The 144,179-nt window shown below is 39.7% G+C and overlaps 1 protein-coding gene across 1 annotated transcript; it reads left to right on the forward strand.

Annotated features, from left to right (window-relative positions):
- The first annotated feature begins 2,767 nt into the window (after positions 1–2,767).
- On the forward strand, positions 2,768–121,009 carry LOC126183811 (kinesin-like protein KIF3A). The gene is made up of 13 exons (XM_049926059.1): positions 2,768–2,890; positions 6,520–6,726; positions 6,941–7,146; positions 22,448–22,638; positions 25,308–25,447; positions 32,106–32,303; positions 32,617–32,806; positions 52,310–52,437; positions 62,558–62,664; positions 88,728–88,908; positions 96,813–97,049; positions 108,967–109,092; positions 117,077–121,009. Exons 1-13 carry the CDS (start codon positions 2,885–2,887, stop codon positions 117,254–117,256), a joined length of 2,097 nt encoding a protein of 698 aa, XP_049782016.1. The 5' UTR covers positions 2,768–2,884; the 3' UTR covers positions 117,257–121,009.
- The last annotated feature ends 23,170 nt before the right edge of the window (positions 121,010–144,179 follow it).

Below are 144,179 nucleotides of genomic sequence, written 5' to 3' on the forward strand. Positions count from 1 at the left end.
ACTGATTGCTCTATAAAAACACGGGAGAACTGTCGGGTATCAGTAACGTCCTGCCACGATATTTCGGCGCAGAGTCTTCTGGCCATCTTCAGAAATATTCCCAATAAATGGTAGATAAGCAGAATATTGAGAAAAGTATTTGTTAGTAGGTACTGTCCTTGCTATGTGAGGAATTTACTGGCCTCTCAACACTCCTCATTAGTTCTTCATACGAAAATGGGACCGTAAGAGGATGACTGTGATCCTTGTGTTCTTGGAGATGAAACAGCTGCTTGACTGCAGAAGCTGGCACTATTAAGTTCACAAATTCTTCTAGCTAGACATCCCTTAATGGCTGACAGTTAGTCGAATTCTTATGTCTAAAAAACTTAATTTTTTTCTATACATCATCAAAACTGACATTCTTAGTAAGAGAGCCACAACAAGTTTTCTGTTTAATGTCTTTCAACTGTTGTCGAACTCTTCGAAGCTATTTTCTGATATGCTAGGAAGTTTTCTAATGTCTGTTTTTCCCGGAAGGTACTGTGCACAAGTTATAGCTGTGCTACAGCCCTAGAGAACTGTGGTTTCCACCAAAGAGGGCGTCATTGCTTCAAAACGATGATTTCTTTTCTTCCTTGGAATGGAAATTGTTGCAGCTTCTTCAGTACCTGAAAGGAACTGCTGGTGCACATTTTTTGGACCTAATGGTGTAAAACTTCCCCTGGACTTTAGCAATGTACAATGACCAGTCTGTTTTCTTAATATGACAGCTGCTGGTTGGATATACAAGATTAACTGTATTTATGGGGGAAGGTATCGCAATATCCATAGTGAAATGATGCAAGCCAAGAGACTCTTTTTTTTTTTTTTTTTTTTTTTTTTTTTTTTTTTTTTTTTTTTTCCACTCTGTTACACAGTGAAAGTTAGCACAGCACAATGTCAACTCACTCGCTGACTGTTTTCTGTGTGGGTCATGTAGCATGACAGGTGAGTCATTGTTGAGAAGTACGAAACTGAGATTGCTAAGAAGTGTAAGCAAATCTCTGCCATCTATGTGATCTATTTCACAGCCACATACAGAATGGTGTGTGTTGAAGACTGCACAAAGCAGAAATGGCGTTTAAATCCGGCCAAGAATCTGATCCAGAGCAAGAGTTCGTAAAAAAAAAAAAATGAAATGATCGTATGGCATCTTTGGCCAGGAGGCCCCATTAGGTTAAGTTCGACCGCCAAGTGCAAGTCTTATTTCAGTCGACGCCACATTGAGCGACTTGCGCGCCGGTGATGAGGATGAAATGATGATGACGCCAACACAACACCCAGTCCCCAAGCGGAGAAGATCTCCAACCCGGCCAGGAATTGAACCCAGGCCCACTTCCATGGGAGGTGAGCACGTTACCACCCAGCTAAGTAGGCGGACAAGGTTTCTTAATTAACACTGCTGAGGTTTGTATGTGGTGACAATGGTAAATGCTACATTAGGAGAGTAAATTACAACAGCCACTACATGGCAGTCCATTGTCCTAAGAATGATATCAAGTTTTTTAAAGTGAATCCTATCCCTAATTAAAATGGTGACACCTTCGTTGCCATCCTTTCTGTCGTGTTGAAGAACTGCATAGCTTTTGAAGTACATTTGCTGCGATGGCTTAAACCAAGGTCCACAAATACGAGTTACCGATATATGATTGCTGCCAAGTCTTTCACTGTTCGAAATAGCCGATTGTGCAGTACACTGGAGACCTTTTTAAAAACCATTGTCAGGTTTGCAGAAGTTTCCACCATCATTCAGTGTAAGAACCTGTATCGTTACCATGTCCATTCCATTGGGAAATAAAGATCTGCAATATTAAAAGGTGACCAGAGGAGCAGGCAGGTATGGAGTGCTTCGTATTCAGCCCTGATGACCTTGAGAGTTGTAAAACACATCAAAAGAAGCATACTTGTGCAGAGTGCGAATGAAAGTCTCGGTTTTGTAAGATCTGAGAGCTGGAACCTATAACTGTGTGCTTAGGTCCCATGTGGAGTCGGTTTTTTGTCATTTTTAAACCCTCTGGTTGCTCACATACTTTACGCCAGTCACTAGGGAAGAGCGCTCGAGATGGAAGAATCTCAGCAGTAACTTGTACAAATGATGGACACTGTGAAAGAGTATCAAATCGTGTGAGAAGTACCATAGGCTTCGCTGTGCCTTGGCTTCCATGTACTGCTGGTAAATTGGGCAACAACAGTCAGTGGCAGCGTGATTTCCATTGCAACACAAACATCTGAGCACTCCGCTATGGGAGCACTGTAAAGTATCTTGGGCTCCCACACATTTAGCACAACATATGCTACTACAATATTGTGTAGTTAAATGGAAATATTGAAGGCGATTGTGGCCTTGCAAAACTGACTGGGAATACGTTGCAAATAACGCCCTACCCCTTTGTGAGAAAATTAGGGATATATATCACCATACCTTTCTGCCGAAAGACATCAAGCAACCATAACTTATTTGATGACTGCCCAGATTTGGTTTTAATTTAATACCTGTTTCTGGCAATAGCGGAGATATTAAGAATTTTACGTCTCAAATTGTTACTTCCTTTAAACAACATTCTGCCCAGGGCCAAGATGCGAGTTTCCCAGCGACAAATGAGTAGTAGCGTAGTACTGAGCCATCGCCCTCTAGTAGGGACTAGGGAGGATACTCTGCGGGCGATGATTGGGCTCGCTGACACACGGCCTAATACAGGCGGCCGTGGCTGACAACGTCTCTGTACAACAACATCTCTGGAGTTCTCAAAAGTAATCTGTGTTGTGTTTATTGTCAGATGTTGGCAACACGTTTGTTTAGAAGTAGTAAGTGATCACTTGTCAACTGTTGGAACATTGTGTTTTGGTATTAGGGACGATCGTCATGATGGTAAGCTATCGTTATTGTTTATTGCTGCATTATTACAGACATTATTGTATTTTTCACAAATAACCGAACATTTTTACTATGTAAAGTGTCTGTATAGCTGTTGTGAAACATGGAATTGTGACGACAGTTTATTGAGCCGTTATGTTTTCTTTGAGGAACATTACAAAGACTGCAATCCTTATAAAACTGACAAATGCTCTACTCTGTTTTACTTATTATAATACAGGCTCTAACTAAATGAGCAATGGATGTAGCTACCCATTTCAAAATTTAAAGTGATTTAATGCATTTAGCATTTCCATGTTTAACTTTAATTGTATTTCGTAAGCCCTTTCCACTATAAGATGCTTCTACATTTATTATACTGTTACAGCAGTTTAACTCAGAATTAGCAGTAAGTTTTAATGTTACTTTGGGTCTCTAGTAGATGCCGGAGAGAATGTATTTATTTCATCCACTGCTAAAGGCTATATTTGTGATAGTATTTAAATGCCGCCTTGATCATTATTTTGTCTAGTATTTGCATATTTCTTATTCACCATTTTGACCGGGCTTATACCACGAGTTCAGTGTAAAAATTTAAATTTGTTTTTAGTGTCAAGTCGTAGTTGTTAACAGTGGTTAGCGGTTTTATGTAAGTAGTTCCTGTCATTGTGTGTATACAATCGAGCATATGTGTTCTGTATATTGATATTTCTCTACTATGATGGTGCTGTGTTGGTGTATCTAAGAGATCTATTTTATTGGCCGTTGTGTAGGTACTTGCAGACTTCAACGTTCTGTAAACTGATCGTCTAGCTCTGTTTGTGGCCAGTTGCAGATGTCTTCCCACGCAATGTCACCTAGATGATTCTGTCTATGGTCAGCTTCCTCGTTGTCCAGTGGTTTTTGTCAGCGCCACAATTTCAAATTGTTTGGATTCGTCGCTCGACACTGTAGACCAAAACAAAAACAAAAATCTGTGTTTGCTTTGTGAGTGTATTCACAGTATACAGTGTAAAGTTACACAAGATCCTGAAGTTGCCTGAACAGATAGGGCATGGTCCAGATGATACAGCACTACCTGTTACCATAAAGCCAGAGAAGGTTGTGTGTATGTACTGCATATTTGGGAATATAGTAACCCAGTGAAATGGATATCCTCTTATAGTGACTGTAGCAACTTATAGTGTGCTGACATCCATGACATAATATTTTGCAGTTGATGAACAGAGCTTTCGATCCAAAGATTTCCTCATTTCAATCATTGAAACAGAAGAAACTGGCCTCGACCTATCACCCTTAGAGCAGTAACTTCTAAAACATGGTTTTTTACTTCAGTGAGAAGATTCACATGTTGCTTATGGCATGCATATTTTGGTACACAGTGTATATACCATATGGCATACAGGTTCTATCTTATTTACATTCTTGTTTTCATTTGTCATGCCATTAAATGTTATGTTTTTGACCATACTTCAAAGTTGATATATGTAGCTGCTATACCATTAAATAATTACCTAGCATACTAACAGTGACATTATTTTAATTTTAAATGTTGGGTTAAGATTGCATAAATATATCTTTATTTAAAACAATCAGTTTCAGTAGACTTTGCTATCATCTTCAAATCTTAAAAAATCTTTTTGCGATGAAACATGTTCATTTCACATTGGCTCTTGTGTGAAGTAGTCATGTGGATAAAACTCAGCGGAAACCTTTTATAATGTGCTGATTTTTGTACAGTGAACATATTTCATAACAAGAAGTTTTTTTAATATGTGAAGATGACAGCAAAGTCTGTAAAAACCAGTTGTCTTAAATAAAGAAATATTCATGTGATCTTAGCTGTTGAATGTTTAAGCATGTTGCATTTGGTAGGAAGGCATTCAGCTGACAGTTTTCACTGCCCATATATTTCAAAATGATGGTCTGAGTGTGATATCATCCTTCTGTTGAAACCTTGGTAACATTGGCAGACAGATCTGTAGCGTAGCCCGAGATCAGGTGTAATGTAACCTGACAAGTTGATTGCAAGTTGGAAGCCAGTGAATATGAATAAGGAATAAAGATTTTGATAAATTGATGTATTCCAGATCCTGAGAGCTATATTCACTCCATATGTAGCACATTTTTTGTTACAAGAAAATACGCAGAAAATCTGTATACTAGACAGATCTCTGGCAAGTATTACAGTTTTGACCAGAAACAACATAAAAACGAACTTACCCCTCACAGTCACTCATGAAGATGAGATTGTAGAATAGAAGAGATCCTCTTCCCACTCCATTAAAAGAATTCACCACCGCCCAATGACCCTCTATAGTTTTACAAACCGCCATTGTTTGTCATTAATCTCTACACTATGATTTACCATTAAATGATGAAAAGCCCTGGAGCCCAAATACCCTATATGAAGAAAACTAACCGGAAACTATAGGGGACACCCTGCTACACACTACTCTGTTGACGTGAACAAAACCCCTTTAGTGCCCCTTCGACCATAGAAACCAAATCATAACACCCTTCCCCACACACACATTCCCACAGGTCAATCATGCCTTCCATGCCTTGCCTTCCCAATTGCTACTCATCAATTCGTACAAGTACCACCCCCACCTCCCCTTTCCAGAAGACACCATGTACTGACTCCATGCACATCTCATGGCAAAAAGAACGTGTGTGAAAAATACACCCATCATTTACAAATGCATCATATGCACAAAACCATTTGACACAGGATGACACCAATGATACAATAGCAAAGCAACATCTTGAATGGCCAACCTAGATTACTCATACCAGGTACCCCTCCTAATGGACCTCCAAATATTATGACAATGGCACCACCATGTGTACTGATTCCTGGTTCAAAAAGCAGAAAATTTCGTCAGCTTCATCAGTTCACCACACTGAAGACACCTCGCACACTTTGTGATTAGGCCATATAGCTGTAGAAATTTTGTAGTTGCTGCCATATCCTCGATCATCACAGACACTAATGAACAACTGTTAAATTTAATCATTAGATCCATACCTAGCAATAAATGACAAACGCACGAAATTAAATTCAGAGAACGAACCAATTTGAGATGACAAACCAACAGTTCCACATCCAATAATAAATCGGTAGCCAGTAACTACCAAGATTAACATACCTCACTAACAGGCCAGTAATGGCAACAACAACCACCACCACCACCACCACCACCTATACCTCCACCACCACCACCACCACCACCACCACCACCACCACCTATACCTCCACCACCACCACCTCTGAAAACACCAAGTACTACACAGCGAAAAGTCCAGTGACACACTGACATCACTTACAAATAAATTAGGAACACAGATATTGTATACTAGAGTGCGCAATCACTTCCTCCGAGATGCTTTCTCCAAACACAATCCATTTCATTGATGCCATGCTTCGGTGATGACACACAAAACAGCTATGTCACAGGGCAAATCCGACGGGTAGTATTGCAGTTATCGGCTGATCCAGCTCTTACTTTAAAGGTTAGCAAGAGAGGTGCAATAAATGCTAGCGCCATTTTGAACATGGTCAGTCACTGATGGTTACATTTTGCAATTATATATTAAAAAAAAACACTGTAATTAACAATATTGAAATGTTTTCATTTCAGAAAGCTGAAGATGGAGTTGTTGAGAACGTTAGAGTTGTTGTGCGAGTCCGACCAATGAATGAGAAAGAGAAAAGTTCTGGTTATCGACAAATTACTACTGTAGATTCTGTTAATGCAACAATTTCTGTTGTAAATCCTCAAGCGGATGAGCTAGAACCACCAAAAATTTTTACTTTTGACGTTGTATTTGATACAGATGCAACACAGGTATTTATTAATATTTTTGTTATTAATTATTGCAGAGAGTTAACGAAAGCTTTGTGTTTTTGTGTAGCAATACCTTTCTTGGATGTTGCTTTGATACATTTGTCAATTTATTTTTTGCAAACTGTCATAATATTATCAGTGTAGTAATAGTTATTTAAAGGATTTAACATTATTTTTGTAAAAATTATATTAATCTATTGTGGTTGTCTTTCAGCTTGATGTTTACAATGAAACTGCTAGGCCAATAGTAGACAAAGTAGTGTTGGGTTATAATGGAACAATTTTTGCATATGGGCAGACTGGAACCGGAAAAACATATACAATGGAAGGAAACTCCTCTGCTCCTGAACTAAAAGGCATAATTCCAAATTCTTTTGCACATATATTTGGTTACATTGCGAAAGCAAATGGAGACAGGAAGTAAGTTCCAATGAGAGAAACTTTAAGCTTTTTTGCTTTTTTGTATATACTCAAGCAATGGATCCTAATTTGTGTTTCTTATTTAAACTGTATGTTTAGAAATTATGCAAAACAAGGGAGTTATTTACATTTGGTGTTTAACACATTACTGACAAGAACACTATATTGAAAGAGTGGACTGTTTCGATCAGGGGTAATGCAATGTTCACATGACTACCATCTCTGCAGCTCAGGCCAGAATGCCATTGCATTCCAGCCCAAGTTTGTGTGTGTGTGTGTGTGTGTGTGTGTGTGTGTGTGTGTTTTTTTTTTCCATTTTCCATTTCTGCATCCAGTGCTCAAAGGCTGGTGTGTAGGTGTCTTTTCATTGTGCCTGTCTGCAACTTCATGTGTTACTTTTACAGTAAGTAACAATATGTCTTTTCCTTATATTGTGGATATTCCAAACTGGATTTTCTGTTGTTTAAAAAACCCTCAAATATCTGTGATTACCAATGAGTGATGTAAATTAGAAAGGTCCACCACACTCCAGTCTCCAGTCCAACCAAAAGAAAAGTTAAAACAGTTGTAGCTGGGAGGCATGTAATGTTAGTCTATCTGGTACTTGGTAACATAATTCCAAAATATGAAATGATAAAATTTTCACCATTATGTTATCTGTAGATGTATTTTTGTGTGAACAAATAATGATGGTATTTGTATCATATGCTGTAAGATCAGTAAATTCAATAATGCCGTATCTATCAGAATCGTGTGTTAGGACAAGTACAAGCATCCAATGTCATAAGACATTTGCAATGCTGTTTCCTTTGTGTGAGATGTGCTTTCATTTCCTGGTGTTACAGACCATGTGTATAAATTTTGTTTTTAATTGTTCTGGACATTGATGATCTGAGTTTTAAACTATTGGTCAGATCTCACTACTACAAAATATTGTGTGTCTGTTGCCAGTTCTGATATTCCTTTTTGACAAGAGCTTGAAGTACACATCAGTGTGGTACTGAACTCTGACAACTATTATCAGTTCACAAATGAGTGAAGCTATTATTATGGACCCACTTAGATTCTTAATGTACTTGTGTGGTGTGTTAATGAAAATGGTATTACAGTTGGTAGGAAATATTTGAAATACATTCTTAGTTTTGAAACAAAACAAAAAAATTTAAAAGGCTAGTTGAAGAACAGTATGATGCTGAGATTTGATTATTAGTCAGCTTGTCAAATGTTGGTTTCAATATAACCTACTGTGATTTGATTCTCAGTGGCCACAGAAATATGGCAAATAGCATAATGGAAACAATAGTATTAAAGACTTTGTAAACATTGTGGAAAGATTTGCAAATTTTAATTTCTAAATCAAATAACTTTTTTGCATGTGCAGCTTATAGACAACTGTTGTTTCTGTTTCACTTACTGTTTATGACCTTATTAAGAACATGGTTTCTTTATATTTTCTTTTATGTCCTTTAGCATTGATCAGCTTAACTGCAGAATTATGAGCCTAACCATTTGAACAATTTTCCTGCAGGCTTCATTGAATGATAATGGCTGATATTATAATGACAAGTGCACAGATGTGTGGCAGTGAGATCTGCTTGTCCTATGTATACAGTTTGAGACATAAATGAGGACATTATTTTAAAGACCTCATTGTTTGTCGGATGAGTTACGGACTGTGTTTAATGTTTAGTGATATTAAATCTTTATGAAGTGAAAATGTAACAATGAAAGGTCTAGGTTGAAATGAAAATGTATTGGAGAAACAAGTGAAACAGTGGATAATCCACAATTTAGCTATACAATGTTCCTAGAACTCCAGTATCAAAGGTGCCATTGTCATAATTTGCGTTGGTTAATAGGCAGAGTACATCTAAGAAAATGGCTGCAGTGCTGTACCATATTGCTCTGCATTTGCGCACAAAAATACACTGATTTTGCAATGGAGCTGCTTTCGTTTCATGGTGGCCTGTATGGAATTGGAGCTAAGCTCCAAAGTACATTACTTATTTGTAGGTTTTTCAATGTACAGTTTTCACTGTTTATTGATCTTGATATACGGAAATATGAATTTGAGTTTATGACTTAGCGAGAGACCACATGCATGAATAGAGACCATATGCATGAATATTTGCCTATCTCTGATACTGTACTGATACTTCCATGTCGTGGTGTACTACTGCTGTTGTCATCACAAAATATTGAGATATCGACATGATATCTTTCTATATGCGAATACTCACAGGGGATAGGCAAAATAACATGAACACTTGTACTTACTTTGGAGTGATTTATTAATAAGGGGTTGGACCCCATTTGCCCATAATACAGCTGTGATTCTTCTTGGAATACCGGCATACAATAATGTGTAGCCTCCAGCGGAATGTTGTGCCACTCTTCGATCAGAACTTCTTCTAACTCCTGTAGGACGAGGGAGGTGGAAATCTGCTCCGGAGTCTGCACTCCAATACCGCCCACAAGGGTTTGATAATGTTCAAGTCTGGGCACTGTGCTGGCCACAGAAGACGCTGCAGTTCAGTTACATGCTCCTCATTTCATGATTGTACTGTCCTGGCTGTGTGAATGGGTGCATGATCGTCCTGAAATGTGACATCATTGTTGGGGGCAGCATTTGAACCGTGGGGTGCACCTGATCACCTAAAATGTTCACATAATAGTTGGCTGTAACACGCTCTTTGAGAGTAATGATGAGACCAGCAGAATACTATGATGTCGCTGCCCACACCATCACACTTCCACCTCCATGCTTAACCATTGGAATCAACCAATCAGGATTGTAAGCTTCTTTTTGCGTTCTCAGATGCAAACCTGGCCTGATGTTGACTCATTGCCCATATGACATGTTTCCACTGATCAGCTGTCCAGGATTTATGCCCCTGACACCATGTTTTATGCTGCTTTGCGTTGGTTGTTGTCACTAATGGTTTCGGTATAGCAGCTCGTCCATGAATATTAGCTTTATGGAGCTCTCAGTGGACAGTGTCGATAGACACAGGGTTTAGAAGATGGCTATTGAGCTTGGCAGTCACTTAAACTGCAGTAGTTTTGTGTTCTTTTGACACAATTCGTGTTCGTGTAGGACGATCTCTGCCATTTAGTTTTGATTTGCGCCCACTGTTATGTTTACACCATGATGTCTTTCATATTTTGTGTAGGCTGTCATGACTGTTGAAACAGTTGCTCTTGAAACCTTGGCCTCTGTGTGCAAATAAGAAGTGTGCACTACTTGTAAACAACCTGCACTGATGCCTAGTCCGTACTGAACATGCATGACACGTGTCTTACTTGTGTTGTTGACCGTCAAACACAAACATCCCATTACTACCACTGTTCACATTATTTTGCCTATCCCTTGTGTAGATACAAGATCAATTTGGATTAAAAATATAAAGGTGTATAAACTAACAAAGGGACCACACATCAGTTGTATTTTTGTATTTTTTATGCTTACAGTACGTGAAGTTTAGAACTCAAATATCAGTTAGCCAAAGCAGTTCCATGCAACTCCCAAAAATTCTTGAGAAAAATGACTGTGAAGTTTTCCGAGCATCTCGAGTACTCCGAAGTCAGGTCAACTTTTTGACGGGTTGCATGGTTCTGTGGTAAAATGCATGCCTGTTATTTGGGCAGCACAGGTTCAATTCCTGGCCGATGCAAATTTTTAAACAAAGGTGCATCTTCTACAAGTATTTCCTCAATGTGTAAAATGCTTAAAAATGGGGAAGAAATCGGTACTGCTCGAGATTGGTAATAGCTGGTTTGAATCTAATTTCGTTCATTGTTGTTTTTCTTTTTTTTCTATTCATTTCGAATATCTACATCATTTAAATATAAATTCTTCAACTGTGTGCATACTTAACACATATGTCATTATAATTTTTCTGAAAAATGTATATCTTATTTCTAGTTACATATTGCATGCAAAAATACAGTTTCATCGCAAATATAAATTCTGAATTACTTACTTTTTATAAAACTTTAGTAATAAGGATTGTTAACATTAAACATGCACAATTTTTTCATCTTTATCTACTTTATGTATCACAAAAATTCTTGTGGAATATGCACCTTTGTTTAAAAATTTGCACCAGTTGGGAATCAAACTGCGCTCACCTGTGTGGGAGACGTTCATTCTGCACAGAGCCACATGGGGTGTCGAATAAACTGATCCCGTACGTAAGGTATTAAACTCAATTTTCTTGAGAGCTTTTCAGAGTTGCAGGATATGCTTTGGGGAGTTAATATTTGAGTTCTGAGCTTCATGTACCATAAATATAAGTATTACAAAAAACTGATTTCCTTGTAGTCTCCTTGTCAGTACATACGAAAACTACTGATACAAACACGTTATGTAGATTGCAATGTTAATACACAAACATATACCTCAAACTGGCCAATCTATATTACTAAAATGCTATCCTGGAACCCATTACTGATTGCGGTGTAGCGGTAACAAAAGTTTGATTTTTAATACTCCACATATTTAATGACAAAATTTAAAATGCTGTTATACTCTGCTCAGTTAGAAGTATGCTCTTACATTAAAAGATAACACAATAAGACATGTATTACAGCTAGAAACTATGTATTTGTCTCGAGGCAACGTAACTGAGAGCGCAAATATACAGACTAAATTCATCCAGTATTTGAGAATGAAAGCGCTTGTTGACTTCCGACAAAGATTACATGTAATTTCAAACGCTTACGAAACTTTTTCTCGCTGGTACCAACCACAAAAATGATGGAAGAAAAGAAGTTTATCGTTAACAGTATTTTTGCTGTTTTTGCAATAAAACTTCAGCATCAGACATGATGTTTTATTATTTCTTTACTACTAACTCTGTTCACAACATAGTTTACAGAGGGTATCCATATATACCATTTAACATACATGCAAAGTTATGTCATTGTACAACATGCAGTTCAGGAGATATGAAGTCTAAACATTTAGATTCATAAAAAACCAGTTTCTACTTAAATCTTCAGCATCAGGCATGACATTTTAATTTAGTACTTCTTTACTGCGAACACTATTTGCAGACAATATCTACCTATTGTTTCTTGAAGTTTTCCTGGGAAATCAAATACTTCCTCTTTTTCAGGAGCGCATATAGGATATTATTAAGTAGAGTATCATTATATTGAGTGACAGCCTTTCAACCATTCTCAGTGTGAGTCATTTGTGTTAAAAGTCCTGCAAGAGACTCATCTCAGGAATGGCTGAAAGGTTATAAGCCGAAAAAATGGATACACCTGTTAAGGATATCCCAGATGCACTCCCAAAAGGTGATGGACTGTAACATTATATCACTGAATGTACAAGAAAAATTATGTCATTGTACAATACATAGTACAGGAGATACGACAGCATAAACATTGAGTTGTGTGAAAACTAGTTTTGCAGAAATGGGGTGCTAATTACTCAGTTTATATTCATCTGATGTTTCATAATGAGAACACTAAACAATGCCCGACAAACTTTAAGCACAATTTCAAACATTCTGTAAACTTTTTTTTTCACTTACATGCTTAAATGCAAATATTTAACACTTTTGTAAAGTAATCAGATGTTTGAAGCAGTTTTATGCATAGCAGCTAGATTCTTCAAAGACAGGAGGGTGAATACTATTGTATTATGTGAACACTAATATATTACGATATTATTAAAATAACCACTTTTAGAATCTAACGTGAACATAAGACTTCCTTTTTGTTTGTTTTATCACCTGATAGCTATAGACCGTAGGCATTGTTCGAGGTGCTTGCCTCCAAAGTTTCATAAAAATGAAAACCTCTGTATTAAAAATATGTAATAAAGTCAGAATATGAGTTCCAGCTTCATCAAATTTTTGACATGATTTAAGTTTTGGAGACCACTGTAATAAATAAATTAAAGAAAGGACATTCCTCGATTAGATAAGCTATAACAGGCATAATAAATAATATAATGTGCAGAAAGTTGGTGTGTGGAGTTTTCTTTGGGATGAACATGCAAATGTGCTACTGGGGAAAAAACTAAGGTAAAATACTAAGTACACGTATTTGATGTCACGTGTTTTGCTTGCAGTAAGCATTAAACTTTATAGTTGTTTCATTGTTATGTACATTAATGATTACTTTTTTTTTTTACAGAAAAAGAAAACGTGGTAAAGTTTATTTAAAAAAGATTACTACTTAGCTGTGGCATTTTATTTTCTGTTTACATTTAAAATTTATGATCTGAATAAGAACATGAATTGTAAACATATCTGGAACAGTGTTTCAAAGAAGATGCACATTCCTGTGACAAACAATAACATAATCTCATTCAGATTCATTATTACAGTACAAAATTTCATAGCAATTGATGACTTCATCTTTTAACATAACCCTCCCTCCTTCCCTATCAATGTCCCTATCGTCTGTGTGGACATGTAGGCTTAGTGATAAAGAAGTATTTTTGGCATAGGAACTTGGTTAAGGGAAACTGTTCTCTGACCAGTCAAGCCTGTTTTAATTTTTATTGTTCGAGGCCTAAATGTGACAAGTTTTACAACAACTGTTACTTCTGCAGGATTTAGGTTCTGCTTTGGGTTTTATTCTGCAAGTTGTAGTGATGGTCTTTCTGAGAGTGTGACATACGAAACAGATAGTTCGTGTCCAGTGTGAGGGCAATGATGGTTTGACTTGGGAGGATTTTCTCTGAAGATTTCTATCATCTTGTTGGGGAGTGGTTTTTTTGTGGCACAAATACAAAGCTGGTAGCCAGTAGGCAAAAATTTATAAATTGGACTATAGACTGAAACATATTCTTTCCCTGAAAATGAAAAGTTCAATAGTATTTTAATGTGGCGATGTGCGAGTTGTTCAAGAATAATGGCTTCAGTGTGCTACGTCTTGGAAAAATGTGGTATCACAGTGTAGGAGTGTTGTGCAGAGCAAGCAGAGATAGTTTGGGATTGCCTCTGCTATGTTAATGTATCTCTGTAGAACTATCTTGATAGGTGTAATTACTGACTTTATGGTAGAAATTATCCTTCAATAACAAATCATAAATTCCTCACCCCTAGCTGTGCTTCATCTTATTCACCTAGATCCCTTTTTTTATGACGCCAACCTCATTGTGGTTGATAAAACTATCATCTTCAGCATTGAAATAGGTCTCAACTAGCCATCCTCCTTGTAGACATAGGATTTACAATTGCCATAATGTCCACATTGAGTGAGTTTCCACCAACTTTGTCACCTCCACCTGCAAGCTTTGCTGAATCCAATTTCACAAGTCCACCTTGACCTCCAGTGAATGCTTATGTACCTTTCTAGCCACCCCTTAAATTAACCATGTCAAATCAGTTAATAACTGTGCCAATGTGGGACAATAGCACAAGAAAAATAAGAATAATTCTACCTTGTAAAAGTTACAGACTAAGAAACAAAACCAAAGTGTAGGTCAAATGAGGTTTTTGTTATCTACATCCTTTACGGAATCCATCAAAAATGCTGGCATCGAACTGACAACAATGCCCTGTACTGCACATTGCAAACACTGTCTGTAGGTGTTAGAGCAAAGGATAAACTGTCACAAGAGTCCACCAGTGGTACTACATAGATTATAACTAACATATAATCACAATTTGACTCCTGTGGCAGCTTATCACAGTCAGAGGGTTCAAACAAGTTCCAAGACAGTTACTGTAAAAAAATCAGGAGAGAATTCATTCCTCATTATTGCCAAATCCAGTTTGTGCCTCGTCTCTGACGACCTTGCCGTCAATGAGATTTTAAACTCTATCTTTCCAAGTGTTGTCTTATTTTTCCCCTGAGATATGATATAAGAGTGTTCTTGCTTAATGATCTGAAAACTGTATGATCTTACTAGTCTCATATTTGTATACATGGAACCTGTACTTACAATGAAATGGAGTTGCAGTATTTGAAGAGGAAACTGTGATACATCCTTTTTCTGTCAACATTAACAGAGTTTAAGAATTGACTGTCTGAGGAGGACTTTTTTAGAATGACCCACAATCATAGCTCTGAAATTAATGTTTCGAAGAGCAAAATACTGAAAATTTTTGAGCTCATTTATTTTGTAACTATATGATTTATCCGAGGTAATATTTGAAGTTACGACACAATTTGTCACCATTTCATGTACAAAAAAGTATATTATACACTAATTTACATGATGAATAACTACAGAAATTGCTTCAGAATTTGCAAGCATGATATCAGGATACAACTGACAGGAATTCAACCTGACACTAACAAACTCGTTAATGAGCCATAGCATCAAGGTCCAGAAATTTTTTAAATGGTTTTGAAATTAAACTGGTCCTTTTGTAACTCTATTCACTGTTAGTACATAAACAAACAAGTAAGTAAATGGTAATTGAGATCTTCATTTTCAATTTTTATAAACTTAAGACTGATTGGTAAGTTGGCCTTGCTGTGCCATCTTAGCCCTTTATAGTTACTCTTCTGTAGATGTACATGATCATGAATAGGTTAACAGTTTGTTGTATTGATCACTGGCAGCAAATAGACATGAGCTCCTTGAGGATGTCGACATCAGTACTGGTATTAATGGTCATGACACAGTTGTGGTAACAATCGGTATCGGTACCAAACTATAAAAGGCAGCTAAAACAAAATCTCTCTCTCTCTCTCTCTCTCTCTCTCTCTCTCTTTCTCTTTCTCTCTCTCTCTCTAAACTAGATTTTAAAAAATCGATAGTGTCATATCTCATAGGGGAACTTGAAACTTTCAGCACAGGGTAGGAGCATGTAGAGGAACTATGGCTCAAAGAATAATTGACCATGCCCTGGATAATATGTACTCAGTAGAACAGTTCATAATGGGAGGGACCCTCAGTGGTATACAGTCAGGTTTCAGTGACTAATCTAGCAGAATATCGTCAAAAGATCTTTCACAAAACCCAAAGAAATTGTGGTTGTATGTAAAGGCTGCTAGTGGCCCCTAAGTTAGTGTCCAGTCTCTAGTGAATGAGACAGGAACTAAAATAGGATAGCAAAGCCAAAGCTGAAATCCTTAACTCTGTTTTCAAATGTTGCTTTAGAAAGGAAGACCCAGGGGAATTGCCCCAATTTAATCTTTGTACCACTGGAAAGATAACTGAAATGAGTAGAAGTGTCATTGGTGTTGAGAAGCAACTGAAATAATTAAAATTGTACAAAACTCCAGGACCCGATGGAATACCTGTCATATTCTAAATTGAATTTGCAGTTGAGTTAACCCCTCTTCTAACTATAATGTATCATTGATCGCTTGAACAAAAACTATGCCCAGTAGGCAGAAGAAAGCACAGGTCACACCTGTCTACAAAAAATTAGTTAAAGTGGGCCACAAAACTACTACATTTGACATCGATTTGTTGTAGGATCTTAGAACATATTCTGGGCTCAAACACATGAAGTATCGTGAACAGAATGGCCTCTAAATCCCGAGCAGCATGGATTCCAAAAACATCGATCATGTGAAACCCAACTTGTACCTTCCTCACATGACATATTGAAAGCTTTGGATCAATTTAGTCAGGTAGATGCAGTATTTCTTGATTTCCGAAAAGCATTTCACTCATACTACACCTATGCTTATTGTCAAAAGTTCAGTCAATGGGGTATCAAGTGAAATTTGTGACTGGATTAAGGACTTTTCAGTAGAAAGGGTGCAGCATGTTATTTTGGATGAAGAGTCATTGTTAGATGTAGAAATAACTTTGTGTCTGCCCCAGGGAGGTGTGTTGGGACGCTTGCTGTTCATGTTGTATATTAATGACCTGGCAGACAATATTAATAATAACCTGAGACTTTCTGCCGATGATGCAGCTATCTATAATGAAATACTTTCTGAAAGAAGCTGCATAAATATTCAGTAGATCTTGATAAGATTTCAAAGTTGTACAAAGATTTGCAACTTACTTGAAATGTTTAGAAATGTAAAATTGTGCACTTCACAAAACAAAAAAACATAGTATCCTGTGACTATAATGTCAATGAGTCACAGCTGGAATCGGCCTACTCATACCTGGGTGCTGGGTGTACACTTTGTAGGGATATGAAATAGAATCATTACATAGGCTCTGCTGTGGGTAAACAGGTGGTATACTTCATTTTATTGCTAGAATACTAGGGAAGAGCAATCAGACTACAAAGAAGATTGCTTACGAATCATTCATGCGACCCATTCTAGAATATTTCTCAGTTGTGTGGGACCTGTACCAAACAGGACCAACAGGATATTGAACATGTACAGATAAGGGCAGCAGGAATAGTCACATGTTTGTTTGACCTGTGGGAGAGGGTTAAGGTGATGCTGAAAGAACTGATCTGGCATACTCTTGAGGATAGATATAAATTGTCCCAAGATAGCCTACTAACAAAGTTTCAAGCAGCTGCTTTAAATGATGACTCTAGCAATACACTACAACCCCCAATGTATCACTCACATAGGGATCATGAGGACAAGATTAGAATAATTACAGCATGCACAGAGGCATCCAAACATTCTCCCCATGCTCCATTCTTGAATGGAACAGGAAGAATCCCTGATAACTGGTACAATAGGACAGACCCTGTGCCATGTATTTCACAGTGATTTGCAGAGTACTAATATAGATGTAAATTCAGACCTGAGGACTTCTAAAGATTTACATTTCAGTGGGTCTGCCATTAACAAAACGGTAAGAAATGCTTTTGTAGAACATCCTTGGATTGTTTTTTCAATGGAATATTATATTTCATTCACTGTTTGCATTTTCTGCTTCTTTATAAGTCTATCTGTAGTTGTTTCATGCCAAGTCAACTGCAACAATCACTATCTGGACTGTGCGATGTATTCTTGTGTTAAATCCTCTTGTGGTTACATCATATGTCACATGTCAGTGTATCACTCCTAATCAGAATGGTAGAAGTATCTTATATCATTTTGTATTCATGCATTATATTTTCTTTGAAAAGATGTACTCAATATGAAATCTGCTCTGTTAGTCATTCTTTGGGAAGACAAGAAACAAGATCATATTTTTGTGAATAATCTCCCATGCATAGTCTGGAAATGTGTCTTCTGTTCTTACTGCCAGATTTTTGTTGTTTTTCTGATGTCTTGTTTTAGCAAAATAATGACAGATATGCAATGGATCTATTTGCGCAACAGCTTTATTTAGTGCTCAACAATTTTGGATGTTGTGTTGCCAAACAATTGTGCTCTAAGTTGCCTTCAGTTGTCACCATGCTTTCATTACCATTTCTCATTGCATGTAACAAATGTTCTACAATTCATTATTGAGTACTTACGACATTCACTGTGATATAGTTTTTGGATTGTGTATGTGAGACAGTGTATGATTTACAGATTTGTGAGAAATGTGGTTAAATAAATTTCCAGAATATATTGTGGAACAATGAGGGTTGAATCATCAGAAGAAATGTTATGAAAAGTTACAGAAATTTCTATTAGTCAAATTCTTCCACTTAGTCCTAAGACAAAAAAACTTGTGTATGTGGAAATGCAGTATCCAAAAGTAGTAGTCAGATTGAAAAATCGGGAAATGTAACTGGAAGATATTCCCAATATTAGTGAACAAGCCTTTGATGTGTTATGTGCAAATTGAGCTTCATATACAAAATGTTATGAAAAGTGGAGTATACTGAAAAAAGGATTAATTCTTATGGAAAAATAAGCTACTTGTGAAATACTGGACTGTTTACCAAACCGCTTTGCTTTAGTGGTTGCCAAAAAGTTTGGTTTATAAAAATTTTATAAAAAAAAAGAATGTCCTGAGGCATCAAGGCATACACAGTTCTCACAGATTAGAGTGCAAGAATGAAATGGAGAGAAGAATAGACTTCAAATAATTTTTGATTCTGGAAAGAGGGTTATGATACACCACATCAGATATGGATACTGGTTTGTGCAAAATGTTACTTTTATTAAGCAAAAAGGTGGTTGATATTGTGATTCATTAAAGAATATGAAACACTACAAAGTGTTTCAAGAACATTATTGATTAATTACTCAACACATCTGGTTTTGTAATAGATCAAGCTCCACATTCCACAACTATAACTCCATTATCATGAAATCCATCTATGGAATTCAGGGAGGGCTCTATAATTAGATAGTTGCAAACCAATAACTTTGAGATTCCATCAAATGCCATGTCTTGTGACAAATTTTTGAAGCTAGATCTATTGAAACAAGCGTAACCACAAACTTGTAATGTAGGTTCAGCCCCATTCAGTTTCTCAGGGCAGTTAACAATGCCAAAATGGTAAAGGAAGACATCATTTTTAAGTTACCTGACACACTGCAGCTGTTGGGCTGCCCTCTCCGAAATGTTTCCCAAGTATCTGGAAGAATTCTGTGACGCATGTGCATAAACTCAAAAAAGAAAGTGAAAACTAGCTTGTTGTTCTGACATGAGTCACTGCTGACAGGCGGACAACTAACATAGTATCACTGTTTCAGATAGTTGTGAAAGGTGTAGGTGTTTAATTTGTAATTCTCCTCTGCAAAATTAATTAAAATTAATCACTAAATTTAGCAGCATCAAGTTTAAATTACTGTTACACATATCCACATTTCAATTTTCATACTGGCCACTTGATTCCTCACCTTAATATTATTGTAGTACATAGTACCTCCCCAAATGTGATGCATGTGTTTCAGCCTCCATGTATTACTGCTTTCCTTGTATGAAAAGAAAATAAGAACTGTGTTGCAGAGTGGCTTTATGAAGTGTGCTTGTTTTAAGTAACGATAAATTTCTTCAGTGTGTGGCAACTTCATATCTCAAGGTAATTTGCATACCACTCGATAAAGAAGTGTCAGTTGAAAGTTTGTAGGTACCTGTCTTTTGCAATCCAACTTGAAGTGTTATTGGTTCACATGAAATAAATCTTTTCTTTTTTTTAAAATTATGTATACCATTGGTGCTGACTGTGTCCTCTGTTAGTTCGTGGTAGCACAACCTCACAAATATAATTAAATGCACAAAATTGTGGATTTTTTAAAAGTATTTAAAGTGTTTCAAAAGCAATACTGGACATTGCCATGAATTCCATGGTGTAATTGGGAAATGTATATGGAATAGGTTGTGTCAATAGAAAATTTGTATAAGACTGTGGCTTTAATCCACATTTCCTGCAGTCACTTTAGATACCAGGCTCTCCGAGCCTTGACTAAAACTGCCATTGTTCCAGATGTTTCCAAACAGTACTACCAGATATTTTCATTACCAGAAGTTCACTCGTGGGTTTATGAGGGATTAGCATCAGCAGAGGAATGGAGTCTGAGGAAGTCCATTGCTTACCATGCTACAAGGGATGTACAGGGTGTCCCATTTATCTTGACAGCCTCATATAATTTTTGTTCAGAAGCAAAATAAAAAAGAAAACTGATTTTAACAGTGTCTGCTTGAACATTTACACACAACTTTCCTTGTGATTCAATCCTTCCATTGTGGCCTGTGTCTTTCTGAACAGGAGTTAACCAAGACCTCCTGACACAACACTTCTCTCAGATCTGTAAAAAAGTTTACAAGAAAGGATACACAAACTTGATGATTAGAAGTACCCTTGATATCAGCAGTGGAAATCTCCATTAACTTGTTGCATTATTTTCTTGTTGAGAGGCCATAAAATATTATGCATGAGTGTACTAAATGTGAACATTTTAAATAATGATGTGTATTCATTACATGTCCCTGTAACTGACATAATTAGGATATTTTAACAGTTCTCAGCTTCTTTTGTCCATTTAGTGATTACTTTAAGGGGAGTATACATAAATAGGAAGGGCACATGCAACTAGAAATGACAGTCATTAAAGAGTGTGGACATAAGCACAAGTTATTCAAAGACTGCATGTAGAACGTTTCATTTTTATCGTTTTTAATGTTATTTAGACCTTTGTTTCATTGAAATATGATCACAGAATTGGTCACTAAAATAACTCAGAAATGCCAAAGTAGTAATAATAGTAATACCACCACCAAATGCATGAGAATTTATTTCATTTTATGAAGTTTAATAATGGCCGAGAAAATGGGAAGGTGTAGGCCATGACTATCAACAAGAAGCTATGTGGAATAATGTCAACAGTAAATGTTACACAGCCTTGTGTTCATTGAATTGGTGCTGCTCTTTCTTTGAACTATTTCTTGTTGACAGGCAGAAATCTCACAAACGAGTAGCTGCACATTCGTGTCAGGATTTTAAATCCCAGCTTGTTAACAACTGGCCTAAACGAGCTTTGTAAATTAACACTGTGTGTGGGACTGATGGATTGCTCTAGACTGACAGTATATTTTGTGCCTCATCAGAGCTTCAACAAAACATTATTTGAAATTAATTAAACTCAATAAAATGAAGTGAATGAATCAATGGGGATGAAATGAATGGAACTACTGTTGCATGAAATGATACCTGAAAGCAGGAACCTGGATTTGAGTCCCAGCTCTGCACAAATATACAGCTGTCACCACAAATTCATTATGCTACATATTGAGCATGTTTCAATGGTTTTCACAGATGTTATTCATATCATTGCGTTTTCATTATTTCTCCCCAAACCATCATTTCATACTCTTTGCATTTAATTCAATTCATGTAAAGGGTGTACCATTTATCTTCACCACCTAAATATTTTTTTTGTCCAGAAATGAAATACATGTGTAAAGCAACTGTTGTTTACCTACCCAGGGGATATTAACCAGCATGATTGTCTTTCTTGTAACTTTGTTCATTATGAATACATGAACAGTAGTACATTTTTTTTAAACAGTGCCTTATATTTTCTATTTGGTAATCCACTTCCTCTTCAAGGCCAGTTTCATGGTCTTTCCTTTCCATATATACTGCATTAAAGTGAGCAATAAATAGACAAAAGAAGCTGACAAGTGTCAAAATATTGTAACAATGTTAGTAATGAACAGAGCGCACATCATTATTCAAAATGACGACATTTAGTACACTCGTGCATATACCTTAATATTTTATGGCCTTTCAACAAGTGAATAATCCAACAAGTCATTGGATATTTCTACTGCTGCTATCAAAGGGTTCTTCAAATCACAAATTGTCAGTATTTGTGTATACCATTTTGCAAACCTGAGAGTAATGTTCTGCTGTCAGAAACACTTGGTTAAGCCCTGTTCAGAAAACCAAAGACCAAAATGAAAGAACTAAGTCACAGGAAAAGCTATGCGAAAATGGTCTGGCACTATTAAAGAAATTCAGACATGGACATGTATGAGAACTTGAACAATTATTTCTTTTTTCAGGTTTTTAGTAAGAGTTTCATATATAGAAATATACAACGAAGAAATACGTGACCTTTTGGGAAAGGACCAGGCAGCACGTTTAGAAGTGAAAGAACGCCCTGATATAGGTGTATATGTCAAAGATTTATCTGGATATGTGGTGAATAATGCTGATGATATGGAGCGTGTAATGAAACTTGGAAACAAGAATCGTAAGTTGATTGATACTTTTCGCTTTTTAAAGGGCTTATTGGTGTGCAACTAATGAGTAATGCTCATCGTTTTTAATGTAACTAGAGAAAGAACAATGCAATTGTTTTTTCAAAGGTTGCATCTTCATAAAGTGAGTCGTAATGGAAAATTTGATTGTGTGACTTCCATTTTCCCAGCATATAGATAAAGAAAAGACTGAGATAGTTGGTTGCATGTGAAAGAAATGCTTTGCCCTTTTTAACAGAGTGTGAATTTTGCATTCTTCAAGTAAGATAAATTATTTTACTGTAACACATTTACAGTTTGAGACAGATAATCGGCTACATTTTCCAGAGGATGTTGATATGAAAGCATTATGTTCAGTTTGTTTTGTCACCTGCATGTTTAGACATAACCTGATTTTCAAGACTAGTTGCGACGCATTATCAGAGTCTAGTATTCCTGCCTATTTTGCAGATATGAATGAACAAAAGGGCAACAGGCCTGTTCCCTTCATTATATCATCCTGAGTTAATGATTTATATGTATTCAGAGAAGACAGAAGGCATTAATTATTGATCATCTAGCATAACAGAATCTAAGGCTATTTAACAGTATTCACTTCTAATGTATCACCATAATATCACTTTTTCATAGTTTTTTTTCTTCCTAATAGCCATGTATGTTAACTGCAGCTTTTCTGGATGAAATGGCTGACCTGTGGCTGCTCCCTGTGTATGCCTACTAATTCCAATTCTTAATTTTTGTATGTTTATGGATTTTTTATCCTTTTATATATGGTTAAGAATGAAGAACTTAGAAAGTATATGGTCCAGGATGCTTTGTGCTGCATAATGAAATTCCACATCTGCTTTAGTTGCTGCCGAAGTTGTCGCTGTCTGTAGCCACTGTTCATCCATATGTCATTTTTGCAGGTGTCACAGTCATTTTATTTTGTGTTCTTGGATGTCCATTTCTCATTGTCTCAGCTTTAGGAATACCAGATATGTGTAGTAGCCAAGAGGTGTCAGCATAATGAGCTCCAGTAAACTAACCAAATTCCATGAGGAAAAACAAAATACCATTGCAAGATTCTTCATCATTGAACCTGTCTGGTAGCTAGCAAAGGCAAACAGAATAGATGTAGTCAACAGTGCTGGTGCTGGAGTGGTGCCTCCCCCCCCCCCCCCCCCCAAATCACTGCCACCAACGTAACTATCTTTGGCAGGCCTGTAGTAATAGCACTACCAGATACTAAAGATAGCTATGGGTTTTTGATGTTCAGGACTGATAAATCCTAAGTTCAAAATATTGTACGTACTTCAAAACTTCTTATCGGTTTTCAGAGTGTGAAATGTGGTTGTATTTGTCTCATTGAGATCTATAATACTTGTGGTAGGTATTCTTCATCTCAATCTGTACCTCACAAGCCACTGTGTGGTGCATGGCAGGGGGCACCACAGACTAGTTGTTCCCTGTTCCACTCGCAGATAGATTGAGGGCAAAAACGACTGCCTATATGCCTCCGTATTAGCCCTAATTTCTCAAATGTTATCTTTGTCGTTTTTACGTGAAATGTATGTTGGTGGCAGTAGGATCATTCTGGATTCAGCTTCAAATACCAGTTCTCTAACTTTTCTCAATAGTATTCCACAAAAAAATGTCGCCTTCCCTCCAGAGATTCTTAGAGTTCTGAAACCATCTTCTGAATTGCTTTGCTGTCTTCCTTTAATCCGAGCTGGTGTGAATCCCAAACACTCAAGCAGTACTCAAGAATAAGTCACACTAGTGTTTTATGTGCGGTCTCCTTTACAGATGAACCACACTTTCCCAAAATTCTCCCAATCGACCAAAGTCACCATTCATCTTCCATACAGCAATCCTCAGATGCTCGTTCCATTTCGTATTGCTTTGCATTATTATGCCCAGATATTTAAACAACATGACTGTCTCGAGCATTAACTTAAATTTTTCTATGTTTAGAGCCAGCTGCCTTGTGTACCACAGCATGATCAGCAAACAGCCGCAGGTTGCCACCTACCTTGTTCGCCAGATCTCATATCTATATATCATTTGAAAACATGAAGTTGATACTGATATCCATGTAATTAATATAGCTGTAATGAGGACTTCTTGAAAGAAACAGATAGTTAGTTACATGTTCCATAGATAATTTGAAAGATTCTTGTATTGAAATGATGTAGAAAAAGTCCGTTTAGAAGGTATGTAAATATTATTAGTGTTAACATTAATGAACACATTATTTTTTTAGTCGTACTCCAACTATATTTAAAAACAAGTTTGTTTTTAAAAGCTGTTAGTTGTTAAATAGAAATTCGTCCATGGAATGGAAGGAGTTGTCCAGAAGAAATGATTTAGATTTAAAACTTGCTTTGCTACCCTTCAGACATTTTATGTTATTGGATAAATGATCAAAAAAAAAAAAATTTACTGCATATTGAGCTCCTTTCTGAACCACTGACATCTTTAATAATGGGTAATGAAGTTCACTTTTTCCTCTAGTGTTGTAGGTATGGACATCACTGTTCTTCTTAAATTGCGATGGATTATTTATGATGATAAACATGTCTGTAATTTTAAAATTTTATTTATTATATTTATGTGGTAGTGTCAGGCAATGTTGCAAGTTTGAAAGTTGTTAAATTGTTGTCATGGTTTCAACCTTCAGGCGTCATCGGTTCGACAGCGATGAACTCTGCGAGCTCCCGTTCTCATGCTATTTTCACAATTACTATAGAGAATGGTGATCTGGGGGAAGATGGAAGGCAACATATAAAAATGGGAAAGCTCCATCTTGTAGATCTTGCTGTAAGTTCTATTAATAATTAGTTGTAGATTAAGTTAATTATAGTGTGTTATAAATGAAAGAATATTTACGTTATCTTTCGCGTAAATGGTAAAGGTAACAATTCATTGTTTACTCGAGGCGTTACATGGTAGATATGCACATAACAAGACAATGTAGCTCTCTCTCTCTCTCTCTCTCTCTCTCTCTCTCTCTCTCTGGGGTGTGTGTGTGAGGGGGGGGGGGGGGGGGCATGCGCGCGAGCTTGGTGGCTGAGACATTGTAGCCATGTACTAGTGAGCTCTGAAAGGTTTAGCAGAACATTGTATGTCTTCTTTATGTGCTTATCAACTCATTAATGGTGAGTTGTTATTTCTTCCATTACTCATTAATTTTATAATTTATTTGAAAGCTAAAATTAGAATATTAATGTGGTACTTGTATGAAAAAGTGATGTAGTAACTTTGCAGTGTAGTCACATAACTTTGCTAGCTATTAAAAGTAGTGTTAATGAAGTTAATTCGTGTTGTAACATCTTACAGTTTTGGAGCAATGAATGGATAGTATGTTACAGTCCTGAATGAGAGAATAATGCAGTTCATATGGTTTTCTTGTAAACTTACTTTGTAGGAAATTACATGAAATTGATGTAAGTAGGTGACTGTTGAGTGAAAGTTGTGTCCGTGAATGTAGTTTCATGTGGGTTCAGGGCAAAAAGAATGCAAATAAAAGGAGATTATATTGTGAATAAAATAGTGGTCTCACAACCCATTACCCTCAAAAATGTAAATGGGTATAAGTCATTGCAAGTCAAGAGTTATAAAGAAGTCTTTAGTGGATTTGAGTCACCCTGGAGTCTGCTGCTAATGGGCATGCAGAGGTATTTGAAACAATCATATTTTCATCATTATTGTTTCAGGGTTGCGTGAAGTCACACTCAATAATCACACAACGTGTTTGTGGCCCCTTACATCTCTGTCTACTGTTATAAGTGAATTGTATAATCACTTGTGTATCTTTGGGTAGGAAAAATCTTTTCTTATTTAGTCTAGGTTTCTGATCAGCCTTTTATCCTCACAGTTTGTTTAATGCACTTGATGAGGGTTTCAAAATGTCAGACCATAAGACAATTCCGTTTATACAAAAACGTACTGCACTTCAATTTTTAATGTTTCTGTTCGGCCTCATTACAGAAGCAATACACAATTAAGGAAAATATTTCATCTGTACTGCGCTGCTAAGAAATCTAAAAACAGTTTTCTCCCCCAGAAATGTTGTTTGAACTCTATTATTTTCATGTTAATCCATAGCATTACTTCATGTACATGTGCTGCCGACAGGTTGCTATACGCGAGATATGTATATGAATTCCATGTAGGATTGTGAGTATCATCAGCTTATAGTATTCCACATCAATTCCGTAGTGTTTGTCAGTGATGTGTCGTTCAGTTTCAAGATGTCTCAAGATGATTTTTCAAAGAAGTTTGCATAATATTCTGCTATCCTGCTCCTTTAACCCGCGTGTAAAACAATACATCATAGCTGAAACAGCTGTTGAAAATAACCCAAATTCTAACAGATCTTTCCTCGCCATACCCCTTTATAACACTTGATGGAAAATTAGTTAAGCCTGTAGAGAGATGTCGTCAGTTGTGATACTGGTGGATAATAGGTGAAGAAAGTGTTCAGCAATCTCACGCCATGTTGTGGCAGAATTTTTATAGAAATACTGAAAAGATTGTTACTTGCAATTAATACAATACATGTGTGTTAAGAGCCTTAATGATCAAATGGTGGAGGCCTCAAATTATGAGAAGAGGTTGTCAGTAACAGGATGTTGTTACAAATTCCTTTTGGGTGAAGGTCAGCATATTACACCATATTACTGCCCAGCTATTTACACTAGTAGCTTGTTTAATTGTATTCAGACCAGCGCTGATCTTGTGCGGAATCTGTAAACTAATAGCCCTATTTATCCAAATTACTGTTTTACTTAAAAATATATGTTGCTGTCTTGTGCAGGGTATTCCATCTCCCTCTTTCCCAGTATGTACAGAATTTGTCATACTACCTACCCAGTCAGTCACCACGGTCATTTATGTAAAATGTTATTTGTCATTCATACACAAAACACAAAGAACCATGTTCAAACTAGAATACTATTAAATAAGAAGATCAAACTATCAGTATCATATGAGAGTGCATGTAACTTTATAGATCCATGTAAATGGCCTGACATACATGCAGTTCGAAGTTTTGCATAGCTACGCTTATTGCCCATGCACAGTCCAATATAATATGATTTAAAACGGTGTGTGATGTTTTATCCCTTATGTTGTGTACATAGTTCCACGTAGTCAGCGCGTACACAACTTTCCCACTAGAGCGCGCCCTGCTAAGCACAACAGCGCAGGCGCAGCGCTCGTCCGTCTCCGCACTACGAGATGGCGCTGCCATAGAGACGGACCAAATTCTGCTTCCGCCGATCCGCGTATTAATATGTAACTGAGCCAATGAGATTGCTGCTAATGTAGAACCTTTTCTCCTCATGGATCACACTCGCGCAGTGATACATGAACACGCGAGGTATTGTAACAAGTGTACGAACCTCCGATTAGTCAGTCTGCATTTGTCTGCATTAGTCTGCATTTGTCTGTACCAGTCTGTACGAGTTCTACATTTGTCTGTACCAGTCTATAGTCAAGTTTCCGTCTGCGCCTAGTAATATTACCATATTCCTGTATATAGACATGAAGATAAATGTATAGACACTTTTGTCAAGTATCAGAGATATGTGAGAATAAGATTAACGTACCAATACCAAGGGAACTTCAGATTGTCAATTGTCAATAGCATCCAGAACCAAGTTAAGTAATTTTTATGCTTGTTATTATTTTAATAAATGTGTGTGAAAATTAATCAAGTTCTGTTTAAAGTTGGTCACCGTCAACCTGCTACTCTAAGCATGCAAGTGGCATTTCTATCGTCTGACCTAACGGCAGAAGATAAACACGCCACGATAAGACCACGAGACATAGTGCCAACACTCATCTACTTCGTTAGAACGACAAGTCAAATAATCTGATGGTGTGTGTACTGAAGGTCTTACAGTATGCACACCACACCTTATAAGCTGCAAACAATGAAAATCATCTTATCTACCAGTGTTCACTTGCAGATAAAGCTGGATGCAAAGGATGTATGTAGCTTGCCCACTGCAGTGTGATGTTTCAGCAAAACCATCAACTGAGCAAGGTTGTGCAGTGGTTAGCACACTGAACTCGCATTCGGGAAGACGACGGTTCGGACCCGTGTCCGCCCATCCTGATTTAGGTTTTCTGTGATTTCTCTAAATTGCTTCAGGCAAATGCCAAGATGGTTCCATCAAAAGGGCATGGCTGACTTTCTTCCACATCCTTCCCCAAATGATGGGACTGATGACCTCAGTGTATGGTCCCCTCACTCAAATAAATCAACCAACCAACACTGATCAGTTACAGTTTCAGCGAGTATGGGCTGTAGGCTAGTACCTCATACAACTACACAATTTGGAAAAAGAAGTTGGCTTTTGGACATAAAGACAGTATTACATTTAAGTCTCTGATTCCAGCTTTCTCCCTGAAAAATGTCAAGGTTCAACTGATTCTGGCTCACTGATGAACATACTGTCCCTCCAAACAGACTTACAGTTGTGTCTGCCATCATTCTTGTATTTATTGAAGTTATTTTTATTGTGCAGAGTCTGTTAGCAAGCAGAAGAGCAAGGAGGTGAGTCCTCACTCTCTTTACCCAGCTATGTCACAAACAACACCTACAGGCTGTTTCAAGAAGTTATACTGGCCCTTCTGTGGTACGCATTTTAAATCAGTGGGAATGCAGAGTGCCTGGATAGTGTGTATTTTTCATAAATGCATTAACAGTATTTGAATATAAAAATTCGTAACTGATTTAACTAACACAAGAAACACACACAAACAGAATTTATGTGACTACAGTGTCATTATTATTATTCCTGTATGACACATAGCATTATCCTAGGAAAGGTTTAGTCCCCCCCTCTTCCCACAAGTGCTACTCACTCTTCAGTTTACAGATGGACTATATCAGTGTATTCACAAATCTCCACAACCCTGTATGTTGAAACTTTGTTTTATCTTGATACTGCTTACACCTGTAAAGCTAACTGCATCCATGAGATGTTAACGTGCCTTTGTCTGGGAGTTTACCCAGCCTTTTACCCATTACATGTGTGTGGAATGCTCTGTCCCAGTGTCAACCATGTATACCCACCCTGAAATATTCTTGTACGAGGTCTGTTCAAAAAATTCCGGAACTTTGTCCACAAAATTTTTCTACATTTACCATGTACTTATTGTGTGTGGTCTTGTCTGAAATGCTCTCCTTCACAATTGATAAGCTGCTCCCAATACTGTTTCCACTTGCAGAAGCTGTCTCGGTGTGCCTCTTGCTTGATCACATGAAATTCTGTTTGCAGATTTTCTTTTCTCTCATCTATCCTTGAGAATCTTCATCATTTCAACGGGGTTTTCAACTTTGAAAATAAAAAAAAGTCCGCAGAGGCCAGGTCTGGAGAGTATGGAGGATGAGGCACCACAGTGATTTAGTTTTTTGCACAATAGTCACACACCAACAGGGATGAATGTGCAGGTGTGTTATCATGATCCGAGAGCCACGGATTATCTCGCCACATTTCAGGCCGTTTCCTTGCAGGAATCGCAACATGTCCCAATAGTACCATCGATTTGTCCCTGTTGCACCAGTTCATAATGAACTAATCCTTCAAAGTTTAAGAAAACTATCAGCACGACTTTGACATTTGATCTGATCTGACGAGCTTTTTTCGGTCTTGAAGAAGATTTTCTGACCCGTTGAGAAGACTGAACCTTGGCCTCAACACCATAACTATAAACCGATGTCTCATCTCCAGTTATGATTCTCTTAAGGAACATCATATTCTCATTTGTGCGATCCAAAAGCTCTTCGCAGATTGTGAGGCAAAGGTCTTTCTGGTCTTGACTCGTGAACCGTGGGATGGACTTGATGGCAACATGATGCATTCCAAGATGCTGTGTCAGGACTTCGTGACATGATCCAACTGAAATGTTACATTCTTCTGCAATCTCTTGGACAGTCAGTCTTCAATTGGCACACACAATTTCTTTGACGTTCCTTACATGAGCGTCGTCAGTAGACTTCAAAGGGCGTCCTAAATGAGGGACATCTTTAACTTCCATCCAACCATTTTTAAACCGTGTGAACCTCTCGTAACACTGAGTTTGGGTAAGCACTCATTACCATAGGCTTCCTTCATCATCGGGTTTTCTTGAGTTTCATGCAAAATTTAATGTAGATGCTTGCTCCTCTAACTCTGCCATCTCGAAATTCGTGAACTGTGCAACACAATGTGCTACTGATTACAGCACTGAACAATAACTAACAAACATACAACAATGAAACTTCCAACAGTTGCACATTAAACAGAGACATGCACAGGGATGCTCCAACACACCATTGGCACAAAATTATGAATGTTCCGGAATTTTTTGAACAGACCTCATATGCAGTTGTGCAAAGAGTGGTGGATGTACATGAGAGACTACTTGGACCCCTTGTGATGAAGCCTTTCATTGAATTGCTTTCTTTACAGCTGCATAACTACAGTCTCATTAACGTTATTTGTCAGTTGACATCTGTCATTATAATGTTATTACTATGGCTGACATTCACATGCTTCTCAGATAAGGTCCATAAAATAGGTAGTAGATGGCCTGCACAGGTACAGTATTCTATTGCCTGTTGCAACTTCAGATACTTATACAAACCCTGGACAGTGCTTAACTTTCCAGTTGTTAAATGAGATTTGTTCCAAGTGTGTCAGATGCTGCACACTGTTCGAATGCAGCAAGTGAACTGATGCTTTGTCATGACAAAGTGGCAAGGTCAGCCTGTTGATGTTGAAAGTAGTAATTAATTTTGATCAGACCATATGTTTGTTTCATACCTGAAGACAAAACACTATTAATTTTCTGGCAACATTGAAAGGAAGGCTACATTTTAATGTTATTGTTAGTGGGGCGCAGATAGAGAAGAGAATCAACCATACCTTTGTTGAAGAAATTGTATTGTCATTTACACAAAGGGCATTAGAGGATACCATAAGGCACCTGTGTTTATAACTGAGTAGGCAGCATGTCTGACTGCAACACAGTAGACCTAGGTTAAATCTCCAATACTGCCCTTGGTGCAAGGACTGTAGTAGAGCCCACTCAGTCTCATATCAAGAGCTGATGTTAGTGGCTGGGAGTAGGGTGCTGACCATATTCTCCTCTGGAACTACCATCCAATAAAATGAGGCTGTAGGCCTCGTGTCTTTCAAGGACAATTGTGTCATAGTATTTAATTTGGTTTGGATACTAGTATCCTGAAATGCCTGTTTTTCTTATTCTTTTTAATTTGAATTTGAAATGGACAGGTCTGCTTATTTTTCCAAACTTGTTTGTGGTGGGGATGAGGTACAAAAATTGACTCATGATTAGAACTGTGGAAACCATTGTTAAAATAATTGTAAACAAATAATTCGTAATTTTTGTTCTAGTAAATATGTGATAATTTTGTATCGTTCTATGCAGACAGATGTACAATATTTGTTGTTCTTTCTAGGGCTCTGAGAGACAGAGTAAAACTGGAGCAACTGGCATACGTTTCAAGGAGGCAACTAAAATAAATCTTTCATTATCAACACTTGGAAATGTAATATCTGCCCTTGTAGATGGTAAATGCACACACATTCCCTACCGCAACTCGAAACTTACAAGACTGCTTCAAGATTCACTTGGTGGAAATTCAAAGACTGTTATGGTATGATTTCAACTTAAGGGTGTTTATTGTCAATGAAAAAGGCTAATTGAAATAAATTGATTTTGGAAGTACTGCCTTTTATTGTTCACACTAATTTCTTTGCAACTCTTAATAAAATTTAGGCCTAGAGATTTGTAGAGAAACCACTGAATTGCAGTAGCTCATAAGTCAGTACAACTTCAAAAATGTGACCACAGTACCTAAGAAAATAAACTATACAATATACGATAGATTTATTTTGTGGGCACAAAATTACAACTCGCACTCTTTCTGTACATCACAGTTTTTTAATTTTTATTTGTGTTTGCTTCAGTGTGCCAATATTGGACCTGCAGACTACAACTATGATGAAACGATAAGTACTCTGCGGTATGCTAACAGAGCCAAAAACATAGAGAACAGAGCTAGAGTCAATGAGGATCCAAAAGATGCTCTTCTAAGACAGTTCCAGCTAGAAATAGAAGAGCTGCGTAGGCAGCTTGAAGAAACTAGTGGGATTCCAGGTCTGTGCACTTAACACATTTATTGTACTTTTTTACCTGTGTTGCAATGTACTGCATACATTACATGTTTTAGGGTATTGGACAGTGTTATGTATTTGGTTACTCTCTCTCTCTCTCTCTCTCTCTCTCTCTCTGTCTCTCTCTGTCTCTCTCTCTCTCTCTCTCTCTCTCTCTCTCTCTCTCTCTCTCTCTCTCTGGGTGTGGAGGAGGGGGGGGGCAGAGGTGGGGGGGAGGCGGCAGGGTGGGTTAGAAAATGCGTCATCTGTGTTTGTTCACTGTCTCTTGTCGTACTGTTCACTAAAAGAGTTCCACCTACATCAGATCACCAGCCTGTTTCTATTCAGACCATGTTAAAAGCAGTGTTGAAGAAAAACACCATCAATACTTAAGTTTGCAAAGTCCGCTTCAACTCTGGTGGCAAGCTATCCTGTAATATCTTATAACAAAATTTTCGGGTGGAGGGCGATTGCTTCAACTCTATAAAAATGACAAAATTCTGTGAACTTCAGTAAAGATTCCAATTTATACTAACAGACAAACTGTTATGAATCCTAACTGACTTTAATCTTACAAGTGTCAGTTTGGGGTGTTTTAGGTAATTTTCTCTAACTCTGAAAGTATGCTAGCTAGAAAGCTGAGATTTTTACACAATCTTCTTATCAATAACCAAGGGCAGTATATTGACTTTTAACTAAATTGAATAATATTTAATATAGTTTATTCAGATTCTTAGGGGTTTTAATATACAGTTGCTCAAAGTGACTCATATACCGCTTCTCACGGCTAGCGTAGTGACAGTTGCGAATGAGTCGCACTAAGATACAAGCAGCTGTTTCTATCACCCCCAACAGCACCAAAGCTACGAGTCATACTGCAAAGTAGTGCAATGAATGCTATTGCGTATTGACTTGCAACGTTACAGGGGAGGGGAAGGGGAGGGGGAGAGTGCATGAGAGCATGGAGTTGAGCACAACTTCACATGCAGCAAAGGAGTGAGGCTGCAGACTTTAGTCACAAAAATTCTCTGCTCGGCTTGATTTTCCACGCATACATGACACTGTGACGTCATCTGTTCTATTTGGGCGTCCATACCCTGCCAAGTACAGTTTCAATGCACTAACTGTTTCGTACAAACAATCCCCCAGTGTCCTTGGTGAAGTAACTGCAACACTTCTTTGTGCAAAGCTTTAGGGATCAATACACTGTACTGTCCACTGTCTGTTTGAACACGAATTACACCTTTCTGTACGACAAGACTATGCCGATGTGCAAAGTATCGGCGCACTACAGAGTTCTTTATGCTATTCGTTGAGTGAGGCCAAGATGTGTGAATATACTGAACCAAATGTTCAAATCAGAATCAGCTTCTGTGGCCTGTGCAATTTTCTTGTAGTTCAGTAGAAAAGACTGAAGCACTTCAGAATCCTGAGCATCAATGTGACAACAAGATGCAGCAGAAGCATCAAAGTCTGTATCAGGGCCAATCAGAAGACCCCCCCTGCGGGTCGGGGGATTAGAATAGGCCCGAGGTATTCCTGCCTGTCGTAAGAGGCGACTAAAAGGAGTCCATCCCCCTCACGGGGGTAGTTAGCGCCTGCGTCCGGAGACGGACGGTTTCACGACCTATAATCGTGGTCTTTTTGGTTTTTCACTTCTCGTTTCTTCCTTCCTTTTGTTGGTCCCTTTCTTTGCTCTTCTCCACCTCACTGTCTTCCTTACTCTTTCCCTTGACTTCTCCTTGCCTTCTCATTGCCTTTTTCTCCTTGCCTTCTCATTGCCTTTTTCTCCTTGCCTTCTCATTGCCTTTTTCTCCTTGCCTTCTCATTGCCTTTTTCTCCTTGCCTTCTCATTGCCTTCTTCTCCTTGCCTTCTCATTGCCTTCTTCTCCTTGCCTTCTCATTGCCTTTTTCTCCTTGCCTTCTCATTGCCTTTTTCTCCTTGCCTTCTCATTGCCTTCTTCTCCTTGCCTTCTCTGGTCTCCGCCTCGGCGTTTGAGACAGTCTGTCCTCTTTCTCCCTCTCTCTCTTCTTTTTCCTCTTCTTCCTTCCTCCCTGTGCGTGTCTGAAGGCCGACCCACGCGTTCGCACGCGTAGCCGGTGACGGGGTAACGCGTAAGTCCCCGCCCTGGGTAGACATGTAAGGCACGCGCGTACCCCCTGGTAAAGGCCAGGCCCGGGGAGGGGTGATTGCCTGAGCTGATACCTTCTGACCATGCCGATTGGTCCCTCCGTCTGTTTCTCGGGAGGTGTGACCTAAGGTGTAAACATTCACCTAAGGCGGGAGTGCCCTCTGAGAGGGTCCCCACAAGGAAGGAGCGCGCCATCGGAGACGCTGGCAATCATGGGGGATTCCTCCGCAATGGATTCTACTCCATCGCTTTCGACTTCGACCCACAAACGGAAACGTGACCAGCCAACAGTGACAAAAGTACTACCGCCTGCCCCACAGTTCCTCGTAGTTTCTCGCACTGAGGACGGAAAGGATTTTTCCTCTGTCAACCCTTTTGTTATTCAGAAGGGCGTTGATGCCATAGCCGGATCTGTCAAATCTTGTACCAGGTTGCGTAACGGCACCTTATTACTCGAAACTGAGAGTGCCTTTCAGGCACAAAAACTGCTTTGGGCCACCCTCCTGTACACGTTCCCTGTCCGGGTGGAGGCCCACCGAACTTTGAATTCGTCTCGTGGTGTAGTGTATACTAGCTCCCTCGACGGATTGACTGACGAGGAGCTTCAATCTTTCCTCGCTGAGCAGGGCGTGACGGCTGTCCATCGGGTCATGAAAAAGGTCAACAACGACCTTGTACCGACCCGGACACTCTTCTTGACCTTCGATAGTGTTAAGCTGCCATCGCGCATCAAGGCGGGCTACGAGGTTATTTCTGTTCGCCCCTATGTCCCGACACCTACGCGCTGCTACCAGTGTCAGCGTTTCAATCACACTCGACAGTCTTGTTCCAATGCGGCTAAATGTGTCACTTGTGGCAGGGATGCCCATGAGGGTGACTGTCCACCTCCGTCTCCTCATTGTGTGAACTGTCAGGGTGACCATGCCGCATCCTCCCGCGACTGTCCTGTCTATAAGGACGAACGTTGCATCCAAGAAATTCGTGTCAAAGAGAAAGTGTCCACCTCGGCTGCTCGCAAGCTATTGGCTAGTAGGAAGCCCACGCTGCTCCCAGCGGGGAAATATAGTACTGTCCTCGCCTCTCCTCGGACTACCCGGGAGGTCGCAACCCAGACATGCGATCTGACCTTCAGCACCACGGTCGTCCGTTCGGCCAGTGCTAAGATCGCGCGGTCGACGTCTCCTCTTCCTCCCATCACACCACAGACACCAGCCACTTCCTCAGCTTCTGCTAAGTCGAAGACCCCGAAGTCAGATGCACGGTCCTTCAAGAAGGAACCATCCCGTGCAGACTTCCTCCGTCCCTCGACCTCCCAGCCTTCGACCGGTACTTCCACCAAACGTCCTTCTAAAAAGGCGCATAGGAAGCACAGTTCTCCTTCTCCGCCACGGCGCCTTTCTTCTCCTGCGCCACCCAGCGGTTGCCGCCCCAGGCCGTCATCCGTTTCGCCTGGCCGCACCGCTGGTAGCCGAACATCTGGCCGTTCACCGGCGGAGGAAGCTCCCCCTCCCGGCCATCCTCCCGGGATGGCCGATGACCCTATAGACCCCATGGACGATGACTGTCCGCCTACTGATAGCGGCGGCAGTGCTCGCTCGAAGCCAGGCCCTAAGCGGCCTTCGAGGTGACCCCTTCTCTCATCTTCCTTTTCTTACGATGGCACTTATTCACTGGAATATTCGCAGCATTCGCTCCAACCGAGAGGACTTGAAGTTGCTGCTACGCTTGCATCGTCCGCTCGTCGTAGCCCTCCAGGAAACGAAGCTTCGCCCAAGCGATCACATTGCCTTGGCACACTACACCTCTGTGCGTTTTGACCTACCCCCTATGGTAGGAATCCCAGCTCATGGAGGGGTTATGTTGCTGGTCCGGGATGATATTTACTACGATCCCATCACGTTGCACACCGGCCTGCAGGCAGTCGCCATCCGCATTACTCTCCCCACTTTTACGTTTTCCTTTTGTACCGTTTACACTCCCTCGTCATCTGCCGTTACCAGGGCAGACATGATGCAACTTATTGCTCAGCTACCTGCACCGTTTTTGTTAACTGGAGACTTCAATGCCCACCATCCCCTTTGGGGTTCTCCAGCCTCCTGCCCGAGGGGCTCCTTGTTAGCAGACCTTTTCAACCAGCTCAATCTTGTCTGCCTCAATACTGGCGCCCCTACTTTCCTTTCGGACACATCTCACACCTATTCCCATTTAGACCTCTCTATATGTACTCCCCAACTTGCACGCTGGTTTGAGTGGTATGCACTTGCTGATACTTATTCGAGCGACCACTTCCCGTGTGTTATCCATCTCCTGCAGCATACTCCCTCTCCGTGCTCCTCTAGTTGGACCATCTCCAAGGCAGACTGGGGGCTCTTTTCTTCCAGGGCGACCTTTCAGGATCAAACCTTCACAAGCTGCGATCGTCAGGTCGCACACCTCACGGAAGTCATTCTCGCTGCTGCTGAATATTCCATCCCTCACCCTACTTCTTCTCCACGTCGCGTACCGGTCCCCTGGTGGACCGCAGCATGTAGAGACGCTTTACGTGCTCGTCGACGTGCTTTACGCACCTTTAAACGCCACCCTACAGTGGCGAATTGTATTAATTATAAACGATTACGTGCTCAGTGTCGTCGTATTATTAACGAAAGCAAGAAAGCCAGCTAGGCTGCTTTCACAAGCACCTTCAACAGTTTTACTCCTTCTTCTGTTGTCTGGGGTAGCCTGCGCCGGCTATCTGGCACTAAGGTCCACTCCCCAGTTTCTGGCTTGAAGGTCGCGAATGAAGTCCTTGTGGCCCCTGAGGCTGTCTCCAATGCCTTCGGCCGCTTTTTCGCCGAGGTTTCGAGCTCCGCTCATTACCACCCTGCCTTCCTCCCCCGCAAACAGGCAGAGGAGGCTAGGCCACCTGACTTTTGCTCCTCGAATTGTGAAAGGTATAATGCCCCATTCACCATGCGGGAACTCGAAACCGCACTTGGCCGATCACGGTCCTCCGCTCCAGGGCCTGATTCTATTCATATTCAGATGCTGAAGAACCTTTCTCCTGCGGGTAAAGGTTTTCTTCTTCGTACATACAATCGCATCTGGATTGAGGGACATGTTCCCGCATGCTGGCGCGAGTCTATTGTTGTCCCGATTCCTAAGCTGGGGAAGGACAAGCACTTGCCTTCCAGTTATCGACCTATCTCACTTACCAGCTGTGTCTGTAAAGTGATGGAGCGAATGGTTAACTCTCGATTGGTTTGGCTGCTTGAGTCTCGACGCCTACTTACCAATGTCCAATGTGGATTTCGTAGGCGCCGCTCTGCTGTTGACCATCTGGTTACCTTGTCGACCTTCATTATGAATAACTTCTTGCGGAAGCGCCCGACCGCGGCTGTGTTCTTTGATTTAGAGAAGGCTTACGACACCTGTTGGAGGGCGGGCATTCTCCGCACCATGCATACATGGGGCCTTCGCGGTCGCCTCCCTCTTTTTATTCGTTCCTTTTTAATGGATCGACAGTTCAGGGTACGTGTGGGTTCTGTCCTGTCCGACACCTTTCGCCAGGAGAATGGGGTGCCACAGGGCTCAGTTTTGAGCGTCGCTCTGTTCGCCATCGCGATCAATCCAATAATGGATTGCCTCCCAGCTGATGTATCAGGCTCTCTTTTTGTGGACGATTTTACCATCTATTGCAGCGCGCAGCGTACACGTGTCCTGGAGCGCTGTCTTCAGCGTTCTCTTGACCGTCTTTACTCCTGGAGTGTCGCCAATGGCTTCCGTTTTTCTGCCGAGAAGACGGTCTGTATTAACTTCTGGCGCTACAAAGAGTTTCTCCCACCGTCCTTACGACTTGGTCCCGTTGCTCTCCCAATCGTGGAGACAACCAAATTTTTAGGCCTTACCTTTGACAGGAAACTTAGCTGGTCTCCACATGTGTCATATTTGGCCGCCCGTTGTACCCGTTCTTTAAATGTCCTCCGTGTTCTCAGTGGTATGTCGTGGGGAGCGGATCGAACCGTCCTACTTCGTCTATATCGGTCGATCGTCCGCTCCAAGCTGGATTATGGGAGCTTCGTATACTCCTCTGCACGGCCATCCATCTTACGCCGCCTCAACTCCATACAACATCGGGGTTTACGACTTGCGATCGGAGCATCTTATACCAGTCCCGTAGAGAGTCTTCATGCTGACGCTGGCGAATTGCCACTCACTTACCGGCGCGATATACTGCTTTGTCGGTATGCCTGTCGGCTACTGTCAATGCCCGACCATCCGTCTTATCGTTCCTTTTTTGACGACTCTCTTGACCGTCAATATATTTTGTATGTCTCTGCCCTGCTACCCCCTGGAGTTCGCTTTCGTCGCCTCCTTCAACACCTTAATTTTTCACTCCCTGCAACCTTTCGAGTGGGCGAGAGCCACACGCCACCTTGGCTCCAGGCTCAGGTCCGCGTTCACCTTGACCTCAGCTCGCTCCCAAAAGAGGTCACCCCCAGTTCGGTCTACCACTCCCGTTTTTTGGAACTTCGTTCGAAGTTCATCACCATGACTTTCATTTATACAGATGGCTCTAAGACCAATGATGGGGTCGGGTGTTCCTTTATTGTCGGGGCACAAAGTTTCCAATACCGGCTCCATGACCATTGTTCGGTCTTCACAGCTGAGCTCTTTGCCCTCTACCAGGCTGTTCTTTACATCTGCCGCCACCGACATTCTGCTTATGTCATCTGCTCAGATTCCCTGAGCGCCATCCAGAGCCTCAGTGATCCGTACCCGGTTCACCCTTTCGTACACCGGATCCAACGCTCTCTTCAGCGGCTGGTGGACGTCGGTCCGCCGGTTAGCTTTATGTGGGTTCCTGGCCATGTCGGTATCCCTGGGAACGAAGCTGCAGATGCCGCGGCCAAGGCTGCGGTCCTCCAGCCTCGGACAGCTTCTTGTTGTGTCCCTTCGTCCGATTTTAGCAGGGTCATTTGTCGGCGCGTTGTGTCGCTGTGGCATGCCGATTGGGCTGCACTTACCGACAACAAGCTTCGGGCCTTAAAACCTCTTCCCGTGGCTTGGACGTCCTCCTCACGCCCTTCTCGGCGGGAGGAGGTCGTTTTAGCAAGGTTAAGGATTGGACACTGCCGGTTCAGCCATCGCCATCTGCTGACGGCTGCGCCGGCGCCGTTCTGCCCATGTGGGCACTTGCTGACGGTTAGACACATTTTAATGTCCTGTCCCGATCTTAACCAACTGCGCCTCGATCTTAACCTGCCTAATACTTTCGATGACATTTTAGCGGATGACCCACGAGCAGCTGCTCGTGTTCTTTGTTTTATCAATTTGACACACCTCGCTAAGGACATTTGATGAAGTTTTTTAATCCTATGCCTGTCAGTCTGTCTTTTATTGTGTTTTTCCTTTTAGTTGTTGTTGTCAACTTGTGGCTCGCGGTGCATTTTTAGAGTAGTCAGGGCGCTAATGACCATTGAAGTTGTGCGCCCTAAAACCACAAAAAAAAAAAAAAAAAAAAAAAAAAAACACAATCAGAAGACATGAAAGTGCGTCCGCATTACCGTGTTGAACTGTCGGATGATACACAATCTCGTACTGGTATTGAGACAACAACAAATCCCATCTTTGCAATTTTTGGACAGTTCATATAGGAACTGATTTTGTCGGATGAAACAAGGATTGCAAAGGCTTGTGATCCGTTACTAAGTAGAATTTTCTGCTGTACAAATAGTGATGGAATTTGGTGTCACCATACACATAGCCAATGCCTCTTTTTCAATTTGTGAGTAGTTATGCTGAGCTTTGGACAACACTTTTGATGCAAAAGCAATAGGTCTGTCTTTACCACCAATTCTGTGTGAAAGCACTGCACCGATTCCGTAAGAGGAAGCGTCAACTTGCAATACCACTGGTTTGTCAGGATCAAAGTAAACTAGGCATCGATCACTGAGCAATGCATCTTTAAGTTTTAAAAGCTACTTGGCATTCATGTGTCCAGACGGAGGGAACATTCTTGCAATGCAAGCGATGCAAAGGAGCTGCGTTTTGTGCAGCATTCAGTGTGAACCAAATATAATAGTTCATTTTGCCTAAAACTAACTGCAATTCTGTGACGTTTTGAGGAACAGGCAAATCTCATATGGCTAACAAATGTGACTGAAGAGGATGTACACCTTGACTTTTTATGACATGACCAAGATACTGCAACTCAGGTTTAAAAAAATCACACTTGTCCCGTGTACAGTTTAGTCCTGCATCAGATAACGCACGAAACAAAGCACGTAAATTGGCAGTATGTTCTTCAGGTGTGTGACCTGCTACTACAATATTGTCCAAATAGTTTGAACAGTTTGGCACTTGTGCAGTCAGCTGTTCCAAATACCGTGGAAAAATGGTGGGTGCGGAAGCACTGCCAAAAGGCAAATGCAAATATTTAAACAAGCCCAAATGAGTATTGACTACACACACTTTTTGAGATTTTTCATCATGCAAATCAATTTTTGAAAAGTAGTGTCCAGTGCCTAATTTGGATGAGATCTTCTGGGCATGGCAATGGATAAGTATCAGTGACAGTTTGTGGGTTGACTGTGGGTCAACACAGAGGCGAATGTGACCTGAAGGTTTGGGGAGCAAACCCAGTGGACTTGCACATTGACTAACTGATATGGGTACAATAACTATGTTATCTTGCATTTCTTTAAGTTCCGCAGGGACTTGGACATGTAATGCGATGGGAGCAGTTCTGGCCCAGCAAAATTTCATTAGAGCATTGTCTTTCAGCGTAATATGTGCAAAAAAACTTGTTATCCTTTTCCTAAACCTTCAGAAAAGAGTTCCGGGAATTCTTTTAGCAAGCTAGCTACACCGTTTTTTGCATTGAATGCAGACACTGACAACACATTGTCTTGAATGTTCAAGCCAAACACTTCAAAAGAATCAAGACCAATTATGTTCTTACACTCGCATGATTGTAGCACTGTAAAAGTCACTGTCCACGGATGTGAGCGATATGTAGCAGGCAAAGTAAATGTTCCAAGAGTGGGAATGTCTTGTCCATTATAAGCTGCCAGTTGTGCGCTAGTTTTAGACATGCACAGGGAGCCCAACAGTTCATATGTGGGACGATTCAGCAGTGTGTCAGAGGCTCCTGTGTCCAACTGAAATTTCACACATTCCCCTCAAATAAGTAAATGTACAAAAAGTTTGTTTGACTGACCTATCATTGATGAGACTGCTTGCTTGCTAGTTGCAGACCGTGAATATACTGCATTAATGACATGGGACTTGTGATGAGATTTTTGGAGTGGGCCGAATTCTGATGTTTGTTCCGTTGCAAACATATGGATTTTACATGTCCTTTCCTACTACAAGCATAACACTGAGCTTGTCGGGAGGATCAGTCTTGGCATTTGTGCCATGAATAACACCTAGGGCAAGACTTAATTCTGTTCACCTGTGTAGCCACCTGTTTACCAAACTGATTACGTTTCATGGAAGGTTGTTTACTCGGTGTGGCTAGTGCACACGGCTGGTTCAGAATGGGGTGATCGTTACTAAGGGACTCAACCCGACAAATAGCTGGCTGCTCAAATGTATGAGCCGACAAGGCACCAGAATGCTACTGATCTAATACTTGCACTATCTTCTGAAATGATGGATCGGATTGTTCCAAAACCTGTTCTCTGATTTTGACAACAGGTACATTGTACACGATCACATCATGCAACATAACATCTGAAAATAAAGCACTGCAAGCACATTTGAATTTACATTTCCTTGTCATACCCTGCTAATCTATTATCCACTCACAATAAGTTTGTTCTGGTGGTTTTTCAATTAAAGAATTGATACCTAGCTGCTACCACATTCAAATGTTGGTCATAATAGTTAGTTAGGGACTGTACTACTTGGTCGTATGACAGTTCACTCGGAATGGCGTTAAGAAAAAGTTTTTGAATTAATGTGAACACTGTACTTCCTGCCTTTGATAATAGATAGCGAAGTTTTGTAGTACCTGGCAAATTGTGGGTGATGACGTGGGTGTCAAACTGAGACAACCACTAGAGCCATTCCTCGTCTCATTCATTAAACTGTCGAAAAGGTGGTGTAGCAGCTGTTGTAGGCGGTGCTTCTTCTGTCAGGCGTGGTGCGTTGGCCAGTAGCTGCTGCACCGTGTTGAGTAATGCAGAAATCTGCTGTGTCTGAAACTAAAGCATCTACATTAACTGTGTGACATCTAACGCTTGCGCCTGTGGTGCCAGAGCAGGGAGTGGGACAGGATTGGTGGGCATGTCAGAAGACACAAATGCAACAAAAAGACAAAAATATGTACAAATAAATTTTCTGCAGTGCCCACCTGAAAACACAAATTGGCAAAAACTACAAGAAACTGTTAAAGCAATGTGCGCCCCTACAAGGTAAAGACGAGCGAGAATTAAGGTGCCAGCACGAAAAACACACAAATTTTTGTGGCTGTCAGCATGTAGTTTGTTTGTAACATCTTGTCACCAGTTGTTGGATCTTGCCCACTCGTTGTTTATAGGGTGTCTAAAGGATGCTGTGTTCTCAGAATGCTATAAAACAATTCAAGCAAATAACATTAGTAGTTTTATTTCTATAAATCAAATTTACAATACTTAACTTTGGATTTAGAACAAGTGTCGCAAACGATGGATGACATGCAAACAGTAAATGATATTCTCTATAGACAAAGTCCAAGTAAGCACTTGATACGGGTCACTACAATCTGTTCTACGAGTGCTGTTCTCCAACCGTCCATTGATGTCTGTATATGGAGCCAATCTGAGCGGCCGAGGCTGCCAGGAGCAGCGCTTATATTCACTTCGTCATGAAGGCACTCCTTTCGTAGTGCAGTCCTATTCCGTGCACCATTGGCCAATGTCGTTTCACTGCCTTCTCTGGTCTTCAATTCTTCTTCTTCATTCCGGTGCTTGTGATTACGCCAGAACACTTTTGGTCTGGAATGGTAAGACTCCCATCACTGAACTCATATAGAAGAACAGAGTATCTCAGGGATTGTTTTATGAGTGACAACCTTTTTGGAATCACAATTAATGATATTGTGACCACTGTGGAATTCACAATCCCTTCATCAGTATTTTTTTGACACCTTTTGCCTATGTTACAGTTCCATACCATTTTGTGTAGTATCAAACACCAACTCCAAGGAGTTATGTGGAAGGTACAAAACTAGGCCTGAACTGTGGGTATCAATTTTCTCGTATGAAAACTTGTGCATTTTAGCAGACTCAGGTCTGTGTATCCAAATAGTTAAATTTAAGTAATTAATTACCTGTAGTAGTTGAACAATTCTGATTTTTAGGCTTTTTTATTTGACAATTTGTAGTCTGGCAGTTGTGTTTTAGTTGAGGTGGTTGCCAGTAGATGTCATCTTTACTGTGTGCAGCTTTGGATACGTGTCAAAAAATGTGCACTTTCAGACACTCTTCTCTATTGTAATGTAGGCATTGCTTTAAAAAAAATGGCTACAGTGATCCTGAGTTTGTCATTGAATTTAGCAGCTCAGAAAGTTAAGAAGAATGTGAAGTTACTTCATCAGAGACTGAAAGTGACGACATTTCTTCAGTTGAGTGACAAGTGCTCGGCAGTGGTATGAGAAAAATACATCCACTGTGCTCCAGCCGGCTCCTCCGAGAATTATGGTAACAGGAAACTTGTGAAATACATGCTTTGACTTCACAGTGAAAAATATACTAACAAATGATGTCAGGTTTCAGGATATTTTAGTCAAAGTCCAGTGTGCAAGTATACTCAAGATTTTATTACTGGTGATCTTCAAAGTTTTGTAACTAATTGTTTTGAGCTTTAAAAGCTTTCTTTATATGAGCATATGTAATGTCATTCACTATAGGATGCTTCTTATTAATAAAAAAAAATGGAAAAAAATCATTACGGTATTAATATTCTCCAATTCCTTTGCAACACTCCGTAAAGAGCATCTGAGATCTTCGTCAGGAAAGAGGGAAGGAGAGGGAAAGACGAAAGGATGTGGGTTTTAAGGGAGAGGGTAAGGAGTCATTCCAATCCCGGGAGCATGCACCATAGTATCCCAATAGGTAAGCCAGATCATACTTACCCATGACATCATGTTATGGCAAAAAGTGGAGTGGCAGTGACAGTAACTCTTATTCTCAATGAGTGTGACTCTTCCACTTAACTGAAACGAGAATGAAACCTGTGCATTTCCCAACCTCCTGATACTCAGAAGACAGAGAACAGCCGAGGAAGTTGTAAGTTTCATGAATGAAAGTAAAATTTATTGTCGTATGCAATTTGGCAGATTTAGGAGTGGATATGGAGGGGGCTCTTCTTGCCAGAAAACATATCCTGAGGGGCCTGCAGCTGTGGTCTGCCCCAGTACTGACCTTCCCAATATAATTTTTAACTTTTTAAGGTAATAACCCATGTAATTTCTCCTACATGCATTAAGTTTCTCACCTCAGTTGAGACAGAATAAATGTTTATTCCATTTAGATGGCTCTTAGTGTTTATCCTGTATTGATGTTTATTTGGGATGGATACAGAGGATGCACATGTTACCACAGGTATCAGACCTTGATGGGAGACCTTGATGGGAGGGGGAAGGTGGCAGCCTGAAGCTGTTTCCAAATTGAAGTTTTCCTTCCTTCCCCCTCCTTTAACTCCCTTAAACTGCTATTGGTTCCTATTAACTTGGTGCATTAGAGTAATTAAAAGTGAATGTTGTCAGTAAATCCGTAATGGTATTTACTGTCATGTAAACTTGGCAAATACTAAGCTGGTTTCTTCATTTTTCAACTTGGTAATTAGCTTCACATTTTAATTCCTTGAGTGCAAAATCTATTTAAAGTAGAAAGTTGCATTGCCAGTACTTTAAACTGCAACTTATGTGCTCTTTTCACGAGCTCAGAAAAATAGAAGCTGTAAAAGAATTCTGTCTCTCCTTAAGATGTTTCTGTTGAGTGAAAGTCCAACTTACTGGCATGGTGACAACTCCCCTTTTAATCATGTGTACTCATTGATTCACACTACCCAGACATTTACTGCTACAGGTCTGTTTCACAGCTCATCATGTATCAGCAGCTTCATTTTTTGATGTGGCTTTGTACTTTTTAATTACAATTGTAAAATTGAGTCCCACATTAGCTCCAGATGTTCAGTCTCTCATTGTACTCATTGCCATTGTCCTTTATGGAACACTGCTAAATAGAAAATGGTGTGTCAGTTACCACACAAGTTTTTCAGCTTTTAGAAATACATTGACACAAAGCTGTCTCCATCTTGAGCAGATCTGACACCTTCTCTTCCATCTTCAAATTCACTAAATCATCGTCAAAGCATAGAGCTGATGTGATGAGCAACCTTTCTACACTGTTGACAGTTTGCTCAAACATTTCAGTGTAGAATGAATCTTCCAGTCTGCAGCAGGATGTGTACTGTTGTGAAACTTTGTGACAGATCAAAAATAGTTTTATTCTTCCCAGAAGTTTCACAGTAGTGTACATTCCACTGCAGAGCAGTAGAGTAATTCTGAAAACAGTTCCCTAAGTTCTATCCTAAATGATTTCCTTTATTCTAAGACTGCTAGCCCGCAAGGTATCCAGGAGAACGTCTGTGAAATTTGAAAAATAGAGGATAGGTACTGACAGAAGTAAGTAAAGCTGTGATGGTGGGTAATGAGTCTTGCCCGGATAACTCAGTTGGTAAGAATATTGCCCACAAAAGAAAAGCTTCCAGATTTGAATCCCTGCCTGACAATCAGTTTTGATCTGTCAGGCAGTTTCATCTCAGTGTGGTTTAGCTTTGTGTTCACCTGACCTTCCTGTCCACTGCAGTTGCACAGAAGTTAAGGCAATGACTTGTCTTCAGGAGGAGTGGAGCTCAAATCATCATTCAGTCATGCTTATTAGGTTTTCTGTGGTTTGCCTAGGACAGATTAGCTGAATTCTTGCACAATCCCTGCATTAAGGCAATGATGAGTTTCTTCGTCCTTTTTGCAGATGACTGAAGTTTCATCTCTGACTAAATAGTCCGTCTGGAGATTTTAATAGATTGTCAGTGTAATTGGCTCATCCATTTATTTCATTGTCATTTTTTTAGCAGCCAGTTGACCTTAAACTGTTATGTTAATTGTTTAGGATATTTCCATTACCTTTCCTGTTATTTCAGTAATATACAGTTTATTAACATTGTATTAATGACCTTAGAATTTTTGTAAGAGATTTTCAGTGTGTAGGTGTTTGTGAGTGTTAGGCAGCAAGTGAAATTTTGAACAAGGATATTACATAGCTATCAAAAAAAATTTAGATTTTATAATAACACACATCTCTAGGTATTTTATTAGGATGCTGGTAACTTTGTCGCTGAGTATTCCTTTACAAAATTATTGTAATTTGATACTGCAGAGTGTGAAAATTCTAATATTACTCTGTTTGGCCATCATGTTCTCTCTGTTTTACAAACACTAATGCTTGTACAGACACCAAAAGTGTTTTAAGCCAGCAAAATCATCATTCTGAGTGTAGAATTACTGATTAGTGTGTCATAATTAAAAAATCTTCAAGTGAAAAGTCCTTTGTCAGTAGAAATCTAAAACTGTGTTAGTCATATCTTGCTGAACTTAGAGAAAACCTTATACATGAAATGAAGAGCAGAACAGAAAATTTGTAACACCAGTGCCTTGCTAACAACTTGCGCTTGAAATATTTTTGTTTGCAATATGTAAAAAGCATGGAGTGTGACTTTATCCCTTATGTAAAAATTGAAATGTCTGTTAGGAAGCTGGAAGTATAACTAATGACTACAGCTGCAATACTATCTACATTCTGTGTATATGCTTGTATTTGAACGTTGCTATTTGCAAGAAGATCGGTTATCATACAGCCATGTCACATACTTTGAGTAAAAAAAAAAAAAAAAAAAAAAAAAAAGAGCTCTTGTTTGCTGCCAGATAAATATCTACATCATCGTCATCATCATCTTGGACAGTTTCCAGCCTCTGGGTGGGTCTGTATGGAACACAGGCTTCTCCATTGTCTTCTGTTTTGCCACCAACTCCCCGTCTTCACCTTGATCCACTCTTCTCCTTTGTTTTGGAAGCATTCCTCTACTCCTTTCAGCCATTTGTCTCTCGGTCTTCCTCTTGGTCTCATTCCTTTCAGTTTCATCTCGTGTATCCTCCTGGGTATCCTCTTCTCCTCCATTCTCTTAACGTGTCCATACCATCTCAGCCTTGATTTCTCTATCTCCTCTTGTAATGGTTTCACCTTCATTAACTCTGTGAGATGGATTAAAAGAGGAAGTGAAGAGAATAAGTGATAGGATGATGATGACCAAAACATCACTCAAGGGGATGACCACAGAGATAATACAAGTGTAAGCGCCGCAGGTGGGTTGCAGTTCTGAGGAGAAGCAAGAGTTTGAAGAGGAAATGCAGAAACGATGGGAAGGAAGAATATGATAGTAATGGGGGATTTGAATGCACACATTCAAAGAGAAAGACAAGGCTGCAAAAGTGTGCTTGAACCAGAGCTGCCTAAATAAGGAAGGTGAAAGACTGTTGGAGTTCTGTCAAAGAAATAGCTTGCTTCCTTCTTGGTTAAGGAAAAGAGAGAGCCACAAGATTACCTGGTACAGTCAAGACTTAAAGAGAAAGTCGATAGTTGACTACTTCCTGTATGATAGTGAGATGAATAGGAACATCATTGACATCAGAGACCTTGGATAGTGACCACCGTTTGCTGGTAATGAACCTGAGAGGGACTAAGGATAATAAAGGGACAGAAAACCAGGAAAGACGTATAAGGGCATGGAAGTTGAAGGAGGAAGAAAGCAGGCTACAGTACCTACAAGTAGTAAAGAAAAGTATCCCAAAGGATGAACCAAAAATGGTAGAAGAGGAATGGGGGTAGGTTCAAGGGAATGTTTGTAAGTGCGGTGGAAGCAATATGTGGGAGGACAAGCAATAAAAAGATATGGAAAGAAACACCCTGGTGGAATGATAAAGCAAAGGATATAGTACGGAGGAAGAATAGAGCCTTTAGGGTATCGTTCCAGAAGAGAACAGTAGAGACAAGAGAAGAGTATCAGTTGAGAAAGAAGAATAGAGCCTTTAGGGTATCGTTCCAGAAGAGAACAGTAGAGACAAGAGAAGAGTATCAGTTGAGAAAGAAAGAAAGAAGCAAAAAGAGTGGTGATGGAGGAAAGAAGAAAGTGGATGGGACAGTGGACCAGAATGATGAAGGAGGATAGTGAAGGTTAAAAAAGGTGAAAAGGTGTTATATGGGATGATTAAAAGTAAGGGGAAGAACGGTATGACAGATTATGCTCGAATGGTGAGCAAAAGTGGACAATATGTAAAGAATAAGGAGGAACTCAAGAATATGTGGAAGGAGTATTTCGAAGGACTCCTGACCCCAAATGGAGAACTGGATGAGGAGGAACAAGCTGAGGTGAGAAAAAAGAGGAGGAGCAGCAAATAGAAAAGACCTTACATGGGGAGAAGTGGAAGAGGCATTGGGCAAGATGAAGGGAGGGAAGTCACCAGGTCTGGATTAGCTAAGTGCGGAGATGGTGAGAGCAGCAGGAGAAGTGGGGATACAATGGCTATATCGAGTAATAAAAATTGTGTGGAGACAGAAGATGATCCCAGAAGACTGGAAGAAGGGAATAATTGTCCTGATCTTTAAGAAGGGAAACAGAAAAGAGTGCAAGAACTATCGGGGGATAACATTGATGAGTCATTGTGCAAAGATTTTTGAGAAAATTTTGGAAGCACGAATTCGGGCAAAATTAGAAGGAAGAATTAGAGAAGAGCAACATGGCTTCAGAACAGGAAGGTTCACAGTGGATCTAAGTTTTGCTATGAGATAACTGCAGGAACAGCACTATGAATATGGAATAGATCTACTAATGACCTTCGTGGACATTGAAAAAGCGTATGATAGTGTACATAGAAGCAAAGTGTTGAAAGCCGTGGAGAACAGAGTAGTAGCAAAACAGACTATTTGGAGGATAAGGGAAGTGTACCATGGAAGTGTGAGCACCATAAGTAAAATTCCTGTTTCACTACCCTTCCTGGTGTTGCAAATTTAATGGCCAGAAGTGTATTATTGCTATTCTACCAGGTGTACCGGTATGAAATGAGCGTTTTTTTGTGAAAATGAAACACTAATTTTGAATTGAAAATTAAAAACTTTTATTCAAAGTACTGACCATTGCTTTCTATACATTTTGACCACTTTTCTTGCAATTTGTGGACACCAAACCAATAGAAATGTTCGTCTTTTGAAGCAAACCAATCAGACACCCAATTTTCAACTTCTTCGTAGGAATCGAAGTGTTCCTCAGCCAATGCGTGTCCCATTGATGAAAACAAATAGTAGTCGGAAGGGGCCAAGTCTGGTGAATATGGCGGGTGGGGTACCAGCTCCCAGCCAAGTGTTTTGATTGTATCCTGAACCAGTTTTTCTTTGTATGCAGGTGCATTGCCGTGTAAAAAAATTACTTTGCCATGTCTTCTGGCCCATTCTGGTCTTTTTTCGATCAATGCATAGTCCAAATTGATCATTTGTTGTCTGTAGCGATTAGTATTCACAGTTTCACCAGGTTTTAGAAGCTCATGATGCACCACACCTTTCTGATCCCACCAGACACCGAGCATTGTCTTCTTGCCGAATCGATCAGGTTTTGCAGTCGATGTTGATGGTTGTCCGGATTAACCCATGATTTTTCCCATTTAGGTTTCTTAAAATAAATCCATTTTTCATCTCCAGTAACAATTCTATGCAAAATTGATTTTCTTTTGTGTCTTTGAAGCAAAATTTGACAAATGGTTTTTCGGTTTTCCATCTGTCTTTCATTCAATCCATGTGACACCCATTTTCCACACTTTTGGATCTTTCCCATAGCTTTCAAATGGTCAGAAATTGTTTGTTGTGCAACATTTAGCATTGCTGCAATTTGCTTCTGACTCAAAGTATCATCTTCATTCAATATTGCCTGCAATGCGGCATCTTCGAACTTTTTTGGTGGTCTTCCATGTTCCTTATTTCTTACATCAAAATCATTATTTCTGAACCATTGCAACCATGTTTTGCATATTGCTTCTGATAGAGCATGAGCGCCATATTCTTCGACAAGCATTCGATGCAAGTCTGCAGCGCTTTTTTTCAAATGAAAACAAAAAATTAATGCTTTCCGCAAATCATCACTTCCTGGTACGAAATTTGACATTGTTAACATGATGAAAACATATGATGTTGTTTGTTCCTTGACTTGATGTATACTAAATATCTTTGACAGATGTCATACCAACCAAACAAAACAAATTAAGGCTCGTTCGCAACAAGTGTTCCCTATCGACACATTTGTATCTTAACGCTCATTTTATACTGGTACACCTGGTACATGCTAGCAAATGCTTGGTTTCCCAGCTTGTTGGTCCTGAGGTAACTTCTCCAATGTAATTATTATTTGTAAGGGTGTCCTAAAGAAACTTACAACAGTTTACAAAAGGTGAGGAGATTCATTTTTTATCTCATCAGTTTTGCTGAGACACATTTGTAAGTTAGTAATTATCGGAAGGCAGTGTGGTACAACTATCTGTGTAGTGATTGAATGGTTTTAGGGATTCTCAAGTCTTGTGGGCGCATGTAATAAGGAATTCAAAAACCATTAAGCACACTGATCATTTGATGTACACATTTTCCTTCCAGTGTTTATGAAAATATTATATGCAGGTCCTCTCCCCCTCCTCCCCTTTCTACATTTGTGTCTCCTGATATAGACCCTTCTGATAAACTTTGTGGAGAAATACCTCCAACTTTTCATGAGTTTACTCTTTGCCTTTACCAATGTCTGCTTGTGTCTGTGTATATGCGGATGGATATGTGTGTGTGTGTGTGTGTGTGTGTGTGTGTGTGTGTGTGTGTACCTGTCCTTTTTTCCCCCCTAAGGTAAGTCTTTCCCCTCCCGGGATTGGAATGACTCCTTACCCTCTCCCTTAAAACCCAAATCCTTTCGTCTTTCCCTCTCCTTCCCTCTTTCCTGATGAGGCAACCATTGGTTGCGAAAGCTTGAATTTTGTGTGTATGTTTGTGTTTGTTTGTGTGTCTATCGACCTGCCAGCGCTTTTGTTTGGTAAGTCCCATCATCTTTCTTTTTAGATATATTTTTCCCACGTGGAATGTTTCCCTCTATTATATTCATAACTTTGTATTTGTTATCGTATGTTGTTATGATAAAGTGCATAATCATAATAATATTAGACTTTCCCCCATAGTGCAGAGTTTTTTGGGACACTACAAATTTATTTTTCTCTCCATAGGTATTCTAGTATCAGACTTTCAATGATTCTGTAAATTCCACAGGAGACGTAGATGGCAATACAGGTCCAGTGAATGAGAAAGAGAGTGAGAAAAAACAGATGAAGAGATCTCGATCCAGCAAAAGGAAACCAAGTCAAATATCAGTCACAGAGCCTGCTGCTGATAAAATCGTAAGTAGTTTGTCCTGTAAGAAGGCTCAGTAAAGGTATCCTGATGAGTCCTAGGAATTTTGCATCAGGGCCAGTTTAGAGTACCAGATGTCATTATTATTATTATTAGTATTATTATTATTATCATTATTATTATTAGAGGAAGAGAAAAGTGGCAATTCCCCTCACCTAAACACGTCAGCCAGATATACTACTAATAAAAGGGACATGTCACTGATATTAAAGAAATTCATTAATTTGCAAATGCCGCGGTCTTTAATATTCAATGTCAGTATTCATTTCAGTACTCATGACTATGGTGTATTGTCTGTGATGTGAGTTAACAATCTGTGTAATGGTGAGCCATTTCTAAGACAGAAGCTAGTTTTTAATAATATGAGATAACAACTTCTATTAGAGTGTATCATTGTGTTATATCAGAAATGTTTTGAAGTGGTATGAGGTGTTCAAAGACTTGAAGGAATTATTCCTAATCTGCAATAGTCACATATGATAATTAACTCTTGTGTACATACTGACAGAATAAGCATCAAAACACAACTCAGCTGCATTCAGCCTTGTAAGTAGATGCAGAAAGCAAGATATTGAACCAAATTTTCTGCATCCATCTTCATGAAGTTAGCTTTAGTACACTTAGGCTCAGTGTGTTAGACTTAACAAAGATTGCAACCACATAATGCCAAAGACATTGGTCAGAGGAACAACATGGATGGGTGTGTACTGCATGGAGTGTCATGTTCTTTGTTGCGTTGAATTTTGATGTTAAACATGACAAGGATGTGTGCATGTCTGATGAGGCAGTGAATGTGGTACAACTCCATATTTGCACTTCAGATGCCCCAGTATTGCAGTGGTCAACATGTGTGTGGAACTCCATGCCACCCGAAATGATTCTTTGGCTGTGTGGAGTTTTGGAGAGAAAATTGTCATATTTTTTTCTCCTGTTGTGCAATGATACTATTAATGACTCTTCCACCAGACCTCCTTTTGCACGGCATGGCGCAGCAACTCGACACGGCACGGACTCAGAAAGTCGCTGGAACTTCCCTGCAGAAATATTGAACCGTGCTGCCTGTATAGTCATCCATAATTGTTAAAGTGTTGTGGTGCAGGATTTTGTGCACGAACTGGCCTCTCAATTATGCCCCATAAATGTTTGATGGGATTCATGTCAGTCAATATGGGAGGCCAAACAATTCACTTGAATTGTCTAGGATGTTCTTCGAACTGTTCACAAACAACTGTGGCCCAGTGACATGGTGCACTGTCATCCATAAAATGCCATTGTTGTCTTGGGACATGATGTCCACGAATGGCTGCAAGTGGTCTCAAAGTAGCCTAACATCCAGAGAATCCAGTTCATTTCGTGTAAGCACAACCCACACCATTATGGAGCCACCACCAACTTCCACAGTGCCTTGTTGATGACCTGGGTCCATGGCTTTGTGGGGATTGCACCACACTTGAACCCTACCATCAGCTCTTACCAACTAAAATTGGGACTTACTTAACCAGGCCACAGTTTTCCAGTAGTCTAGGGTCCAACTGATATGGTCACATACCCAGGAGAGGCACTGACGTGATGTACTATTTGCAAAGACACTCGTGTCGGTTATCTGCTGCCGTAGCCAATTAATGACAAATTTTGCGCAGTGTCCTAATGGATATGTTTGTTGTGTGTCCCACATTGTTTTCTGTGATTATTTCGTGTGGTGTTGCTTGTCTGTTAGCACCAAAAACTACACAAACGCCACTGCCCTCGGTCAGTAAGTGAAGTCTCTTGGCTAGTGTGTTGTCTGTGGTGAGAGGTAATTTGTGAAATGTGGTATTCTCAGCATGCTCTTGACACTTTGGACCATAGAATATTGAATTCCCTAATGATTTCCAAAATGGAATGTCCCATGTGTCTAGCTCTAACAACCATTGTGTGTTGAAAGTCTAATAATAACCGTCGTGTGGCCACAATCATAGTGGAAACCTTTTCACACACATCACCTGAGTACAAATGACAGGTGCATCAAGCACTGCCCTTTTGTACCTCATGTACACAATACGACCACCATCTGTATATATGCATATTGCTATTCAATGAGTTTCGTCACTCCATTGTATATTATTGTGAGGAAAACAGTGCAGACATGCTGCTAATGAACAATTCCTCATTTTAGGCCAAGTCAATCATAAGACAGCAGTACATATTTCTTATGCAATTTGCGTAGTGTTTCTCATGTAAAAATAGTTGTAACGGTAATAATTGTGCATTTGCCAATGTGAGCGGTTTTTAATATGTTGATCCAAATTGCTGGTTGAGCTAAGTAATGTCTGTTGTAAATGATTACACATTTAGCTTCCTTGATAACCAGTAGTGATGCTATTTTCCAAAGTGCTCCGCATGTGCCGTATTTACTCGAATCTAAGCTGTCCTCTTTTGTAATCCAAAAAACCGCCTGCGGCTTAGAGTCAAGTGCGAAGCAAGCAGAAGTTCTGAAAAATGTTAGTAGGTGCCGCCACAACTAACTTCTGCCGTCGAATATATGTAGCGCTACACAGGCATGCATTGTAGACACAAAGATAAATACTGGCGCCAGAACCTCTGCGTCAATAAATAAATTTAAAAAAAAGGTGGAAGACAAGCTTTTTTTCTCCGTCCCCAGTTTCGACCATTTTCATACATTATCCAACGAAGTAAATACAAATTCCGTATTGTTCATCTTCGAATGTAGCAGAATTTCAATGTACTACGAAAATACGACTGGGAAGACTGTTTGGGATGTTTGTCAATATGGCCAACTCTACGTTCTGAATTTTTTCCTACCTGTGAGAAGAGATGATTGCTAATAGGAACCTGATGAAATGTGAATCACATGCACTATTCTCTTCACCATAAGAATAATATGAATATAAACATTTTGCCGTGTATTCTTTCGTGTTTGCTGCTATCTCATTTAAATCCTGTCTGCCTAATAATCTACGAAACTAGAGAGAGAGAGACAACAGCAAACGCGGAAGAATATACGTATCGTGTCATGTTTATATTCGTATTATTTTTATGCCTAATAGCGATACAGTCAGAAATGAAGCAGGGCAACTGACTAGATTTTTAAATCTAAGATGACTAATTTCTGTGCAGAATTTGATGTACTAAAGAAGCGGCCGCAAAGATTTTCAAACGGAGAAAAATTTTCGCCTAGCTCTCGTTCAGAACATGTTCTATCATACGCAGTCTATTATTTGGTTCTTGTTGATCATTATCAAAGAAAGCAGCAGTGTAAGTAACAACAAATAGCAGTCTCTTACCATTGTTTCGCTAATGAGACGATTCCTCTCTCTTTTTTTTTTTAATTGTAAGCGGCGGTAGCGCGCACAAAAGTAAGCCATACCGCGAGTGGCGACAGGCCGTAAACACGCACTATCAGAATGCGACAAACTAAACCATAATAGGGAAAAGCCGGTGAGGGTAAGTACTGTGAAAAGACGTCTTCAGGCAGTGCACCTTAATGGGCATGTGGCATCTAAGACACCATTACTGCCAGCTGTTAATAGGCAAAAGAGACTACACTGGGCAAGACAACATGAAAGTTGGGCAGTAAATCAGTGAAAAAGGTACTCTTCACTGATGAATCCAAATCTGAGGTCTTTTGCACAAAGTGACACAAGTTTATTCACCGCTTGCCAGGTGAACGAATGTTACACCAATGTGTATCTCCAACATTTAAGCATGGACGGATCTCCCTCATGGTTTGGTATGTTGTGGAGGTGGTAAGACTGGTGATCTTGTACAAATAAATGGAACAGTGAAGAAAGAGGATTACCATCTCATTCTAAGTATCATGCAAAGCCTTGTAGAAGACATGTGATTGGCAGGGGATTCATTCTACAGCAATATAACACCCCTAAACACTCTTCAAAGTTGGGTAAAGCATATTTGGCAAATTTAGAAAAAAAGAAGGAAATGAAAAATATGATATGGCCACCCCAATCCCCCGACTCTAATGCTATTGGACTGCTTTGGAATCACTTGGACAGAGCAATTAAATCAAGGCCTATTACCAACGTTCACCACCTCTGGATCCAAGTAAAAGAGGGATGGCAGCATATCATTGAGGAAACCCTGATGGAGCTGACAGCAAGAATGCCTTACGTAAGCAGAGCATTGATTAAAACCAAAGGAGGCTGCTTTGAGGAGATTAAAATTTGACTGCATATACAGGGTGACAGAATGGTGGGAATGTTTGAAATGAGTAGTGGCAGCCATGGGCAGGTGGCAGCACTGCGGGTTCGTAACAATTAACGAGTAAACAGTCCGCCATTTCAGTAATCATGGCCCAGTGGAATGGACAACAGCATGTGTTAGCCATAAAAATGTTTTATAACAGGGTGTATATGACCCGGGACAGCCGGGAGATCTGGAAAAAACCCGGGAATTTTTTCATCTGGGAGAAAACCGGGAAAAACCAGGGAATTTTTTTAGAATTCTGGGAATTTTTTGTTTAGTTTTCAGTTAATTTTTTGTAATTTTGACTGGTAAGAATCAATACTCTAACAAAGGATATTACTGTATCGCACTACTGCAGAATAATACTGCAACAATAAAACGTGAACGAGGAAAAAAAACGAAAATAAAACATAAATTGCAAAGGAAATGTGCCATATACAACAACAAAACACAGTGCTCATACTAGCATTTGCCAACAGCAAAATGTGTGAAAGGGTTTAGGATACCATGTAATGCTACATAACAACAAATTGCCTCCAATGAGCGTGACGTCACAACTGTTTACATTAGATTCATTTTAGCAGTTACGAGCGGTCTCATGCGCATGCGCAGTTGAGTGGCGTGTAGGTAGTACCTTCTCCCATTTCTAGCTACAGAAATGTGACTGCTGCTGTGCAAGCAGTCACAGCAAGCAGCTAGATGCAACCAGAAAAAATTTTACTGCCGCGCCCAAGCTGCCAGATTCAATCATGCGCAGTGGCTCGGGCACCAAATTCATATTCTTGAGGAGTAAAAATGTAGTTTCACAAAGTGCCTAGCATCCAGCACACATTGGTCTGTCGATTACTCGTATGATTTTAATGCGCATCCGTGTTGGTTTTTGAACACGCTCTGTAAGTTGATTTCTGAATGAATCATAACCTGTGCGGGGTAGCCATGCTGTCTCAGGTGACTTGTCACGGTTTGCACGGCTCGCCCTGTCGGAGGTTCGAATCCTCCCTTGGGCATGGGCGTATGTGTTATACTTAGCATAAGTTAGATTAAGTAGTGCATAAGCCAGGGGCGGGCAAACGTTGCACGCGGCTCATGAGCGCACAGCGGTGCACGTGTGCTGCTCGCGTGCAATCGTCGAATGGGGCAGTGGCGATAGCCGGCAGGTTGCGGCAGTGTAGTACCAGGCTAAGCTGCGGACGTCGATGCGTAGCGACCACTACGTAGTGAACGTTGTATTTCAAGAACCGGAAAATGCAGAGTGAAACAAGGAAACGGTGAAGCGGAGATTTGCTGTCTTTTAAAAAGTAATGGGAGAATCATTTTTTCTTTGTGCAAAAACGTGAAAATTCGAAATGTTTAATATGTGGCAGTATTCTCGCTGGTCAGCGGAAGTTTAGTATTGAAGGCCATTATAACAAATTTCACAAGGACGAGTACAATTTATTGTCGGATTCTGAGCGGATGGGGAAATTGACTGATCTTAAGAAGAGCGATCTGATGATACTAAATAAATCTGTCGTAGTTGCTGTGGTCACGAGAGATCTGCGACCTCCTTTCGTCATGTCTCTCATCTAACTGATATAATATTTTATGGAGCACTGTTTTCAATTTTTCAGGACGACAACAATAATAGCCCAGCGGTACGTGCAAGTTATAAGATTACGCTTAATATAGCGAGAGCTGGAAAACCATTTGCTGAATTAGTAAGTGTCGGTTAAGAGGAAACATCAGTGATGAAAATTTAAGTAACTGTTTGCGTTTGTCTGTACGTAGAAATTTTGTTTCGCTCCACCTGTGATAATTAAATAAAACATATCATAGGTAATAGGTACTCTTTCAAAACACGACATCTTTCAAGCACTCCTACTAACCTTATTTTGTTCCACTCCACCTGTGGTAATTAAATAAAACGTATCGTAGGTAATAGGTACTCTTTCAAACCACGATATCTTTCAAGCACTCCTACTAAGCTTTTTCCTTCATTCAATAAAGCAAGCTAGGAAACAAAATGCATTGCAGGGGAAGGAGTGGACAGAATGTATGGCAGGGAGGGGAGATAAGCGGGTGGCCAGCTTGCCACTTTGTGCACGCAGAACGACTGTTAACTGCACGCGTGCAAGTGCACCGCACACGTGCAGGATTCCTGCCTGCCCCTGGCATAAGCCTAGGGACCGATGACATCAGCAGTTTGGTCCCACGGTAAAAAAAAAAAATCATAATTTGATTTTTGAATGCGTGCATAGTGTACGTGATGTCTCTGTCAGGGGAATCCTCATCGCATCTAAAAATAAACTTTCCTGCAGGCAAAAGGGGACCGGACCGTACAAGCTGAGCGGAGTAAAGCCAAACAAGTAAACGCCAATCGCTGTCGATTTATGTGGTTGACTGGGTTTGCGAATGATCACCGTTATTATAATTACTAGAGAAATCCATAGATTCAGAGTGGAAATAAATGACTAACAGGAATAACAGGTAAGAAAGATTACGTATCATCATCTCAGTGTATCCAGGAAAATGAAATTTTTGGCCAGATTGCTACACTAGTAAGGGCCAGTTGTATAGTCCCCGTCTAGCAGCCACTTAAGTTCTATTCTGGAAGTAGCGCGGAAAATGGTTTGTAGGAACTTTTCTGACAGCTATCCATTAATCGCCTTGTAGAACAATGAAGTTTTTTTGTCAGTTTGCTAAAGAAATTTGGCTTTTATTAATCTTTTATGCTGAGGCAGTCAATGTGTTTGAAACAAAGTATTTAGTTCCACACTGTTGGCTAATTTCAACTGCTCACTGCATTTCAAGTGCACATTTTGAACTTCTAGCACATATGGCATTATGCCATAATAAAGAACCAAACATGATATAATACAGTACTTGTGCTCCAAGAAAATTTACATCCCGAAAACCAAACTGAGAAACTCAATATCAGGTCAAGGCCGACTTCATTGGGAATCAGAACATATGAATGTGCACTTTAAGCCGAATTATGCATTTTAGTACAGTTCACGAAATTCCGATGCTCTTGGAGTATCCTCTGATGTCTTTTTTCTTTTGTGATATTATGTAAGATCTTTTAATGTTTTACATGCACAAACATACGGGCTTCCTGCGTCATAGCGGCTGCCAAAGTGTGGTGGCTCCTGTTATCTGGCGCACACAGAATAATATACTGCTAAGGGAGGGGGATAAGGTAATAAATGGTCCACAACATATAGCAAACAATGTAAATGAGCATTTTTCAACTATTGCAGAAAAGTTACAGCAAAAATTCCCCAAAAGAAATATAACACCTGTAAATAATGTTGCACTAAATACAATGGTGTTACTTCCAATCACAGAGAATGAAGTCAATAAAACTGTTCAAACACTAAAAAATAAGAAGCAGTAGGCTTAGATGAAGTACCAATGTGTGTACTGAAACAGTGCATAGAGATTAAACAAGGACCCTTAACAAATATAATAAGTGAATCCTTCACATCAGAGACATTTCCAGAACAGTTAAAACAGGCAAGAGTTGTACCTTTGCTTAAGAAAGGTAATGCAGAAGACATAGAAAATTATTGGCCCATTTCCCTGCTGTCGCCATTCTCAAAAATAATAGAAGCAATTATGAAAGACAAATTAATGAATTATAATCTTTTAAGTGAATCACAGTTTGGTTTTTGAAGTGGCAAAAATACAGGTCAGCCATAGTATAATTCACATAGTTTGTACTTGACGCTCTTGACAAAGATGAGTGTGTCACAGGCACATGTTTGGATCTTTCTAAGGCCTTTGATAAGTTGAACACAAGATTCTATTAAATAAATTAGAAGCATTAGGAATAAGAGGGGTAGCTAATGACTGGCTTCGATCATAGTTAGCAGGTAGGGTACAAAGAGTAGAGATAACACATACTGCAAATAGATCTAAACATTTAGTAAAACACTTAGAACCAAAGGGGTTCTGCAACATAGCATATTATGACCAATACTCTTCCTGATATACATCAATGACTTTCCCAGTAGTGTTACTCATGATGAAAAAATTCTCTTCACTGATGACAGCAATATTATAGTCACTGAGAAAACACGAGAACTCCTTGCAAAGAAATCAAATGAAGCTCGCAAGGAAGTTTACAATTGGTCAATAAGCAATAAAGTGACATTGAACATAAAGAAAACTTATGCCATGAATGTCAGTTTGAAGAGGGAAAATGACAATGTTAAATTAAATGTAGATGGCACCTCTATAGACTGTGTTACAAATGCAGTGTCTTTTAGTTACATACCATTCATATGTACACTCAGCTCGTAGCTATGGCATTCTTTTTTGGGGAACAAATGCACAAAATATGAACACAATTTTCAAACTCCAGAAAAGAGCCATAACCAAAAATGGTAGTCAAGCTCATTGTAAAGATCTGTTCAAAACACTGGGGATTTTAACTGCTCCATGTGAATACATTTACCAGTCAGTTGTACACATCAAAAATAACATTGGTAATTACTGCACAAACAGTTCTGTCCATGACCATGGGACAAGAGCTAGACTCAACTTACATTTTCCAAGAAAAAAGTAAACATAAAACTCAAAACAGCATTGTCTACCAAGGAATAAAACTGTACAATAAATTACCAAAAGAGATAAAAGAAATTTCAAAAATACACTTATTTAAAAAGGCAGCTAAAAAGTACTTATTATGCAATACATTTTGTACTTTGAAGGATTGCTTAGATAAAACAGAGTAGGAGTTTGGTAAAAAAAAAGTTATATAAATAATTAATAATAATGATTATAAAACATCCAACATTCCACATAACATCTTTACACTGTGTTTTTTCCTTATATAGAAAAACTTACCCCCAAGCTATGCATTGCACAATACTAACACATGTTCCTCTTTCTGAGCTCAACATCTCACTCATTATAGAGGGATGCTGACTCAGTTTTTCAGGATAGCAAATGGGTAGTCGTGGTACAGAAAATGACTCAAAGATCACCACTGTGTGTGTGTGTGTGTGTGTGTGTGTTTGTGTGTGTGTGTGTGTGTGTTGAGTGAAATGTTATGAAATTATGGCGTGTATAATGTGTGCAGTGACTGATTTGAGATATGAGTGAACATTGTGGCATTACATTATTTAATAAGTTATTTGTAAAAAAAAGTATTGTATACCAGAAGTAAATCTAATGATTGTCTCTAACTGAAAGTCTGTAAATGTATGTGTATACGAATTACATACATACATACATACATACATACCCTGGCCCCCTAGATTACCAGATTTATCCGTTCGTGATTTTTTTTCTTGTGGGGCTACCACAAAAGCAAAGTCTACATGACTCAACCAAGAACCCTGGATGAGTTAAAACAGAGAATTCAGGATGCAATTCACAGTATCCCAGCTGAGATGTTGCAGCCGTCAATGAGGAATCTCAACAGCAGATTTCATGACTGTATTCATACAAGAGGACGCCATCTAAAGGATGTAATTCTTAAAAAATGATAAATGCCATCAGTGTTTCGTAAATGGCAAAGTTGTAAGATTTCAATTAGTATGAATGCAATTTCTTTCCTTCATCACTTCTAGTTTTATTGGATTGTGGAAATGTTCCCGTTTTTCTGTGTCGCCTTGTATTTACTTTCAATAAAAGATTATTTCAAATCTGACTTATGAGTATTTCTAACATTTCTGGTTCCAGTTTGCATTTTTTCCTCAAAATCTCTAATGTCCAGAAATGTTCGAGCGATGGTCTATCTGTGGTATCACCTGAGTTTGAGTGTGAGTGATGAACAATTTGTGCATTTTAAGTGCAAAAAAAGTTTTCTTGTATCTGAGGTGCAGTATGTGAATTTATTTGTAAACAGAATTGAATATATAGTAAATGGTAAATGCTGAATTACATTTCTGAATCATATGTTCTTTATCATTACAGACAAGTGTTGAGACAGAAGTTAATGTACCAGAGGAGGTGGGAAATGTTGATAGAGACAAGTTGGCCGAGGAGGAAGAAAAACATGAACTGGAGTTGAAGAAAGCCCAGTAAGTAAACAAAATGTGTTTATCATATCATTTCCCTCTCACTCTAGGTTACAGTGAGAAATTGGTTACAATACTTAAAATGACAGTCTTGAGCAGTTTATTTTTTATCTTCATAAGTGAAGGCACTTGGTACTTTATGCACACCAGCTGCAATGAAAAATGTTTGTGACCTCATTAAAACACAACGTTGTTTGATGGAAATCAATGGAACATTCAGGATTTGATTCAGTTACGTGCAATAAATATATCACTATCCACCAAGTAGAAGAGACACTTAAGAGCAAATATGCTTGTGCCTTTCTCTTGTTTTACTTGTGTAAATCTATCTGCCCGCTTGATATAGTGGCCTCAAATTATTCTGATACAGTATACAATTAAAGGATATTCTATTGACAGGGATAGCAAAACACACGTTTTGAGGTTACTTTGGATAAATATCCTTGAACTGTAAGCGACCCCACATTAATTAGAGGTCCCTGTATTGGTTTGGGAAATAAAATAGCATTATAAATATAATTTTACTTTTAATAAGAACCCAAATGAGGTATTCAGTTGGCGCTGGATGTTCATGAGATATTTCATGAATGGACGCTGTTTAGATTGATTCCACCAACATGTCATGAAAACAAAATAAAAAATAAAAAATTAAAAGCCACTAATGACTTCTGAAGAGATGTTCAGTGCAAAATGGATGTTACACTGATTTATTTCATAGGAAGCACAAAGGATTCTGCTTTTGCCCTATATGGCACATGTCACACTAGATGTGCAATTCCACCTTATTTATATGATATGTGAACACACCATTTTGTGTATGGGGGGGGGGGGGGGCGGTGGATATTGTCATATTGTCGAGTACCCGTCTGCTTTCATTCCCCTCTTGAAAACACATGCAACAATTATCCAAAAGAACTGCATTTGCTAGTTTTGTCATCTTGTTGAACTTAATGCCTAATAACAAACTGGCCAGTTGTTGGTATAGACCTGTAGGAAACTTGAGTTACAGCAGACTACTCTCGTAGTCTCTGGCATTACCAAAGCTACTACAAAATTTGAGCTTACTCGGGGATGGAATAGCGTAGGGTTTGTATGCTGGTTCAGGAGTCCAATTTTACTGAAGAGATGTCCAAAACCCTTTGTGAGGTAGTTTCAAAATTTCTCAGTGAGGCAGTCTACTGGAACAAGTATTTCTTTTTTTTAAATTTTGACAGTATTATAAAAAGGATAGATCGCTACTAACCAAATAGCAGAGATGTTGAGTCACAGATATGCACTTTAGAGGCCTTCTTGCAAATTACAGAACATACAAACACACACTCAAGCAAATGCAATTCACACACACATGACCACTGTCTGGCTGCCGAGGCCAGACTGTGAGCAGCTGCACGTGATGGGAGAAGCAGTCTGGATGGTGATGGCAAGGAGGAGGTTGGGGTAGGGAGGGGGAGGGATAGCAGGGTAGGCAGTGAGGACAGTAAAGTGTGCTTGAGCGAGCATACAGTGATGAGGTTGAGAGAGGATAGGTGCAAACGATTGGGGGAGGGGGGGGCAGCATAAAAGGAGAGAAGTAAAAAGACTGTGGGTAAGTTGGTGGAATACAGGGCTGTGTCATGCTGGAGTAGGAACAGGGGGGCTGAAGGACGACGACTAACAAAGATTGAAGCCAGGAGGGTTACAGGAATGTATGATATATTGCAGGGATAGCTCCCATAGGCACAATTCAGAAAAGCTGGGGTTGGTAGGTCGAATCCAGATGGCCCAGGTTGTGAAGCAGTCATTAAAATGAACAACAACCTGTGCTATCTCGGTCCTTCCTGCCAACACTACTCATTCTGAATTGCACAGGTGGGAACTCTCCTCGCTACATATCCTACAGTCCCGTAACCTTCCTGGCCTCAACCTTCATTAGCCATTGTCCTTCACCACCTATCCCCTTCCCTGTTCCAATTCCAGCAATACACAGCCCTCTATTCCACCAACATGCTCCAGTTCTTTTACTTCTCTCCTTTTCCACTGCTGCAACAAAGAACTACTGTAAAGCAGCGACAGCAGGTAAAATCAAGTGGTAAACCATCCAATCATGTCAATGTGATTCTATCTGATGCTTCATCTGACTCTTTCCCAGAACTGATGGAATGTCAGATATGTGTGGGGTAATCATTTCGCCCCACGACTGAATCTCCACCCACTGCAGTGAGACAGGATGAGGTGCTACCCCCGTGATAGTTGGCTCCCATATTTCAGTGGAACAACTTGCAGGGGTTCAGGAAGCATGTAGAGGACTTTTTCTACTGTCTCAGGATAGACCACTGTGTCTGTGTCTCCAGGACACTAATTTCCACCAGTTGTATGCCCCTGAGCTTCAGGCTTATGTATTTCACAAAAGGGACAACCTGAGTGGAGAGAGAGCTAGAGGAGGAGTAGTTATTTTCGTCAGTACCGACTACCACTTCTCGCCTCTCCCCCTGACAATGAATTTACAAGCAGTTGCCATATCAGTGCACGTACGTCATCCGTTGACAATATGTTCCCTTTACCTGCTGCCACATGATGCACTCGATGAAGAGGCTATAATTGACCTTCTTACTCAGCTCCCCCACCTGTTCATCTTCTGTGGTGATTTTAGTGCACACAGTGTGCTTTGTAGCTCTGCAACTACCTGTCTCAGGGTACAGCAATTGAGAGGCTCCTCGTGTCATTGTGTGCATATTTGCTAAATACGGAACAGAGCATGCACTTCTGCACAGCAACTGGGGACCATTCTCTGCGATCGACCTCGTACTTTGCTATCCAGCCCTCGATCACTCACGGCTCAATGGGAGTGATCAACGACTTGCATGGAAGTGATCACTTCCCGATCTGGATTCACCTGCCAGATAGAGTATAACCCAAAAGGAAACCACTGTGTTGGGTGCTCAGTAGAGCAGACTGGTAGCCAACCCAGTTTGAAGATCATGTCAATGCTGAGGAATGGGTGGATCATGTTACCAAAATGATCCACCACACTGATGCAGCATCCATTCCACAGTCCTCGGGACAGTTGAAGAGGCAGCCCGTCCCTTGTTGGAGTGATGAATGCCGCTTAGCAATCAGAACTAGGTATGTGGCTCTGCATAGGTTCAAATGCCAGCCAACTGCGGGGAATCCTGCAGCCTTTTGGGTGGTGAGGGCAAAGTGTCACCAGATTATTCAAGAGAGCAAGAAGAGGTCACGACAATAGTTCCTGAACACCATTAATTGTTCCACGAAGAGTTCTGTTGTGTGGGAGACCATCAGGAGAATTTCTTGGAGAGGAGGAAGGTGCCCCATTGCTGTTGTAGTAGGGAACGGCACAGCACTCTCCAGACCTACGTGTGAGACATTACCCAGATGATGGTGGCCTGTTTTGCCACAGTTACTTCAACCACTAGTTAGGATCTAGGTTTCCAGTGCCATATTGTGGTTGCTGGTCCTTTCTGTCGCCACGGTGTTTTTGATACGAGTTGGTGATATCCTGTCTCATCACTTTGAGCAGGAGAACTGTGTTCCTCTAGGTAGTGTTTTAAATGTGACTGATTTTGCCATAGCTATTAATAACATTACGTCAGTAGTGAAAACTCCTGTCCAGTGTTCTTTGTTTGTGGATGACTTCTCTGTGTTTTGTTTGCTCTTCTTAAAGCCTTGCAATGACAAACGTGTCAGTGGCAAAGGTTTGGATGAATGGGAGGAACACTGTTCTTAATTTTAAAGATGCAGTGAGGTTTCTGGGCCTCATATTTGACTGTAAACTTACATATTTCCCACATCTTAATGACCTGTAAAAACTTGTCCCATAAGTCTCTAAGTATTTTAAAATGCCTTAGCCACAGTACATGGGGAGCAGACAGGACTTACAGCATTTGTGTGCTCTTGACTAGATTATGGGTGCACAGTGTATGAGTCTGCAAGACCATCTTATTTAAAGATGTTGGATATGGTGCACCATCAAGGGATTTGGTTGGCCACTGGGGCATTCAGAACAATGCCTATACCAAGCCTTTGTGTAGAGGCTGGTGAACCGACACTTCCCATCAGGTGATGGCTACTTGCAGTATGCCAGGTATATAAAACACTGTCCGTACTGTACACACCCACATACCATACTGTTGCTCGACCTCCAACGGAAAGGCTTTTTTGCAATGGGCAATGAGGCCCTATGGGATTCACACACAGGATTGCCTTTCAGAGATGGGTGTGGCTGGACATAATGTTTTACATCATGGTTGGAGAAGATTTCCACCTGTCTCCTCCGGACGTCCAGACTTATTTTAGACTTGACCAATTTTAAGAAAGATAGTACACCATATTTTACATTTCAGTGTCTGTGTTTTAACATTTTAGATATGCATCACAGTTTCTCGGTAGTAGCTCCAAACAAGGGAATTCCCTTGGCTGCTCTGTCGTGTTCCCTGACCAAGTCACCAGGATTAGCCTTCGTGCTGAGTATACTGTTTTCTCAGTGGAGCTCCTTGTGATCCTGAAGGCACTGGAGCAGATGTGACATATTCAGGACAAATGGTTTCTCATCTGCTCAGATTCTCTTAGTACCTTACAATTGTTTCAGAATCTGTACCCAGCTGAGGAGTTGGCCCAGCTGATAACTGACCAACTATACTTGCTCCAATGGCAGGAAAAGCAGGTGTCATTCAGCTGGGTGCTAGGTCATGTAGGGATACAGGGCAATGAACAGGCCAATGGGGCTGCCAAGGAGGTGTTGAGAGGACAGGATGTGGCACAATGTCATGTTCCCATGCAGGCTGTTGTTACTGCACTACACGGGAAGTTCATCTAGTAGTGGGATGAGGGATGGCTGGTATTAACAGATAATAAACTGCAGTTGGTGAAGTCAGCTATCCAGCTGTGGCATTCCTCTTGCCAGTTGCTCAGGCTGTATGAAGTGTCCCCTCACATGTCTCTGAATTGGGCACTGCCCTCTTACACATGGCTTTTTACTACAGCGATAGGATGCCCTGTTTTGTGATGCGTGAGGTGTGCAAATCTCTGTATGCCATATTTTAACAGAGTGTATTTTATACTATGGTGCAGAGACAGAAGCAGATATTGATGGGGATCTGCCCTCTATTTTAGCTGATGATAAGATGAGTGTGACTAAGGTTTTAAAGGTTTTTGACGTGTCTGGAAACTGTACTAAGCTTTTGGGTTGGAGGTTTTAGTGTATTGTAGAGTGACTGGCTCCTCCTTTTTTTAGTCTTGCAATCAGCCAGCCACACCCCTCTGCTATATTGTTTAACTCCTTAATATTATAATATTGATGCGATATATCATTCCGTGCTTCTGTATGGGTACGCACATAGTTTTCCATCTTTTATTACCTTTATTGTATGTGCTTTTTTATACTCCTGTTTAGTGTATGTTACTGATACTCATCTCAGACAGTTTTTGCACGTGCGCTGAAGACCTTGCTTCTGTGTGCCCATACCAACATATCCATCCCACCTACCCCGACTGCATCTAGCTGCCATACCCTCTCTTCATCTCATACCCATATGCACCCACAAGCAATGCTATATGGTTCCCCACCTCTACCCTGCTATCACTTCCCCTCCCCGCCCCAGTATCCTCCTTGCCCCCACCACCCAGATTGCTTCTTCCACAACGTGCAGCTTTTCACAATCTGGCCTCGGCAACCAGAGACAGTAGTCCTGTGTGTGTGAGTTGTGTTTGCACGATTTTGTGTGTGTGTGTGTGTGTGTGTGTGTGTGTTGTCTAATTCGGAAGAAGGTCTTTTTGGCTGAAAGCTTACTTGTTTGACAGTCTTTTTGTTGTGCGTATCTGCAACTCAACATCTCTGCTGTATGGTGAGTAGCAATCTATTCTTTTCATAATGTTGTCATTATTCCATCCTGAATTTTCCATTTTTTTAAAATTTTTTAACTTTGTTCTTTGTGTTTTAAACTGCAGATTGCATACTTATTTTAGCCCAATACAAAGTGCTTTCTCACTTACTGAACTGTTGATGTGTAGCACCGGTTGTCTCCTATCTACTTATTGGAAATGGTTTTTGTGACAGCAACTGCTTTACAATTATTATTCCCGTGCCACACCGGTGCCCTTAAGAACACTTTCCTCATTGAAATATAAAAAACACCTAATGGAATAGCTTCACCATTTCTTTAAACCCTGGTTTCCCACTGCAGAAATGAAGTTATCCTCAAACAATATTACAAGCAACAGAATTAATGATCCAGCTCTCTTCAGATCCACACCACAGAAACTTGTAATGTGCTGGAACTGTGAAACAGCCATGGCCAGTAAATATTGCAGATGGACAGTTGAACAACATAAGGGTACACTGAGGGATACACTTATTGCCTTCAAAAGATTCTGTGAGTCCTGCTGTCTAAACACAAAAAAAGGAGTATTGAGAATGATTTGTGACCACTACTGGCACCTATTCCTCCACCTCTCAGGTAGAGTCAAACCGCGCAGTGTTTACAGGTACCAATCATCCTCTGGTATTCTGATATCTATCAGGATGGCATAATTCTATCTGACCCTTCCATTGTCACTGAACAACTAGCAACTCACCTTGCCCAATCCTCCGCACCTGAAATCTACCCTTCCACCTCCATAAAATGTGAGTAAAGAGTATTTATCGATCCTTAGATTCTCAACTCTCGGACGCATACAACAAAATGGAACTCCTCAGCACAGCACCTTGAGCAGTGCTGCAACACAGCACCAGACAGACCCTGATAGCATGCGTAACCAGGTACTACAGCGTTTAACTTTAGTATACAAACATCATATTCGTGCTCTGTTTTATCACATCTGATATGAGGGTGAGCTTCCACTCTATTGTTCATGTCATGTAGGAAGCCGGCCCAATTTTCAGCCATTTCTGCGCATCCCCCTCCACTAGCCACTGGCAGCCAATAATATTCATTCTCTTTCCAAGCAGTTAGCAGCAATTTACAGCTAGAGAGCAAAAATCTCACTCCTACATGCTGCACTGTTGCTGTCCTTTGCAACAACTGAATTATTCATTCAACTGTCCCTTCTCTCTCCCCCCACTCCCCACCCCACCCCCCACCCCACCCTTGCAGCAGTTTAGCTGTGAATGTGGATCTGTAAATGTTTAAGTGTGAGAATTGTAAATGAAAGTGTCAGAGGTGTAGGAACCGTAGAAAAAGTTGGTTTCGTGTCACCTAGAAAGCATTGAAATCGCGAGGAACCTGTAACAGAAATGGATGGTTTCAACAATGATGTTTTAAACTGCTCCATGTGAATGATGAATGCCCGACATCACAGAAACGTGTTACAGTTATGCAGGAGAAAATTGTCTTCAATGGTAAGCATTTCGTCAATGTAAAGAATTTTAAAAGGCATTGGTTCCAGATACGTTAAAAAGAGAGTTTTTAGTTCAAAGAAGTGACATAGGTGCAGCGCAAACTACATCCCATGTAAAGATTCATGATACAAGAGAAGGAGGTAGTTCAACAGTGTATTACTTTAATGAAACATGGGTCAGATAGAATCATTCCAGGAAGATCTGCTGGAAAATGAGTGATGGTACTGGCAGTTTTAAAGTTCTCATAGGAATTGGTTCTCGAATAATCATTCTGCACGCTGACTCTTCTGGTTTTGTATTTACGTGTAAGAAAAATGGCAGTGACTTTCATTCAGAAATGAACGCTGTCCGTTTCATGATGTGATTCACAATTCTTGTCATACCTTGCTTTGAAGTCGGTCATTGCCAGTTATAATTCAACTGTTACAGAGAAAACGCCAAGTACAAACATCAGAAAAATGGAATTTTTCCCTGGCTTCAGAATAAAAATATAAAGCACAGTATAAACCAGGCTCATGCTGATCTCCTGCAGCTCGTTAATTTGTACATGTCATGTGACAGAACATACAAACTTGGCTTCCTTGCACATGAATGGGGTCACACAGCTTTGCGTTTACGCATATGTCACTGTCAGTGTAGCCCGATGGAATTAATTTGGGCAAAGTGTTGAGGCTATGTGGGAGAAAAAAATATTAAACATTCAAGATAATATACACTGAATCGATTGTGCATGAGGCAATAGACAACATCCCACCTCTAGCGTGGACACGGTCTGCGCAGGTTCAGAAAGAAGAATTTGACAGGGAAGTGATGGTGGATATAAGCCTTGAACTTATCATCGTAAATTTACAATCAGATTTTTCAGAAACAGACTCAAATAGAAGTGACAATGGTATTATAATGTAGACTTTGGGACAAAGTAATAATATTTCTTAGTTTTAAAGAATTGTACTTTAAAAAATGTGTTTGTCAACATATCAGTGGCATGCATAATAATGGTAACTTTGTATCCTTTGAATTATGCAGACTACAATGTTCAACATATTGCCCAAGTAGAAGTTAAGCTTCTCCCACCGTGTTGTATGCTCTAATAACACGTGAGAATGCAGCTGGATAAATTCGTGAGAAGTCCGATATTTCCACGTGTAAATCCCTGTCATTTCCAAGGCATGAATTGGATAAGGTACTAAAATGGCAGTAACTGTTACTTGTCGAGATATCGGTGGTTTTCGATGTCATCGGTCAGCATTCCCTTTAGTTATTCGCAGATGATGGTTAATTATTTGCTTGTTCAATGGATTATAAATACGGTCTCTCACTGTAAAGTTGAACGAGTTAGTTTACATTCATAATGCCCATTAACAGCGAAAAATTTGACAACTTACTGACCATTTTACACACACACACACACACACACACACACACACACACACACACACAAACCTTACACATTTTTAAAAATTTTATTGAGTAGGAGCAGTTGTCAAGCAAATTTAATGATTTCGATTTGTGATTTAAGTTAATTTTGTTGTGAATTAAATTTTTACTTATAATACAGTTCAAATCACAATAAATGATAATTATTGCAAACAGTTTCAACGATCTTGTCATTAGACAATTGTCATTTGGAGAAAAATTGTACTTGATGTATTCACAAAGCTTTGTCAACGGTCCCCACCCCCCTATGCCATGCGGAGTAAATTTGTGGAGCAGTGGACACATTGTCATCAAGATATGAATTAATATTTCTCTCATGATGATTGATTGAAATTGGTTTTAATATTTGCTATTCCCCTCATAGATTTGAACGTATAATAAGATGTACCATAGGCAAACAAGCCTGACTGTTGGCCGCAGCAATGCAGTTCAGCAACATGGACTTCGTTTGTCCGTTCTCTGCTGCCACGCGTCCACATTTCTCATCCCCCCACACTTCCTTTCTGCTCTGCTTCTATGCGTGGAAGTGCCGTTCTATATGATGTGGGCTGTAGCAAGCTAAAAGCATAATCATCACAGTTTATAACACGGAAACAGATCTCACAAAGTAGCCGGTTAGTACCCCATTTGGCATACAAATATTTTGTGCAAGTAATGGTGAACATATGACTGATTCGGACTCTGGAGGTGAAGGGACTCCATTCCAAATTTCTGTGTGGATTTTTGAAGGGCCACTCTACCATCAACCACATGGGAAAATGGAAATGAGCGTTTGGCGTCATTGGCCGGGAGGCCCCTTATGGGGCAGGTCCGGCCGCCTTGGTGCATGTCTCATTACATTCGATGCCACATTGGGCGACCTGTGCACCAGATGGGGATGAAATGATGATGAAGACAACACAACACCCAGTCCCTGAGCGCGGAGAAAATCCCTGACCCAGTCGGGAATTGAACCTGGGCCCGTAGGACGGCAATCCGTCACGCTGACCCCTCAGCTATCGGGGCAGACATCAACCACATAGTTCACTTGGAGTGAATGTCCGTCACCCGCCACTACATCAAATTGTTGTTTTCTTTTCTGATGAAAAACCTGTGACGCTATATAATGTTGTCATATTTGTACTGCTCTACATGGATGGGGCTGTAGAAGTACCCTCTCAATATTTATCCAGAAGATATTATCCCATCATTTCTTCCATTTTCAGGTAGGTGCTTCTCACAGTCTCTCCCATACAAATGAAAATGGAATCCCACAAGGTTCTGTTTTGAATGTAACCCATTCTCTAATTTCATTTCACAGGCTGATAGAGACCTCAGAACCTACAGTCTTATCTACCTTATATGTTGATGTTTTTTTTATTCTAACACATGCCTTTGAACTTGAGTTAGCAGAATGCACTATAAGAAAAACCCAAGACTTCTAGTTCACTACTTCCAAAATATGTTTAATTCACTTCTGCCACTATCCACCAACACCTGAACTGTAGTTTATATAAGGAGTTACATTTGGTGAAAAGATATACTGTTTTGTAGAACTAGTGTATGATGCTGAATGAACATGGCTGCCTCATGTACACAAGCTTAAACAGAAGTATGGTGTAAAACTTGATCTTTAAAGTCAGTAGTTTCCATGCCTGTGAGTAGCTTACTGGTGGCAGTTTACTCTTCAAACTTGTACAGGAAAGCAGCATTTTATTTAAATTGCTGTAGTAAAGGAATTATGTGTTGAAAATTGATGGAATTTTCATCATTGTTAACAATAGACCTTTATTATGTTTAAATACACTCAGGCACTTAAAAAGAACTTTCAATGCGGAATACTTTGAAACATAATCTTTAATCCCCAGTCTCTTCACATGAGTTATCAGCTGTTTTTTAAAGAGACACGGTCCAAAATGTGTGTGTTCTTTCATGTCTTATCGGTGTCATGAAAAACAGTAAATGCATTGTGCACTGAAATATTTAGTTTCCTTCTCAATATTTTCATGTACCACTTGAAACGCTCATTTCGTCTGTCCAGAGATTCTGTGGCATTGCGCAAGTTCACACTTGTGGCCAAATCCTGAATCCACATACGCTTTGCAATGTGAGACATACAAGGTCAGCTGAGGACCGTTTTCACAGAAGTCAACAAACAAGAAACACATTTTACTGAATTACTTGAACAGTACATATTGCTGATGATGTCTTACAGTATTGTATTTCACAAATAAACTATAGATACACAATACAGTAGTGGGGAGGGGGGGGGGGGGGGGATTTCTGTCAGCTTTCAGTCGAAAATTTAAAAAAATGTAAAAATTATGAATTTTTTTCCAAAACTCAGTGTCTACAAATTATTTTGTAGCATTAGTGTTCTAGTTTAATTTAGGCTATTGAACAAATAATAATTTGATAAATTGGTTCATCAAGGTATTGAATTTTTTCCAAAACCAAATGTTTACAGATTATTTTATAGCAGTAGTGTTCTGCTTTAATTTAAACTAGTGAACAAATAATAATTTGATAAACTGATTCATCAAGGTACTGTATTTGATTATTTCTGTTGTCATGTTCATGGAAACACTATAGAGCCTGCCCATGGAACTCTTGGGTAACTTCTGATGATGTGTCCAAATCTTTCCGTTGTATGATGGTTGACACAAGGTTTCTAGGTTTTATTACAGCTGATCAATCAATGTCCTTGAAACTATCTACTTTAGTTTTCTTCCCTTCAGCAATGATTGGAGAGGAAAAGTGTGTTGTTTCAAGTCTGCAGATGTTTTTTAAGAACTCTGGCTTCAGACATTTTGAATGGTAGCTTCGTTTTTGGTAATCTGTGAGCAGTGGTCTTGAAACTGTACACATTTCAGTCCTTGGCCAGAACCATACAGGTGCCATTGTGGCTGAGAATCTTGTGATAGTGTAATGGTAAGGTTATGGTTTCAAGTTTTCTCAGTTCCTTTCCAATGGTACCAAATACCCCATCAGGGGGCATGTAACTGTGATTCCAGATCAGGAAGTATTGAGCTATTTTGTCGAAAACTAACAATAAATGTCTACCAGGAGCAGTAGATGTTTGCATTTGGCAAAACTATTTTTTGTAGATCTTGAGTTTAGAAAAGTTTCCCGGTTTTGTCTGCAAGATTAGACAGGCAAATAGTAAGTTTTATAAAATCCGTGTATTGCAATGGATTCATCTCATTTAGAAGTACATGAATACTTATGTAACACATTTTGCCAAATTTATAGTTGTATAGTTTTGTGAAAACGGTCCTCAATTACATGACATACTGCTCTCTGGATTTAATTGGAAATGTATATTTGTGAACTCTTATTAATTGTCTGCACTACTGTTCTACCGAATCGGTACAAACAAGGGCCACCAGCCTTGAGGTACAAACAAGGGTCACCAGCCTTGCTTTGATCCACAAGACAGGGTTAAATTTTGCAACTCAGAGGTCAATAATTAAGAGCCCTGTAGCTACCGAACTACTCTCAGGAAAGATTCTGAGAACTGACCATTGGACTGGAATGTGTTCGCCGTTAATTGTTCTGTGGCCGTGCGGTTCTAGGCGCTTCAGTCTGGAACCGCGTGACCGCTACGGTCACAGGTTCGAATCCTGCCTCGGGCATGGATGTGTGTGATGTCCTTAGGTTAGTTAGGTTTAAGTAGTTCTAAGTTCTAGGGCACTGATGACCACAGATGTTAAGTCCCATAGTGCTCAGAGCCATTTTTGTTAATTGTTCTGTAAACCCTATTCAACTAATTATTTGCAATTACTGTTGATAATTACCATAACAACAACTGGTCCAGATAGCTGTGTCTGTTAAATTGCTGCTTCCAGGATAGGGAGTTGTGCTGGTTCCAGAAAGAATCCTTCCAGCAGATTAAAGATGAGGGTTGGTGTGCCAGCCAGCCTGGATGTGGTTTTTTGGCAGTTTCCCACATTCCACTAGATGAATACCAAGCTGGTACACAAGTCCTTACTCAGTTACACAATTCATAGACATCTGCAAAACTTCCACTCACTCTACATTAATAACATTACACGCAGACAGTCGGGAGGTGCAAATGTTCCATCCCGCGAGGGGGGGGGGGGGGGGGTCAATAGTAGGGCGATCACAGGAAGGGTACCTGGCCATCCTTTAAATGAACCGTGCCCAGTCCCTTAATAACAATGCCAACCCTATGATGATGTGGTACAAAGACACAAGAAAGAAGAGGAATTATGATAACAAAAAGGGAACACATTTCAAAGTCAGCTCAAATTTTCATGGAAATAAATGAAATTTATTGGTATCAATTAATACTAGCCAAGTCCGATGGCAATGTTTCCCTGCTCTGCTATGAGGGCTTCTTTTACCAAACAGGTTTACTCTAATTAAGCCACAACATTTACAGAGAGAAACAGAAAAGTGCCTTAGTAGAATTCAGTGCCCACACATGAAAATACTGTATTTACTCAATTATAAGATGAGGTTTTCTCCCAAACTTGTCATTTGAAAAATATTTGGTCATCTCGTATTCACAGAGTAAACTATTGCTGCTCAGATAAACATTTGTACACTGTTTAATAGATTAATGTATGGGTTGTCTTACATTTACAGATGAAGCTTTCACTATTAATGTTCCATACAAAATTATTTTTAAGATTTCGTATGCTTAGAGCTTAGCAAACACTTATCTTCATTCGAGTAGGCTCAATGTTTCCCAATGTGCAAAAGTGCTTGATACAGGATCAATCCTGTTCGATCAATCGTCTGACATTTAACTTGTGATGCTAGTTCAACAGATGGACATGTGAACGAGGCACAACAACAATCTAATCATCTGCTTAAAAAATTGACAGTTTTGTGAAACACAGGAGGAAATAGCATTAAATTCTATCAACCCATGAACTTTTGTTGTATTTGAATAGTTTGCAATAGAAGTTCCCATATGTGTATGGGTACTGTACGCGTACATTTATGGTGCTTTTTAAGTGAAGTTAAAATTCAAAGGCAAAGATCTTGTCCTTCAAACACCATTACACGATTCTGAACCCAATTCAGTACTTTATTTGGTTATGAAAACTTATGATTTGTGAAGTGGATTGCAAATGAAAATTTGGTAGCTGTTCATGTATTAGAGTACTAGGAAAAATGATACCAGCTTTTAATCAGCTTTAGAACAAGATTGTGACATTCAGATGAAACGAGAAAGAAAATTAATCTATAATTAAATGTCTAACAAATGAACAAATCACATTAAACTGATTGCAGTTGTTATCACAAGAATAAATTATAATGAAAAGAACCATTGTAGGGATTGTACCAACAGTTTATATTAGTTGGCAGGATGAGTGACAGTTCGAGAGCTGGACTGAATCATGATTACGATCTTTCATTAATGTATTAGTTGCTGTTCTTACATAGGACCTACACCCTACAAGATATAGCTGTCCATGTTTCACTGTTGCTTAAGCACACCACTACGGAAGGCTTGGAGGGGGAAATGTGACACATACGTAGCTGAGAACTGTACTGAGAGTGTTGGGTGGGGAGGGGGGGGGGGGGGGGCAGGGGAGTGGTGAGTGGGCAGCAAATTTCATTTTGCTGCCACCATGGGAATGTATGCTGCGTACTTTGGCTTTTTGTAGACATCTACAATGTATAAACTGCAGTTTGTCTGAACCCATTTGTACTTAGAGTGGAATTGACTTTAAAACTGGCCAGATACTCAACAATACCATACATTTCTGCAGCAGATGCTAAAAGTCTAGACTGTGGCCAGTGGTGTAGTTACATGTGTCGTGCAGCAGTGATGTCTACACTCACCATGAGGTATTACCTAAACAGTAGGGGGTGTGTCAGCTGCTGATTCTACACAGCCAACAAGAGTGGTTGGCAGATGAAATGTTTTTGTAGCAAAAGACATTATAACATTGTCACATCATTATACGAGAGTTGAATGAAAAGCAATGCCTCCACCTTCATTAATTGGGTTTGGATGGGAGTATTTTAATAAATGAAATGCAGAAATAGTCCTTAGAATGTGATCTTTAATTACCAATATTCATTTTTCCACATAATCACCAGCCAATTGGGTACATTTCTGCCAATGATGAACAAGTTTTCTGGAGCCCATAGGAAAAGAAGTCGACACCCTGTTTCCGCAACCACAGTCTCACAGTTCTCTCAACGTCTTCATCAGAAGCATAAGGATGTCCCTGCAGATCGTCTTTTATTATCGGGAACAGATGAAAGTCAGGCGGTGCTAAATCTGGACTGTATGGAGGATTCCGTCGGTGGTGAGATTCAGTCTCTGAAGTTCTGCGGTGGTGGTATGTGAAGTGTGTGGTTTGGCATAGTCACGCTGCAGGAAAACATTTCCATTTTCCTTTCGGATTCTTTTTAGCCATTGTTTCAGAGTTTGCAGCGTTTTGATGTAACACTCTGAATTTATTGTTGTTCCAGGATCAAGGAAATCAACATGGATAACACCATCTGTATCCCAGAACACTGTGGCCATGATTTTTCCACCTGAGGGCTGCGTCTTGAATTTCTTTTTCTGGGGCGAGTCTTTGTGTCAATATTCCATAGACTGACGTTTCATCTCCGGGTCATAATGGTGAACCCACGTTTCATCTGCTGTCACAATTGAATGGAGATAGGCATCACCTTCATTCTCATAACACAAGAGGAGTTCCTGGCAAATTTTAAGTCTGTGTGCTTTCATTTCAGGAGTCGGCATCCAGGGTACCCATCGTGCACGGATCTTCTGATAGCCAAGCAAAGCAATAATGTGACCCACACATTCTTGTGAAATGCCAATTGTGCTTGCAATTTCTCTCCAAGTGATAATGCAATTGTCCTGAATCAATCTGTCAACATTTTGCTTGTAAAACTCGGTGGTTGCTGTCACAGACCGTCCAACTCTTTGTTTGTCATGGAGGTCAGATGTTCCCATCTCAACATCGTTAAACTTACATGCCCAACGACGCACAGTACTCACATCAACACAATCACCATAAACTGCTTTCATTCTCTGATGAATCTCCTTTGGGGTGACACCATCTGCTGTCAAGAATTCAATGACTGCATGTTGCTTAAACACATTGACCGACCATCTGTGCAGGGTTCCATACTTTACACTGTAACAACACAAACATTAAATGCTAAGGCTTCCCACCAACTGGAGCTGTAGAGAAAAGGCTACGGAACAAGCCAGTACATGTCGCATACCAATGCTGCCAGCTGTTGAAGAGTTACGAAGGTGGAGGCATTACTTTTCAGTCAACCCTCGTTGAAGCGAAATCTGCTGCAGTTTTTTTTAAAGAAGAAAAAGACACAATGTATTTCAGAGAGACAATCAGATGTTTGTAACAATGAAGATACAAGTTTCACAGCAGCCTTGTTAAGATGATGATGATTAAGATGAAAAATAGTGGTACCACAGATTACAGGCTAAACAAAAGACACAGTGAAGATAAAAATTAATGTAAACAATTTCTTTTTGTTTATTTTATTGCTCCTTGTATTATCAAAATGTAGAAAACCAATAAATGGCATTAGTTTAGAATTCGTGTAATGGTAACTTTTTAGACATATACCTTTTGTTAATAAAAGTTTGTAATTTTGGTTAGTAATAATATGTAACAAAATAAATTTATCTCAAGGAGCCTCTTTAAAAAGGGGGAGGGGGGTCATCTTACATTCAGAATCATCTTATACTCAGGTTAATATGGTGCTTTGTTAGTTTTCCATACTGAAAAAGTAGCTCCATTGTTCACAGAGGACCACTAACTACAATCTTGTGAAATGATAAGCACTTAAAACACAATAGTTGGTGGACATAATTGTTCAAGGGGGGGCTGTGCACTGGTGAGAAATTGAATTAGTTATATACCATATTTTTTCACACAGATATTGGCATTGTTGTCAGTAACACAAAATCCTGTTGCAGAGCATGTTCTACATCATGAGAGTTGTGACTTCAGTATCTATTTCAGTACACATACCATCTGGGTGCTTCCACTAACAGCAGTTTCTCAGAACTCTGCGGGTTGGAATTGGCATTGCAACATGTGCTTGGTTCTTGCCACCCACCTGGCCTAAATTTCTGTTAATGTCTTTCGTCTCACTACTTCTTTTCAGTAACTATGCCTTTTCTTCACTCACTTTTACCTCTCTCTATCATTTGCTTTCTGACCCACCACCTGCATGACCTGGATACCAGGTATAATGTATTTTAGCTTTCCACTCTTGCATGATGTTTTCTCAGTAATCTCTGTATTGCTTATTACCCTATCTTCCACCATTAAGCTCTCAGGTTTTCAAACTCTTTCAGTGTAGTCCCCAATAATCAATCTTTCCTTCTCAACCCGTACAACAAGTCTCCCCTGACCTGGGGTTCTGGGTAACTTTTCCATACGTTCCCATTTTCTAAACCTCACCAGTCCTCTTCCTCCAGTCATCTTCCCTTTCCTTCAACCCTTCAGCCAGAAAAATGATCCATTGGCTCCAAAAGCTTGCACATTTCCATAACTTTTGCATGTTTTTTCTCCTGCTGCCACTTAATGATTAGGTTTTTTGTCCATCCAATTATATTACGTGTTGACATTGACTTGTTATGGCATGTACTGCCCAAAAGGGGCCAACAATTCTATAATATTGATCGCACCCAGCTCTAAGGTGCCTATATCCTTTTCAGCAGCAGAGATTTTAGCAGTAATGAGGTTTTGAGCTTCTATAAGGCATTTCTGAGGTTTGTATCCTCGGATGAGTGTCTCCCTTGGCATTTGTCCGGATTATTGTAGGCATTGGGTCCATGGGGTACAGAAACACACAAACTAAAACTTATTAGCCACTATCAATTTATTTCTAAGAAGGCATTTATAATAACACGCTCACTACACCGATCCGTCATAACCATGTCTGACGTCCTACCACAAACAAATACGGATTTGTGAGTACTCCATTGAGAGCCAATAAAGGACATAGTCCCACATCATAACCACACACATTGGAAACAGTTTGGCCCATGCAGGCGACCAGCGTCGTGTTGTGACTACTGTGTGTGTGAGGTGCTCTGCGGTCAGTGTATACTGACACCGCAGTTCTTCAGCATTCCATGATAATGCCAGCTCACACTTGGGCCCACATGCTGCATCCAAGCCTCTGACCCTTACACCACACCCCCCCCAAAGAAGATGAGCTACCGAATGTGGCTCGCCGCGCGGGATTAGCCGAGTGGTCTAAGGCACTGCAGTCATGGACTGTGCGGCTGGTCCCGGCGGAGGTTCGAGTCCTCCCTCGGGCATGTGTGTGTGTGTGTGTGTGTGTGTGTGTGTGTGTGTGTGTGTGTGTGTGTTTGTCCTTAGGGTAATTTAGGATAAGTAGTGTGTAAGCTTAGGGACTGATGACCTTAGCAGTAAAGTCCCTTAAGATTTCACACACGTTTTTTGAATGTGGCTCGAGACCACCACCTGGGCGTCATGAATCTTTGTCACCAGTTGTTGCAGCAGAAGCATTGCAATGTTTATCTCATTTCCAGACACAGTAACAATTGGTACTGACTAGCGGGCTTTCAGCATCACAAGTTGGTACATGATATTCGCTGTAGACACAAGACACATTAATAAAAGTAAGAAGAACACGATACTGACAATTAAGTATGGATTAACATTATTTGAAGATTCAAAAAACTTAATCCGATTTGCTGCTTGAATGAAATTCAACTCATTGTTAGTAGTCATCATATCTTCTTGGATATCCATAATTAAATCATTATCCTTGGGAAAACTGAACAGGGAATGATTTGCATATGCTAGTATGTATGATACGATAAACTGGTAACATTCTCAGTACTGGAAGCTTTCCAGCTCCATGAAAAGTAGTTGGCAATACAGGAGGCATATCAAACAGATCACATGATAAATCACAATGAGTGGCATTTAAAATTAATCCACTACCGTGTAATTTGAGTGTGAAAGGTTTATCCAGTGTACCAGAGGTTGTTCATCTAAATGTGATATTGAGAGTTGAATTGAAAGAGTAAATTATACCTTCAGAACGTTGTTTAAGATCAAACCAGGCACCTTTGTGCCTAATCAAGATATTGTGTGACAAAAGGTTTAAGAAACAATCAGTCTCTTTTTTCATAATTAGCAAATGTAGACTCTGCCTGCATTTCAGCAGTAATCTAATTGTTATACCAAGATGTTCCCATTTCCAAAACTATGTCATTATCTTTGACTGAATGAATCAAATCAATTTACTTCTGAACAGAATTGAATTGTCGTCGAATCTCACTCAAATTGTATTTATGTACAAGCATAGCATTATTTGTTGAAACTACCATATCTGATTATGGTTCAAAGAAAACATCTACATCTACATCTATACTCCGCAAGCCACCCAACGGTGTGTGGCGGAGGACACTTTACGTACCACTGTCATTACCTCCCTTTTCTGTTCCAGTCGCATGTGGTTCGCAGGAAGAACGACTGTCTGAAAGCCTCCGTGCGCGCTCGAATCTCTCTAATTTTACATTCGTGATCTCCTCGGGAGGTATAAGTAGGGGGAAGCAATATATTCAATACCTCATCCAGAAAAGCACCCTCTCGAAACCTGTTGTCTGTGGTACTACTACTGTAGCATTAATGGAACACATTGTCATAGTAAAAATTAGAATTATAGTAAACATGGTTAATTATTTCTGAACACTAGAATTAAACAGTGAATATAATACAAATGTGTGTCTTGTGGTAACCTGTGGAATAAGATTTAGTTACACTTGCACACTTCATGTAATAGCTGCAATCTGTATTTGCACAACACATTCATATATGCACATGGCTGAGAAATAAACTCGTTTTACACTCACTCCCGCTGCACATGTCTATGCAGATTGTAGTGGTGTCTGGGACTGGATCACTCAATGTATAGCGACACCTCAGAATCAAAGTCTGGACTGCAACCTCGCACTGCTTGTGTCATGGATTTAGGAACAACTGGTCGGTCCATAGGCCAGTCCTTGTCAATGTCTCATGATGCTACAGGAAGTATACCCAGAAATGGCATTACACGATTGATATGAATGACAGTCGAACAAAAAGGCAATTGGAGCTTAAGAGTGACTGGTGGCAACACCTCCAAGATCAGATACGGTCAGCCCGCATCTCGTGGTCGTGCGGTAGCATTCTCGCTTCCCATGCCCGGGTTCCCGGGTTCGATTCCCGGCGGGGTCAGGGATTTTCTCTGCCTCGTGATGGCTGGGTGTTGTGTGCTGTCCTTAGGTTAGTTAGGTTTAAGTAGTTCTAAGTTCTAGGGGACTGATGACCATAGATGTTAAGTCCCATAGTGCTCAGAGCCATTTGAACCATTTTGAGATACGGTCATTTCCGAAACATCTTAAACTTTGTGACCTGATCTTCTTTAACACCACATTGCTCAGGTAGACAGAATCTCCAACTCGGTACTGTGGTGCAACTGCTTGGCGAGCGTGTTGTTTCGCTTGCTGCAGAAAAGATTGACGATTTCACTGTTTCACTCCCTTCCATGCCTCCTTTAGCTTGTGTGCTAATTCCTTCTCATGTTCATTGCCGATTCCAGTGGTCAATTGTGCAAAGTCCAGGGGGGAATGCATCTTTCTTCCATGTACAATTCCGTATGGACTTAGGCCAGTGCATTTTTGCATTGTATGCGCTGCGCTCATGATGTACGGAAGACACACATCCCAATTGTCATGCTTGCTACTTATGTAGTGGCTAGCCATCTTAATGATTGTTCTGTGAACTCACTCAACGCATCCGTTTCTTTCTGGGTGTGCTGGTGTAGTTCTTAGTTGTGTTATTTGCATTATATTACAAGTCTGTTTAAGCAATTCCCCATGAAATTTGATCCTTGGTCACTGATTATACTTAAGGTGATCCAAACTTCAGAATGCCCTATTTTACAAAAACCTTAGCCACAGTTTCAGCACTCTGATCACGTATTGGTATGATGAGAAGATATCTGGAGAAGTAATCTAACATGGTCAATATGTATTTATTCCCAGCTTTAGTCTTAAGCAAAGGTCCAACAACATCAAATCCAACTCTTTTGAATGGTTCACTAATCTGTGGCATTTCTTGTAATGGTGCCTTAGTTTTTCCTGAGTTATTCCATCTGTTGCAGGAATCACATTTTCAAAAAAACTCAGAAACATCAGTTGCATGTCTTGACCACCATTATATCTCAGCTATTTTAATGTTTGTTGCTTTCTTACCACAATGTCCAGATAATAAAAGAGTCATGTTGTTCTGTCATGATTTGCTCTCTCATGCTTTCTGGAATAACTAGGCGTTTTCCTTTAATAGTGATCTTGTACAGCAATGCATTTATTTCAACAAAACATTGATCTTTTTTCCACATTTTGCATTGTGAGTCCTTCTCGTGAGCTGCTTTTAACTCTTCCTTGCGACTTATTGCAAAACAGACACGTACCTTTTGGCTCGTTGCATCAGAATTTACGTGTAGTTTGCCAGGTCAATGAATAACTTTAAACTGAAACTCCCTCTGTCTCAAAGCCCACCTTGTTAGTCTGCAACTTGGGTCCTTTAAGCTCAATAGCCATTTAAGCATGGCATGGTCTGTAATAACTGTGAATTCTCTGCCTGTCAAAAAACATATGTTATGTGTTATACCAAAAACCAAAGCGCAAAGCTCCTTTTCTATTGTAGTGTAATTACATTCTGCTTTGTTTAATTGTTGGGAAGCAAATGATATTGGATGTTCACGGCCATCAATTTCTTGAGACAAAAGAGTATCGGCAGCGAAATTTGAAGCATCTGTTGAAAGAGTGAAGGGCCTGCTGTAACCTAGATAGGCTAACACTGGAGCTGTGGTTGGGGCAGTTTTAAGTTCTTCCATTGCCTTTGTGCATTCTGTTGACTAATTGAATGTGATTCCCTTCTTTAGTAGCTGTGTCATTGGATGTGCTATATTTGCATAACCAGCTATGAAACACCTATAGAAATTTGCTAATCCCAAGAATGATTGCAATTCCTTTAAGTTCCATTGTTCTGGAAAATTCGTGACAACTTCAGTTAATTTTGGATCAGGACAGACACCTTCACTAGTTATAACATGTCCAAGGTAGTTCACTTGATTTTGTGCAAAGTGACATTCATCTATTGACAAGGACATATTTGCGCTTCTTATGCCCTTGAAAACTGCTTGAAGTTTCTCAGTATCCTGCTTCATATTTTCACTGAAAATTATTATTTTGTCGAAGTATGCAAGAGCTTGTGTTGGTGTGAGCCCTCGTAAAACTGAATCTATCAGGCGTTGAAAGATGGCTGGCGCATTGCGAAGCTCAAATGGCATATGCAAGTATTTATGCTCTCCTGTAGTTGTAACAAACAAAGTTCTCACTGGATCATCTGGATGCACTGTCAGCTGATGGTATCCACTTGTTAGATCACAAAGCAAAAAAAATTGATTTCTGCCCATGTAATCTAGGGTTTCTACCAGGTTTGGTAAGGGGTAAATGTCTAGGGTGGTTATTGCATTCAGAGCAAGATAATCCACACAAAAACAGAAATGTGGTTCTCCGGAAACAGATTTCTTCTTAACAGTGACATTTGGTGAACACCATGGTTGATATGCAGGATCTCTTGGTCCTATAATTCCAGTTTCCAGTTGTTCTTTAACCATTTCTTCTACCAGCTCTCTCTGACTATATGGTATTCTGTAAGGTCTCTGAGTGAGCGGTGCTGCATTTCCAGTATATATACGATACTGAACCAGATGAGTGACAGGTAAATATCAACGTTCTCAGAAAAGATCTGCTTACTCCAATAAAATAGGTGCTAAAATCTTGTTGTCTTCAACTGTCAAATGTTCTATCTTTTGCCAAATCTTGCTCTTTATTTCATTATTAATTTCGACTCCTGACAGCAATTTTTCAGTACTACTAGAAAAAATCTGTCTTTGTAACTGCAACTTTTGAAACTTCATTTGGAATCTGTACGACATCACTTTTACTTATGCTCGACACTTCAGCAGCTTTTGTTCTTTGTGGAAATACAATATCTTCATTGCTCATGTTCGTTATTGTTATTTGGACTCTAGCTACATTCTGCCTCACCATTGTAGCTACTCCAACACTTCGGGCAACATAATAATGCATTTTGTCCAGTAACTCACATTTATCTGACCCTGCCAAATTTGCGGAGGCTGATCAATCTGTACATCGACTTGGAGGGTTTGAACTGATGTGTCGATTGTATTGATCAATTCCACGATGTCAGTGTTGCTGCTCTTTTGAGTATAATCTGAAGACTGATATCCTAGGTTGTAGTTTCTACAGCCTTTTCTGATTCTTCTATCTGCGACAAATATTTCTGCCTCGTTAGCAGCCAAGAAATCAAATCCAAGTACACCGTCATAGTGCGTTTCATTATTTGTAACTACTTGCACCCTTGCCATGTATTTTTCTTAGCTTAAACATAATTTTATGTTAACCTCTCCTTGGTTATGTAAATTACCGCCATTTAACATGTGGACCTTTACCTGTGGCAGTCTTAACTTATTCCTTTTGTCAATGTAACTCCACTTCAGTGAGGCCTGTGCTCCTGTGCCAATAAGTAGCGTGCTCTGTCATCCACTGTATACGGCACCTATCACAAAGTCATTGTCGATATGATTTTCAGTGGAGCTAACAAGAATAAAGTCTGCCCTGTCTTGGGCAGGGGGCAGACAATGTGGTAGCTCATATGTCCCCATGCTTGTTTAATGATCTGTCAAGTTGTCTGTTCCTCGCATTACTATTTCTGTTATTGTGGCACTCTTTTGATATATGGCCCTGTATCCCACAGTTGTAGCAAAGTCATTTTTCCTTACATCTGTATGTTTATGACCAGGCTTGTTACATCTGCAACATTCTGCATGTCTGTTGAATACACGATGCTCTTCTTTTCATATATCATTCAGCCATCTTTTTAATGCTTCCATGAAACTAACAGCTGCTTCTACTGCTTCCTGAGAGGTCTTACATTGCACCAATCTGACTGTTTTGCTTACTTCGTTGCCATACAACCTGTGAGAGACCGATGACCTTTTTAGTCTGGTCCGTTCAACCCCCATAAACCAACCAACAACCCGTGTATGAATGTGTCTAAAGCTCTCTGATCGGCTTCGAACAGCTGAATGCAATTCTTATTCTCATCTTTGAGCAGCTCATATGTTTTGAGCATTAGTGTTTCAAATTATGTCTGCAAACTTCTCAATAGATTCATCCCGTCGCATCTGCAGACTATTGAGTTGCTCTCTGCAGAATCTGATAGCATTTTTGCGTTTGAATATCTGAACAACTGTCACTCTGAATTCATTTTAATCTTCTGATTTCACACAAGTGGGCTCTGCGTTGATGAAATCTTGTGTTGCGGCTCCCTGAATTCTTAATTTAGCAACTGCTAATGTATCTGAATCAGTTCACAAACCCAACAAGGCAGCTCCTTCAAGTTTGTGGAAGAATACTTTTATGTCTTCCTCAGGTTTACCACTAAACACTGGTACTCATGGCAATAATGAGAAATTCTTTATTGGGCCAGCACTGCAAGAGCTATCATTTGAAAAGTCATGTGAAAGGCTGCACTCATTTCTGTCTGCTTTTAACCATTCAATCTCTTTTCACAAATTATTTATAATGTTTTGGGGATTGGCCGTGTCACCAGAATTAGATTCTGCCATACACCAGCAAAATCACTCTATTACAGCAAAAGTTTTATAAATCCATCACTGCCTTTTGTATTGTAGCCAAATTTGACTAGACTAACATGAATTCCAGCATTGGATGACCCCATGTTGTCGGATGATGTCCATGTTGCTGCTGTTGATTCGCCATGGAGATATGTCAGGAACTCGGGCATTCTCGGAAGAAGTTCACATGTTGCTGCACCTCCTCAGGACTGTAGGATTTCCATAATTGATCCCACTTCTGAAACCACTTCTATAAGGCATGTACGAGGTTTGTATCCTTGGCTGAGTGTCTCCCTTGGTATTTATCAGGATTATTATGGGCATTGGGTCCACAAGGTACAGAAATACGTGAACTATGAGTTATTAGCCATCACCATTTTATTTCTATGAAGACATTTATAATAAAGTGCTCACTACACTGACCTGTCATAACTGTGTCTGACATCCTATCACGAACAAATACGAATTTGTCAATACTCCATTGTGAATCGGAAAAGACATAATTCTGTGTCGGAACCACACGTGTTGGAAACTGTTCTGCCCGTGCAGGCGACCAGCGACACGACACGACTACTGTGCATGTGAGGCGCTCTGCAGCCAGCGTATGCTGACACCGCAGTTCACCAGCATTCAATGATAACATCAGCTCACAGTCTTACTCTCGCGTGGCGGCTGCGTCCGAGCCTGTGACCCTTACACTATAACAAGTTTATTGTCACAGCCCATATACTATCATATTTTTATTCATGTGGGATTTTGAAAGACACATTTTGGGATGCTCATCCAATGAATGTGCCAAGAAAGAGCCTAAAAGTGAATCATCCATATATCTTAATTCATCTTGTTGATTATCCATGTATTTTACCAAATTTAACATTGTTCATTGAAGTAAATTAATTTTAGTAGCACTTTCTGCTCAGCAACAATTACACATTGCTGTTAGATTTAGAAGGTGATGTATGATCCACATCCTCAGCCATTTTGCACCTGGCTAACACACAGTGAGCTACTCCCTGTAACTTTATTTACGATCAGCCACATTTGGCCGTACTCCTAGTCTGAAATTAATTAACTTGTTTTTTAAATGCTGCGGTATCTTATAATTATAAAACAGAAGAGCTTTTAAATAGGCTTTTCAGCTTTCCTTTTTGCAGCAACAAACCATCACATTAGACATAAATTTATATATTTCTTGATGAATTCTGTGAGTTGATGTCCTATTGCCTGGCTCAGCCATTATTTTAAGTGTACGCAAGGGAATTGTAGGTGGCTACAGGTCACATTTGCATGATCTATTGAATTTGTCATGAGTGGGCCAGTGTATTGTAATTTACCCTCTCGGTAACTAAGCCTGATGTCACTTCTATTACCCAAGACTAAAAACTTATCTACGCATTACTCATGTAACGAAGATTAATCGTGATAATGAAGATAACAGACATTGACAAAATTTAAGTGACGGAAATTTTCTAGACACTGTTTTAATTGTTGTAGTATTTTTGTTTAATTTTTTATTCCATTCTTAATTAGGACACTGTTTTAATTGTTGTGGTATTTTTGTTTAATTTTTTACTCTGTTCTTAATTAGGAAGGAACATGAAGCCCTACGTGATAAATTGTATAAACTAGAAAAGAAAATACTTGTTGGAGGTGAAAATCTCTTGGAAAAGGCTGAACTTCAGCAGCAACTTTTAGAAGCTTCAGCACGTGAACTTGAAGAAAGGCGCCGTAAAGAGGAACATCTGAAACAGCAATTACAACAGAAAGAAGTTAGTATGTGTGCTTAGTAGTTTAATTCATAAATTTCTTGCGTGTTTGTATATTTATTAATCACACTCGTGTGTTTTAATAACTGTGTAGTGCAGAGTTCTGCTGTCTTTAGTATGTATAGGTACTGTGATTGCTATGTTCGGGTGCAAGCTGAGTTGGTGACCCTTTGCTCACAACTCCAGGTGTTGCTAGCTTCGGTCACACAGCTTGAGGATGTTGCCAATGGGCATCACTATGGAGCGTGAGGTGTAGGGATCCAAGGGACATCCAGCACATCCCATGTACCCACTAATTGGCCCACCCCATCACTGGTGGTCGAGTTGGAGGTCATTCTGAGGTGTGGAAGACAGTGAAAGACTCCTCAGAAAAGGTCTAGCCAGTTTGCCTAACAAACAGGTTTCAGTTAAGCTCCTGAACCAGGTGCAGTGTGTCCTATTCTGGAGGAAGTGTCTCGGCTTGCAAGTTACAGGCAGTCACAGAGGGTGGGATTACTGGTAGTTGGGACCTCCAGTGTTAGGCACGTAATGGAGCTCCTTAGAGATATAACTGCCAAGGAGGGGAAGAAGTCCAGTGTGCACGATGCATGCACAGGGTGCAGCCAACTGCAGGTGGTTAAAAAGAGTAAACATAAATGATGACAGACAAAAGTTAATAGAAATTCGTGTGTCAGTAAAAAGATTGATGCGCGAAGCTTACATAACTACCCCCGTCACACTTTAGCAGTAGATCTTGCTAAGATCCGCGAAAATTCTGAGCCTACATAAAATTGCTAAGTGGGTCTAAGGCGTCTATAAAGTCACTCATTGACCAGTCTGGTATGGCAGTAGAGACAGCAAAAGTAAAACCGAAGTTTTAAATCTTGCAGCTAAGAAATTGTTCACACAGGAGAATCGTATAAGCATACTATCGTTTGACGATCACACAGACTCCCATGTGGAGGACACAGTAATAAGCATCCCTGGTGTAGAGAGAGAGAGAGAGAGAGAGAGAGAGAGAGAGAGAGAACTGAAAGAGTTGAAAGCAAATAAGGCACAAGTCCTGATTGAATCCCAATTCAGTTTTATGAAGAGTACTCGACAGCATTAGTCCCTTACTTAGATACCATTTATTGCAAATCTCTTTCCGAGCACAAAGTACTAAGCGACTGTAAAAAGTGCAGGTGACTCCTGTACATAGGAAGGCTAAAAGAACAGACCCACAAATTTACAGACCAATACCTTTAACATCAGTTTGCTGCAGAATTCTTGAACTTATTCTCAGTTTGAATATAATAAATTTCCTTGCGAGATCAAAACTTCTGTCCACAAATCATTACGATTTTAGAAATTGTCACTCGTGCAAAACTCAGCTTGCCTTTTCTCACATGAGATCCGGTGAACCATGGATGAAGGGTAACAGGCAGATTCCGTATTCTTAGATTTCCCAAAAGCATTTGACACAGTGCCAACTGTTAACAAAGGTACAAGCTTAAGGAATAGATTTCCAGGTTTGTAAGCAGCTCAAAGACTTCTTAAGTAACAGAACCCAGTATGTTGTCCTCGATGGCAAGTGTTCATCAGAGACAAGGGTATCATCAGGAGTGGCCCAGGGCAGTGTGAAAGGGGCATCTGTTATTGTTGATATACATAAATTATCTGGCAGACAGGGTAAGCTGTAGTGTGCGGCTGTTTGCATATGATGCTGTGCTGTATAGGAAGGTGTCGTCATTGAGTGACTGTAGGAGGATACTGTCTTCCTTGCATGGTATGTGTTGTCCGCCCACGGTAGCTGAATGGTCAGCGTGACGGATTGTTAATCCTCTGGGCCTGGGTTCGATTCCTGGCAGGGTCGGGGAATTTTCTCTGCCCAGGGACTGGGTGTTGTGCTGTCATCATCATCATCCTATTATCCTTATCGACTGCAGGTCGCAGAAGTGGCGTCAAATTGAAAGACCGGCACCTGGCAAACGGCCTTCCTGATGGGCAGCCCTAGCCATACGATTAAATAAATAAATGGCATGTGCTTCTTTAGTTCATACAGGAACGAGGTACAGATGATGTTCATGAACAGAGAATTCAGATATTAATTTATTCTACATCTAATGTCAAATAGTAAAAATAATACATTACAGTAGGTTGCAATGTAGAAATATATACTGATGCAAAAGATTTATAAATCTGTCACTCTTAAATACAATAGCTATTCAGAATATGTCAAGTGCTGGCCACTATGAAAGTCTGTAAATGTTATTCATCTGGCAAACACACAGAAAGGGGCCCGTGCATGAATGGTCAAACTTAAGTACACCCGCAGCTGGAGCTCCAGCGAGGGGATGCATGTATGCATTTCATTGGCAGCAGCATAATCGTTCATGGCAGCATTCTCGTGCCACGGTGGTGGCTGTAGGAAATGCGGTGGAATAACTGGCGGCACTCATATTTGAAAGTGCAGCTGACTGGATGGTGCCAATACTGCAGATACAAGATGACTTAGACAAAATTTCTAGTTGGTGTGATGAATGACAGCTAGTTATAAAGGTAGAAAAATGTTAGTTAATGCAGATGAATAGGAAAAGCTAACCTATAACGTTAGATACAGCATTAGTAGTGTGCTGCTTGACACAGTTGCGCCAGTTGACTATCTAGGCATAATTTCGCAAAGCAATATGAAATGGAATGGGCATGTAAGGATTATAGTAGGGAAGGCAAACATGCGACTTCGGTTTATTTGGATAATTTTAGGAAAGAGTAGTTCATTTACAAAAGAAATACCATATAAGACACTAGCGCAACACATTTTTGAGTGCTGCTAGTGTTTGGGATCGGCACCAGGCTGGATTAAAGGAAGGTATCGAAGCAGTTATTGGTAGATTCGAACAACCCACAAGTATTACGAAGATGTTTTGGGAGCTCAAATGGGAATCACTGGAGGGAAGGTGGTGGTGTTTTCTAGGAGCACTATTGAGAAAATTTAGAGAACCAGAATTTGAGGCTGACTGCAGAACAATTCTACTGCTGCCAGTTTTTTGCACAAGGACCATAAAGATAAGATTAGAGAGATTAGGGCTAGTACAGAGTCATGTAGACAGTTGTTTTTCCCTTGCTCTATTTCTGCGTGGAACAGAAAAGGGGATGATTAGTAGTGGTACAGGGTACTGTCTGCCACACAGCATATGGTAGCTTGTGGTGTATGTATGTAGATTTAGATGTGGTGGCCCATGTCAGTGGTGTGTGTCGCTTTGGATCTCAAGAGAAGATCTCTGGTTTCTGGCATATACCTGAATAGGTAAAGACTGCCAGCCTTGTGAGATGAAGCAGAGCTCATCATCTGTAACATCATCAATAGTACTGATGGCGGATCTTTGGTACAAAACTGAGTGGAGGGTCTGAATCAGGGGCTCAGATGGTTCTGGAACTGTGTAGCTTGCAGATTTCTTGACTTGCGCCATAGGGTGGTGGGGTATCGAATTCTGCTTAATAGGTCAGGGGTCCATTACACAATGGAGGCAGCTGCATGGGTAGTGGGGGCTGTGTGAAGTGGACTGGGCAGTTTTTTAGGTTAGAGGTCCTCGGAAAAGAATAAAAATGGCTTCAGTCTCAGAAGTTGCAGGTCAGATGCAGGAAGACAGTAGACCAAGAAACAGTAGATATTATAGTCATAAATTGTTGTGGCTGTCTTGGAAAAGAACCAAAGTACCAAGTGCTAATAGAAAGCACTAAAGCTCAAATTGTAATGGGTATTGAAAGCGGGCTAATGTCAAAGATGAGTTCAGTTGACATTTTTACAGAGGATCGATGTTCGGAAAGGGTAAATTAAATACAGTTGTTCATGGCATGTTTATTGCTGTTAGAAGTAGTTCATCTTGTAACAAAATCGATGATATAGATAGTTCTTAGGAGTTAGTATGAGCAGAGGTTATACATGAAAACCAGGATAAATTAATAATTGGTTCATTTTACTGACCCCATGGTGCAAGTTCAAAGGAACAATGAGGATCATCTCAGATTGGTTAGGTACCCCTCTCATACAGTTATAGTTGGTTGTGACTTCAATCTGCCCTTGATATGTTGGTGATAAATACATTTTCCTAAAATTATATTGAGCAATTAGTTCACAAGCCCACTTAAAGTGTAAATGATTTTGAAAAATAAGTTATCTAGTGCAGTTTGCAGCAAGACTATATAAAGTTACTTCCAGATACATAAAAAATAAACACAAAATATATAAAATGTATCTGTTTAAAAAAGCACATAAAAATTTGTTTCATGCATTGCTAACAGTCTCCACTCCTTCTGAACTATGTACGTGTAGACCAGATGCAGCTTAAATTCAAGGAAATGATATTGACAGAGTTGAGAGATTTATGTCAAATAAATTAGTAACAGACAGAACTGATCCTCCATGGTACATAAAACAGGTCAGAACATTTTTACAGAAGCGATGATAAAAGCATGCCAAGTATAAAAGAACATAAAATGCACAAGATTGGCATTTTACAAAAGCTTGAATTTTGATGTGGACTTCAATGTGAGATACTTGTAATAGTTTCCAAAACGAAACTCGTGTCTTGAAATCTGGCAGAAAATACAAAGAAATATTCTGGTTGCATGTGAAGTACACCAGTAACAAGAGACAATCTGTAGCTTCAGTGTGAGATAGCGATTGTAACGTTACTGATGACACTGTAGAAGAGTTACTAAATATGGTTTTCCGAAATTCCTTCACTGAAGAAGATGAAGTACATGTTCCAGAATTTAAAATGAGAACAGCTGGCAACATGAGTAACTTAGAAGTAGATATCCTTGGTGTAGGAAAGCAACTCAAATCACTTAATAAAGACAAGTCTTCTGGTTCAGATTGTATACCAATTACATTCCTTTCAGAGCATGCTAATATAATAACTCCATACTTAGCAGTCATATACAACCGCTCGCTCAACAAAAGATCCATACCTAAAAACTGGAAAGTTGCAAAAGTCATAACAATACTCAAAAAAGGAAAGAGGAGTAATCTGCTGGATTACAGACCCATATCACAGAACGTCAGTGTGCAATCAGTTTAAAAAAAAGGATCTATTGACACATAGTGTGGATTCAGATAATTTCGTTCTTGTGAAACACCACTTTTGACATCATTCCAGACAAGCAGCTTCTAATCAAGTTGCTTGTCTATGGACTGTCATCTCATTTGTGCAACTAAATTCGTGATTTCCGTCAGCAAGGCTACAGTTGGTAGTAATTAATGGAAAGTCATTGAGTAAAACAGAAGTGATAGCTGGCATTCCCCAAGGAAGGGTTCAGATCCTCTGCTGTTCTTAATGTATATAAACAATTTAGGAGACAAGCTGAGCAACCATATTGGTTTGTTTGCAGATGACACTGTCATATACCATCTTGTAAAGTCATCAGAAGATCAAAACCAATTGCAAACTGATTTAGACACGGTACCTGTATGGTGCAAAAAGTGGCTGTTGACCCTGAATAATGAAAAATGTAAGGTCATGCACATGAGTGCTAAAAGAAAGTACTAAAAGAAATCCATTAAATTCCAATTACACCATAAACCACACAAATTTAAAGGCTGTCAGTTCAACTAAATACCTAGTGATAACAATTACAAGTAACTTAAACTGGAATAGTAACATAGATAATTGTGTGGGGAAGACAAACCAAAAGACTATGTTTTATTGGCAGAACACTTAGAAGAGGCAACAACACAAAATAGTGTGTGTCATGGATATGATATGAGAGTTGGGGTGGCAATCATTAAAACAAAGACATTTTTCATTATAATGAGATCATTTTATGAAATTTCAGTCAACAAATTTCTCTTCTGCATGCAGAAATATTTTGTTGGCATCCACCTACTAAAGGAAAAATGGTCATCATTGTAAAATAAGAGAACTCAGAGATCACCTGAAAAGATATATGTTATCATTTTTACCACTTTTTGTTTGAAAGTAGCACCATAGGGAAATATTGTGAAGGTGATTTGATGAACCCTCCACCAGGCAGTTAAGCTTGAATTGCACATGTAGATGTAGACTACATCTACATAATGTAGATGCAGAATGGCATGCCACACAAGTAAATTTTTGATAATAATTTGATTCAGAACAAGCAAATTCAGCTGTTTTATCTTGTCTCTCATGAGTGGTACAACTGTGTATTGTTATTTTCTGAAATAATTATCTTTCAGTCTGGTACACCGGGTTGTAATATAAAATCTTGTCTAAATCTTATCTTTAATGATTCTTGTAGTTGACATGTGGAATAATCGGGTCTACTGCCGGATGTTTGTGTCACTCTGGCACAATATTTTGGCCACATAACTCGTTGCAAGGCAAGGCAAGGCAAGGCAATGAGTTACGTGGCTGAAATATTGTGCCAGAGCGACACAAACATCCGGCAGTAGACCCGATTATTCCACATGTCAAGATCTCGCCAGGAAAGCCTGAAGAGTTACATTCTTGTAGTTGCTTATTAAAGCATTCAATCGCACTAATGATTAATTGTCTGCACCAGATAAAAGAGCTGTGCTTTTGGCATGGCAAATTTTTCATAAAATTTATGTATTGTAATTGAGCATTGGAACTGGAAAAAGAAATGGATGACATTTTGGTAGTCGCTTACTATACCATCTGATATAGTGGGCTCTGAACTGTGAAGTTAAAATCCTGGTCCATTTGTTCTGATTTAGGTTTTCTGTGGTTCCTGAACTTAGATTCCTGTCTGGTAGTATGTCCCTCAAACGAAATTTTAAATCACAAAAAAAAAAAATTATGTATGATGCATATTGAAATGCACAAATCTCACTTGATGGTAGGTCCTAGAAATTATAACTTTGGGTAGCTCCTAATCTTAGGAATGAAATAATTAATTTTTCGTTTTACTCTCCAATGGAAAATGTCAAATTTACCATATGCATTTCCTATCTTTGGTGAGGCCTTTGTCTTGATATTAAAAATTACTATGATGACTCCTGGGATATATCAAATGTAATGCAACTACTGCACTCTCAGTTAAGATTGCACAGTTAAAACACAGCACTTGGTTGCAAAATGCATTTCAGCATAATATTGGGGACCCATGGTGTGTGATTCACCATGTAGGCTGTTTTTGTCTTCAAACAATAGAAAATTCGAACTACACAAAAGGGAACTTTTTCTACAGTATGTGTGTAGTTTTTGTCACCTATTTTCTTTTTACATTTCTCTCTTCTGTTGTTGTCTACTTAGTCTTCCCCATTCACTCAACCGTCCATTTCAAGTACAACAGGTTTGATTGTGTGGCATCTGATTCTTTTATTGCAAAGTACAGTTCAGCTTGTTAAACTACAACTGCTGAGGGTCCCTAAGGATATTTGGTATTATATGGTACTGGAATGACATGATATAAACCCAGCCCTATGTATGCTATATTGTCTAAGATGTAGGCAAGGAACATGGGATACCAAATGTTCCTTGGGGCCTCGACATTCAACCGTAATGTTGCCTACTGAACTGGTGTGGAAGTTGGTTACCTGGAGCCCGGTCCCCATTGCCACAAAAGCAGTTTGGTAGTTCTTGCCACAAAGAGGCTATCTAGTGATCAGTGCATAAGTACGTGTAGCTCTGCATGGTCATTTCACTCATTATTGGGAGTAATTCATATGATAAATTTTACTTTTCTCCCAAGTTCCATTATTTCTGGATTCAAATACTTTTATTAATTTCTGGGTGTTTAATAAATCTCGCTTTGACTTCTAATAAAAACATGATTATTTGTTTGTTAAAATTGTGATGTAATTTCAGTGTGTATGCACACTTTGCAAAACCATGTAGAAGTTTCTGCCAGTTAGTTGGTAGGACAACATTCCACTTATTTTAGTGAAACCACTAGGAGTGTTCATTCATATTGTTAGTGACAAAAATTTGTTACGACAGGCAGAATTAATTGACATGGAAGAACGTTATTCGAGTTTACAAGAGGAAGCTGCTGGAAAAACTAAAAAGTTGAAGAAAGTGTTTGCCATGTTGATGGCTGCAAAAGCAGAGCTAAATGACTTGCGGCACGAACAACAGCGAGAAATGGAAGGACTTCTGGACAGTGTATTTAGCCTGACCAGGGAACTGAAGCTTCAAGAAACTATTATCGATGCTTTCATCCCAAAGCAGTATCAGGTTAGTTGAATGAATGTAAACAGATCATTATTATTTTTTATGCAGTTTATAGCTTAAGTAGTGTAAATTATGGTACAGGTGGTTTCCCTTTACCTTCATAGGTATACTTTTTAATATCCTGTATAAATGGCTTTACAGCTTTAATTTATCTGAAAACAATATTACAAACTCAAATGTAAAAAGAAAATAGAATTTTTAGCTTCAAAATAAAAATATAACAGCACTTGGATCACTGTTGAATTTATTTTGTTTAGTGAAATATCAAGCTAATAATAGTTGCAGTCCTTTTCAGTAAATTTTGAAATTCCATGTATTTCATATCTCAATAGCAAACCTGCCAACTTTTGTGGTTTATCTGAAATTTATGGAAATGGTAGAATTTTATGGTTTTATGACTTCGCGGACAAAAATTTGAAATGTTAACATTCAGTAATCACCCCACTTCTGCATAATTGTTTGCATGTGTTAAAAGCAAGTCTACAATAAGCAATAACTCATTCTTTGATATGATTGATACTTTTATTCATGTGATGTTTGTGTCATCTTTGGATTTAAAGCCAAAATAACAGTTCTTTTATGTGAATCTTACATGTCAAAAGAGTCTGCTCCACAAATTCTTTGTTCCGCTCCATTCACTTGTCGTGATTTAACCCGTATTCTTGGACCATATGTGAACTAATGACATTCGTTCCATATGTGTGTGTTTTTTTACCATGTGCATATTCTTTGTTCACAAGGTTGGTACCATTTTCATTTAATGGTTTAAGACTTTTTGTGCATGTTTCCAATGAAGTGTTGACTGTCTTGAGTGTTTATGTCAAAATTTTATGTGACGTTCAGTGATCCATGTTCCTTTCGATGTTTCAGTACATATCGAGATATTCATTCTCAGACATTTTAAGATGCTCTATTCCTATTGCAGGAACAATAAACAAGAAACAATACTTCTAGACATTTAAATAATCATATTCTGTTGATTTTCCATGCATACTAAAATAAAGAAAGGGAGAAACATTTGCCTTTTTCACAGTATGTGGATGTGATATTAATGTTGCACATGGTGGAAGAAATGATTTAAGTAATCATGTGAAGAGCGGTAAACACATAAGTTATGTTAAATCAAAGGAAGATAACAAGAAATCAACACCTTTTTTGCCAAGTCTGGAAACATTTACAGTGACTTAATTAGGGCCAAGTGTCTGTTTAGTTCCTCTCTGGTTGGAACACAATGTGCCCTTAAGTGTGGCTGATCATCCTGGTGCTTTATTTAAAAAGATGTTTCCTACATCAGAATTTGCAGAGAAATATAGCTGTGGTCGCACAAAAACAACATGCATTGTAAATAAGATAGCAAAAAATGCATCATCTGAAGTTGTTAAGTGGCTTCAGAGCGAACCGTGTTATTTAGCAATGAATGGAAGCAGTGATGCGAATGCCAAGGTGTACCCTGTTGTTTTTACATTCTATGATATTCCACGGGAAAAAGTAGTGAACACTGTGCTATCCATACCAGCATTAGTTGGGAACTCAACAGGGTGAAACATAGGTAACCTGATGTTATCACAGTTGAATTCTCATAACATACCAATTGAAAACTGTGTGACTTTCGATAGGACACAAAAATGGGGTTTCAGAGATTCTCAAGGAAGTTCAACCAGGTATTGCCATCATAGGTTGCATTTGCCACCTGATTAATTCAGCAGCTGAAAAAGGTGCTGGAAGATTACCACTTAATATGTATGAGATCCTTGTTGATATTGTCACATAGAAGGAGGTGTAATTAGATGAATGACGAACACTAACTTCACTTAACGAAGGTTTATTCAGCACTTGCACGTACAAGAGCACGGAGCAAACTGCCTCCAGCCCGAACACATACAGTATATGTACAGCTAAAGAACATTCCAGTATATTAATTCTTGACATTTGTGGATACTTCTAAAATACTCGAACCGAATATAGAAATTAAAATTGTACAGTCCAGGTGAGTTTTGAAGTCACGACCCTCCATGCAACAGTTTAGTATCATAACCACTACACTATGGCGCTACTCAGCTTCGTCTGTGACATTGCTCCCTCCTTAAGAGAACAGCGTCTCATGTTATGTCCTCCTAGTCTGGGCACGAGTCATCAGTCCTGCATACTCCAACTCCTGATGACTGATTCTCGCACTGGCGGTGATTCTCTTAGAGCTTCTTTTGCTGCCACACTCTTCGTCACCTTTCCACTTGTTGCCTTTTACTGGAGCTTTGAATTTGCCCTGAGTTGCAGGATCCTTATAGGGCTTCATTCGAAGGACGTGGACCGTATCGCTGATCATTCGTTGTCTTGTGTCAGGATCGAAATCTTCAACTTCATAAGTAACATCAGACAACTGTCTTACAACCTTATAAGATCCAAAGCAGTGCCTGAGGAGCTTCTCACAGAGACCAACCTTCCAAACAGGAGTGAAGATCCAGATGAGGTCACCAGGCTGGTAGGCAACAGGGCAGTGGCTCGCGTCATACCTTCGGCGATTGTTTTCTTGAGCGTGCAGCGTGCAGAGTTGAGCTAACTGCCAAGCTTCCTGAGCCCTGGTTAACATCTGGCTGATGTAGTTGTCGTCCGCATCATCAGGATGTAACGGGAACACAGTGTCCATCGTCGCAGTCGCCTCACTCCCATGCACCAGGAAAAATGGCGTAAATCCTGTCGTGTCTTGTTTATCAGTGTTGTAGGCAAACGTCACTAAAGGTAGCACCTCATCCCAGTTGCTCTGCTCAACATTGATGAACATTGATAGCATGTTGGCCAAGGTGTTATTAAGGCGTTCAGTAAGCCCGTTAATTTGCAAGTGGTAGGCAGTCGTCATGTGATGAGTAATGTTGCACCTACGGTTTACCTCTGTCACAAGATTCGATTGAAAAACTTTCCTTCTATCAGTAATTAACGACCTTGGGGCGCCGTGTCTTAATACAATGTCTTTCACTGTGAATTTGGCAACCTCGGTTGTTTTCATGGCTTTTGTAATGGCATAGCGTGTCAGATAATCAGTGCAAACAATAATCCATCTATTGCCACTAGTAGACATTCGAAATGGTCCGAGGAGGTCTATCCCGACACGTCGGAAAGGTGTTTCAGCTGGTGGAATTGGTACGAGTCGGCCAGGTGGTTTCTGAGGAACTGCCTTTCTCCTCTGGCACTCTCGACAGTGCGACACACAGTGACGGACACTCCTAAATAAACCTGGCCACAAAAATCTCTTGCAGATTCTATTGTATGTCCGGCCTCAGGTGTGTCATGGAATTTCTGTAGAACATCTAAGCGCATGTGTTTAGGAATCACTGATAGCCACCTCTTTCCAAATGGATCAAAGTTTTTCTGGCAAAGTAATCCATTAACTACCTTAAATTGCCCTTTCACACCCTCTGACCGATTTAAGGCAAGCGTAATTTGATATATCGTGGCGTCCTTCTTCTGGTCAGCAGAGAGATCCTGGAGTGCAGCGAGACAGTCACTATCTTCATCAAAGTCTTGATGGTCTTGCACAAGGTTTCTTGAGAGACAGTCGGCATCTAGGTGTTTTCTTCCATTTTTGTACACTTTGCTAATGTCATACTCTCAAAGATGTAGTGCCCACCTGGCGAGTCTTCCTGTTGGATCCTTAAGACCTGCCAACTGACAAAGTGAATGATGGTCTGTAACAACTGTGAATAGCCTTCCATAGAGATACTGTCAAAATTTGCATATGGCTCAGATCACAGCAAGAAGTAGTTGAGTAGTTTCTCTCAGCTTTTGTAAGTGTCCTAGAAGCATAGGGTATAACCTTCTCTTTTCCATCCGAAATTTGCAGCAAAACAGCACTGATCCCATACCCACTGACATCTGTGTGTAGTTCTATAGGTGCTCTCTCATCATACAGACCAAATATAGGGTCAATCGTCAGAGCTTTTGGCAGCACATCGAAAGAATCTTGTTGAGCATCACCCCAGATGAATTTAGCATCTGCTTTTAACAACTCTTGGAGTGGCCTGGCTTTGCTACAAAAGTCTTTGATAAAACAACGCTAATAAGAACATAATCTGAGGAAGCTTCTCACATCTCTAATACTTTTAGGAATAGGAAATTCTATTATAGATCTCACCTTTTCTGGGTCTGGCCAAACAACTTTGTTTGACACAAGGCGTCCAAGTATTTAGATTTCTTTTGATCTAAAGAGACACTTTCTTGGATTAAGTTTCAGTAAGCCTTGTTGGAGACACACAAGAAAGGCCCTCAGTCTTTTTATATGTTCATCAAATGTCTTTTAGAACACTATAATGTCATCTAAATAACAAAGACACATCGTCCACTTCAGGTGACTTAGAAGATTATCCATCATCCATTCAAACCTTGCTGGTGCATTACACAAACCAAACGACATTACCTTAAACTCATACAGGCCCTCAGGGGTGACGAACGCAGTTTTCTCACGATCAACCTCATCTGCTTGCCAGTATGCTGAGTACATGTCCGTGGTTGAGAAAGACTTAGCCGCCTTTAGACAATCTAGAGTATTGTCAATTCGTGGAAGAGGATAAACGTCCTATTTAGTTATCTTTTTAAGCTTCTTGTAATCAACATAAAAGCGCCAACTGCCATCCTTCTTCCTGACGAGAACCACTGGTAATAACCGTGGGCTCTGCAAAGGCTAAATTATGTCATTCTTCATCATTTTCTCTACCTTGTCGTGAATTATACTACATTCCCTTGCTGACACATGGTATGCTCTCTGTCTTATTGGTTGATGTCACGTAGAAGAAGGTGTAATTAGATGAGTGACGAACACTAACTTCACTTAATGAAGAAATTAAAATTGTACAGTCCAGGTGAGCTTTGAAATCATGACCCTCCATGCAACAGTTTAGCATCATAACCACTACACTATGGCGCTACTCACCTTCTTCTGCAACAGTATATTTTATTTCTTAGAGAAGAGTGTCAAAAGAAAAGAATGCCTTCAGAAATTTGAGAAAATATATGGTAAAGAGCCAAAGAAAATTCTGAAGCATGTATATACTAGGTGGTTGTCTTTAGGCAGATGTGGGATCTGCTCTTGTCTTTGAGGAGGAAGTAATATTATGTACCCAAAACATTTCCACAATCTTGATGTCTTTCAGAATACCTATAGTTGAACAAAGTGGATCCAAAGAGCATCAGAAGAAGAGAATTCTTGATTCTTCTACTACACATGCCTCTAAAAGAATAGCATATTCTTCCAAATGTGACAAACCCACCCTAAAGAGTAAGACTTCTGCTACAACACATGAGGAAAAATTGTTTGTGTTCCTATCCTCAGACTTGAACAAGGCATTTTGCACTTTTCTTCATGTGACAATTCCTGTATTTGACAAATTGAATATTGCCCTTCAGACTTCTTCCCCACAAGTCCACTTTTTATTAGAACTCCTAATGGATTTGCTAAAGCAGATGTTCACCAAGTTTGTTAATTTCAAAATTGTCAAAAGCTCCTCATTGCTTGAAGTTGAGTACAACTTGGCTCAAAATCAAAGAAGTGATGATGGGTTAGTTACTGGCACTCAGCCTTTATAATGAACTATCTCCAGGATACCGATAAATCCCTTTTCTTTGCATCCATGAGAAACTACTTTCGTACTGCCTGTGACTGCATCATCAACAAGTTTCCACTCAAGAGTGATGTGTTAAGGCATGCTGAAGCTTAGACACTTGAAGATGCACAGTTTTCTTCCATTCGTTTTTTCTAGGAAATGTTTCCTGTCATGTTATGCGAGGAAGAGAATGAAACTAGAGATGAAGTGGTGAATAAGATTCAGAGGCAGTTCACAGCTCTTCAGGTAGATGACACTGGCTGCAAATCAAAATGCTGCAAGTGATTCCAGTTGGGCACAAATATCAATAATTTGTGGAACTAATGAACTTCTTAAGTATAACCGAATTTCTAGAGTAATTCTCTCTATTCTATGACTGTAGCAATGCTGAATGTGAATGTGTTCTCAACATTGTAAAGAAAAATAGAAGAGAGTTCAGATCATCCTGTTCAGTGAATCTCTGGAGTCTCTCTGTTTTGAAGACCAGGAGTTCTGATCCCTGTTATGACAAAACTTTTTCTCAATACTTTGTGCAGGCAGCTAAAAAAGCCACTACTATGACTTTAAAGTAGAACTAGCATATGACTTGCAGTGTGTATTATACAGGGTGTAGCAAAAAGAATCGTCCGATTTGGCATGTCTATATGTCAATGCAGTATTCAAATTGTTCTCACACTGTAGCGAGAATGTCTTGAGTTACAGCTTCCACACCTGCTGTTATACAATGTCTCAGTTCAGTCATTGTCACTGGTAATGGAGCCACATAAACAGAGTCTTTTATAAACCCCCACCAGAAATAATCATATACGGTCATGTCTGGTGACCTTGAAGGCCAGTAATGTGAGGCTGAATCATTTGGTACAGTGCGATCGATCGATCATTCAGTAATCCTGTAATTTAAAAATTCCCACAGTTCCAGATGGCAGTGCCCCATCCTGTTGTTAAATGAAGTCATTCAAATCAGTTTCCAACTGTGGAAAAGAAGGTTCTCAAGCACATTGAGATATGTGCTCGTCACTAAACACTAAGTGTGGAAGAATGTCATCCTCCAATTTGCCTACAATGAAATTACAAAACTCCACAGATTGTTGTTTGTCACCTTCACAGAGAGCTTGCAGTAGCTGAATTTTGTATGGTTTCATGTGATGCAGCACACGCCAGATGGACATCAGGGGCATGTTGAGCTGTCGAGCTGTGTGGCGAATGGATTTCTGCAGACTTCTTGTGAAACTATGGCAGATGCGTTCGACGCCTGTGTCATACACTCGGGGGATGGCCCAGTGATGGGCCTTTACACAAACAACCTGTTTCTTGGAATTGTTCATGCCATCGTCTGATGCTCTGTGCTGTAGGAGGATGCGCACCATACCTAGTACGAAAGTCACGCTGAACCGTTATTACTGACGTGCACTGTGCAAAACATAGAACACAAAATGCTTTCTGTTGTCTCGACACCATATGTACTAGAACTGAAGTGGGTGGACAGTGCTGCAACCTGGCAGGAACCATGTAAAGCTCGAGAGTTTGCTTTTTCCAACAGTATGTTGTCCACACACGAATAACATAATAGTTACAATTTTTTTAAGACTGGATGATTCTTTTTGATACACCCTGTATTATTTCTTGCCTGTGTTGTGTTAAACAAGTTTTATTGTGTAAAACATTTTTCAATTATCACATATCTTGCTTAATTTATCGAGGAAGTCCTGTTATGTATGCTTCAAACCAATATTCGCCACACCTGCTGCTGTTTAACATGGATTTCTTCTTGATTGCTATGTTCATCTACAAATAATTGACCTATGATGTAAGTAGATGTTATTTCATGGAAATATCCTGTTTAAAGCAGGAATTATTGTATTTTGTAGCCCAGAAGTATTATTATTTTCGTCAAGCTGGGGGTCTATCGAAAACCGTTAGATTTTTTGTTGCACACGAGTTTTACTGATAGGCCTTTTCAAAATTTGGCAGGTATGCAATTGCTAGACACACTCCTAAATGAAATATATCATAGAAATAATTATGCTAGAAGACTGGCATACATCACTATTTTTCTTTTACTTTTCAAAACTCATAGCAAATACTGTCCTTCTTTGTCTTCCCTGTACACACAGTGTTCTGATTTAGTTATGATTTACTTCATTTTAAAGCTCCATGTGGGCTGTAATTTTGTTTCATGTCCAGTAATAATTTCTTCTGATCATTTAAAGTAGTTTTCATGTCACCCGCACTGCACTATCATAGTCAGCATTTGATATTATAATGAAAAAGCAAACACATAATTAGCTTTTACTTTTTTATACAAATTTTCCATGTTTCACTTGTTAGGAACACAAATTAAAAGTTAAACTGTTTGATCACTCCTTTTATCCAAACATTTGCTGACCATGTGTGCACCTCGGCTCTCCCTATTGTATTGCACTCTGCGCACAACTTTTGTGCACCAAAAGTATAAAGAGGTTACTGTTATTCCATATTAATGTAAAGTTATCGATTCTGTGATGCTGTATGCTATGAGATTTTGAAGGCAGTGAAAGACAAATATTTGTGTCTAGATGATACTGTTTATTCACTCCCTTCCCACTTCTACACTGAAATATGAAAAACAGAACAGTGCAAAATCCAGTTCTATAAAAGTTATAGCTTCTCGAAACACCCAATATAAACTGAAAAAACATATAAATGAAAAAATAGTTACTCGCCATATATAAGCGATGTTGAGTCACAGACAGACACAACGTAAAGACAGCTAAACAAGTAGCTTTCAGCCAAAGGGCTTCCTTCTGAATTAGACAAAACACACACACACACACACACACACACACACACACACACACACATATTCATTCATGTAGACACAACTTCCACACACATGATGACCAGTGTCCAGTCTGGCTTCAGCAGCCAGAGACAGTGGTGTATGTTGTCTGATTCAGAAGAAGGATGTTTGGCTGAAAGCTTACTTATTTAGCAGTCTTTTTGTTGTGCCTGTCTGTGACTCAGCATCTCCACTATATGTTGAGCAGCAATCTATTCTTTTCATAATATTGCAATATTCCATCCTGGATTTTCCATTGTTTGAAATAAATGGAAAGACTTTAGATATGTTCAGATTCTTAGTTCCCTAACTTGTGCTTCACTATACAGGAAAATATAAATCTTATAATTAATTCATTCCCCTAACATGCTATTGCTACACAGTCTAAGTCATCTGCTGTTGTGTAATGGCTGTAGTTGCCGGCTGACAATGAAATGCGAAGGAAAACTCGGACTTTCTTTCCAATCGTGGTGATTGTTGACCTTGTGCATACAAGTCATTGACCCAGTTCCCTGTGCTATCAGTCTTACAGCTTGAGATCTGCACTCATAAAGAACAGGAAATATAAAGCAGCTGAATCGCTAATGTTAAGTCACTGATCTGTATACTAGTTCATCTAACATCTAAATCCCAGTCTACCTTTCCAAGTCAGATTTTTTTGTACTAATTATCAGTAAACATATGGGGGAATGTTCCAAAGAGAGAGCTAGAATTGGGGGAGGGGGAGTTTGAGAGGCTGGTATGTGGAATGAAGAACAGGATGGGAGAGAAATGCAAACAACAGATAAGTCTTGCAGAGATTTATATTGGGGGTCATGTTTTCTTCAAATTATATAGTTTTATTGAGCTATTGCCGGTAAGTAGCATTGATACACGTTTCTTCTTCCTTCTCTCGGTATGGATTGATACTTCCCTTTAGCTCAAAATTCAAAAAATGCATGCATTCTGTCTAGAAATTGATTCACAAACTTCATCTTTACTTCCCATCTGTACATATTGCCACCAAAACATGACTTTTTCTCCATTTAACCAATATACAACTAACACATTATGAAATCTTTCAAAAATTCAACAAGGTACACGTGCTTCTTAAGATTGCATAAAATAATGTTTTACTATAAAATTCTTTCACATATTGTTCAGTATTAATACATTGCAATTGTGCTTCCTGGGACTGTTTATTTACATCTACATTAATCAAATTTTTCCTCCACAAAAAATCTGGTATCATCACATTGTGTATGTACCATATACTTTGGCAGATAAGAAGCATGAAGCATGGAAAAAAGGCACCAAATATCAGGGTCGTCTAATAATTAGGACACTGTAAAATCCTTACAATCATCATCTAAGGTAAGCAGCTCCTCAGTTACATCCACACTTTCATTGTTGAGACGCTCATCGTATTCTGCACCTTGTGAATTGATTTCTGCTTTGCCATCAGTATCCGATAGCAAATCGTCCTCAGTGCCATCCAGAGTATTGGAAATCCCACACTTTATGAAAGTTTGATCACTGATTCTACTATCACTTTTTCCCATGATCACACAAAACATCAATTGATGCAGCTGCATAGCTCCACCTTTCGTAAATGACTTTTTACCACTCATCTGATTGTTCCTTTGTTCATACATGTGTTCTTTGACTGCTTTATTCAGAGAGACATCTAAAGGTTGTAGCATCAAAGTCAAACCACCCGGTATAACAGCAATCTTACTATTGCTTCATGCTGTGTGATTTTTGGTATTCTTAGTTATGTGATTGTGAAACATATCCCACACCAACAAACTTGGTCGATTTTGTAGAGCACCTGGTCACCTCTGCCACACGTTTTCCATCCACAATTTTACACCATTCTCATCCATTCATCCCTTTTTATGAAAATGTACAAAAATGTCTAGTGGAAATTTTATTTTAGGAACAGTTTTCCGCTTGAAAAGACCATAACTTTTAACTTTGTTCCATCTGCCATGCATGTTAGTACTACTGTAAACCTGGTCTTTTCATGGCCCGTACTTTTGACTTTAACAGTGTTTATGCCTTTCGTTTCCACAGTTCTTTTGTTTATCACATCAAAGTTTGTTGATGTTTCATCCATATTTACAATATGAGATAGTGAAAAGTTGTATTTTTGCCTCATAGAATTAACAAACTTATAAAAACTCATAACTGTATTCTCAAGATCTTTCAGTAATTTCTTGTAACAACATAACAATTCTGCTTCTGTTCTTGTACCCATTTTGCAATGCTATTTTTTAAATCTGGCCAGCAAGCTATTCCTCTCCTCATAGAACAAATTTTCATTGGCACTTTTTTAACAGCATCTTCTCTGTTATATCGAAAACCCTTGCTGCAGTATAGTTGTTTGACTCTTTAGCCTGTTTTATGAGCTTTAACTTGAGTCTTGCATTGTATTTCCTCCTTTTTGTTGGTTCCATCATTAGGCACACACTTCACAAATTTTCTGCCAATTACACATGCAGTACAAACTGTTTGAACACGCAACACAGCTTACAACAATACTTGTTAGCTGTACATATGAGTTTGTTATTCGGCACATGCTTCTACAGGCAAAACCGTAACAGTGCTGAAGGAGGCTTTTGCTTTATTACATGTGCAACCATACCAGCTGTTTAGTAGAAGAGCAGTTATGTCTGCAAAACTGAATAGCTAATACGACACTGTTATAAATACTCAAGATCATTACCTGAATCAGTGCATATATTATTATCCAGATGATCACTGTTCTAAAGTAACTTTATGGGTCATTGACAGTTTGGGGATCATCTCATAGGATGGGCATACGGTAAAATTATATGTCTTTGACGGAAATATATACTTCGTCTTATCTGAAGGTCGTCTTACCCATCGAAATATATGGAAAATTTTCTGTTTTACTGTGACAGTAATTAGCTACACTCTCCATTGTCATGGTCATTTTTTCCAGTTGCCTATTTTTATCTGTACTTCTGCTCTAAGAAACATCCTGCTTGGGTGTATCGTTTCCTTACCAATTGGATTAATTTCCGAGTTCAGCTCATATTTGAGTGGCCCATAATCAGCTTTCAAATCAAATTTAATTACACCAGACTGTATGCTGGGATCCTTTCCTAATGTTTATGTGTTGTGCCCCAAATGTGAAAATATTACTGAATTGCATTTCCCCTTTTTGAATCTGCATCCCTGCTGTAACAGCTGGTGGGTGATATCACTTCCCCCTACGATGACATCTATCCACCAGCTCATGGTACAGACACACCTCCTGCAAAATGTTCTACATTTCTTTGCAACCATATGACTCAGTAATGTTTTTAAAGTATGTGACACACTTTGGTATGCGTGATGTATTTTCATATGTTAAGAGGATTATTTCTGCCTGTTTGTTTAAAATATGGATAACACTGTTGTGTCGTCCATTTTGATGTGTATCAGTTGTAATCTCACGTCTTACTTATTGTTGTCGTAATAGCTCCTGTGGTGTTTAAATACTTGAGTGTTAATGCAATTTCAGGAAATGATAGATCAATACGTTCATTGGAATGAAGACATTGGTGAGTGGCAGTTAAAGTGTGTTGCATACACAGGCAATAACATGAGGAAACAGTTGCCTGCAAACACAGCAGCACAAGGTTCTGAGGTATGTGAAGTCAATATGAGTAGTATTAATTTGTAGTTCAGTGTGATTTATGAGTGCCCCAACACTCTCAAACAAGAAGCTCTTTGTACTTTTATTTTTAGATTTTTCTCTCTGTATTTCTTTATTACCCTGAGTAACTGAGTGATAATTCTGTGACCTGTATTGTATCTTTTTTCTTGGCTGACATGGAAGGTAAAGATATAGGGATCAGTTTCAGAACACTAATCAGAACTGACATTCCATAGCCTGTGTTTAATGAGTTAGTACATGGGTAGAGGCTTGCACTTTTGATTGTGTATGGCTCGGTAGTGATATCACCTTCAGCACTGTCTAAAAGACACCAGAGCTAATTTTTATTTCCTTTTATGTATTTTGTGTATCATAATTTTAATAGTGTGAATTTATGCCACCTATTGCAGCACAGTTAGTCATTTGACCCCATGTTGTGGCCTGCTCATAGTACTTTTTTTGTGACTGAGCCATTGCAGTGCAACAACCCGATTTTGTCTCTTCTTTTTATGAAATCTGGTGAGTGGGGTGGTTACCTTGTTTACGAGCTGGCTTTTCTATAGGACCCCAATTATGGTTACTTAGTTTGCTTTCAACAGACTTCCATTTTCATTATTCATTTTGAATAAGAGAAGTGTATGACAAAATTGAGAAAGTGGGAGATAGTATGAGGAAGAGAAGAGTAAGCTTTTACGCCCATTTGAAAAGAATGAATGATGAAAGGCTGACAAAGAAAATATTCATGTTTTTTGACAAGAATCCCAGAACCCAAATCACCTGGTTCAAAGAAGTCAAAGCAGACTTAGAGGAGATGGGTATAGGAGAAGATGATATAACCAACAGAGACTTAATGAGAGACAAAATTCAACATTTTGAAGGATTTGAAGTGAAGAAGAGAAGAACTGGAGGAACAGTGTGGACAGAAGACCGAAGGGAGCAACACAGAGAGAGGATGAAGACATATTGGCAGAAGAGAAAAGAGGAGGAGCGTAATAGGAGAAATGTACATTGAAAAATAGTTGTTTAACCCGGTCCCTAGACGGCCAAAATCGGAAAAAAAAAAAAATCTCAAGATTTTCACTTCCATGGCCATACCCTGAGAGGCAAGTAGATTTAAAAGAAACAGTCAGAAGTACTGCACTAAGTAAATAATTTATATCCAAATAGATTATGAGTCCTTTCTTACCGCAAAACTTTTTTTATGGCATATTGAGGACAGATTTAGGGCAGTAACATGAAGTAGCAAAATTTAAAATGACTCTATACTGATAAAAATGTTGACCTCTACTCACTCACTGACACTGCTCTTTTGTGAGAAGCTCTGTGACAGTCCCGTCACCTTTACTCATCATGAGAGCCTAAAAATGGTCTAGAATGCAATTTTCCATTGCAGCTTCACATTGCAGACATATGAAACTTGGAACTACAGTGTATCCATTTTTTCCACCTTATCCAATGGGAGCCAAAAGATAAAAAGGTATACTGGTGCTTTATTTTGCATTATGTTGCCTTATATTGCCTGAAAAGCTAAAAGTAATGGTATACTGCTGCAGTGTAAAGCATCTCTCCCCCTCCCCCCCCCCCTCCCACTCGCCCCTTCTCCCATGTGGTATTCGTATTTTGGTCACAAATCTTCACAATACACAAATGACCCCTATTACTGGAGACGGCTCATGACAGCTGCACGAGAACACTCAGTGAGACCAACTGTCAATCTGTATCACCTGCAGAGAACAACATTCCCATGGTCTTTGAATTGCTGCAAATGTTTGACCAAGCACAAATCTGTAGCAAGAGTGAGGACTTTTTATCCCATCTGGAAAGCGGCGCGTGGGTGTGCTCCTGAAAACTGAAGGGTAGGCCGAAGGTAGGAAGCTAGGAGGAGCCAGTGAGGCAGAACACTCAGTACTGCAGTGTGAATTTAAATCCCCTTTACTTTAGCAAGAAGATGAATACATAACTTTGCACTGAGGAACACGTAGGTGCGAAGCCGGATGTATCAAGCTCACAGAAGTTACACAGGCAAAATCTGTAGTGGCCCACCCACTATGAAATAGAAACAATGTTGCTAGGTCGTCTACTTGGAATCAGATGGGTAGAATCGAGAGTGGCGCTCATAGAGCTGCACAGCACCGGCTATAGGGCGCTGTCGTCGGTGTCGTAGTGCCAGCCTAGCAGAGAGCACCTACGCTGTGGCATTGTAGCTATTGATACAACAAGGACACTGTCATCTTCCTGGATGCTGGGCCCTGGGCTTGAATATACATGTTCGTGCAGGGGTTACAATCCCCTCTCCATCTGTTTCTACTGAACCCACATCTTGTTCCTCTTCCTTGGCTCTGGAGACGAATATGTGGATCACAGACGGGTGAGAATTAAGCAGCAGTGTATAATACACCTTACACCTATACATGCCTTGCAAGGTTTTGAAGAATGAGAAAGACTGACTGTGATTCCCTAGTTGTGTTAAAAAGTTGCTACAAAAGCAGAGAGCTTTATTGCAGAGTCAATCAAAGTAAAAACCTAATTGACAAACAAAAGCTGAATGGAGCCAAAATGAGTACTAGTAGAGAAGTGCGAGAAGCATTTAGTGAATTCAAAACTAAAATTTCGTCAACTGATCTGAACAAAAAGTCTAAGAAGTTTTGGTCCTACATACAGTCAGTAAGTAAGGTCAGTCACTTATTCAACATACTGGCACCGAAATTGAAGATAAGGGAGGGAAGGACAAGTTTCAATGCAGAAGATCTTAGCATAGTTCCACCTTTCAGTTGTTGCGTGAATGCCAAAATCGGAAATATTGAAATTAGTGATTTGAATTGATTTTCTATTATACTCTCAATTAACAGTGAAAAGGCCTCTGGATATATGAGATGTCTGCAAGGTTCTGCCCAGATTGTATGATAGAACTTGCTCCCTCTTGTAGCAGAAGTTTATTGTAGATCACTGGAAGAGTGGAGGGTACCAAGTAGTTGGAAATTTGCACAGATAATTCCCCTTTTCAATACTGGATGGTAGACATGCACATAATTGTAGACCTTCTTATCCAGCGTGTCGTACAGTACAGCAATGCCTTGCTTTAAATGTCAATTTTTTGTCTATTTTTAATTTATTTATGTACACATCAAGTTCTGCAGGACCAAATTGAGTAGCAAATCTCCAAGGTCATGGGACAGGTCAGTACATGAAATCACAACATAAAAGTAATAACTGATAAAAGTAAAATGTTTATGAGCCCAAAAAAGTCAAGCTGTAAGTTTAAGTAGATGCAGTCAACATTATTACCTAAGAATCAGCCTAAATTTCAAGGAACTCCTCAACAGAATACCCAGACTAGTGAACAGGGGTCGATGAGAAGTTCGCGAACTTACAGCACTTATTGCCTGAAGTGCCCATTTCTGAGCCAAAAATATGCTTTTAGAATGGGAAGAGTTAACCCAAATATAATACCATACAACATAAGAGAATGAAAATAAGCAAAGTAGACTAATTTTTGTGTTGAATAATCACTTACTTCAGATACCGTTTGAATTGTGAAAATGGCAGCATTAAGTCTTTGAACAAGATCCTGAATGTGGGCTTTCCACGACAATTTACTATCTATCTGAACACCTAGAAATTTGAACTGTTCAGTTTCACTAATCATATGCTAATTCTGTGAAATTAAAATGTCGGGATTTCTTTAATTGTGTGTTAGAAATTGTAAAAACTGAGTCTTACTGTGATTTAGTGTTAGCTTATTTTCTACAAGTTATGGACTGACGTCATGAACTGCACTATTTGAAACTGAGCCAATGTTGCACACAACATCCTTTACTACCAATCTATTGTCATCAGCAAACAGAAACATTTTAGAGTTACCCATAATACTATCATTACCCATACTATCGTTACCCATAATACTATAATTTATATAAATAAGGAACAGGAGTGGCCCCAACACTGATCCCTGGGGTACCCCCCATTTGACTGTACCCCACTAAAACCCCACATCACAGACATTCTCAGCACTGTGAATAATGACCTTTTACTGTCTGTTGTTAAAGTAAGAGGTGAAACAATTGTGAGCTACTCCCCGTATTCCATATTGGTCCAACTATTGTGATCAACACAATCAAACGCCTTAGTTAATTCAAAAAATATGCCTATCATTTGAAACCTTTTGTTTAACCCATCCAGTACCTCACAGAGAAAAGAGAATATAACATTTTCAGTTGTTAAACGACTTCTAAATCCGAACTGTACATTTGATATCAAATTGTGCGATATAAAATGATCAATTATCCTAACATACACAGCCTTTTCAATAACTTTATCAAACACCGACGGCATAGAAGTAGGTCTAAAATTGTCTACATTATCCCTTTCTTCCTTTTTATAAAGCAGCTTTACTACTGAGTACTTTAATTGTTCAGGAAACTGACCATTCCAAAGGAAAAATTACAAATATGGTTAAGTACAGGGCTAACATGTGCAGCACAGCACTTTAATATTCTGCTAGACACTCCATCATGTCCATGGGAGTCCTTAGTCTTCAGTGATTTAATTATTGACTCGATCTCCCCCTTGCCTGTATCACAGAGGAGTATTTCAGACATCTATCTCAGAAGGCATTTGCCAAGAGAGTTATATGATTCCCTGTAAAAACTAAAATTATTTAATTCACCAGCAATGCTCAGAAAATGATTGTTAAATACTGTACATGTATCTGATTAATCAGTAACAAAAATATTTTTACTACGAATTGATATATCGTCGACCGTGTGCTGCTGACCAGGCACTTCCTTCACAACTGACCATCGGGTTTTAATTTTATCCTATGAATTAGCTACTCTATTTGTGTATCACATACCCTTTGCCTTTCTAATAACATTTCTAAGCACCTTACAATACTGTTTGTAATTGGCTACTGTAGCCTGATTGTGACTGCTTCTAACATTTTGATATAGTTCCCGCTTTGTTCTACATGATGTCCTTATCCTACTAATAAGCCACCCAAGCTGTCTTTTACTGCTAGTACCCCATTTAGAACGTTTTAATGGAAAGCAACTCTCAAAGAGCATGAGAAATGTGTGAAGGAAAGCATTATACACTCGTGGAAATGGAAAAAAGAACACATTGACACCGGTGTGTCAGACCCACCATACTTGCTCCGGACACTGCGAGAGGGCTGTACAAGCAGTGATCAAACGCACGGCACAGCGGACACACCAGTAACCGCGGTGTTGGCCGTCGAATGGCGCTAGCTGCACAGCATTTGTGCACCGCCGCCGTCAGTGTCAGCCAGTTTGCCGTGGCATGCGGAGCTCCATCGCAGTCTTTAACACTGGTAGCATGCCGCGACAGCGTGGACGTGAACCGTATGTGCAGTTGACGGACTTTGAGCGAGGGCGTATAGTGGGCATGCGGGAGGCCGGGTGGACGTACCGCCGAATTGCTCAACACGTGGGGCGTGAGGTCTCCACAGTACATCGATGTTGTCGCCAGTGGTCGGCGGAAGGTGCACGTGCCCGTCGACCTGGGACCGGACCGCAGCGACGCACGGATGCACGCCAAGACCGTAGGATCCTACGCAGTGCCGTAGGGGACCGCACCGCCACTTCCCAGCAAATTAGGGACACTGTTGCTCCTGGGGTATCGGCGAGGACCATTCGCAACCGTCTCCATGAAGCTGGGCTACGGTCCCGCACACCGTTAGGCCGTCTTCCGCTCACGCCCCAACATCGTGCAGCCCGCCTCCAGTGGTGTCGCGACAGGCGTGAATGGAGGGACGAATGGAGACGTGTCGTCTTCAGCGATGAGAGTCGCTTCTGCCTTGGTGCCAATGATGGTCGTATGCGTGTTTGGCGCCGTGCAGGTGAGCGCCACAATCAGGACTGCATACGACCGAGGCACACAGGGCCAACACCCAGCATCATGGTGTGGGGAGCGATCTCCTACACTGGCCGTACACCACTGGTGATCGTCGAGGGGACACTGAATAGTGCACGGTACATTCAAACCGTCATCGAACCCATCATTCTACCATTCCTAGACCGGCAAGGGAACTTGCTGTTCCAACAGGACAATGCACGTCCGCATGTATCCCGTGCCACCCAACGTGCTCTAGAAGGTGTAATTCAACTACCCTGGCCAGCAAGATCTCCGGATCTGTCCCCCATTGAGCATGTTTGGGACTGGATGAAGCGTCGTCTCACGCGGTCTGCACGTCCAGCACGAACGCTGGTCCAACTGAGGCGCCAGGTGGAAATTGCATGGCAAGCCGTTCCAGAGGACTACATCCAGCATCTCTACGATCGTCTCCATGGGAGAATAGCAGCCTGCATTGCTGCGAAAGGTGGATATACACTGTACTAGTGGCGACATTGTGCATGCTCTGTTGCCTGTGTCTATGTGCCTGTGGTTCTGTCAGTGTGATCATGTGATGTATCTGACCCCAGGAATGTGTCAATAAAGTTTCCCCTTCCTGGGACAATGAATTCACGGTGTTCTTATTTCAATTTCCTGGAGTGTATTTGCCATCTATGTTATTGGCACTATAAACATCCTGCCACTCTTCTTCCTTGCGAAGTTTGAAAAACCTTGTCATTGGATTAACTTTCCTACATAGTTTGTAATTATATGTGACATTTGTTTGGGTACGAAAGCCTTTTAGTGTTAAATTTTATGCATCATGGTCTGAAAAGCCATTCACCCTTTTACTAACAGAATGCTCATCTAGTAATGAAGAATGAATAAAAATATTGTCTGTGGCTGTGCTGCTGTTTCCCTGCACCCTAATTGGAAAAAACACAGTCTGCATCAGATCATATGAGTTTAGAAGATCAACCAACATCCTTTTTCTTGCACAATTGTATACATAATTAATATCGAAGTCACCACATATAACTAATTTCTGGTACTTCCTATAAAGTTAATCAAGAACCCTCTCTAGCTTGAGCACAAAAGCTCCGAAGTCAGAGTTAGGGGTCCTATAAAAAACAAAAATTAGAAGTTTAGTTTCACTAAATTCAACTTCCACTGCACAACATTCAAATATCTGTTCAGTGCAGTGCCACGATACATGTATGGACTGAAATGGAGTACTGTTTTTTACGTACATGGCCACTTCCCCACTCCGCAAGGAACTCCTAGAAAAACAGCATGCTAATCTGTATCCCGGTAAAGAAAGCCTCTGAATTGTCAGATTATTTAAGTGCTGCTCTGATATACCAGTAATTTCAGAGTTAACATCTGTAAGCAGGTCACTAACTTTATCTCTAATACCTCTTATATTTTGATGAAATATGCTAATTCGTTCTATACTTGGAAATGTGACAACCTCTGAAAGTAATTCCTTAGTTAGAGGGACTTTCTTTAAACAGTGTACCTATCAGTTGACTTCAATCTAAAAAAGGTGCAGATCTAACACCAACTACAACAGGAATTTTTCCACGAGTGATCCCACCACCACCCCCTACACTGTCACCTATAAGCTGTGCCAACCTCCCCTTCCCGTACCTATTGAGGTTCAGTCCATGCCTAGTGAAACCTGAACTACTGACAGACTCAACTGGCACCATTGCAATGTGACTCATGCCCTCTGCCATCAGTGCCTTCTCCAGCCCCATGTTAACGCACCTTCACCTTGTTTCTGTTTCCCATTCGATTCCTCTCAATTTTTGTTTTATTACACTACACAATCTTAGTATCTCTCCCACCATCCTTCCTCGTTCACCAATCTCGATTAGTTCCTTTCTTTCTTCTTCCATTTTTCCCTGTACAATCGTGAGTAGCTCAATTACAGATAGTAAGTTGTCATCTCTACTTTTTATGTGGTTGTCCAACACTCAGAATTTTATGTTAAAAGTGTGTTGTTTGTTGTACCAGTCATTAATGTAAAAAATTAGATTTCTAAAAGTTCTTTCTGGATACATAGAAAGTTAAGTGAAATCACAGATTTAAAACCTAGACATTGTGTCTGCATTTATTTCAGTATCAACAGCCTGATCTGTCACATGTATACTTGTCATACTCATCAGAACTTGCGGCAGCTTCAGGACGTGGAAAGTCAGCACGCCATGCACAAACCCAAAGTTTGTTACAAAGGAAGCAAAAGTCATCATCTGCAGTGCCCACATCTTACAGGCAACAGGATTGCCCTGCACAGCTCTGATGTTCATAATAAGTTCCTCCATTGATATTATTTGTTATTATTCATTGTACTTGAAGCTTCAGCATAGCTGATGCTTTTGATTTATTCAGTATTATTTGTTGTTTATTGTATGCTGTTATTGTATGCTATAGTGCATTAACAGAAGATGTTTTCATGATTTTGAGACTGAAACTTTGCATTGTTCACTCTGCAGATCATGAAATACTTGTCTATCTGTCTGAGCAATATAAAAATATAACAAAGTTTATGCTCTGTGTTTTCAAGTATTCTAAGTTGCTGACTATATTTGTGAATATGAATAGTGAGAATACTACCATATCTACAGCTTTTTGCATTGCTTGTATAAAATGTGGAAACTTTTTAAATTTGACAGATTTTATTAGTGTGTGTCAGTGCCAATACAGATCAGTCTGTTCTGTTTATGCAAATTTTCTTTGGTGAATTCCGAGGATGGTGCAGGATGTAACCTTACACCTCCCTAGAATCATGTTTCCAATCAGAGAAATGATATGCTTGAATCATCAACATAAAAAGTTGAAATAGCTTTATAAAGCAATAGATGTGTATGAAATTAGATAGTATTACATCAGACACTTAAAAAAAATCTAAATTAAAAACGCCAAGACTGAGAATTGTTTATGTGGCTGCTGATGTACTGAAGTGTGTAGGTTAGTGATCTCTGGCATTTGTCTAAAATCATCTGCTCCATACTTCTTTATCATGAGAAATCTGGTGTGTGGACATACTACTTAGACTGATTTGCATGCTGCAGTAGTCTTTTTTTATTGAACAATGACATTATTTTCATATTTTGTAGTTGAGCTTCATATAAGAGAACCACTTTGGATTCAGTGTTAACACATAAGGATCCTCATTCTTTTTATTATCCTTTAGCATGAGAAATCCAGGACATTCACATTCATTGGTCTGTACATTAGTAGCGTCCCATGTTAGTAATAGACAATTCTTTTCTAATTACTTGCTGCTGTTGAGTTTGGGTGTTTCCTTATTTATACACTTTTTGTAAAGAAATGTTCTTTCAATATTATTGTGACTCACAACAAAAATGATCCCTGTGCCTTTTATGAGTATTTCTAAGATACATCCTGTATGAACAGCAATAACGTTTGAAAATAAATAGGTTATGTGTTGACTAGAGCACCTTGAAACAAGCTGATAAAAGATAATCTACCATATTCAACCCTCCCATCGCAGGAATGTTATTATACTGTGTCAGCGCTTGACTGACCAACCATACACAAGCAGTTATTTTTTATACAATGTTTATACACTGAGGAATATATTTTCATATTACTTGAATAACTCCAAGTCTCCTCTTGAACTGCCACAGTAACTTACACCAACATAAAGTCCTGCCCTTTGAAATGAAGGTGTCTTAAGCAGCTGTTGTTATTATTTGAGCCAAGAAATAATTTTATAATGCATTTTTGAGTAAGGAAAGAATAATCTCTCTGCTCTTCATGTGTAGATTTTCACTTTTCTCATTCCATTGATTTGTAATATTTAATGAATTAAGAAAAGTAGTAATATTTTTGGGATTTACGTTTTTCACATAAAAGTGTAATGCTTGTGTGCCTTTCTTTAACTACAAACTGTAATAAATATATCTAATCAATTTGTGGCATGGCCTGACTCAAAAACTGATTGAATTGTGATATTGAGTTACTACTTGTTGAAGAATTTCAAGCAGGCATAGTAGAAATAGTAACAGCGTATCAGACCATGGACACAGCATACTGGTGATACTCATCAGTATGAATATGGAGAAAAGTAATGGCACATTTATCAGACTTATAACACTTCTGAAGTATACTAAACCACATTTCTTCTTCTTTTGTTGATTTTAATGGATTAGGATTTAACCTTCTTCTGTGTTTAGAAATTATCTGTTCACCTTTACTTTTTTTATATTTCTCTTCTACCACCTGGCTTATAAGTTAATACTACTTTTAGGAATGTTTTATATATGTGTTGATACCAGGTTTTGTGCTACTTAATCCTTAATTGGCAGGATTTGTTCTTTCACAGTTGGTGCAGTCAATGTGTTTTATGTTGATAAATATCACACTAAATGAAAGAGATCTAAGATCCTTGAATACTGAAGATAAAGTCCCAAATACAGATAAATTTAAATTAATATTGCACATGATTTTCAGCTTTTAAGAATTTCTTGTTTATTTGATAGCTAACACCATCATTACACAAAAATAGTTTCAGAACAGTGTGATAACCAAAGCAAAATATAGTTAATAAATTATTCTTGATTATTAGCAGAACAATTCTTTTCAGAAATCCCTTTTCTGCACATTTAATTTGCCTAAAGCTCTTAAATTTAAAATATTTTACTTTCATACCTGGTGTGATCGTTTTTTCTTGTGTGGGTAGGTGATTTCTATCAAGGCTCACATGCCATCCCAAATACTTTGTACCAAAATCTTATTATCCACTATGACATTACTATGATCCAGGCATTGTCTCAAAATCATCATTCACAAAAACTAACAATGTTTAAAATATCTTCTTTAAATACTTCCAGTTTGGGACAATGCCATTAATTTAAATATTAAAAAGAATAGGGTGTGTTAGACTCCTTTATTACCTTTCAGTCATTATTTTACCAGTGTTTCATTTATTGTATACAATTTTTTGTCATGTTTATATAAATTGTCAAATTTCTAAATCCATAAAAGGTAAATAAGTTAATAAGTTGAATTCTCATTTGTTCTTTATTACTTGTTGAAGAAAAAATATATTTCCTTTCTAAATACTGATTGTTTTTCATGAATCAGAAGTTGTAAAATGATCTACATGTATGTAATTATTATAATCTTTGTGGTATCATTCTTGACTAAAGATATTACTTATGCTGTTTTTCATGAACTGTACTAAGCTTGTTTGCCAATATAAAGTGATACAGAATCTCTGATGTACTAGTATGCCTTTGTAATTTAAAGTATCCATTTGTGGCTTTTTTCATATCATTTCCTGTCATCAATGGAACATTGCATTAGATCTCCCTGAAAATGGGTATCAGTAACATTAGATGAGTGTATTCCTGAGACTTTCTATTTGCCTTTTTTTCATATGTATTGAAGCTTAATTGTAACAAAAATGTGTGGCCTGTGACATTAGTTTAAATATTTGTCAAAATGAATGTTTTGAAAATGTTTATCGAGTAATCCAATATAAGCAGCACAGCGAAATTAAATGTACATTTGATGTGTACTATTACCCACCAAAGCTTTATAAAATACGTAGATTATAAACAGTAATTTGTGAATAATCAATATTATGCTAGTCAGTACTTTGAGGTTTTATGTTAAATTTTTATTTTTTTGTTAATATATGGACTTAATACATGAGAAACTGCCAGAACATGTAAAAAATAGATCTTTGTTAATTTATTAAAAATGCAAATATGCTTACATTAGTGTGGCTTACTGTTGTTATTGTGTAGATGGTGCTGAGTAAGAAGCATGTTAAAGTAGCTTTAATTTCAAGTTACACTATTAACTCAGAACACTGCTTCATACCACATGGAGTGGTGGTGTATGTGATATGACTTTACTAGTCACTCTTAATCTACATATATTGTTTTAATGTTTACTATTTTGTAATATGGATCAAATTGTTTTGTTAGTTAATTTATACATGGCAGTAAATTTTCTGGAACTAGTTGTCTAATATTAGCATTTTGTATATACTTTTCCTTTTATATTTTATAAATTTTCACATCTGTTTTGTTATTTTTATGTAATCTGTTAAAAATATATATTGTAAAAAAAACTAGATATTTTACATTTCAATGCTTTCCTTTGGCAGCTGATATAAATATCCAATGATGAATATCACTGCTTGTAATCATTTGTTCAGGGTCTGTTTGCATGTATTATAGCTACTCAGAATTGTAGGAGTTCCCAGCTATTTATGAACTTTTCCCAGTTTGTGGGAAGCTCTAGATTTCTTATATCCCTGGCCTCTCTTTAAGGTACAGCCAGCTGTGGTCCCTGAACTATTGTATTTATGTCAGACAAAGAAAGGGATGGAGATAGCATCCCTAAACTATTATATTTTGATGTCACTAGTGGAGCATTGTCAGTCATGTACTATACAATTATATTCCCACTTATTTAAATACATACTTGCGAACAGAACAGAAAATTTATCAGTTGTGACAGTTTAAAAGTTGTGCCAGATGGAGTCAAACCCAAATCTCTTACTTCCGTGAGCAGTTACCATAACTACTTAGACCAGGTGCATGCACTGGTGCATCGCACAGTAGACGGCTGCGCTATGTTGATGACGGTGCAGACCCCCACTCCTCGGCTTTGCGCAACAGCGCTGCCTCTCACTTCCTTAGCTTGTGTCGTGCGCACTGCCTGTCTCGACCTGTTTCAAAGCTTTTACCCTGTTGTCTTCGTCATTGCCAAATACTAATGGACACTAGGTGGAGAGCTTAGTTTGGTGTACCAGTACAAAAGAGATTTATATAATAACTGTAATGGTAAAAATTTTAAATTTGGTTTCAACACAAATATATCTTCCTATGTGCTCTTTATTTTATTTGCAATTATGCTACTAAGATCTGGAACAAGAGAATGGCTGACAGCAATTCTGAGAGAATTTTTTAAATTACAATTAGAAATACTCGCACACAATCTAGTTTTTGTACAAGACAAAACAGAAAAAAAACCTTTCACATACACAAGTGGAACCAAACATACAAATAATCTTCGCTGCTTCTCTGTGTAACTTGGGAAATTCTTCCTTTGGCAAATTCTGGTAGAATCGAAGCAAACCTTTTGTATTGTAAAACACATCCTTTCGGTGAACATCGCTTTGCAAATCAATTAGTTCGAAATGTAAATCTGAAGGCGCACTTTCAATATCCATCGAAAAAGGTTTCACAAAAACATCGAGAACTGGCTGCAGGTAGGTAATTTCCTGAAACAATAACAAAGCCAATGTTAATAAATGAAAGTAATGTAAGCCGTTGTTTCGAAGTACTAAAATGAGATAAATTTTAATAAACATGTAATGTGTACTATTGGTTTTAAAGTAATGTTACACTTGCATATGTAATGCAATATCCTTTATTTAGCTGTATGTCATATACCGGCACATTACCTGGAATCAGTCGTTAAACGCATTTTTAAGGGATTGTAGCACCTCGACGTATTTTTCAAAAAAGCACGCTCCTTCCTGCACAGATGCTGTCAAACAAAAACATAGTACCGTTTTGATTAGAGCAGTTATAAAAATCAGGCTATTTTAATAAAGTTACAATTTATATCTTGCTTACCTAGTTCAGGAAAGTGTTGTGTATTTTTCTCTGAAAGGTTGTTTTTGAGGAGCTTCAGTTTATACTGGAAAGCGTTTATTTTGCTGATCATATCATTGATGAGATTGTTTTCTTTTTGGAGTTTCAGACTTAAATCATTTAGGAGAGCCATAATGTCTGCTAAAAATCCTAAATCAGCTACCCATTCAGGGTCATGAAAAAGTGGCTCCAGACGACCTTTGCTCCCCAAAAACTGAGCCACAGTGTGGCGTAGTCGAAAAATTCGGTAAATCACTTTCCCTTTGCTCAGCCAGTGAACCTCAGCGTCGTAGGGAATATCTGGATACTTCTCTTCAAAGGAAATCAAAAATTCTTTGAATTGACGATGAGTGAGTCCATGAGAACGAATGTACTTCACGATACGCACCACTACCTTCATCACATCTTGACGACTGATAACTTTCGCACAAAGAGCGTCTTGGTGTGCAAAACAATGAATGGAAGGTAAATTCGGGATGTTAAGTTTTTTCCGCAGTAGGCCAATAAACCCTTTTGCTTTACCGCACATTGCTGGTGCCCCGTCTGTGGTTATGGAAAACAGATTTTCCCAAGGGAGTCGTATTCCTTCAGCTGCCATTTCAACAACTGCTAAAATATCTGCCCCTGTAACAGTGTCCTTCAACGAAATCATATCCAGGAGCTCTTCCGTTACATGTAGGTCGTCGTCCACGCTACGCAAAAATATTGCTGACTGAGCCGTGTCGTTAATATCCGTGGACTCATCAAGTGCGATGGAGTATGCTAGGAAGTTTTCAATTTTGGCTGCCAGTTGTTCATGCAAATTCTCAGCAATGTCGTTGATTCTCCGATGTATTGTCATTCTGGAAAGTGGTATTCTGCTGTATGCGGGAGCTAATGTGGGATTCATTGTCTCTACTACGTCCAACATAATGTTTTTTATTAATGGCCCGTCCCTAAATGGCCTCTCAGCTCTTGCTAAACGTAGAGCAACTTTGTAACTAGCTCTGAGAGTCCTTTCGCAACACCCCTCATCTTCTGCACCCTAAAGTAGAGAAAAAAAGATATGTTAGAAATAATTTATGTGAAAACGAAAACTAAGGAATCTAAACAAATGTTATTTCGTTTCAAATGACCTTTAACCAAAATATACATGCTAAAGTACTTGCAACAAACCTCATTTGTAGATACAGAATTCTCTTCTGCAAGAGTTTGCAACTTCCGTAATTCTTCCTCTCTGGCATTCCCTGTTATATCACTATACTTTTCTGAATGCAATTTGCTGTAGTGCCTTTCAATAGACGATTTTCTGACACGCGTAATTAGTGTACCGCAGATTAGACATTTGGCTTTATTGTCACAACGCACAAAAAAGTAGGAGAGTTCCCATTCCAGTTTAAATTGACTTTCGGCAATTTTCCCGTTTTTTGAAGCAGATGGTTCCATTATTCCGGTAATTGTCTTGCACTTACGTATTCCAATGTTGACTAAGCCGTCTGGCAGCGCACAGCATTGGCCTCACCTTGCAAGCCGAGTTGAGGCGAAGTATGCCGAGTTGAACCGATGCACTGTGCAGGCACTCGCTGCACCTCGCTTTGCACGCGTGCGGTTTTCCGTGTTTGTGCGGCCCTGACTTAGACCATTCAAGAACACCTTTGGTACTGACTCTGGTCTTCAGTTTTACTGATATTTTGTGTCCATTTTCAAACAGTAGAACCAGAAGTTCTTTCATCCACCCTCTGAGAATATCACTGCAGATAAATAATTTGTTGGTACTGGACTACAGCCCCAGAGTTTTAATGTACAAGGAAATTGTGGTGTCACCGCAAGTCACGACACTTGCTAGGTTGTAGGCTTCAAATTGGCCGCAGTCCGTCAGTACACATCGGACCTGTGAGTTGCCACTGTTGACGCTAGCAGACCGAGCGCCGCCACTCGGCTGGTCTTACGAAACAAGCTAGTGCATTGGCCCAGTTCTACAGCTGACTTTAATAGGAATGGTTCACTTCAGAGATCTCATTTGCAGAGACGCTAGTTAGCATAGCCTTCAGCTAAGTCAGTAGCTACGAGCTAGCCAGGCGCCACATACTGTTTAGGCATTGGCAGTTGATCTATATGTGAAACAATCAGAATTGTAAAGAAGTATTCACAGTTCAGTCTATAACTGCACTTGTAAATGTTATTGTACAAAGTCAAGATCGACGTTCACCGCTGATGCTTAATTAAAGCTAAGTATTTAATTGTTTTCCTGTCTAGTAACTTTCTAATCACCTAAGCTGTTCCAGATACATCCCGTCAAGTATAGTTCATTGACCTTCACGTCAGCCTATGTTATCAATGCTTGCAATTAATGGTCACACCTTGTGATCAGACTAAGAGTCAAATTGCATGACTCAGCCGGGTCACCATTTCTCCATGAGGCCCTTAGTTCCGCCTCATACATAACAGAAATACTGAATTCAAAGAAGTCTATTAAATTACTTTTCTAATGCAGTCACCATCACTCCACCAAATCCATTCTCTCATTGGTGTTATTCGCACATACTCACAGAACAACAGCAGATCATGATGTTCTGAAATAATGGGAGGGGAAAAGTAGGTAACACTGAAGGTTTGAGTCTGTCGTAGAGTCATAATCAGATTGTCTAATAAGTCAGAGTACTTATGATAAGTAGGAGATGTAGGTCAGAATCAGTGTGTAACCAAATTTGTCAGTATAGATTAATAATATTGTGGAGACTGTGTAAGTGAATGAAAATGAATAACAACTGTGCGTATTCTGTCTTTGCGTAGCACATCACAACATTTCTCTGACAATGTCAAGCCAATAGAATTACCTTCCAGTGTGATGTCATGAGTCTCACCAACTGGCTATGAATCTTTTGATTTGTAAGATTTCAAAAGTGTTCTGTCAACTTTAGGTTAGGATGTAAGGTTTGTCGATTCTGATATAAACTAGGCACCTCACTCCCATGAATGGTAGCATGTGGAAACAGATCAAAACTAAGGCTATAGGCAAAAACTTAGTGCAGAGTGAAAGTTGTGACTGCCAAAAAAATAAGCTTAAATCAGTACCAATAAAAAAAAACCAGAATTGTCTTAAACAACGATTCAGTGCCAAAGTTCAAAACTAGAGGTAACAGTTATATTGTTGAATCTGCACACAGAAGCTTCAATAACAAGATATGAACTGCTGACCTGGCTGCCTGACCAGACTTTTTTTTCCTATAACAGGCCAACAGCAAATCACCATTAGTTAATTTGTTTTATGCTCCATGGATTATTTGCATGAGAAATCATAATGATGTGAAACAAGTCATTTTATATTTACATCACAAATTATTTTGTAAATATGGCTACAAGCTGATATAATTTTTGAGAAAAAAAAGACATACAGATGTGAGTTAGTAATTCCTACACACCACTTTTTACTCATTATAATAGTAGAAATTATTCAACGGAATAGAAGGCTTTGTCAAGGAGAAACTTTTTCAGTTTGTTTTCGAATTTTACTGCTGTCAGATGTTTTATATCATTATCATGTTTTATATCATAATCAAAAATTTTGGTTGTTCCATTGTACACTTCTTTTTCTGCTAAAGACAACCTTACTGTGGATTAGTGAATGTCATTTTTTCCTCTGACGTAAGTATGAACATCATTGCTCTTCTTAAACTATAGTGGATAATTTACAACAAACTTAATGTGAGAATTGACGTACTGGTAGGCAGTAGTCAAAATGTGTAACTCCTTCAACAGATATCTACAAGATGATCATTGGTAAGTACTATTTCCTCGCCATGTATTACAGTTATCATTGGTGCATAGATGTGCAGAACTGAATATGATATGTTGTCTTTTTTTTTTTTTTTTTTTTAAATTCGACGTGAGACCATTTGCAGGAAACCAAACACTGATGCTTTTGAGAATATTGTTTACCATTCCTTTTGTTACTGTATGTATGCTTGGATTGATTACAGTACTTGTGTTGTCTGCAAAAAGAACTAATTCTGCTTGTTGTATACTAGTGGAAGATTCTTTACAATAGCGGACATAAGACTGACCCCTAGGGACCTCATACATAATTTGTCCCCAGTCAGAATAATGCCCCTGATTACATTGATTGGATTACTAAATATGACTTTCTGCATTCTTTTGGTAAGATATGACATTATCTGTTGGTTGGCTATATCATCAATCCCATTAAACCTCAGTTTATCTAGGAGAATATTGTGATTCACACAAATGCCTTAGATAGGTTGCAGAAAATATCAACTGGCACTATTTTGTTATTTAATGCTAGTAAAATTTGGTGAGTGAACATGCAAATAGCATTTTCAGTGAAGTAACTCTTCTGAAATCCAAATTGTGATTTACTGAGATTATTATTCAAATTCAAATGGCTCTGAGCACTATGGGACTTAACATCTGTGGTCATCAGTCCCCTAGAACTTAGAACTACTTAAACCTAACTAACCTAAGGACTTCACACACATCCATGCCCGAGGCAGGATTCGAACCTGCGACCGTAGCAGTCGCGCGGTTCCGGACTGAGCGCCTAGAACGGCGAGACCACCGCGGCCGGCAGAGATTATTATTGTTGCTCAGGTCATATACTATTCTAAAATACATCACACTCTCTAACATTTTGGAAAAATGATATCAGTAATGAAACAGGTCGATAGTTATCTCTCCTATAACGTTTCTTATGTAGAGTTTTAATGACGACATATTTAAATCTCTCTGGAAAAATGCCTTGAGCTAGTGATGCATTGCATATTTCAGATAAGATAAGGCTTATTATATGGGAACAAATCTTTCGTACTCTATTGAAAACTCCATCAAGTCAAAATGAACTTTTATTTATGAGAGGATATATAATTTTCTTAATTTTGGAAGGAGAAGTTGGTGGTATATTAACATGGTAGTTGCTTTTTCAACATACTACTGTGATTTTTCAGTTGAACTGTGTGTTACTATGTTTTCTACTATATTTAAGAAATGACAATTAAACATATTTGCTACTTATGACCTATCATTTATAGCCCTTCCATGCAATTCAGTAGTGATGTTATCCTGTTCTGTGGCTGGTTGTCCTGTCTTTCATTTCACTAACTTTCATTTAGCTTTAAGTCTGTTCTTGGAATTACTGGTTTCTGACATGTGCATGTTCCTTGATTTTTAATAACTTTACTAAGTAATTCTGAGTAATTTTTGTAGTTTGCAACAACTGCAGAGTCTCAACTTGTTCTTGCCAACAGATACGCTTCCCCTTTCCTTTCATGAAATACTTTAATCCCTTTAGTGGTCTGTTTAATGTCCTATTTTCATGTAATGATATTAATTTATCATGGAATAGACTAAATTTGTCAGCATTTGGTACATTATAAATATCATTCAAAGTTATCTTTTATAAATTATTCTTAAGAACATTTGTTGTGAAGTCATTAATTATTCTGTTTTCCACTGGGCAGTATCAATACTGTAAGGCACTGTCTTATTGAAACTTCCTGGCAGATTAAAACTGTGTGCTGGACCGAGACTCCCGAGTTCGAGTCTCGGTCCGGCACACAGTTTTAATCTGCCAGGAAGTTTCATATTAGCGCACACTTCACTGTAGAGTGAAAATTTCATTCTAGAAACATCTCCCAGGCTGTGGCTAAGCCATGTCTCCGCAATATCCTTTCTTCCAGGAGTGCTAGTTCTGCAAGGTTCGTAGAAGAGCTTCTGTGAAGTTTGGAAGGTAGGAGACGAGGTACTGGCAGAATTAAAGCTGTGAGGATGGGGCGTGAGTCGTGGTTGGGTAGCTCAGTCGGTAGAGCACTTACCCGCGACAGGCAAAGGTCCCGAGTTCGAGTCTCGGTCCGGCACACAGTTTTAATCTGCCAGGAAGTTTCATATCAGCGCACACTTCGCTGTAGAGTGAAAATTTCATTCTACACTGTCTTATTTTTCCGAAGTGTGTATCATGGTTAGATAGTGTTTGGTGCTGGGTATACAGTTATTTTCTTGCTTTGAGTTTCAAAGAAAACATTATCAATCAGGGTCCTACTGTCTTTATGCACCCGTGTTGGAAAGTTTATTACTGAGAACAAATTGAAGGATCTAGGAAGGTTTTCAGATCATCTTTCTATCACAGTTCTCTAGAAAATCTACACTGAAATCACCAAAGAGCATTAACTTCTTATTGCCATGTGGTAGGTAACATAGTAAGGAATCCAAATTCATCTTAAACAATTCAAAATTTCCCTGTGGGGATCCATATAAATTTACAGTTGAAAGTGAACTATATTTCATTATTAATTCACAAGCACACACATCTATGTGGCGATCACTACAAAATCTACTTCTCTCAATGTTTTTGAACTTTTTTTCTGTCTTAAGACATGTAACAACTCATTTTCCCATATTAGTTCCGTACAAGTAAGGTGCTAGAATGTAATGCCTCGAACCCTGTGGGTATGTGATGCTCAGTTAGGTACAGGATGTCTGTCTCTTCAGAGCTCTCTAAATTTTCCAAACAAACAAGAAGCTCCTCCACATTATTACTCAGTCCTCCAGTACTCTGCTGAAATAAACTAACGTTAATTTTCTGTGCATTTGATGCACTTTTTGGGGCTCTCCTGTTATTTCAACTTCTTTCTTATCAGGGTGACTGAATCCTAATTCTAATGTGTCCGTGTGATGCATTTGCTGTGGCAGCTGGAAGTGGAAGGTCCATAGGTATGGTAGTGCTTGTGGTGAGACATATCACCGATATAGGGAGGTGGGAGAGATGTGCAGCACTAACAATGGCTTGGAGACCATTTGCAGTCAATTGATGACTTGTTCTTTGGGTGGAGATGGTCTTCTGTAGCTGGGACAGGGGTTTGACGTTCATAGGCTGCTACTTACGTTGGTCTTGGCATTGTGGACCTATGGTGTAAGTGCAGGTGGAGATTGTATCTTTGCCTCAAGGGTTGGGGGAGGGGATGTTTGGAGGCAAAGGTTCAGTCGGTAGCGTGTTGAAGTATGGAAGGTGGTGGTCTGGACCAGAGATGCCTGTGAGGCATAACCAATAGCAGTAGTGGTCTTGGGTCATGTCAGGCCAGAATATCTTTCAGTTGTCATGTCCAGAACTAACTGTTATGTCATACAAGGTTCTCTTGAGCCAACTGTTACTTCATAACAACTGACATGTTCCACACCCACGAGAATCATCTCATTTTTTGGGTATATGGAACAAAACCTTAATCTAATGTAATCTATTACAATGGATGCCCAATATGACAAGTGATGATCCTGTAAGTCCACACAGATGTAAAACCATATGTGCAGTACCAGACTATAGAGCCTGCAAAGATGTGCTGCTAGGACTGGGCTCTCTGAGTTGGGTGCAGGAGACCATAAAGGGTATGGTGCTTGTGCTCTTTCAACACCTTTAGTTAAATATGTCCTTATATGAAGGTGGATTTATATGTAGTGAAGAACCATTTCAGGGACCCTTGAACTATACAACCAAGTGGAGTTGACCTTCAGAAGCAATGTGTGGGAAGATAGAGGGAGTGTTCAATACAAGTAACCCCCTTTGAATGTGGCAGCAAAGTTGATATGCATGTGGTCCCATGGCTGATCGGGAGTAGGTCATGTAGAGAAATGTTGTGCCACATCTGTCTTTTCTGTGCACGTTTCACAGGCTTGGGTCACAAGTGATATGTTACCATCAGTACCTGTGCTGTCAATGTACATTGGAAACATTGTAATCCTCAAAATGTCCCAGTATGTGTCTTCTGTAATACTTTGGAGATATGAGGACAGAGTATAGTTGGAATTGCAACCTGGTACTCTGATTATTCTGTGGTCCAGCAGAAGTATCTCCTGTGGTTAATTGAAAAATAGGTCTGTTCTTGTGGGTTTATAGCTTTGAGTAGGTGCTGCAGCCAATCAAAATATTTTTAACAAATTATGTTGCAGAGCATCAGGTTTTTATCTGAGTCTAACAACCTTCTGGCCACCAAATGGAATTTTTAGAGTGTCTTCCTTATGTTTTCATCAGTCTGAATACAAAGTGCCTCTTGCTAATCAAAGTTGTAATAATGACCCATCAATAGATGTGGCAGTGTTAGCATTGGTGTGCTTAATAGTGGACCAGTAGTGAACCTCACTATGATAATTGTTCCAAAGACAATGACCATAGCTATATCTTTGTGCTGTATTATCTGGAAGATTCACACAGGGGTTCTGTTAGTGATTTAGACACACATTAAGTCAGTTATTCTGTGATGTCGGATGTTGGAGCGGGGGGGGGGGGGGGGGGGGGGGGGGGATACTTATGTGACAGAACAGCACCCGTGCTCAACTGCAAAACATCGGTCAGCAGGACTAAATGCTTTGCTGGTGTAAAAGGTGGGGGGCAGACTTCAAATTCTCTATTCCCCAATCCTCCACCGCGAACACTGCACGACAACTAACAGGCCTGAAATCAGACTTACTTAGTATGAAGCTCATTAAGGGAGTAGGATATGTACACAGCATTTGGCATATACCCAAATTGTGCCATTAAGTGTATCAGTTACCACTGTGGGTGTCATCCGCTGGCAGTGGTATCAGAAAGACTGAAGGGAGAGAGTAGTTCTTTGCTGGATGTGGGTAGAGGTGAAGTCAATGAAGGCAGCTAAATGTTGTTGAAGTTCTTCATTGTTAATCATAAAAAGATGTAGTGCAGCATGCCCGCAGTAGCAGATGACACACATGTAATCCTGCTCCCAGGCACTTCGGTGTGGATGCACCACCGTAAACGCTTCTCAAAAAGATACCCCAATAGCGAGCAGCCTCAGCTACTAATGTATTCTGAGCAGCTGGCTGTCACTGAGTGACTGATGGCTAGGATTTTGTATCTGGCAGCCTCAGACCCCAGCAGCAGCACAAAGGTGGGAGGACCTCAGTTTTGACCTTGTACCATGAAGTGGCTTCAGGATCCCTACTGGTGGTCTCATGGAGGTGGTGGCAAAGTGAAGGCGACCTGATGGCTAGAGCCATCAGTCAGGCAGTGGTCATTTAGCTGCAGCCCAGCTTTGTCAATGATCCCACAGCAGAGAACAACACACAGCAGGCACAGATCCATGGCCCCGTCATGCTGTTGACCTACTTGGCAGGCCTGGGGATGTGTATATGGTCAAAGGGGGCTCAGTGACATGGAAGACCAGTACTGCTGCTTACTTCACCACTGTCAGAATTTCCTGGAAGCTGGACATTGCCCTGAGAATTGAGTTGCTGTTGGTACGGCAAAATGCTGTGCCATCTGGCTGCGACTCACACCCTGAGTACAGCACTGAGTTCCTGTCTGGGCCTGTAGTGTTAGAGCTAGATGCAATTAGTGTCACAACACCTGATGCTTCTAAGTAAAGAGGTTCCTATTCACTACTGCCTTCACAGAAAAAGGCACAAGTGTAGCCAGAATAAGGAAGTTGCATCGGATTTTAATGATACATACTTGCTTTTAAGTTGTGTACATTTCTCGATTTGATTCAAGTAAATCAAAGTGTTTCTTCCATAAAGTACCCATATCACTAAATGCTTGGCTGAGGATTTCCCTGTTTTCACCACACTTGGTGAACTGCCATTCAGGTCGTCACCACTACCTCTATCCCCATTTGAATTTCTAATGATATTCCTAATTGGCTTATATTTATACCTCTGTGTGATAATGCGACAGAATCTACAGATTTTTGTCACACCTAAGTCAATTTTGTATGCGTGTTGTGCCACTGCTGCAATTCCAAATAACTGAGGTATGTGAAGATCCTTTCTTAAACTATCATCTGATGTTCTAAGAGTGCTAGCCCAAACTTCCTGATCTGAAGATAGATGCACTATCACACCCCTAATTAAAGATTTGGCATGAGACATTTTACACTGTGAACACAGAAAACAGGACTGTACACTAAGACCTTGGAGGTTAGCCAACCAGGATTTATACCACTGGTTCATTTTCTTCTGACACTGAAACATAGTGTAGCAGTCACTACATGCATTTGAATCTAAAAATGAGTGAATAACAAACTACACAAGACATCTCACGACAATATATTACGTTCTGTGAGTGGTCATAATTTGCAAACTAGTTTGTAAATGTCACTACTGGAAGACAGTAACAAAGCAGACTGAAGACGAATATCGGAAATGCTACTAGCCATGCAAAACAGCAGGACTCATTGGAGATATTTATTCAAAGTTTCTTTTGGACCAGCAGATGCCAGAATCATAGGTGCTGACAACACTGGAGTAAATACGAATGGTGTTGATGCTGTTTGAGGAACATTGTTTCACTCTGCTATGCAGGTCAGCAAATCAGTATACTATTTCTGCAGTATCTTGCTCTGTCTCAGAACTTTCTGCTGTAGTTTCTGTTGCTGCTGCAGCATCAGCTGCTGTCGCCAACACAATTCAATAAACTTTGTATCCGTGATGCACAAATAACATGTATGGGTTTGAGTTCCTCATTGGCAGTTTTGTGTCATAGCATGACACAAGCTAAGCATGTCACTGTCATTAACTATTAGTGTGTGAAGACGTAAAACTTAGTACAGGGTGAACATTAGAAGCTCCCATCAGTATCAGTGAACAAAGTCAGAGCCAACTTAAAGCCAACGGTACACACAATGAGGGCTCCATTGAGTGTCTTTGCAAATGAGGGTGTGGAGTCTTCACTAACAAGCTACAAACTGCCAATCCACATGATGCATCAGGTATGTATTTCTTGTAGTGGAACACATGCCATACCCGTCCAATACGTTTGCCTCAACCTGCGGAGTTGCGGCAGCCTGAAAGGGAATTATTTGGCACACAGATAATAATGCTGCCACTAGCGAGGTGGTGTCTATATCGCTGAAGTGGTGGGATACTAGTTATGATCTCATTCACAGAACAACAAATCAATTTTCTTGCAAAATTTTATCTACCCAATTTTCAAGTGATCAACTTGTCACATATTCACCTGCTTACTGATCATTTGTAAGCCTAGGATGTATGTTCAACTGACACAGCATCACAGTACAGCTGAAAAAGACGCAGCATTACCTCCTTTATGTAAAGACGTGTGTCAACGTTCTCGGCTTACTCTTCTTGACTTCTGTGCTACAGTCCTACACACTGATTACAACTTGGCTTGTAGGACAGATTCCCTGTTGACAACCCATCCTCTTTGTAGGACATCAATTATGATTTTACCAACATTATTTATTTACTTTACACCACTTATTTTGGTTGAATCTTGTTTGGTCCTCACATCTGGGTTTTATCTCCACATTTTCAAAATTTTTTACAGAAGTTTGGACCATGCAGGGAATGGTAGGCAGCCCATGAGAGGGATAATCAAATACCTATATGGTGGTAGCCACGTGAATATGCAGTGAACACACTATTGATACTCGAGATGTTATCTCCCTGCACATGCAAAGGGTTGGTGCCTGCCCGTTTCAGGCACCACACCTCCATGCAAAGGCTACCACTCCAGGTGGCCATTGCTCTGACTGAAAGATACCCATGGGGAGAGCCCTTGTCTGGAGCAGGCAGATTCATAGATCATATCTTGTGCAGTGAAAAAACCAAAATTTATCAGCCAGGGACCATGAGGTTCTGGCAGTTTCTTCAAACAGAACTGAATTCTTCTATGCAGATTTTTACGAGCCCAAGAACTTTCCCTTTTTCGCCACACCAGGAGAGAAAAGCAATATCAAGTGAACTGCAGAAGCTTACTCCCCTCAGTTCTTGGTTTGCAGGAGGACTGATGGGTGGTCCTTTGTATCTACTAAGCCAATTTTCACTGTGGAGAATATTGCAAATGTATTTGGAGAAATCTCTTTCCTTGGTAAATTATGAAGTGATTCTGCCTTAATTAAAACAGTTACACCTACACAGTCTCAAGTGTTACTCCTCTGAAAAATACTTGGTGATACACCCGTTACTGTAGCACCCCAAAGAGCCTGAATGTGATATAGGGTTTAACTTTTCACCCGATCTTAACACTGCAGATGAGTTACCTGAAAACTTAGAGAAGAAAGAGGTTCTCTCCATATGTCACGTGTGTCATGGCCTGGAAGATGATTAGATTGACACCGGAGCATTCATTCTCAATTTCAAGGGGGATTCGCTTCCTGATATAGTCAAAATAATGGTCTAATATTGTCTTGCAAAGTCATATTACCCATCCCCAATGTGGTGCTTTAGATTCCAGTGCTTTGGACACGTGTCTTCCTGTTGTTTGAACAACCCAATTTCCCAATACTGGTGAGCCACTTCGTGAAAACTCATTGCGTGGGCTGCCACCATTCTGTGTAAATTTTGGAGACAATCCCTGGACTGTGCTACCCTAATTAAGGAATGTAAAATCCAGTAACATAGGGCCTCAAATCACCTCTCATATTTTGAAGTATAGTAAAAGTGTGATCATTTTTATCCCACCCTATTGGTGTCAATTTGTGCCATTACTATGTGCAGCTCATTGGTAGTAACTTGAGTACTTATGCCATCCATTCACTTAATGCCAACCTCTGGTATTCTCACAAGTAAATTAGCCCATAAGGGAGATAGGTCCTCACCTCTTGTTGTTCCTGCAGCATCATTATCAGGGACCTCAATTCCCCGTGCCCAGCCAGAGGAACATCATCCTCCTCTGACATCTACCAGAGACAGGCCTTCCTTTAGTGCACCCTGTTCACAGAAATCTACAGACCAGTGATCTGACACCAGCCAGTGCCTCAAGGAGCCATGAACAGCAGGTCAGGGTGCAGCTAACACCTCTTTGGTTCCTACCACCACAGTGGATAAGTCTTTGCAAGAGTCCTAAGCCTGTAAAGTAGTTCAGGAGTGACAGAATAAATCTCTGGTGATGGCTACTCCAGTTATCCCAGAGGTGCTACATCCCCCCACATCATCAGTTTCAGAACATACATTTGTCAATGTCATTCAGCCTCCACTGGTAACAGATAATAATACACTGGGCATGCTCTGCTTCTACCAGCTTTGTATTGTTCACCTCTAAATCCATATGCACAGACATACATAATCTTAATCAGGGTTATGACCAGTTGATTTTCCACAAGCCATTGAGCTGTGACATTTGTAGAAATATATGTTTGTGTGTCAAGATGTTACACATTTTGGCCACTGTTCAGTTTTGTCATGTCATCTGCTTGAAAGTATTTTCTTCTCTTCCTCTCCAACATGTACACACATCAAAAAAAGTTTTGCATCACCTCAGTTCTGAGAGTTCCAGAACCTGTACAGAAAATTGGAATAGAGATCAACATAAACATCATTTCTGCCCTTTTTATTGCTCATTAAAACCACACATTGCATGTTGTACCACCATACAGCAAGATCTACAGGGTGGTGGTCCAGATTGCTGTACACATGTACCTCTAATACCCAGTAGCATGTCCTCTTGCATTCATACATGTCTGTATTCATCATGGCATACTATCCACAAGTTCATCAATGCACTCACTGTTGGTTCAGATTGTCCCACTGCTCAAAGGTGATTCAGCATAGATCCCTCAGAGTGGTTGGTGGGTCACGTCATCCATAAACAGCCATATTCAATCTATCCCAGGTATGTGCCCAGCCAGTTCATGTCTGGAGAACATGCTGGCCACTCTACTCAAGTGATATTGTTATCACGAAGCAAGTCATTCACAAGATGTGCATGATGGGGGCATGAATTGTTGCCCATGAAGACGAATGCCTCGAGAATATGCTGCCAGTATGGTTGCACTGTAGGTTGGAGGCTGGCATTCACATATCGTACAGCCGTTACAGCGCCTTCCATGACCACTAGCGGCGTATGTCAGCCCCACATAATGCCACCCCAAATCAGCAGGGAACCTCCACCTTGCTGTACTCTCTGGACAGTGTGTCTAAGGCATTCAGCCTGACCGAGTTGCCTTCAAACACATCTCCAGTGATTGTCTGGTTGAAGTCATATGCGGCACTCATCGGTGACGAGAATGTGATGCCAATCCTGAGTGGTCCATTTAGCATGTTGTGTGGCACATCTGTACCACGCTGCATGGTGTCGTGGTTGCAAAGATGGACCTTGCCATGCACATTGGGAGTGAATTTGCACATCATGCAGGCTATTGCACACAGTTTGAATCTTAACATGACGTCCTGTGGCTGCACAAAAAGCATTTTTCAATGTAGTGGCATTGTTGTCAGGGTTCCTCTGTGCCATAATCCGTAGGTAGTGGTCATCTACTGCAGTAGTAACCCTTGGGGGGCCTGAGTGAGGCATGTCATCGACAGTTCCTGTCGCTTTGTATCTCCTCCATGTCCAACCAACATCGCTTTGGTTCACTCTGAGACGCCTAGACACTTTGCTTGTTGAGAGCCCTTCCTGGCACAAAGTAACAATGCAGACATGATCGAACTGCGGTATTGACTGCCTAGGCATGGTTGAACTACAGACAACATGAGCCGTGTGCCTCCTTCCTGGTGGAATGACTGGAACTGATCGGCTGTCGGACCCCCTCTGTCTAATAGGTGCTGCTCATGCATGGTTGTTTACATCTTTGGCTGGGTTTCTTGACATCTCTGAACAGTCAAAGGGACTGTGTCTGTGATACAATATTCACAGTCAATGTCTATCTTCAGGAGTTCTGGGAACCGGGGTGGTGCAAAACTTTTTTTGATGTGAGTATATCATTTACAAACAGATTAAACATCAATAACCCCATGGCACTCCATATTTGATGGCTCTGATTTCTGACTGGTGTAAGTTCACTATTGATACATACTGTCCCCTGTTGCATACTGTTCTGTGTTGTACCTACTCTCATGCTTGCACTTGAATGCCACAGTTTACCAATTTTTTATCAGTATTTGTTGGATAGCGGTGTCAAATGCTTTGGAGTGACCTAGAAACATTCCTGATATAACTTTTGTTTTCATCTAAGGACAGTATAATGCATTCTGTCAGACTGGCAACTGGTAATTCCGAAGATTTACTCATCCTGAAACCACACAGTGATCATACAAGAATGTTACGTTTGTCCGCATAAATGATTCATTGCACATAAACATGTCCATGATTTTTTAGGAATCTGACTTCAGTGAAACTGGTCTCTAGTTGTTGGAGTCATCTTATTCCTTTTCTTGCACACTGGCACAACCCTGCTCATCTTCAGTTTTCTGGAAAAAATTAATTTCTGAAAGAGCTGTTTGCTATTCCCAGAAGAGGTGTGATTATTTATTCTCTTACTAGCTTTATTATGTGATTTGATATTTCATCACCACCAGCTGATTTCTTGGACTTCAGTTCCTGTGTACCTTTCCTCAGTTCATCTTCTGTGACTGGTTTCAAGAACACACTTCTTTTTTAATTGAGTTTTGGAGCTGCTTTTATACTGGAGGCATTCTGCTTTATGAAAGTTGACCACATCAGCAAACTTAGCTTTTAAAACTCAATCACAATTCTGATCAAATGAGGGGACTGGGAGAGGCTTGTATGCATCTGATAAGTTTATCAAATTATTTGTTGTGTTTCTGTTTACAGCATTGTTACTGCAAACTATAGTTTTGACTAAATCCATGTGACATTACAGACTGCAAAATTGCTAGTGTTCTTTCATATAATACATGCCCAGGTGTGTTTTTCACTGGACAGAATGAACAACTTCCTTCTTGTTGCAAAATGCAGATGCCACTAGAAAAGCCAGAAATGTTACAGCTTCTGTTGTGTTTTCCTTTTGTATATGCAGATGGAAAAAGAGAACAGTTGGTTAATACACTCAGTCAAAAAACCCAACTCTTCATTTAGTATTTAATGACACTTACCTTTAGAGAGTTCCACTCCTGTGATTGACAGGAACGTGTGTGGAATTATATATAAATGATATGAATATAATAGAGGGAAACATTCCACGTGGGAAAAATATATCTAAAAATAAAGATGGTGTGACTTACCAAACGAAAGTGCTGGCAGGTCGATAGACACACAAACAAACGCAAACATACACACAAAATTCAAGCTCCCACAACCAATGGTTGCTTCATCAGGAAAGAGGGAAGGAGAGGGAAAGACGAAAGGATGTGGGTTTTAAGGGAGAGAGTAAGGAGTCATTCCAATCCCGGGAGCGGAAAGACTTATCTTAGGGGGGAAAAATGGACAGGTATATACTTGCACACACACACACACATATCCATCTGCACATACACAGTCACAAGCAGACATTTTCTGTCTACTTGTGTCTGTGCACCACAGTGCGGTCATTGATGATACTGCACAAACATCCACACAAGCATTATGTAAAGGGGTGAAGCATGAGGGTTAGGAGGAGGATGGAACACTGACACTATTGCAGGCACAGCAGCTGAGACTGTAGTCAGCACCAAGGACCCACCCACACCCTGGCATTTGCCCTGACCATGACTGGAAATGCCAATTGGAAACTAGTCACAGGGTGTGTGCCAGCGTCTGTAGGCACAGACTCAGATGTTGACACAGATGGGGGACCAGAGACAGTGATGGAAACCTTTGGTGTGCCTGGCTGGATGGCTGGATGCAGCTCCTTCGCTGGATGCAGCGCAGGCTGCCATCGTGGCTGCAATACAGTACGCAGCTCCAGGTATCCCTGATGGAGGAGATGACTGAGCTGCAGGAGACGACTGCATCTGTGACAGTGGCTACTGCCCTGATGACAAACTGGGTCTGTGAACAATGATCCTTTCAGGTGGATGCAAGAGGTGGAGCAATGTTGTATGAGAGCCACAAGGGAGTTCTATTGGCTACTTGCCATCCCTGGATGAGGAGTGGTAAGACGACAAAAACACACTGATGACGTGGACCTGTGAGAGGATGGCCTGTAACTTGTCCGTCTGTACCTTGAAGGTTCTGGCAAAATGTTCCACACTTGTTTGACATGAACTGTGGCCCATTATCAGACACTATTACTTCCAGTAACACTTCAATACAAAAAACTGAAATCAGGACTGATGTAGTACTCATAGATGTAGTGAACATCATGGGAGTGATAAAAGGGAACTTACTATAAGCATCTACCACCAATAACCAGTGGGTATTCCTACATGGACCAGCAAAGTCTCCATGCAGCCACTGCCATTGTCCAGTTGGGTGTGGCCAATCAAAGTAATGCTGAGGGAGAGTTGCACACTGTGATGTAATCACCTCTATCTGAGAGTTTGTCCCAGGCCATGTGCAATGGTCTGGCTAACTGTTTGGTTCGGACAACACCCAAATGACTCTGGTGTAACAGTATGAGTACTTCCCAATGAAGGGACTGAGGAGCCATTACTAGAGCATCGCTAGTTTTTGTATGGAGGAGGATGCCCATTTGCACAGAGATGGCTTGAAATTGTGCAAAGTAGCAGTCTACCACAGGGTGATGGATTCCATTTATGCTATAAGGCCATCCATGGCAAACAATGTCTGGAACCACACTCCAAAGCTGGGTCCAATGCTGTTTCACTTGCAAGTCAGCAAAAAGTAGCCACAACAGGAGTCAGCATTGGAATGCTTAGTGTTAGGCCAATACATCAATTTTTATTGGTAATTAGACAACAGTAAGTCCCATAATTGTAGCTTCTGCACTGTCTGAGTGGGATGGGCTGCGAGGAACCAAACGGCCGTCAATGGCTTGTGGTCCATCGTCAAGTGAAAGCATAGGAACTGAGTAGCCCTGTAAATCATAGCCAGAACCTCTTTTTGCAGCTGGCTGTAATTGTGTTGTGCTTTATCCAATGTGCTATGCACGTGTTGGTTTGAATCTCATCCTCATCACCACTACTGTGTTCTCCTTTCATATAAGCAGGTGAAAAAAGGGAACAGTCCATTAACACTCACAGTCAAATAACACAACTCTTTATTTAGTACTTAAGACACTTATCTTTGGAGGTCTCCACTGCTGTGACTTACAGGAACATGCATGGAATTATTTATACAAATGTAACCCTTGATTTCCACAGTAAACACAGAAGCAGCCAAAGTTACTGAGTTGCATGATATGGCAAGTCTGTAGATCTGTCACTTTAAATGCAGTTACTACAAACACTGTCCATTAGACACAACTAAACACTCTAAATATAAAAGTCTGACATAAGCTCAACAGAGCAACAACTGTGTCAGCTGGAAGCAGAAGTAGACTCAGTGTGAACTCCAGACCGATCTAGGTAATGCAGTGCTTAGCACATTGGACTCGCATTCAGGAGGGCGACAGTTCAAACTTGCATCTGGCTATCCTGATTTGGATTTTCCATGAGTTCCCTAAATTGCTACAGGCACATGTCAGGATGGTTCCTTAGAAAGGGCATGACCAGTTTCCTTCCTCATCCCTGAAACAATCTAAGCTTGTGCTCTGTCTATAATGACCTCAATGTCTGCAGGGTGTTAAACCCTAGTCTTTCTTCCTTCTGAACTTCAGAGAGCTGTTTTGCTTGACCCTTGTGGTCGTATTTCATAACTGCAGTGTTGCAGTGGCACCTGGCATCTCCTGGGAGGTGTGCCTGAAGCAGATTTCCGTTGCTTCACAGACATGCAGCATCTTTGCTGTGGTTGATTGCTTGTGTGACATCATCAGTGATCGTGACACCACAGCTTCCATTCTAAATAATGATGCCCACAACCTGGGACAACCTGGAAATCTGGGAAAAACAGGGAATGTTTTATAATTGTGGAAATTTTTCATTATTTTAGTTTTCAATGAAATTTTTGTAATTTTTTCTGGTAAGAACTGATACTCTAACAAAGAATTTTGCTTTAATCTGCTACTGCAGAATAATAAAAAAGAAAACTTTAGTTGCAAAGAAAATGCACCATTTACAACAACAAAACACAGAGCACACACAAGCATCTGCTGACAGCAAAATGTTTCAAAGGCTTTAGGACAAAGATTATGCAATACTTCACAACAACAAACTGTTTTCGATGAGCACGATGTCCGATGTCACAACAGTTTACGTTTCTAACAGGTCATGGGAAATTATTGCAAATGGTGGTCTGAGAAGCATTATTTTCCAATAAAATTTGGGCCCCGACGATCAGTCATTTATGCCATTATTTAAAATTTTTCCTGGCACATTTGTGTTTGATGTATCTTAAAGTGTGACACACATTTAAAACAGCAATATTATATGTGATAGCCTACCTTTTCTTGTAGCTACACAGTATGTATATTAATCTGAACCATAAATTTTTCTTATTTGTATGTTTATGCTCCTTAACAGTGATGTTATTATTGGCTGACTGCATGACGTGTCCTATGCTCTGAATATCTGCTGTCATTGGCTGGTGAAATCAAGTGACATGAGCTATGATTGGCTGATGAACGTGCACCGTGCAGCACAATCTCAGTTTTAGTGCTTTGGAAGCTACCATGCTGTATTTCATGGAATTCTTAATTATACCTTCACCGCATAAAAATATGCAGTATACGCTTTGCTGAGCATCAAAGATCTTTCCAAAATGCATTTTTTTCTGTGTTTCATCTCCTAAAGTGCCAGGAAGTTCCATGCTGCTGAATAAAACATTTACCATTTAAAAGATTCATAAGTTTTACAGCTCTAAGGGAAAGTATATTGTCGCCCAATGCAAAAAAGGTGCATTTTCTGCCAGGAAAAATTATATTTTCACCCAAGAAATCTGGGATCTTTTTTCTTGTCCATGTATACTCCTTGCAGATGAATTCTCAACAAGACCAGTTATAACACTTCACTTGAATTGAAAGGTTGGATTAATATGAATTTCATCCAGTAGTAAAATACATATTCTTTGCTCTTCAGGAAATCTTGTTGCTACAGTCTTAAGAAAATGACAGTAACTTGACTTATTTTTTGCTGATATATTTAAGGAACCAATAATATTTTGTATTTGGTTTGCACATGTTGGATATAGAAGACAGTTTAAAAAAAGAGAAATATTTACTGCACTTGACAGTTCAAATATTATGAAAGGCTATACAACATATTGACAGAGTACCTATCTTCTTGATATAGTATAAGATAATTTATTCACTCAAGAAACTGATGTGAGGGCTGTTTCCCCTGTCTTCAGTAAAATTTTGCTCCAAATACGCAGCACACTTTTTTAGTTTTGTGACACAATTATGCTCATGACTTTCAGTGGGTGTTTTATGGGTTACATGCTTCTGCAAAATGTTCTTTAGCTGTGACTGTTGAGTTACTTTCAGGTTTAGAGGCAATATTCAGTGCAGATCATGGGCACTTACAAAGTTACTGCCAGCACATACTTGATCACACATGCAAGTATCAGTCTTTACATTAATTTGAATTTTTGGAATGCCTTCCACTGATAACAACATAGCCATATCAAATCGTTAATTAGAATATGGCACCACTTGTTGCTTCACACAGTCCTACCTACATTTCACACAAGTCTGTAAAACATTTTTACTCACAGTGTTTGCAACCCACTCCTTCTTTCTCTTATGAAGATCTTCCTCTCATTTCAGCATTCTTACATTTAGATTTTTTCTATCATCTTGTATCTTTGTTCAAGTTCATGGCTATTTCTGCTCATTTTTAGCATGTCTTTAGACATATCAAGGTTTATTATATCCTGTTCTCCAAAATGCTTAGCACATACCACAGATCTCTTGGAAGGTAAACTAGTCTTTCCTTTGGACCACTTTCAACCATTCACAGTGCATATCTGTATCAACTGGGAATTGGAACACTAGGATGTTGTTTTTAGTGACATTGGAATAATGATTGCTTGAACATCCTGAGTCACAACACTTGTCTGGCATCTGAAAAATATCATTGGCAGCCTGGCCTCAGCTCATATGGACCTCTGCCATATTCCAAATGGTTTCTGAGATAGAACATATTTAATATCACTTATGTATGTTTTCTTGAAGAACTCAAAAACCTCACCCTCCACCACAAATGAGTTGCATTACAAAATTAAACTATGGTAGATTTCCTACAAAAAAGGTCCTATTCATTTTTTGCTCTAGAACTAATGGTTTGTGCGAAGACAGTGTGAAAGTGTTGAAAAACTCGCTTGACGCACATGGACTGTAGCTTACATATACTACTGGCCATTAAAATTGCTACACCAAGAAGAAATGCAGATGATAAACGGGTATTCATTGGACAAATATATTATACCAGAACAGACATGTGATTACATTTTCACGCAATTTGGGTGCATAGATCCCGAGAAATCAGTACCCAGAACAATCACCTCTCACCGAAATAACAGCCTTGATACACCTCGGCATTGAGTCAAACAGAGCTTGGATGGCGTGTACAGGTACAACTGCCCATGCAGTTTCAACACGATACCACAATTCATCAAGGGTAGTGACTGGCGTATTGTGACGAGCCAGTTGCTCGGCCACCATTGACCAGACGTTTTCAATTGGTGAGAGATCTGGAGAATGTGCTGGCCAGGGCAGCACTCGAACATTTTCTGTATCCAGAAAGGCCCGTACAGGACCTGCAACATGCGGTCATGCATTATCCTGCTGAAATGTAGGGTTTTGCAGCGATCGAATGAAGGGTAGAGCCACGGGTCGTAACACATCTGAAATGTAACGTCCACTGTTCAAAGTGCCGTCAATGCGAACAAGAGGTGACAGAGACATG

This window comes from Schistocerca cancellata, chromosome 4 (genome assembly GCF_023864275.1).
Source record: "Schistocerca cancellata isolate TAMUIC-IGC-003103 chromosome 4, iqSchCanc2.1, whole genome shotgun sequence".
In the NCBI taxonomy this organism is placed as follows: Eukaryota; Metazoa; Arthropoda; class Insecta; order Orthoptera; family Acrididae; genus Schistocerca; species Schistocerca cancellata.

Excerpts from the sequence above, each read along its gene's own strand:
- LOC126183811 (XM_049926059.1), top strand. Across the intron at positions 22,639-25,307 it reads GAAACTTGGAAACAAGAATC|GCGTCATCGGTTCGACAGCG; the intron begins GTAAGTTGATTG and ends TTCAACCTTCAG. Across the intron at positions 62,665-88,727 it reads CTGGAGTTGAAGAAAGCCCA|GAAGGAACATGAAGCCCTAC; the intron begins GTAAGTAAACAA and ends GTTCTTAATTAG.